General features: G+C 41.6%; 2 protein-coding genes across 6 annotated transcripts; one reads left to right on the top strand and one right to left on the bottom strand.

The window, feature by feature from the left end:
- Nucleotides 1-54,139: 54,139 nt before the first annotated feature.
- Nucleotides 54,140-78,294, bottom strand: zbtb49 (zinc finger and BTB domain containing 49). 3 transcript variants are annotated; one of them, XM_060826759.1, is made up of 8 exons: nt 77,739-78,294; nt 72,231-72,400; nt 69,674-70,857; nt 64,591-64,637; nt 59,553-59,626; nt 58,310-58,392; nt 55,956-56,117; nt 54,140-54,925 (listed from the first exon to the last, which is right to left on the bottom strand). In XM_060826759.1, the coding sequence occupies exons 2-8, from the start codon at nt 72,386-72,388 to the stop codon at nt 54,234-54,236; spliced, it is 2,400 nt and encodes a 799-aa protein (XP_060682742.1). In that variant the 5' UTR covers nt 72,389-72,400; nt 77,739-78,294; the 3' UTR covers nt 54,140-54,233. The 3 variants fall into 3 exon arrangements, with proteins under 3 accessions (XP_060682742.1, XP_060682752.1, XP_060682760.1); XM_060826769.1 differs by having other exon boundaries at nt 78,182-78,294; XM_060826777.1 differs by lacking the exon at nt 55,956-56,117.
- An 80-nt stretch (nt 78,295-78,374) lies between these two features.
- Nucleotides 78,375-112,786, top strand: lyar (Ly1 antibody reactive homolog (mouse)). Of its 3 annotated transcripts, XM_060826795.1 has the most exons (11): nt 78,375-78,482; nt 80,177-80,285; nt 82,198-82,282; nt 83,400-83,569; nt 83,929-84,043; nt 85,606-85,713; nt 87,118-87,201; nt 95,563-95,965; nt 99,558-99,635; nt 110,870-110,955; nt 111,492-112,786. In XM_060826795.1, the coding sequence occupies exons 4-11, from the start codon at nt 83,448-83,450 to the stop codon at nt 111,627-111,629; spliced, it is 1,134 nt and encodes a 377-aa protein (XP_060682778.1). In that variant the 5' UTR covers nt 78,375-78,482; nt 80,177-80,285; nt 82,198-82,282; nt 83,400-83,447; the 3' UTR covers nt 111,630-112,786. The 3 variants fall into 3 exon arrangements, with proteins under 3 accessions (XP_060682778.1, XP_060682786.1, XP_060682770.1); XM_060826803.1 differs by lacking the exon at nt 80,177-80,285 and having other exon boundaries at nt 82,248-82,282; XM_060826787.1 differs by lacking the exon at nt 80,177-80,285.
- Nucleotides 112,787-122,773: the final 9,987 nt, after the last annotated feature.

Below are 122,773 nucleotides of genomic sequence, written 5' to 3'. Positions count from 1 at the left end.
TTCAGGGTTGATGATCTAAGAGTATAAACCAGTTATCATTGCCCTTTACAATCAGAACTGCTCAAATTTCAGTTTTGCAACCAAGCTAATCCAGAGCTAAACATCCCACAAAATCATACAATAGATAAGTGATTCCTTCTAGACCACAGTCAATTTAACAGGTGACATAGGTTACAATATGACTGGTGATTAAAATGAATCATTTTACTGCTTCAGATGGCAACAGGGATTATCCTCAAAGTGAATGGATGCACCTTATTATAAAGAACAACTTACATATACAATTAGCCATCTGAATTTGACTTGTTGAGAAATGCAGTTCACTTGGACCCTGGCTGGTGTGTTTGAAATTGAAATCGGAGATGGGGAACAAGGGACTGAAATGATCAGTGAACCCAACGAGATCAGTGTCTGGTTGAGTGATTAGCGTTTTCCCCCAAAGGCACATTCTCCATGATTTGCTAAAAGGAGAACCGTGCAACCTGAAGTTCTGACAAAAGGAACATCTTTCAGACGGAAATCCTGAGAACAGTCATTACAGCAGGGCAAAAAAATCAAAACATTTCTAGATGTGTGAGAACGACAACACTTTGTTATTGGAATCTGATGATTGTTTCTAGCCGTAACCTTCGGCTGAAAACTTTGACATAATTTACAAAGCAATGCTTGCAGACTGACTGGATATAAAAATAAACTTGCAGACTTCAGAGCTAACATTTCAGTATAATGCAGGCGACCCTTTGGTCTCCAATTTTATTCTGAACTGGAGCAAGTTGGAACACGTAGCTGTCAAAGTGACATCTTCTTTGATGTGCGCGTAAAGAATGTCAGACTTTAGAGAAAGGTACAGGGTTCAAATATTAAACATGTGGGCTCAACAATCAATGGAGAGCAAATCGCTTCTTAAATTGTGCAGCCTAGATGTGACATTAAATTGACTGTATAGTGCACACTCTCAGTGAGCGATGCACTTTGCTCCCTCTAATAATTCAATAACTGTTTCTGAAAGACTTACCTCCCCAGTTGAGAAGGCAGGATGACTTTGCTGTTCTGATACTCGGGAGATGCTGCCACACTGAAATTCCTCTTGCACTTGGTGATTGTGAACAAGTGCAACTACGTCAAAACAAAAGAGGGATCAGCCTCGGGTCTAGGCAGTCAGATATTCAGCTTTCTGTTCAGATTCCTGCTGTCACACGTCTGCTTTTAAAGCATCTTCCCTCACACACCTGCATAAACTATAAACGCCGACCACGCCCACAGATCTCACACATTGGGAAAAGCATCCAGTAGAAACTCAGCGAGATTGGAAAACAAAATCCATGTCAAGACCGACCGAAAAATTAAACAATAGATAGTAGTTAAGGCGATACATCATGTATAGTTTGTAAAGTGGAGGAGGTGCGCTTTCACATTTTGTGTAACACTTAGCAGTAAGAGAATTTGAACATAACTCATTGCAGGAGATTCTCTGACTACAACTGAAGCCAGGTCAAGGTGGTGCCATTCAGCTGGACAACAGAGAAGAGCTCCTCCAGGCGGGTTACATATGAATGCTGAGATGTCAGAAAGGACATGGAGGGATAATTAACCTCACTGTCACTTATAGTGAAAAGAGAAAATGTTGGAAAAACTCAGCCAAAGTTTGGTACTGAGGAAATGAAGCTTTCAAGTCCAATGAGCTTATCAGTTGTGACATTGATTAAGGTTGTTTCAATCTTGTGGAGAAGCTGAAAAAAACGTTAGAGGAAATTGAATGTGAAGGTATGGGAAAGACAGGCAAGGCAAGGTGAAGAGACTTTGAAGATGAAAAAAAAATTGAAAACGCATACCAACAAATTGAAGAAAAACTTCTTCCCTGTGGTTATAAACACACCTCTCATATATTAGAGTTGATATTTCTCTGCACTTTCTCTGTAGCTTTAACACTATATTCTATGTTCTGCTTTATTACCCTGATGTACTTATGTAAGGGGTGACTTGTCAGGATAACACACATAACAATACTTTCCATTGTATCGCAGTAAACGTGACAATAATAAAACAAATCAAATCAAATCAAATTGAGTTTGATGGTGAAGTAGAGCTTTGGAAGAGGGCAAACGTGCCTGAGAAGGGGAAACAGTTTATAATATCAACCTATGTGGGATGAGGATGGGAAACATGGCTGTCGGCTCTTATTGGCAATGAGGTAATAAAGGCAAGAGGTACATCTCATGCAATCTGGAATATTAGTGAGGGTGAGGTGAGGTGAGTTGACATAAATAAGAATCAAGTGCAAGATAAAGATTCAGGCACAGGTTTGATAACAGGGAAGATTAGTTTCAAAATATAACTGAAGTGAGTGTAGATCTGTGAATTGGGAGAGGGGTTGGGATGGGATTAGAAGAATGGGACTTGTGATTAAGAACAGGTAATGCAGAGTTTTTGATAACCTCAAGTTTAGGGGAGGAAGCAGGTCAGAAGCATACTGGAATAGTTGAGGCAACAAAGGTGCAAAGTGAGGGTTTCAGCAACAGACAAGCTGAGACAAAAGTGAAGTTCGGTGATATTACAAGAGTGGAAATATATAGACTCCATGGTGGCATAGAGAGGTAATCAGAGGCTCATCTCAAATTCAAAAATGACACTAAGTTTATGAGAAATTTGATAGAGCCAAGCTAAGGAGATGGCATCAGTAACAATGTGTACTTGAGAATGAGTACCACGAGTTTGGATTCTCCACTTTTCTGTTGGCTTTAACATCTGTTCCTCCAGTGACAGATGTCAGACAAAGAGTTAGCTACTGTAAAAGTCACGCAACCTATCCTCATCATTTAACTCACTAAGCCTCAAAATCATTTTGCTGAATAGACACCACACACCTCCTTCAAAGGCAATAGTGTATATCTTGCCTGAGGTGCACTTCTTCAGCTTGAATACAGTAGGCCAGATGGCACCTGATCAATGCTCAGCTGAAACATAACTTTCTTCCTTTTATATTGCACCTACTTTAAGTTAACGGCCAATTTTCCATCAGCTTTTTTTTGCTAGATTTTAAATAAGCTTTTGACTAATTTTTTAGCTTAAGACTCCCAATACTCTTTGCTCTTTTGAAGTCATTCATTTTCCCTATTTAGACAATATTCCAATTTATCTGTTTTGCATCCAAACTAATGGAACATATTTTCTCACAATGAACTGCACTTGCTCTAGTTTTGTTTAAGCCATATAATCTATCTTTGTCCATTTTCAACTCCTTATTCGAATTTACACAACTTATTGATCTGCATAACATAATGTCATCTGAAAACCTGGATTTTTAAAAATTCACTTTCTCTGCCACATGGGCATCACTGACTGGCCACCATTTGTTGCCTGTCCCTATTTGCACTAGTGAAAATGATGGTGAACTGCTTTCTTGAACAGCTACACTCCAAATATTGTAGATAAACCTTAGTAAGGGAGTTCCAGGATTTTGTCCCAACATCATTGTAGGAACGGTGATGTATTTCCAAGTCACGATGGCAAGGGGCTTGGAGGGAACTTGCAGGTAGTAGTGTTCCCATGTATCTGCTGCCTTTGTCCTTCTAGGTGGTAGTGGTTGTCAGGTTAAAAGGTGCTGTCTAAGGATCTTTGGTGAATTTCCAAAGTGCGTCTTATAATTAGTAGACACTATTTTTACTGAGCATCAGTGGGGAGGCAGCAGATGTTTGTGGATGAGCTGCCAATTAAGCGGGCTGCTTTGTCCTGGGTGGTGTCAAGCTTCTTGAGTGTTGTTGCATTCATTTAGGCAAGTGGGGAGCATTCCATCACATTCCTGACCTGTGCCTGACTAAAATCTGTATTCCACTAAGGTATAGATGGATAGCACTAGGTAAAACATGCATGACATAATGAGAACGGTATCCTTGATAATGAAATCTGTGTGAGCAAATTAATGGATGGATAAATGAGTGGATGAATTGAATTTTCTGAGCTTTACCAGAGCTTTTAGCAGAAACAGGCGGGGGAGGAGGCGAAAATGTAGTTTCCCAATGGATGATTATTGACCATAAGATATAAGAACAGAATTAGGCCATTTGGCCCATTGAGTCTATTCCACTATTTGATCATGGCTGACACAGTTGTCAACCAAATTCTCATGCCTCGCCCCATAAACCTGTATTGTTTTACTATTAAGTTTTCAAAACTTTCCAATTGGTTGATTTGTTCCTTTGCATTCATTTGTATGTCAGGAATACTTACTAACTCCTCAGCTTGCTGAAATTTCATTCATAGGCACCATTTCATTAGCCAAGAACATATTTTCAAAAACAACATTTTGAGGTGTGGAGCTGGTAGGATAGATCTCTTCCCCCAAGCTCCAGTGAATACAATTATTTAACTCCATCATAACCAAGCTCCTTCTTTCAGAGCAAGATGTGAAACTTCTCTCCATCAATCAACTCATGGGAATCTCAGCCATATACAGTCTGGCTTGTAAATTATAGCTACTTACGTTGTAAGGTGTGAAACCCCACTAGGTCGACCTGCTGAAGAGAAGTCTCAGTCCTATGCAATCGCTTTGCTGAAGATACCCACTTGCAGGCAGTGGAGGCTCATTGGTCTCACTAGCTGACACCAGCAAACCTGACTAGGGAAGGCAAGCAAGGCTGAACTGAACAAGGGTCTACATTGAGTAGGTGGAAAAGCAGGAATATTGAGGAAATAACGAAAGGGTCAATTGTCATGGTGAATTTTGAAGAAGGTAAGAGGGAATACCATCTACAGTTATTGGGGAGAAGGTGTATTCCAGATGGGGAAGGTAAGGTGTAAATGACTCAAAGGAAACATTCACTACCATTATCTTTGTCTGAATTAATTGTGAAAACAAGGCTTCTCAGAGAATGTGCACAGCAAGTGTGAGGACCTCAGATTTCAATGCATGCTTTCCTGCACAACGCAAACATTTCAAAAGAGAGAATCAAAGCAGGAACTGAAAAATACTATTCTGGAAAAATTCAGTTAAGGGTTTTTCAATGAAGGAAGGCACTCAGTGCAGAACAAAGGCAATTAAGCTCTAACTACCAACATTCCAATCATCTCCCTCCATTTGTTAACCTTTGACAAGAGGGCAGCTGGAAATCGCCCACAATGCAGTTGGTGACTTTGATGCTGCATGGGTATATCAGTGCTCAAGGTTTGTGTAAAGATTTGGAGTTTGGGTGCATCTAGAAAAATGGCACTCAGCCACGGACTCCATCAACAAGCACGTAGACCTGGACCAGCCACTACAACGAACAACCGGAACCAGCAAGCGGAAGCAGCAGAAATAGAATCAAATAAACTCCCAAGAGACACAGTACAGCAGTGCTTCACAGGAGGCTCCAAAGTACAGAAGATGTCACCAGACAGGGGACAAAATGATTGCAAATCAACTTCCCGGCTCAGTGAACATACGCATAACCACAATATATCAGTGCTCCATTTTCCAGAATATTGGTCTGAATCTACTCTACACAAGGTTAAAAATCAAACAATACTCACAGTTACACAGACCCTTTTCCACACACAAACACTCACACATGTACACTCCCATCCATATATACATACATGCGTGCACATGCTCACATTCTCAAACACACACGCACACACACGCTCTCAAACTCTCTCAAATACACACAGACACTCACGCTCTCTCAAATGCACACACACCCTCTCTCTCAAATGCACACACACACACTCACAGATACAGAGACACGCATCCCTAAAGTACAGTGTCTAACCTGATGTCAATTCTTACACATTGATAAAACCTTTAATTATCTAGGGACAAAGACTTGAAAGGAATCCAGATTTTGCATTTTAATCAGCAGTCTACCTCCTAACTGATTAAAGGATTCAACAAGGGCAGCTGATTTTAAAGTTGTTAACTTTTTGCTTATATGTACTGTGCCCTATACCTCTCTATCATACCTTGCTTGAGAAGGAGCTGAGTTCCAAAAGCTTGCAATTCCAACTAAACTTGTTGGACTATAATCTGGTGTTGTTTGATTTTTGACCTTGACCACCGCAGCCCAACTCCAGTATCTCCACATCATATCTACTCTAGACAGATTAACCACTGAGAGGTGACTGTCACAGTGTTTGTGGACACTGGGCAGAAAGGCATTGACAGTGCATCCTCTGAGGTTTGTAGCTGCTCCTTCTTCTCTGGGGTTTGCTGTAAAGTGCTGCTTGCTGGGCCTATTGGATGGAGATCTTCTTCTTTTGGTCGTGACTTGGGAGTGGATTCAGAGGCTGCATAGGCAAACCATTGAGAGTTGTCATTGCCAGGAGACACCAGCTTTACCCAGGGTTTTATGAAGATATTGCACATTACCCTTGTTTTCCTGGCTGCTCTGCTGCATGTTCCTCAAAGTGGATGGAGAGCCTTGGTCAGTTATCTTTCAGTTTCCACATGTATCCATGTGTCAGGGCTTCTGCGGGGTCCTATTGTTCATCTCCCAGCATAAGTCCAATCTGGAGCAATGAAGACCATAAGACCATAAGACATAGGAGTGGAAGTAAGGCCATTCGGCCCATCGAGTCTACTCTGCCATTCAATCATTAAATAAAAAAGGGGATAAAGCAGTTTAGAAAGCTTAATAAGATTTTAGATTAGATTACTTAGAGTGTGGAAACAGGCCCTTCGGCCCAACAAGTCCACACCGACCTGCCGAAGTGCAACCCCCCCATACCCCTACATTTACCTAACACTACGGGCAATTTAGCATGGCCAATTCACCTGACCCGCACATCTTTGGACTGTGGGAGGACACCGGAGCACCCGGAGGAAACCCACGCAGACACGGGGAGAACGTGCAAACTCCACACAGTCAGTCACCTGAGTCAAGAATTGAACCCGGGTCTCAGGCGCTGTGAGGCAGCAGTGCTAACCACTGTGCCACCGTACCACCGTGCCGCCCACTAAGACAAATTCTTCCCCTCCCCCAACTTCCAAAGAACACTTTTAACAAGAAATCAGATTTCTCATGCTCTCAGCTTTGGTGGATTGATATTAATGTAGATTTTGCAACATGTAAAACCAAACCTTTTTCATGTAAGTACACATTCCATCTGTTATAAATAGACTTCCTGACCTGTAATTGAGGGATGTCATTTGAAAGTGTCAGGTACACAACAGAAATCAAACTCAATGACAGACTATCAGTTTATCACAAACTGAATCTCTCCCAGATATAAAATATTTGGTCAAGACACAACACTCCTTACAAAGCAAGCAAGTATTTTGTTAATGTTAATTCCATAGATTGACAGGACAAGGTTCTTGTCAAAACATACAACAGAAGTGTCTTTTGAAAGCTATGAGAAGATACATATTGTGAATATGAAATTACTTCCGGGTGCAAAGTCCCTTCTTCTGCTTCCAGTGGAATTTTAACAGCAGTGGGAGACACCCATGCCCAGTCACTGGACTGCTGGGTAAATGCTGGTGAGACCTGCAGCTGGTTCAGGGTGTGGGAGGGAGCAGTGTCTCTTGGGTTGACAGCTTGTGTTCATCGGATGCCACATCTCATGGTTCAATTATTCTCCCTGCCCATCCCCCCCTCCTCCTCCCCCCCCCCCAACAACCATCCCTCTGTCTCTCCCATGGGAAAAGGAGGCCATTAAGAACGTGATAGAAAATTAAAGGGATGAAGGAAAAACTATCCCTTAAAGAAAGGGAATAACGTGTGCAATGGTACCAGACTATATAAGTGATGAAGGTGTATATATCTAGGGAAGATTGGAAACCCAAACACAAGTCACAAAGAAAGGGTGAGGCAAAATGTGCTCCTTCTGTATAACTAACTATACACTTGGATTAAGTGTGGACAACCTAGTGGAAGAATAACAATACCACTGAGAATATATATTGACAGATTTTTAAAAAGATATGAGATACTAGACAGAAGAGGAGAAATGGAAAAATATCTGATGATAGTGGAGCAATGCTCTATGTGGAATAGCATAAAAGCTTTAATTATTTATATTGAACAATAACATTTTAAGGGATCATCCTAAAAACATAGGAATTGCAACATGGGCCTGAACTTTAATTGAGATAGAAAGAGTTTAGACAAAATGGTGCTGGAGCACTAATTCTGGAAGTACCATTCCCATGCTCCACCACTCCCTTCTCCCTCCCCCCATACTACAGATTATCATCTGTGTTGTGGGGTTGTGATGAGATGAGTTGCAGTTTGTACATTTGTGGTTCACATTGGCAGCTGTACATGCAAAAGTGCAACTGCCCTAAAACAAGATCCTATTTTCCAGAACAGGATTTAAAAACATGATTTGTAGATTACAGATCTTTGAAGAAACAGCTACCAGAGCTATTTGGAGAGGTCAGGTACCTTTTTGGATGGGTTCAACATTCCTTCAGAAGATATAATTCACACCTTGAGATTGAGAAGCAGACATTAACAGGAATAAAATGTGGATAAGGTGTGCGGAGATATCAAGCTTTCAAAATATTTAAATCTCCTGCCCTTTACTTTTGACATAAATCTGAGAACTGTCATTGTGGGATTAATATCTGTGCTTAGGAAAGACCGGTGAGTTATATAACTTAAATTGTCACACCTTCCTAGGGCAATGCACTGGAAGTTAAACCCCATTATTCCTGCAGTCATCATATTAGATAATGATTTTTAAAAAGATGCAAAATTTCCCAGTTTACTTGTCTTTTAGATGCAGATTGACTGAAAGCAGAGTCTAGGTTTCTGTAGTAACAAGAATTACTATTTAATCTAAGTATTTATTACCGAGCTACAGGTATCAATTATCCACTGTTGGCATGTAATTTTACTAGTTAAAATTTTAATTCCTCATAAACTTCCCATTACATGCACACAAATGGTGGCTAATCCTCTCTCTCAATGCCATATTCCTACTATCTCCTGATACCCCTTGATGCCTTTAATTTCTAAAAATTTATCTCTTTCTTGAATTCAGTGACTTTGCCTCTACCACCTTTTGTGGTAGAAAGTTCCACAGATTCACTGGCATTTGAGTGAACGAACCTTTCCTCATCTTAGTCTTAAGTAGTCTAACCCATATCCTGGATAGTGCCTTGTTGTTGTGCATCTGCCATGTGATTGACCACCCATTCTAACTTGTCTAAACCACCTGGGAGCCTCCTTGCATCACCCTTACAACACAGTTCCAGCCAGTTTTGTGTCATCTGCAAATGTGGAAATGTTGCATTTGGTTCTCTTACCCAGGTTATTAATATGTATCATGAATAACTGGAACCCAAACATTGATCCTAGACATACACCACAAATCACTGCCTGCCACATGTAAAAAGACCCACTTTATTCCCACTTTCCATTTATTTCCTGTCAACCAATCTTTGATCCATGCTAATATAATTTACCCATCCCTTGTGCTTTAGTTATACCCACGAACATCTTATGCTGGACCTTATCAAAGGCTTTTGAAAATCCAAAAACACCAGATCCATCAGTTCTCCTTCATCTATTCTACTATGTACATCCTCAAAAAGCTCCAAAAAATCAGTTAAGCATGATTTTTTTTTCATGGCCCCATGCTGACTTCATCGAATCCTATTAATGCTTTCCAAATGCTCTGTTATCATGTTTGTTCTCACAGATTGTAGCATTCCCCCCACTACTGGTATTAAGCTAACTGGTCTGCAATTCTCTTTCTTTCCCCTCCCTCACTTTCTAAATATATGGGCTACATTTGTTGCTCTCCAATCTGTAGGAACTGCCCCAGAGTTTATACAATTTTTTGAAGATGACGAACAATGAATCCTGTATTTCCAGGGACACTGCCTTTAGTACTATAGCATATAGATTCTCAGGCTCTGGGAATTTATTACCTTTTAACTCCGTTAACTTCCCAGAACCGTTGCTGATTTCCTTCTATTCTACCTTTCATTTGACCTTTGGTTTGCTTAACATTTCTGGGAGGTTATTTGTTCCCTCCTTTATGAAGGTAGAATCAAAGTATGTGTTCAATTCTTTTGCCATTTCTTTGTTGCCCAGTGTAAATGCCTCGGCTTCTGACTGAGGGACATTATTTATCTCATCCAATTAAGGTTCATTTGCATTAAATAGATTAAGAGAAGACATTGCTTGATTTTTAATCATTGCACCCTCCCAATCTTCTACATCAAAGAAATTACTATTAAGCTTGCATTAAACCCCAGAATATGACAGAAGACAAAGTCTTGTTGACTTTAATGTTCACCAACAGGCTTATGTCATTGAACATAAGAACAAGGAGAAAGGATAGGCTTGGATTGAAAATTGGCTGGCTGACAGGAATGGCAGGCGGTGACCAGTGGAATACCACAAGGTTCGGTGCTGGGACCACAGCTGTTTACAATATACACCAGTGATATAGATGAAGGTATTTAAAGTAATATTAGCAAATTTGCTGATGACACAAAGCTGGGTGGCAGGGTGAAATGTGAGGAGGATGTTATGAGAGTACAGGGTGACTTGGACAGGCTAGGTGAGTGGATGGATGCATGGGCAGACGCAGTTTAATGTGGACAAATGTGTGGTTACTCACTTTGGTGGCAAGAACGGGAAGGCAGATTACTATCTAAATGGAGTCAAGTTAGGTAAAGGGGAAATATAACGAGATCTAGGTGTTCTTGTACATTAGTCAATGAAAGCAAGCATGCAGGTATAGCAGGCAGTGAAGAGAGCTAATGGAATGCTGGCCCTCATAACAAGGGGAATTGAGTATAGGAGCAAAGAGATCCTTTTGCAGCTCTACAGGGCTCTCGTGAGACCGTACCTGGAGTACTGTGTGCAGTTTTGGTCTCCAAATTTGAGGAAGGATATTCTGGCTGTTGAGGAGTGCAGCATAGGTTCATGAGGCCAATTTCTGGAATGGTGGGACTATCAAATGCTGAAAGATTGGAGCGACTGGGCTTGTATACACTTGGGTTTAGAAGGATGAGAGGGGCTCTGATTGAGACATGTAAAATTATTAATGGATTGGACACTCTGGAGGCAGGAAGCATGTTTCAGCTGATGGGGAATCCAGAACTAGACAACACAGTTTAAAAATAAGGGGTACACCATTTAGAACAGAGTTGAGGAGAAACTTCTTCACCCGGTGAGTGGTGGATATATAGAATGCTCTGCTCCAGAAGGCAGTGGAGCCCAAGTTTCCGGATACTTTCAAGAAAGAGGTGGATAGAGCTCTTAAATATAGTGGAATCAAGCATTATGGGGATAAGGCAGCAACAGGATACTGATTGTGGATGACCAGCCATCATCATAATGAATGGTGGTGCTGGCTCGAAGGGCTGAATGGCCTACTCCTGCATCTATTGTCCATGCCTATTGTTTATTGTCAGCCTCCTTCAAGCCTGCTCTGCCCTTAAATAAAATCATGTGGGCTGGACAGAGTAGATTAGATTAGATTCCGTACAGTATGGAAACAGGCCCTTCAGTTCAACTAGCCCACACTCTCCCTCCGAAGAGTAACCCACGTATACCCATTTCCCTCTGACTAATGCACCTAACACTACGGACAATTTACCATGGCCAAGTCACCTAGATAGGGAGAAAGTTTTTCCACTCCCAAAAGATAGAATAATGAGAGGGCATAGATTAAAGGGATGTGCAAATGAAACAAGGATGATGTGAGGAAAACCTTTTTCACACAATGAGTTGTTGGGGTCTGGAACGACAGCCTGGAAGTGTGGTGGAGGCAGGTTCAATTAACATATTCCAGAAGGCATTGAATGATTATTTAGAAAGATATAGTATCTAGGGATACGGGGTAAAGGCTGAAGATTGACGCGAGATACTACAGCTAGCGCAGGCACAATGGGCTGAATGGTCTCTGTCTGTGCCATAACAATTGCATGATTATAGAATTGATGGCTAGACATAGGAAGTTTTCATCACATTTTAGCAGGTGTAGCCAGATATCCATTATGAACAAAATATGCAATTGTGACCCATCATGTGACATTCAATAGCATTCCAAACTCGCTATGGCCTCGAGCTGCAGTTTAGCCAGACATTAAGTCATGTCACTACTTGTCAAGAATGTTATGTTGTAATAGAAAGCAGTACAGGTGCTTTCTTCTAATTGGGATTTTAAGTCTAAACATTAAAGAACTTCTTCAACAAAGCACATAATTATAATTCTTTGCAATTTTAACTTTTAATTAAATTGTCATTCCAATAAATGTAATGAATTTTGGTAAGAGTTTATTGTTGCCGATTTCAATTACGTGCATCAATTGCACACAGAGTTACAACCTTGTATGCTAATATAAACCAAGTGAAATCAGTAGCCTGTCTTATGTCGCTGCCAACTTTTACTTCCTTTGACCTCGATGGAATTCTAAATAGGACAAGATGTAGAAAAGGCTACTGAATTACTATTGCTAAATTCCTCACTATCAATATCCTGGCATCTACCATTGCCTGAACTAGAATAACCACATAAATGTTGTAGCTACAAGAGCAGGTTAGAGGCTAGGAATCTTACAGCAGGTAACTCAGCCACCTGACTCCCCAAAGCCTGTCCACAATCTAGAAAGCACAGGCCAAGAGTGTGATGGAATACTCCCCACTTGCTTGGAAGAATGCAGCTCCAACAACACTGAAGAAGCTCAACATCATCCAAGATAAAGCAGCCCACGTGATTGGTACCAACTTCAATGTTCACTCTCTACACCACCAATGCTCAGCGGCAGAAAAGTGTGCCATCTACAAGATACACTGCAGCAACTCATTAAAGCTCTTTCAACAATTCCCCCCCCCCCCCCCCTCCCCAAACCTTAACCACCAATGGCAGCATTTATTGATATTTTATTGAAATGTTTGTTCAGGGCATGTGGATGGTGCTGGCTAGACAGCAGATATGTGAGAACACCACAATCTGCTATTGCCTCCAAGCCATAGGGCATCCTAACTTGGAAATATATCACTGTTCCTTCAGTGGTGCTGGGTCAAAATCCTTGATTTCCCTTCTGAACAGCACTATGTATTTCCTTATACACCATAGACTACAGCAGTTCAGGAAGGCTGGAAACTACCTGCATTTCAAGGGAAATTAGTGAAGGGCAATAAATGCTGGCCCTGCTAGCAATGTGCATGTCCTGAGAGTGATTAAACTCAAATGAATATTGCTGGCCATTCAATGACACATATCCCAAAAATATTAGGAATCTATTAAAAAGTCTATTTCATGGCAACATTATTTCCTAAACTTTGCAAATTATCAATCATAATCCCAAAATTGTGATTCGTGTTCAGTGACTGCAAATAAATTCATGTGTGTTTCATGCCATGAAATGCAACTAATTTAGAATTCATTAAACTGTTTATATCTCAACAGTTAATTAGTTTAATATTGAAACCATAACAGATTTAAAACATATATTTGGCAGGTATCACAGCCCCAACCCATAAACAACTGATATAGCAAAAACTCAACTGGATAAACATTTGATTTAAAGAAAACTATGGAGGGGGATGGGGAATTAAAAGCATTGGCATCTAGTTTGTCTGGATAATGATCACCAGACACTAAAGATGGAGGGCTATCGGCTGCCGTAGGGACCAACAAGACATGACAGGTGCAAGCAAATCTATAAATTGGTGAGCAACCTATTCCCTAAATCAGGCTTAAGGTGTATGCTTCCTATACATCCATGATGCAGAATTGAATTACAGTTGGGCAGAATTTACAATGTGCAAGATGAAGGACAATTCCAGTGTCTTTAACCAATATTTTCCTAGCTCCATAAGAGATATCAGTTTTGTAACTTTGTTACTATACTTATATAATTATCATGATTATTTAGTTGGATTTCTGGTACTGTCTGGTTCCTGCCCTAACTCCTGCTCACTGATCATGACATCGTTCCTGACCACTTCCGTATGGAAGGAAGGGTGGAAGAGACATTTTAACACATTTAAATGAGGATCTTGAGTTGAAATTGGCCTGGCATTTCCCTTGTGGTTGGTATGTACTGCTCACTTAGAGTCCCGTAAGCACTAATCCCTGCTCCCAGTTAAAACAACACCTATTACAACAACTTCAATATGGCAATTAAGTTACATAAATCTGTGAGATATTTCAAATAGCATTGGTTTATAGACTTAATCATCATTTGTAAATAAATTGTGCGCTGTGTGGAGTTTACTGCATGTCAGCTGACTTTAACCAACAGCAACATCACAATATAAATCAACATTAAAATCTTGGAGGCTTGAATAGGCAAAAAATTGATAAGGACACAAGGTTAAATTTTGCAGCAATGCACCTTGTCATTTTCTTGCAATGTTGAAAATACCTTCAGTGAAACTTCTACTAGGATCTTTATAAGATATTTCTTTAATGATTTAATATTTGTCTATTTAAGTAGGACATATTGTTTAGAACTGACAGCTATCTTGACTTGAGAGACCTCCAAGCAACCTACCAAACTGACTTTCTAGTCATCAATAACTAGGATCTGAATTTTACCAAACATTCGCTCAGGTAGCTTTGGTGAGTTTCGTGGATGGTTTCTCTCCATGAGTCCTATCAGAATTTCTCACACTATTTTGCAAAACTCAGCTCATTATCCATGCATCACACCTCTATGGTGGCCTGCTTGTGCTAACTTCCAGAGGTGAAAGTATTCACTACTGACAGGACCTCCCAGGATTCCTAGTACCTGCGTCATTTGTAAAGCCCAGCTATGCACCTGGTCGAGTGTTGCCAACCAGGGGTTACCCTTCACCACACACAAAGTGAGGGAGGAACCTAAAAGAAACACTTCTCAGGGCAGGTAGGTGGCACGTTGATAGGTTACTGAAAATAGAAGTGAACATTTGTAAATCTCTATTGCTATTTTAAGGACCAAGCAACACGGGCTACCCATCCTTTACATTGTCCGACCTTTAAACTCGATCAAACTCCTCTCTCCCAAATGCCCAAGGTAGCATAACATTCTCTCATTGTTCAATGTGAGAACATTGCACACTGGAAAGTCTGAGAATAGTTGAAAAGTGTCATCTTCATTTGGCAACAGAAAAATCACAAAAAAACACTGAAAAACCTCCATTTGCTTCTGGGAGCAGACAGGAATAGCTTGCTTTCAAGCAGTGACATATCTATAGTCAACAAGTGATCACTGCACGCAGCTCACATTGATTGGAATTGGGATTCTTTGACAACCTGTCTGGCTTGTAGTGCCTGATGCCTCAACTTTCCATCACATTCAAGATGCTATTCCACCTGCTTAATGTCTTCGTCATCCTCCTTAGAAAACTTCAGCCATTAACCCAACTATTCAGTGACCCTCGGACTGCCCTCTGCCCACTCCAGTTGTTCAGAACACAGAATGTAAGGATTACACAACACATTCTGTCTGGGCTGCATGGCAAGCCCCTTCCCTGTGGGTGAATAGAACAAAAAGAATCCAAACATCAGCACCTCATCTTCAGGGGTTGATTTTCTGCTCCACATTGGTCCTGCTGGAAGAACGGGCAGCTTTGTATCTCTCCCTGCTCGGGGTTGCATAATAAAGTCATCAGCCATGGTTGCCCTTGAACCCCAGTAACCATCCCTGGTAAGGCATGTAACCCTTGAAATGAAGCAGGAATATAAGAGTTCCCAGGGACACGGGCACCATGACAGCTCTCAGAGTACATGGCACAGACATCCAAGATGTGATTACCAGTGACCCAGATGACTTGTACATCGATGGAATGGAATTTTTTTCTGGTGTTGAAGTCTGCTGCGTTATAAGATAGTCTCCATGCGATGTGTGCACTCTAAGATGCCCTGCCCCTGGGAGAGCCCAGTGAAGTTGAACAGGCCTGCTGCCCAGGCTGAGCTTGACACAGGGAACCAAGATGAAGGGGTGTGTTCTGGCACATGTTGCATTGGTAACAGTGTTGATATGTTTGTGGGTTGAGAGGTGTGAGATCCCACCCTAGTGGATCCTCGTGGTATGAATGTTTAGCACAGAACTGAAAGGGCACCTGTGTAAACATTGGCAGCAAAATCATGCAGGGCAATGCCCAGGATGCTGGCAACAAATATCTTCATTCTTCATTATATGTTATACTACATATTTTATATATGTGCAATAGATTATCAATATATCTACATTCTGGGCCGTCTGCTTCTGCTTTGGTTGTATTGGTATCACGTACTAATATTTGTGTTCTGTCAACATTGTTTATCAATGTGGTTAACAGGGTGATAATTACCAGATCATTTTTAATTATGTTGATTGAGGGAAAAATATTCTCCAGGTGATAACTTCTCTACTCTTCCTCAAAGTAATGCATTCAAAATAACTAAAGGAATCTGGGAAAGATGGAAAGATTTGGAAGATTTCTTTGTAGGTTTCTTGGAACTGAGAAATCAAAAGTTGAAGTGTATTGAGGTTTGCCTACTGGTCACAAGAAACAAGTCAGCTTTGTGGGAGAAATGAGAGATAAAAGATGGTTTTATTTTGCTTGAATTGCTTGCCAACCTTGGTTTGGAAGAGTCAGGGCCTTGTATTGAAGGTTGTCTAGCAACAGCTCCTGGATGATATTTGTTGTTTCAATAAACACCTCAGGGGGTCAGCTGAGGCAAAAAGCTTCCAAGAAGTTGCCAGCAACAAAGAAACATCTCTTTCTCTCTTCCTTCTGCTCTCCTGAAAAAGTGGAAATCTTCCAGCAGGAAAAGCTGCAAAGATCTCTCAGTAAAGAATCCTCTTGATAGACAATTGTGATGAATCCACCTTGATACCCTGAATTTAGTTAGAAGATGCAGCAAGTTGCTCCAAATGCTGAGGTAGGTCTCACTGGATCTCACACCTGGTTCTGCCCTTTTCTCACCATAGCTTCTATCATTCAGTCTCTAAAATTCCAATAAAACTTGCTTATAGTTATTAAGTTATTGAGCTTATTGAGTTTATTGAACTTGTTGATAGTCAGTAATAAAGAGAAACAAATTGGGTGAGAGGGGTAGGTGGTTAATGAGGTGAATCTGGTAAAATACAGAGTGAGATCCCTCACTGGGAGTTGGAAACCCTCCAAAATAAACTCAACAAAATTGACATTTAACAAATGCAAAATTCAGCCTTGTCTTATAATAAATGGTAAAATCGGTTATAATTCAGCTACTATGTGAAATTAAACTATGTCCCTCTAAACTATAACACAATCACGTGACAGCCAAAATGATACTGCTCTGGAGAGATGGATTTTTTTTGGAAGAAGGCAAATGAGATAACACCCTGATGGGGCCAAGAGTCTAAACTCAAAGGTACAAAAGGAAAGATTTCTCAGTCCATTTGAATCCCAGTCATTGAATTTGTAATGCTCACAATTATAGGATCTTTAAATGTTAGCCTTCAGTTTTGATGAGAGCCATCTTAGCTTTCAGACTTTAAGAGGTAGTTAAACATTGGATTCTGGAACACTTGACTCTCAGAAGAAGATTCTTTACTCAGAGATCTTTGCAGCTTTTTCTGCTGGAAGATTTCCACGTTTTCAGGAGAGTGGAAGGAAGAGAGAAAGAGATGTTTCTTTGTTGCTGGCAACTTCTTGGAGGGTCAGTGTGGACTGATTGGGTCAAAGGGCCTGTTTCCACACTGTAGGGAATCTAATCTAATCCAAATTTACCTTGTTGGTACAGCTTGTGGAGTGGGGCTTTATTAGCAGTGCATTCTCGTAACAAGTACCATGGAATCTTAACTTTGTTTATTCAGATGAAGTTGGCTCCATTTAACATCTGAGCCAAAATACAGCAGCACCAACAGTGCAGACCCCCTCTTTAATGCACTAGTGGTAGTCCTTTACATACTCAAGTTCTATAGTGGGACTTGAACTCATTATTCTGTGGCTCAGGAGCAGGAGTGCTACCAATTTTGCCAGCTGTTCTTGAACAATTACAGCAAAGCCAAGCCTGGCTAAGTCTGGTGCACGATTCATGCAGACCTACAAAGCCTACATGGACGGCAGCATTGTGGCACTGCTACCTCACAGTACCAGAGACACAGATTCGATTCTACCCTTGGGCAACTGTCTGTGTGGAGTTTGCACATTCTCCCGTGTCTGCATGGGTTTGTTCTGGGTTCTCTAGTTCCTCCCACAGTCCAGAGATATGCAGGTTAAGTAGATTGGCTAAATTGCTCAGGGATGTGCAGGCTGGGTGGTTTAGCCATGAGAAATGCAGGGTTTCAGGGATAGGGTAGAGGGGGGCAGTGTATTGGTGTGATTTTCATCAGTGGGTTAGTGTGGACTCAATGGGCCAAAAGGCCTGCTTCCACACTGTAGGGTTTCTATGATTTCCATGACACGTGTTAAGACAGAACGTTACTATGTTGAAACAATGGTTCCACTACCTGGAGCTCTCAAAAGAGATTTTTATAGTCATCACCAGAAGATACATCAAGGTTTGTGATTGTCTGGTGAGTGATGCCATGACTCCTTGTGAGGACATCCCTTACTGTAATCTGAGGGGCCAGATAATAATAACAGCAAGGAGGGGCGGGAGGCATTCAAACTTGACTCCTTGGTCAAATTACCTGTGAAAGACTCAGGCAAGTATGCCACCAGGAAATGGAATTTCTCTTCAACAACAACTCCACAACTAGCTTTCTTTGATCATGGACCCTCACTGCACCTTCTTGGCCACAATGCAAAAATGAAAGCTGCAAAAACAAACATTTAGGCATAGACCTGCAAAAGAAATAAGGAAAAACTTTTTTATTTCATACAGGGAGGTAGCTAGGTCATAGTTAAGGCATTTCTACTGCCTAGAAATATGATGCAGGCAAGTCAAATTGAAACTTTCAGTGGGGTATTGGATTATTATTTGAATAAAAATAATGTGCAAGGTATGGGGAAGATGGAAATTGGCTCTCGGTAATGATGCTCATTTATTGAGCCAATACAGGTATGTTGGGTGGAATGGAATGGTCTCCTTTTGCACTGAAACACATGTGATTCTGTAAACAAACATGCCAAATCAATTTTTTCATAAATTAAACCCAATCAAAAATATTCTGTTTAACTTTTCCTGGGCAATTTTCCAAGTAAGTATGTTGGAACTGACTGGAGTTTCTGCTTCTAACTCAGAGCTGAGCGCTTTCTTGAAGAGTCACATGGAGTGGGGAAATTGTCCTTTGGAATTATAAGCTTCCCAAGCAATTCCTATAGGATTAGTGTGTCCGGTCCTAATAAACATCTCTTGGCCTCTGCCTGGTCTCTGAGTGTGCGGAGACTGGAAGATCTGGGCCATTAGAGGATAGAATCTTCCAGTTCTGAGGTGGGAAATGGACTCAGGCGACTGACTGTGTGGAGTTTGCACGTTCTCCCCGTGTCAGCGTGGGTTTCCTCCGGGTTCTCCGGTTTCCTCCCACAGTCCAAAGATGTGCGGGTCAGGTGAATTGGCCATGCTAAATTGCCCGTAGTGTTAGGTAAGGGGTAAATGTAGGGGTATGGGTGGGTTGCGCTTCGGCGGGTCGGTGTGGACTTGTTGGGCCGAAGGGCCTGTTTCCACACTGTAAGTCTAATCTAATCTAAAATCTGGAGGCAGGAAGAAAATGTAATGAGGATATGGAGGAATGATGATGTACCAGAGCCCCACCATATTTCCACCTCAGCTGGAATGAGGTTCTGGGCAGGACCTCCCAGGTTCTTACCCCATTGCCTGCTGGGAGTGCAAGAGAGAGTCAGGCCACCTGACAGGTGAACCAGTGTAGGCAGAGTGGCAGCTAGTTCCTCTGATCCACACTAATCTGTGTTCAATTGAGAGACTGGATATAGGTCAACGGGGTGGCTGCTGACATCCCCCCCCTTAGTTCAGACCACTTCATCTGTCAAAACCCACCCTGCAAGATACTCCCGCCACCCAAGAACACTCATCTGTTCCAGGTTATCTGCGTCATCCTGGGAATCTGGTGAGGGCTGTAATGACAGCAGCCATGACCCTTGCTGGGCACTGCCTTATGCTACAGCTACCAGCTTCTGTTGACAGTCTTTTTTCTTCTCAATCTGAGTACTAATGCCAGTAGAAAATCTGCCAACCACCAATAAAGTGTCTGATTACCAGAAGATGTGGCAGGTTTTCCGTTCCTAACGATGGAGAACCTTTATTTGTTAATGTCTTCGGCTTTCAGGCATAGTTCTGGGTGCTGCCCAGAATTCCAAAATTCCATTAATGTGAATTCCCAGATTGACCACCCCTCCGACATGATGAATGTCACAAGAAAGTGGGGGGATTATTATCAATGTCAAAAAGCGTGGTGCTGGAAAAGCGCAGCAGGTCAGGCAGCATCCGAAGAGCAGGAGAGTTGGGCATAAGCCCCTCATCAGGAATGTGGAGGGGGAAGAATGCTGAGAGATAAATTGGGGGGTGGGGTTTGGGACTGAGGTGAAGGTAGCTGGGCAAGTGATGGGTGGATGCAGATGGAGAGGTAATTGTGAGATGTCAGTGAGGAGAGTGGAGTGCCTAGTGGGTGAAGAATCTAAATGAGGAGAGTAGCAGGTAGAGAGTGTGCCAATAAAAGTAATAAGAACAGAAAGTGGGACAGTGCACGACAGTGATTGTAGGACAGCGCTCGGAAGCAGAAATGGAAAAGTTTGGGTGGATGGGAGCATGTTGGTTGGAACTTAGCTAGTGCAATGTAAATAATGGGCAATTCAAGCCCCACACTTAGTTGGGATTCTTACCTAGCAATCATTGTCAAGACATCAAACACCTTTATTGTACCTCTCTGTGATGTGATCCTTCTTGTTGTTAACCCTGCCTAGTATCTCATCTGGACATCTTCCCTTCTACTGTTGACACCCTCCACCAATTTCCCTAAAACCATGGCACGAAAAACAGAGATCCCCTTTCAGCATAATCTTTCTCTGTGAGATCTTCTGCCAGGATTACCTGCAGGTTAAGTGCAGCTCTCTTTTTTGAGATTTCAACAGCCTTTAGATAACCTCAAAGAGGCTTCACATTAGCAGAAAGTAACCCTGGTCCAATTTTTGTGTTTTGGGGCTCTCTACATTAGAAATAAAGGGTGTCATGTGATCTGTTTGGAGTTCTGTCCATCAGTGAACCTGGCTCATTTGATTTATTAGTTAAAGTAGAAAGTGAGGGAGGCATTGGGGCTCCTATGCTGTCTTACTGGGAAGGAAGGGTGAGATAGTTACACTGGTTATAAGTAATGACCATGGCAGCTGTGTTGATAGTGGATAGATCGCTGGTCTCCAAATCCCAGAAAGATACTAGGAATTTCAGATTTTTTATGCCATGATGCCTTAAACTGGCTATTAAATTCTATAATCAAATTAAGTTGAGTGTCCAGAGGCTAGTTAATGAACATTTTAAGTTAATGTGCATATGATTCACATTGCCATGGGGATGGACTGTCAGACACCCCCACTCTAGACCTGACCACTCATCTGTCTGTAGTTATCCAACCCCATCCCCTCCATTTCCGGCTGAGCTCTTCCTGTCTATGAGACCCATCTACTACTCTCTCAATCCTATTTCCACCTTCCCCTCCTCCCCACCCCACCCTGCCATCCATAAAGCTAATTCTCCTACTTCAGGTGTAGTACCTTTCTTCTGAAAATCTGCTGTCATCACCCCACTCCCATCAAAACACCCCTTTAACCAGAGCACCCCAGCAAGCCACTGTCCCCTCTCCTACACAGTGCTTCCTCTCCATGCGTGTATGGCTGCCTCCGAAAACTGTCCCCTATCACTTCAAAGATTCCATATTTGAATCCACCCGATCCAGCTTTTGTAAGTAAGTTGTCAATGACTATTTTGTGCACTTTTTTATGAATAGAAACTCTTAGAAGTTGTGTTAGCTATTGAAAATAGTCCCTCAGTAATTTTTAGTCAAACTTAATTTTTCGCTTAAATTAGTGACACGTAAAAAAAAGAGACCTATTCCTTTTGTAAATATTTTGGAAGGCAATGAATGTAGATACAATTTTGCTTCAGTCCAAAGCTCTGAAAAACCACCTTCCATATTTCTTTGCAGGGCATCTCATTCAACTACCAACTGCAATAGGGACTCTGACTTCAGATTCCACACTATTTCTAACAGTATCATTCTAATTCCACCTATCTATTAATGATTGTTCTTTTCTAAGTGCCTGTCTAAAATTTCAGAATAATTGAAGATTCAGTACTCTAATGGCTTAAAAGACTTCACTCAGGTCTATAATTAAAAACAAAATGTAACCAAAGATCATTGAATTATTTCCAATTTGAAAACTACAAAGGACTACTAACATCTTTCAACGGTGAGGGTATTCTAATTACCTCAATCTTGCAAACTAGAATAAATACATTTTAACATTAAATAGCTCAAATCCTTTAAGTTTTCATCTCATCATTCCAGCTGTTTGTATATCTTTTGTTATCTATATAATGTCTCCCAAAATCACACTGATCGTACAGAATTGTACAAAATCATTAATGCAGACCACAAACAGCAAGAGCCCCAGCATCCAGCCATACAGGACCCTGAAGAAACCAGACATGCACTCACAGAAACATCCCTCCATCATTGCTCTCTGCCTTCTGCCTCTTGGCAAAGATTGGGTCCAACAGGCCACTTTGCCTTGGATCCCTCTGGCTTCTGTTTTCTTGGAGCAGTTTGCCATGAGGGACCTTATCAAAAGCCTGGCTAAATTCTGTGTGGACCAAGTTAAATGTATTAGCCACATCAATATGCCTGGTTACCTCCTCAAAAAAATTCAATCAAATTTGTCAGTTCCTTCAACAAATCCCTGGTGAAAATTCCTGATTAATCCATACCTTACAAAGTGCAAATATGTTTCGTCTCTCAGAATTCATTCTAACAACCTGCCCACAACCAAGGTTAAATTGGCCTGTCATTTTCTGGTCTATTCTTTCTTCCCTTTTAAATAATGGGACAATGTTAGTCATCCTTGACTCCTTTGGAACAGCAAATTATTACCAGGGTCTCTGATATTTCCATCCTTTCCATTCAACACCTCGGGATGCATCTCAACCAGGTCTGTGGATTTATCCACTTGTAAGGCACTAAACCTATTTTTAACTTCTGTCTCATATATGTTAATTTCTTCCAATATTTCACAGTCTCCCACTTTGATGTCTGCACTGGTGCTGTCCTTTTGCATTGTGAAAACTGTGCAAAGTATTCATTGAGGACTGTGTTCATGTCTTCAGGGTCCACACACAGATTACCTCTATAGTTTTAATTTGCCTATCCCATTCCCTCCTTATTCTTTTGCTATTTTTAAAATTTTTGGAGTCTAAAATACTCCCTCTAAAATGTAAGTTGTTGTGTACAATTGACTGTTGAAGAGAAAGGAAAATTTAGCTTATTACTCTTCACTTGTCCAGAGCACCCCAAAATAAAAACCAGATTTAAAGACATTTGTAAAAAAAAATAGCTTATGGTCAAGCTAAAACCCAGACTGTCTTGTATAAACTTGAACAAATGACAATTACTAAACACAACTAAAGATAGATTACACACCCAGAGGAAAAGGGTGAGCAACATTGCAACAGAGGGAGAGAGTAAAGTTTTTTAGAAGTTAATAAAATTATATTGTTTTCGTTTGAGCCTAGTTGGGCAGGCTCCACTCAATACGTTTGTGGCTCATGTTTTCATTTTCCTACTTATGCACATTACACAAGAACTATAGCCAAACCTGTTCTTTCAGATCTATGTTAAAGTGTGCAAGCAGTCTGGATTTGGTTGTTCTCAGTTTGCTAATTAGGTGCTCTACATTCTGAGGAGCTGTTGAACTCTATTAATTGTGCCTGAAGCGCACTCTCTCAGAAACCTGATGACTGGATAAGGAAGCCAACAGGTAAATTCCATCTGCTCACAGAAAGGCACAGGCAAGGAATTGAAACCTATACACACACCTTCAAATCTTGCCCTACTTTCCCAGTTCTCGTGTCTGCATCCCATAGAGGGGTTCTCAAACAGGACAGGTCCAGGATGAAAAGAAATAGGAACAGTTTTCAGAGACAAATAGAGACAATTGTTCCCTGAGACCTTTTGCCGAACTATTCCTAAGCGCAAACAAATTTTGAGGTGCCAGGAAGTCACCTGACGAAGAAACAGCTCACCGAAAGCTTGTGATTTCAAATAAGCTCATTGGACTATAATCTGGTGTTGTATGCCTCCTGACTTTGTCCAAACAAATGTATCATCAAACACTCATTTATACTGTAGATTTAATACATACATGCGAACAAGGAGCCTCTGGGAAATCTAAGTACATCCATCAGTTTCTTTATCAACAATATTATACTTCCTCCAAGTATGCCGATAGATTGGTTAAATATGATTTCCCTTTCACAAAACTATTTTGACTCTGCCTGATTACCTTAAACTTATTTATGCATCCTGCTTTAACAATAATATCTAATATTTTCCCTATGACAGATATTAAGCTAACTGGTTTGTAGATTCCTGCTTTCCATCTCCCTCTCTTTTTGAATAAACTTACGTTGGCTATCTTCCAATCGAAAGGAACTTTACCCAAATCAAGGGAGTTTTGGAAAAGTATAACCCATGCACAAACTGTCTCATGAGCCACTTCTCTTAAGGCCCTGGGATGATGTCCATCAGAACCCAAGCACTTCCTAGCCTGCAAGTCTGACAATTTACTCAGCACCACTTCTCTTATGAGATCTAATTTTCCTGAGTTTCTCCCTTCCTTTACCTCATGTTTAACTGATTTGGTGATGGTTCCTTTATCCTTTTTAGTGAAGGCTGATACAAAATACATATTTATTTCTGCCATCTTATTTTCTATTATTCTCTAATTCATTTCTTTGTAAAATAATTTGTACAAGCTTTTACCAGTTGCTTTTATATTTCTGAGTAAAAAGTGTGCTCTGCAGATGCTAGAGATCAGAGCTGAAAATGTGTTGCTGGTTAAAGCACAGCAGCTTAGGCAGCATCCGGGAACAGGAGAATCGACGTTTCGGGCCAGAGCCCTTCATCAGGAATGAGGAGAGTGTGCCAGGCAGGCTAAGATAAAAGGTAGGGAGGAGGGACTTGGGGGAGGGGCGATGGAGATGTGATAGGTGGAAGGAGGTCAAGGTGAGGGTGACAGGCCGGAGCGGGGTGGGGGCGGAGAGGTCAGGAAGAAGATTGCAGGTTAGGAGGGTGGTGCTGAGTTGAGGGAACCGACTGAGACAAGGTGGGGGGAGGAGAAATGAGGAAACTGGAGAAATCTGAGTTCATTCCTTGTGGTTGGAGGGTTCCCAGGCGGAAGATGAGGCGCTCTTCCTCCAACCGTCGTGTTGTTATGTTCTGCCGATAGAGGAGTCCGAGGACCTGCATGTCCTCGGTGGAGTGGGAGGGATAGTTAAAGTGTTGAGCCACGGGGTGGTTGAGTTGGTTGGTCCGGGCGTCCCAGAGGCGTTCCCTGAAGCGCTCCGCAAGTAGGCGGCCCGTCTCCCCAATATAGAGGAGGCCACATCGGGTGCAGCGGATGCAATAGATGATGTGTGTGGAGGTGCAGGTGAATTTGGATATGGAAGGATCCCTTGGGGCCTTGGAGAGAAGTAAGGGAGGAGGTGTGGGCGCAAGTTTTACATTTCCTGCGGTTGCAGGGGAAGGTGCCGGGAGTGGAGGTTGGGTTGGTGGGGGGTGTGGACCTGACGAGGGAGTCACGGAGGGAGTGGTCTTTGCGGAACGCTGATAGGGGAGGGGAGGGAAATATATCCCTGGTGGTGGGGTCCGTTTGGAGGTGGCGGAAATGATGGCGGATCTTACGCTGTATACGGAGGTTGGTGGGGTGGTAGGTGAGAACCAGTGGGGTTCTGTCTTGGTGGCGGTTGGAGGAGCGGGGCTCAAGGGCGGAGGAGCGGGAAGTGGAGGAGATGCGGTGGAGGGCATCGTCGATCACGTCTGGGGGGAATCTGCGGTCCTTGAAGAAGGAGGCCATCTGGGCTGTACGGTATTGGAACTGGTCCTCCTGGGAACAGATGCGGCGGAGATGAAGGAATTGGGAATATGGGATGGCGTTTTTACAGGGGGCAGGGTGGGAGGAGGTGTAGAGCAAGTAGCTGTGGGAGTCAGTCGGTTTATAGTAGATGTCTGTGTTGAGTCGGTCGCCCGAAATAGAAATGGAAAGGTCTAGGAAGGGGAGGGAGGAGTCTGAGACAGTCCAGGTGAATTTGAGGTCGGGATGGAAGGTGTTGGTAAAGTTGATGAACTGTTCAACCTCCTCGTGGGAGCACGAGGCAGCGCCAATACAGTCATCGATGTAGCGGAGGAAAAGGTGGGGGGTGGTGCCAGTGTAGCTGCGGAAGATGGACTGTTCCACATATCCTACGAAGAGACAGGCATAGCTGGGGCCCATGTGGGTGCCCATGGCAACTCCTTTAGTTTGGAGGAAGTGGGAGGATTGAAAAGAGAAGTTATTCAGGGTGAGGACCAGTTCAGTCAGTTGAAGGAGGGTGTCAGTGGAAGGGTACTGGTTGGTGCGGCGGGAAAGGAAGAAGCAGAGGGTTTTGAGTCCTTTGTGATGGGGGATGGAGGTGTATAGGGACTGGATGTCCATCGTGAAGATAAGGCATTGGGGACCGGGGAAGCGAAAATCATGGAGGAGGTGGAGGGCGTGGGTGGTGTCCCGAACGTAGGTGGGGAGTTCTTGGACTAAAGGGGACAGAACCGTGTCGAGGTACGCGGAGATGAGTTCGGTGGGGCAGGAGCAGGCTGAGACAATGGGTCGGCCGGGGCAGGCAGGTTTGTGGATTTTGGGCAGGAGGTAGAAACGGGCGGTGCGGGGTTGTGGGACTATGAGGTTGGAGGCGGTGGATGGGAGATCCCCTGAAGTGATGAGGTTATGGATGGTCTGGGAGATGATGGTTTGGTGGTGGGAGGTGGGGTCATGGTCAAGGGGGCGATAAGAGGAGGCGTCCGCGAGCTGGTGTTTGGCCTCAGCGGTATAAAGGTCGGTGCGCCAAACTACTACCGCGCCTCCCTTGTCTGCCGGTTTGATGGTGAGGTTGGGGTTGGAGCGGAGGGCTGCACGTTCTGAGGGTGAAAGGTTGGAGTGGGGGAGAGGGGTGGACAGGTTGAGTCGGTTAATGTCGCGGCGGCAGTTGGCTATAAATAGATCGAGGGCAGGTAAGAGGCCAGCACGGGGTGGCCAGGTGGATGGGGTGTGTTGGAGGCGGGAGAAGGGGTCGTCAGGGGGTGGGCGGGAGTCTTGGTTGTAAAAGTAGGCACTGAGGCGAAGGCGGCGGAAGAATTGTTCAATATCTCGCCGCGTGTTGAACTCATTAATCCGAGGGCGTAGGGGAATGAAGGTGAGGCCTCTGCTGAGGACTGATCTTTCATCCTCAGAGAGGGGGAGGTCTGGAGGGATGGTGAAGATCCGGCAAGGTTGGGAGCTAGGACCTGGTGTGGGACTGCAGCTGGGGGTGGGGGCGGGGTTAGGGGCGGGGACAGAGATCGACGTAGGGGCGGGGTTAGACGTGGTGACGAAGCTCGGTGTGGGAGCGGGGAAAAGCACATTTTCAGCTTTTATATTTCTGGCCAGCTTTCTCAGACGCCCTATTTTTAACTCATTTTTGTTTAGTCGCTGCTTGCTGTTTCTTACACTGTCCTCCATATTTGCCACCACAACTCTATTGAGTGATTCTTCAACCTAAGTTGTCAATTCACTTCAGACAGTTTTGCTTTCATGCCGTCATAATTGCCTTTATTTAAATTTAAAAGAAATGTTTTTTTCACTCTCATTCTGATTGTAAAATTCAATTCCATTATGGTTGCTGCTACTGATGCATGCCTTCACTATGAGATAATTCTACTTCACTGCACAATGCCAATTCTAATTGGTTCTAGTACTGGAGAGGATTCAAAATGAATTTACTAGGATATTACCAGGACTGAAGGGTTTGAGTTCTACAGATAGGTTATGACTTTTTTCTCTGGAGCATAGGAGGTTGAGGGATGAACTTATAGAGGTTTATAAATTCATGAGTGACATAGAGTCATAGAGATGTACAGCACAGAAACAGACCCTTCAGTCCAACCTGTCCATACCGACCAGATATCCCAACCCAATCTAGTCCCACCTGCCAGCACCCAGCCCATATCCTTCCAAACCCTTCCTATTCATATACCCATCCAAATGCCTCTAAAATGTTGCAATTGTACCAGCCTCCACCACTTCTTCTGGCAGCTCATTCCATACACGTACCACCCTTTGTGTGAAAAAGTTGTCCCTTAGGTCTCTTTTATACCTTTTTACTCTCACCCTAAATCTATGCCCTCTAGTTCTGGACTCCCCGACCCCAGGGAAGAGACTTTGTCTATTTATCCTATCCATGCCCCTCATGATTTTAAAAACGTCTATAAGGTCATCCCCCAGCGTCCGATGTTCCAGGGAAAACAGCCACAGTCTATTCAACCTCTTCCTCTAGCTCAAATCCTGCAACTCTGGCAACATCCTTGTAAATCTTTTCTGAACCCTTTCAAGTTTCACAATATCTTTCCAATAGGAAGGAGACCAGAATTGCATGCAATATTCCAATAGTGGCCTAACCAATGTCCTGTACAGCTGCAACATGACCGCCCAACTCCTGTACTCAATACTCTGACAAACACAGAAAAGTATATCAAACGCCTTCTTCACTATCCTATCTACCTGTGACTCCACTTTCAAGGAGCTATGAACCTGCACTCCAAATTCAGCGACACTTCCTAGGACCTTACCATGAAGTGTATAAGTCCTGCTAAGATTTGCTTTCCCAAAATGCAGCACCCTGCATTTATCTAAATTAAGCTCCATCTGCCACTTCTCAGTCCACTGGCCCATCTGATCAAGATCCCACTGTAATCTGAGGTAACCCTCTTTGCTGTCCACTACACCTCCAATTTTGATGTTATCTGCAAACTTACTAACTGTACCTCTTATGCTCGCATCCAAATCATTTATATAAATGCCGAAAAATAGTGGACCTAGCACTGATCCTTGTGGCACTCCACTAGTCACAGGCCTCCAGTCTGAAAAACAACCCTCCACCACCACTCTCTGTCTTCTATCTTTGAGCCAGTTCTGTATCCAAATGGCTAGTTCTCCCTGTATTCTAACCTTGCTAACCAGTTTCCCATGGGGAACCTTGTCAAATGCCTTAGTGAAGTCCATATAGATCACGCCTACCACTCTGCCCTCATCGATTCACTTTGTTACTTCTTCAAAAAAAACTTTATCAAGTTTGTGAGACATGATTTCCCATGCACAAAGCCATGATGACTATCCCTAAACAGTCCTTGCCTTTCCAAATACATGTTCATCCTGTCCCTCCAGATTCCCGCCAACAACTTGCCCACCACTGACGTCAGGCTTACTGGTCTCTTGTTCCCTGGCTTGTCCTTACCATACTTCTTAAACAGTGGTACCACGTTAGCCAACCTCCAGTCTTCCTATACCTCATCTGTGACTATTGGATGATACAAGTATCTCAGCAAGAGGCCCAGCAATCACTTTCCTAGCTTCCCACAGAGATCTAGGGTACGCCTGATCAGATCCTGGGGATTCATCCACTTTTATGTATTTCAAGACATTGAGCACTTCCTTCTCTGTCATATGGACATTTTTCAAGATGTCACCAGCTATTACCCTACATTCTATATCTTCCATGTCCTTTTCCACAGTAAACACTGCTGCAAGATACTCGTTTAGTTTCTCCCCCATCTCCTGCGGCTCCACACAAAGCCGCCTTGCTGATTTTTGAGGGCCCTATTCTCTCCCTAATTACCCTTTTGTCCTTAATGCATTTATAAAACCCTTTGGAGTCTCCTTAACGCTATTTGCCAAAGCTATCTCATGTCCCTTTTTTGCTCGCCTGATTTCCCTCTAAGTGTACTCCTACAACCTTTATACTCTTCTAAGGATTCACACAACTTCTACTGTCTATACCTGACATATGCTTCCTTCTTTTGCTTAATTAAACCCTCATCCAGCATTCCCTACACCTATCAGTTTTTCCTTTCACCCTGACAGGACTCTCGTTATCTCATTTTTGAAGGCTTCCCATTTTCCAGCCATCCCTTTATCTGTGAACATCTGCCCCCAATCAGCTTTTGAAAGTTCTTGCCTAATACCATCAAAATTGGCCTTTCTCCAATTTAGAACTTCAACTTTTAGATCTGGTCCATCCTTTTCCATCACTATTTTAAATGTAATAGAATTATGGTCGCTGGCCCCAAAGTGCTCCACCACTGACACCTCAGTCACCTGCCCTGCCTTATTTCCCAAGAGTAGGTCAAGTTTTGCACCTTCTGTAGTAGGTGCATCCACATACTGAATCATAAAATTTTCTTGTACACACTTAATAAATTCCTCTCCATCTAAACCCTTAACAGTGTGCAAGTCCCAGTCTATGTTTGGAAAGTTAATATCCCCTACCATAGTCAACCTATTATTCTTATAGATAACTGAGATCTCCTTTCAAATTATTTTCTCAATTTCCCTCTGACTATTAGGGGTCTATAATACAATCCCAATAAGGTGATCATCCCTTTCTTCTTTCTCAGTTCCACCCAAATAACTTCCCTGGATGTATTTCCAGGAATATCCTCACTCAGCACAGCTGCATTGCTATCCCTTATCAAAAATGCCACTCCCCCTCCTCTCTTGCCTCCCTTTCTATTCTTCTTGTAGCATTTGTATCCTGGAACATTAAGCTGCCAGTCCTGCCCATCCTTGAGCCATGTTTCTGTAATTGCTAAGATATCCCAGTCCCATGTTCCTAACCATGCCCTGAGTTCATCTGCCTTCCCTGTTAGGCCCCTTACATTGAAATAAATACAGTTTAATTTATCAGTGCTATCTTGTTCTCTGCTTTGTCCCTGCCTGCCCTGACTGTTTGACTTACTTCTATACTTAACTGTACTAGTCTTAGCTAGATCTCTTTCCTCACTATCTCCCTGGCTCCCACCCGCACCTCCACCCCCCACCCCCACCACCCCGACCTTACTAGTTTGAATCCTCCCAAGCAGTTCTAGCAAATTTCCCTGCCAGTATATTAGTCCCCTTCCAATTTAGGTGCAATCCGTCCTTCTTGTACAGGTCATTTCTATTCCAAAAGAGATTCCAATGATCCAAAAATGTGAATCCTTCTCCCATACACCAGCTCCTTATCCATGCATTCATCTGCTCTATCCTCCTTTTCCTGCCTTCACTGGCTCACATCATCGGGAGTAATCCAGATTTAACTACTCTTGAGGACATCCCTTTTAAATTCCTGCATAACTCTCTGTAATATCCCTTCTCTCCCTGTCTTGCCAACCGATCCATTCGATCTGATAGGATTCACAACCAATGGCATTTATTGCAGATATAATCCTCATTAACAGGTAAACACTCCTTAAACTCCCACATCTGACAAGAAGACCATGTCACTCTACTTTTGCTTCTTTCAATCTACAGACCAAGTAAATAGCATTGTCTTATTGCTCTACAAAACACTGCTCCAGGTTAAATTAATACTTATAGCTTCTATTTTTAAATATAATCAAGAGACATATCTCAATATAACATATAATCAAGAAAGAACCCACTCTACTCACTACTACAGACTACTGTAAGGCTATGATTAAAATATTCCCTTACATTTTTGTGCTGTGACCTCTCCCAAACAGGTTCCTCAAGATCATTTGGGAATTTCACTGTTCGTTAATTTTCCCAGATGTACTCCAATGTCCAGCAATGTATCAGTTCAAACAGCAAAGGCAGTAATGGTGCAGGTTCACTGCTGTATCAGTTAACAATGTGGGTTTCTTTCTTTCTTTGTCTCTTTGCCTCTGTGTCTGTGTCTCTGTCTCTTTCTCTCTCTCTCTCTCTCTCTCTCTCCTACGCTGACCTCACCATGTGCTGCTTTGTTTGTTCCTCTCCCTTCTAAAAATGCTGTTGTTTTGACTTTTTGTCTCCGAAGTTCCAAAACTATCCAACAGCATATAAAACAGTAATTGCTGCTCCTGTAATTCAAGGAGATCAACTCCAACTCCGAAAATACCTCAAAAAAGGAGAAGCCTGTTACAGCCAGAAATTTTCCCATCCTCCATCTTGGATTACCCAGAATCCATAGATAAAGTGAATAGCAAAGATGTTTTTCTCTAGGGTGTGGGAGTTCAAAACTAGGGGACATTTTATAAAGTGAGAGGCGAAAGATTTAAAAGTGACCCTAGGGAAAACTTTTTCACACAGATAATAGTTTACATGTAGGAGGAACAGCCACAGAACGTTGTAGATGTAGGTACAGTTACAACATTAAAAAAAAAATTGGATGGAAAGGTTTAAAGGGATATGGACCAAGCGCAAACAAGTGGGGCTAGTTTAGTTTTGGAAATTTGGCCAATGCAGGTGAGTTGGATTGAAGGGTCTGTCTTTATGCAATATTTCTCTATGACTCTAAAATAATTTGCATCTGGCTTCTCAAAGGAGGAGGATGCTGCCTCAGTCATAGAGTGGTTCAGTGATAGAGGAAGAAACTCTGCCACCAGAAGTGACCAGAATTAAATGATGAAGAAGTCTTGAATAGACTGATGGATCTTAAAGTTGACAAAGCACTGGGTTCTGATGAGATACGTCTAAGGACTTTCAGTGATTTTAAGGAATCGAGGATAGAAATTATAGAGACACTGGTTGTCTTCCCTGGACTCCAGAGAGATGTCAGAAGGCTGGAGAATTTCCAGCATTATGGTCTTTTTCAGAAAGGGTTGTAAGAATAATCTGGCATTTGGGGATTTCCGGAAGGCATTTGCCTCACAGCAGACTTGTGAGGAAAGTTGAAGATAATGATATAAGAGAGACAGAGGCAACATGGTTACAAAATTGGCTGTGTTAGGAAACAGGCAGTAATGACCAATGGATAGTTTTCAGGCTGCAGGAATGTTCATAGTAGTGTTGCCCAGAGGTCAGTATCAGGACCCTTGCTTTTCCAGGCAGATATTGATCTAGGTCTTGGTGCGTATGGGACAGTTTCAAAGTTTGCAGATGGCACTAAATTCAGAAGAATTGTAAACTGAGGACGACAGTGTAAAAATCCAAAAAGACATTGAAAGTTGGTGGAGTGAGTGGATAAATGGTAGATGAGGGTGAGCAAATGTGATGTGATGCACTTTCGTCTGAAGAATTTTGAAAGATGATCGAAAACATTGAGTACAGTTGTAAAGGGGGCTCAGGAGCAGTAGTGTTGGTAGTGTTTAGAATGTACTACCTGGAAATGAGGTATTCAAGAGGGCAGTGGATCATTTTTTGGATAGTAATGGAGTAATGGTGTGCAGGGAAATGGGGAAAAGGTAGAAGATGGCATTAGATAATACAGTCAGTGCAGGCATGATGGACCAAATGGCCTCATTCTTCACCATAATAATTCCGAACTTCTGTGATTCTGAGTGCTAGACATCAGCCAACCAGCAAGCCAGAGATAAAATAACACAGGATAACAAAAGGACTCTCTCTCACCCTGAATGCTGGAACTCAATCACAATTAAAATGAATCAGAACAACAGAATTTCAACCATTCAGAAAAACAAAGAATCTTGAAACAAGTATCGTTCACTGCAATGGCTATAATGTTCAACAATTCGCTCTTCGCAAACAATTCAGAGACTATCCTGTGCCTCTGTTTCTTTTGAACTTCTATTTTATTACTAACGTATGTGTATTTGTGTTTTCTTTTATTCTTCTGTGGGATTGAACCAGCTTTTATTGCCTTTTCCTAAGTTGCCCTTGAGAAGGTGGTGCTGAGCTGACTTCTTGAAATGCTGTAGTCCATGTGCTGTGAGTTGACCCACAATGTCATTAGGGTGGGAATGCCAGGATTTTGTGTGCCACTAAATATTTTCATGTTCAGTAATTCATGAACTCACTCCTTGTAAACTAAAGAAAGCCTGGTTAAATTGGCTTCTTTTAAAATGTAAGTTATAGGACAAAGATATTACACAAGGCAAAGGGCTAGTCTTTAAGTTAATCTTGCAACCAACTGAGAGAGTGGGTGAATAAAAAAAAGGGGGCTGATTTATCCCTCTTCATCAAGGGGCTTACATTTTGGGGTTCCAGCCTAGAGCCATAGCAAATAGGGGAACCTTACCTGCTGTCTGGACGTGGCAACTGCAAGAAATTCCATAATCTCCCAAGGACTGTGAATTCATCTGCAAATGCATGGCTCATTCCACAGAGACCATTTTGAGGCAAACTATCAAATGCAGCAACAATGACATTGGCACAATGGAGCCAAATGCTCCAGCACTTATGTTTTTTTCAAAAAGATGTTTGTAGTCCAAACTTTGTGACCAAAGTAACACCCAATGTGCCTTCATAAATTGAGCTTTCTACTCTGGCAAGAAAATAATCGGCACGGTGGCGCTGTTGTCTCACAGCGCCAGAGACCCGGGTTCAATTCCCGCCTCAGGCGACTGACTGTGTGGAGTTTGCACGTTCTCCCCGTGTCTGCGTGGGTTTCCTCCGGGTGCTCCGGTTTCCTCCCATAGTCCAAAGATGTGCGGGTCAGGTGAATTGGCCATGCTAAATTGCCCGTAGTGTTAGGCAAGGGGTAAATGTAGGGGTATGGGTGGGTTGCGCTTTGGCATGTCAGTGTGGACTTGTTGGGCCGAAGGGCCTGTTTCCACACTGTAAGTAATCTAATCTATGTTTTCTTGGGATGGTTCAAACGACTTCACAGGATGATTACCAAAGTATGGGTTAAGATGATTGTTTGAGAGAACAGTACACTGATCTTGGAACTAGGGAAAAACACATTGTAGATCTTGTTTTTCATGCAAAAACCTTAGTGCAGTATCCAAACTCAATGTTGCAAGGCATCTGGCATGCTCCGATTACAATACAGGGTGACCGCCATATCTGCGGAATCGTTTTCCACAGTTTCAGTTATCTGCAGTTCACTGTGGCTCGGACATATTACAAGGAAGATTCCTGAACCAAGGAGCACTGGCTGCCGGGAGGGTGCGCTTCCCATTTAAATGAGATTGTGTAAGGGAGTCATCAGCCGAGGTTATAGAGGGCCCCTGTTTTCTAGTAACCATCTCTTGGAAGGCAACCAACCCTTGAAATGGAGCAGGAACATGAGAGTTCTCAGGGACTCTCAAGGCATGGGTATCATGACAGCTCTTAAGATACTTGACACAGATGTGATACTGATGATTGCAGATGACCTCTACATTGTCGGAATGGAATCTTTTTCTGTTGATGAAGTCAGCTGCATTATGATATAATACTCCCCGTGCAATGTGTGTGCAGAATGCCCAGTCCCTGCGGGAGCCCAGTGACGCGGTTTCAGAATTCCGCAGTACATCCTGGAATGTATCCCCCGTGGGTACAGGGTACATATTGCTCAATAGGCAAGGCTGTAACCAACTTAATGCTGATCTCAGATTTGAAGAGGGCTATTTACTTCAAAGACTGAAGACCTGGCAAAGGACTGTGCAATTCCACTGGAAAGATATTCATGTCCTGAGGTCAAATTGGGTCTTTTTCAAACTTATTGTCAAATGGAACGAGGCTATACACAATCCAGTGGTTAAAAGACTAAAACCATTATGATTGAGTGATGTACAGAGGCAAACCCAATTTACTTGGGGACAAGGGAAAATATTGCAAACAATTTAGGAAGAGGAAACAGTTATAAGCTAGCCAAACCACTTCTGGAGAAGAAGATATGTGAGTAATAACAAAAACCTGTTTGCAAGCCGCAAAGTTCTCCTTGTCAAAAATGGGACTAACAAAGCCAGACATTGACAGGGCCATTGGCCTAAATCCATTACTGGGAAGGTGCTAGAGGGAATTATATGAACTGTCTTTTGCGGTCACTAGGAAAGCAAAGAGCCAATGAGAAATTCACAAAATAAGCTGACTACATGTGTTCGCCAGTGATTTAAAAACTCCACTGAGGTAGTCAAAACATCCAGTAGACATGCCCAGCTGGATTTCAGGGGGCTTTGGTAAATTAATACATACTAAGTTTCCTCACAAGGTAACTACAGCAATATAAAATGCTGGCTTAGAAATTGACTCCAATCTCACAACCAACAAAATGCAGGGGGATGGGATCCGGACTTGTAGTCCAGCAAGTAAGCTAGTTGTTTGTCAGGATGTCCAAGAATGTAGGGAGGCTGTGGAAAAGGTAGCACTGACAGGGAATACTTGCGTACACAGAGATGGGCTCAAGTGCGTATACTTCAACGCAAGGAGTATCAGAAATAAGGTGGGTGAACTTAAGGCGTGGATCGGTACCTGGGACTACGATGTTGTGGCCATCACGGAAACGTGGATAGATGAGGGACAGGAATGGTTGTTGGAGGTTCCTGGTTACAGATGTTTCAGTAAGATTAGGGAGGGTGGTAAAAAAGGAGGGGGGTGGCATTGCTAATTAGAAATGGTATAACAGCTGCAGAAAGGAAGTTTGAGGGGGATCTGCCTTTGGAGGTAGTATGGGCTGAAGTCAGAAATAGGAAAGGTGCAGTCACCTTGTTGGGTGTTTACTATAGGCCTCCCAATAGCAGCAGAGATGTGGAGAAACAGATTGGGAAACAGATTTTGGAAAGGTGCAGAAGTCACAGGGTCGTAGTCATGGGCGACTTCAACTTCCCAAATATTGATTGGAAGCTCTTTAGATCAAGTAGATTGGATGGGGCGGTGTTTGTGCGGTGTGTCCAGGAAGCTTTTCTAACTCAGTATGTAGATTGTCCAACCAGAGGGGAGGCCATATTGGATTTGGTACTCGGTAATGAACCGGGACAAGTGATGGGCTTGTTAGTGGGTGAACATTTTGGTGATGGTGACCACAATTCTGTGACTTTCACCTTGGTTATGGAGAGAGATAGGTGCGCACAACAGGGTAGATTTTACAATTGGGGGAAGGGAAATTACGATGCTGTAAAACAGCATAAGTTGGGAGCATAGGCTGTCGGGGAAGGATGTGGTAGAAATGTGGAACTTTTTCAAGGAGCAGATACAACGTGTCCTTGATATGTATGTACCTATCAGGCAGGAAAGAAATGGTCGTGTGAGGGAGCCTTGGTTGACGAGGGAGGTTAAATGTCTAGTAAAGAGGAAGAAAGAGGCTTACATAAGGTTGAGGAAACAGGGTTCGGACAGGGCAGTGGAGGGATACAGGATAGCCAGAAGGGACCTGAAGAAAGGGATTAGGAGAGCTAAGAGAGGGCATGAAAAATCCTTGGCGGATAGGATCAAGGATAACCCCAAGGCATTTTATGCGTATGTGAGAAACATGAGAATGACGAGAACGAGGGTAGGTCCGATCAAGGACAGTAGTGGGAGATTGTGTATTGAGTCGGAAGAGATAGGAGAGATCTTGAATGAGTACTTTTCTTCAGTATTTACGAACGAGAGGGACCGTATTGTTGAAGAGGAGAGTGTGAAACGGACTGGTAAGCTAGAAGAGATACTTGTTAGGAAGGAAGATGTGTTGGACATTTTGAGCAACTTGAGGATAGACAAGTCCCCCGGGCCTGACGGGATATATCCTAGGATTATGTGGGAAGCAAGAAAGGAAATTGCAGTACCGTTGGCAATGATCTTTTCGTCTTCACTGTCAACGGGGGTGGTACCAGGGGACTGGAGAGTAGCGAATGTTGTGCCCCTGTTCAAAAAAGGGAATAGGGATAACCCCGGGAATTACAGGCCAGTTAGTCTTACTTCTGTGGTAGGCAAAGTAATGGAAAGGGTACTGAGGGATAGGATTTATGAGTATCTGGAAAGACACTGCTTGATTAGGGACAGCCAGCATGGATTTGTGAGGGGTAGGTCTTGCATTACAAGTCTTACTGAATTCTTTGAGGAGGTGACCAAGCATGTGGATGAGGGTAGAGCAGTGGATGTAGTGTACATGGATTTTAGTAAGGCATTTGATAAGGTTCCCCATGGTAGGCTTATGCGGAAAGTCAGGGGGCATGGGATAGAGGGAAATTTGGCCAATTGGATAGAAAACTGGCTAACCGGTCGAAGTCAGAGAGTGGTGGTAGATGGTAAATATTCAGCCTGGAGCCCAGCTACAAGTGGAGTTCCGCAGGGATCAGTTCTGGGTCCTCTGCTGTTTGTAATTTGTATTAATGACTTGGATGAGGGAGTCGAAGAGTGGGTCAGTAAATTTGCAGATGATACGAAGATTGGTGGAGTTGTGGACAGTGAGGAGGGTTGTTGTCGGCTGCAAAGGGACTTAGATATGATGCAGAGCTGGGCTGAGGAGTGGCAGATGGAGTTCAACCCTGCCAAGTGTGAGGTTGTCCATTTTGGAAGAACAAATAAGAATGTGGAATACAGGGTTAACGGTAGGGGTTCTTAGTCAGGTGGAGGAACAAAGGGATCTTGGGTTCTGTGTACATAGATCTTTGAAAGTTGCCACTCAGGTGGATAGAGCTTGTAAGAAGGCCTATGGCGTATTAGCGTTCATTAGCAGAGGGATTGAATTCAAGAGTCGTGAAGTGATGTTGCAGCTGTACAGGACTTTGGTTAGGCCACATTTGGAGTACTGTGTGCAGTTCTGGTCGCCTCACTTTAGGAAAGATGTGGAAGCTTTGGAGAGGGTGCAGAGAAGATTTACCAGGATGTTGCCTGGAATGGAGAATAGGTCGTACGAGGATAGGTTGAGAGTTCTTGGCCTTTTCTTGTTGGAATGGCGAAGAATGAGGGGTGACTTGATAGAGGTTTATAAGATGATCAGAGGAATAGATAGAGTAGACAGTCAGAAACTTTTTCCCCGGGTACAACAGAGTGTTACAAGGGGACATAAATTTAAGGTGAAGGGTGGAAGGTATAGGGGAGATGTCAGGGGTGGGTTCTTTACCCAGAGAGTGGTGGGGGCATGGAATGTGCTGCCCGTGGGAGTGGTAGAGTCAGAATCATTGGCGACCTTTAAGCGGCAATTGGATAGGTACATGGATGGGTGCTTAATCTAGGATAGATGTTCGGCACAACATCGTGGGCTGAAGGGCCTGTTCTGTGCTGTATTGTTCTATGTTCTATGTTCTATTAACAGACATGCATCATCTTGGAAACAGTCATCATTGTGTGCCCAGGTTTTGGACATAAGCCCACTATGTTTCAGGGTCAAGAAGAATATCCTGTTCATTGGTTTTAGGAGTAAGGTAAGCAAGTTGGCAAATTATTTGTGCAAGGGTTAAGACGACAAATAAGTACAATCAAACTCAAAGGACATAGATGTGGTCCAGGGAATGGACTAAATATTGTCACTGATGCAATATGTGTCAGACCACACCATTTCATCTTGTTTCCTTGTGGCAAGCTCAGTGCTGCAGCCTGGGCAGCAGGCTTTGCCAACGTCACTGGGTTCCAGCAGGGACTGGGCATTCTGCACACACATTGCACGGGGAGTATTATATCATAATGTAGCTGACTTCATTAACAGAAAAAGATTCCATTCCGTCAATGTAGAGGTCATCTGCAATCATCAGTATCACATCTTGAAAGTCTGTGTCAAGTATCTTAAGAGCTGTCATGATGCCCATGCCTTGAGAGTCCCTGAGAACTCTCATGTTCCTGCTCCATTTCAAGGGTTGGTTGCCTTCCAAGAGATGGTTACTGGAAAACAGGGGCCCTCTATAACCTTGGGTGATGATTCCCTTACACAATCTCATCACTGAGGCCAAGACTAAATGCAATGCTGCCCATCCTTTCAGCAGAACCATAGACAATAGATGAGATGCTGTGCTTAGATCTATCTGGGAGAAACTGGGGATGGCAGATGCTGGGGCTCAGAGTTGAAGAATGTGGTGCTGAAAAAGCACAGCAGGTCAGGCAGCATCCAAGGAGCAGGAGGATCGCCGTTTGAGCATCAGCTCTTCATCAGGAGCTATCCAGACTACGTGGGGATCTTCAGTACAATCCAGAAAGAACATGCTGCATTATCCTAGCATGCTGTACCCTGCACAACTGAAGCAGGCAATGAGTGGATGTGGGAGACACTGGCAGAGCAACAGCAGTGTTCCAAGGAAGGATATGAGGCCAATGAGCAGGAAGAACATCACCTTCAGCAGGATAGAGCACTGCACCAATAGGCACAACAATCCAGACAGGACGTAACAGCTGCTTTTTCATAAATGGGAGTTAGATAAAGTGATTACTCATTGAATGTAATTTTTTGTTGTTTGAAATGCGAGCAGCCCCTGTTTTTCCCAGAAACAAATGCAGCTCTTTTTGTTTGTTTCTTTCTTCACTTTGCCTGTTGTTCAAGAAAAGCTAATGGTAACAACTGTTTGAAGGCTTTCCAACATGCAATGATTCCACATTGAAAAATTTGATTGCAGATCGTCAACATGGTTTCATCAAGTGCAGATAATGTTCCACAAACCTCACTGAGTTTTTTGAGAAGGTGACCAAGCATGTGGATGAGGGTAGAAATCAACTAGGTAAAAACAAGGACTGCAGATGCTGGAAACCAGAGTCTAGGTTAGAGTGGTGCTGGAAAAGCACAGCAGTTCAGGCAGCATCCGAGGAGCAGGAAAATCGACATCTGGATAGGAATAACGTGATCAAGGATAGTCAGCATGGTTTTGTGAAGGGCAGATTGTGCCTCACAAACCTTATTGAGTTCTTTGAGCAGGTGACTAAGGAGGTGGACGAGGGTAAAGCAGTAGATGTTGTGTATATGGATTTTAGTAAGGCGTTCGATAAGGTACCCCATGGTAGGCTAATGCAAAAACTACGGAGGTATGGCATTGAGGGTGCATTAGAGGTTTGGATTAGAAATTGGCTGGCTGGAAGGAGACAGAGGGTAGTAGTTGATGGTATAGGTTCATCTTGGAGTGCAGTTACTAGCGGTGTACCTCAAGGATCTGTTTTGGGACCATTGCTTTTTGTTATCTTTATAAATGATCTAGAGGAGGGGCTTGAAAGCTGGGTGAGTAAGTTTGCGGATGACACAAAAGTCAGTGGAGTTGTGGATAGTGAGGAAGGATGTGGCAGGTTACAGCGGGATATAGACAAGTTGCAAAGCTGGGCAGAAAGGTGGCAAATGGAATTCAATGTAGCTAAGTGTGAAGTCATTCGCTTTGGTAGGAGTAACAAGAAGATGGACTACTGGGCTAATGGTAGGCTACTTGGTAGTGTGGATGAGCAGAGGGATCTTGGTGTCCATGTACACAGATCTCTGAAAGTTGCCACCCATTAAATAGTGCTGTGAGGAAGGCATATGGTGTACTGGGCATTATTGGCAGAGGAATTGAGTTCCGGAGTCCTGAGGTCATGTTGCAGTTGTATAAGACTCTGGTGCGGCCTCATCTGGAGTATTGTGTGCAGTTTTGGTTGCCATACTATAGGAAGGATGTGGAGGCATTGGAACGAGTGCAGAGGAGGTTTACCAGGATGTTGCCTGGTATGGTAGGAAAATCGTATGAGGAAAGACTGAGGCACTTGGGGCTGTTCTCATTGGAGAAAAGAAGGTTTAGGGGAGATTTGATAGAGGTGTACAAGATGATTAGGGGTTTAGACAGGGTAGACACTGAGAACCTTTTACCGCTAATGGAGTCAGCTGTTACAAGGGGACACAGCTTTAAATTAAGGGGTGGAAGGTATAGGACAGATGTTAGGGGTAGATTCTTTACTCAGCGGGTTGTGAGTTCATGGAATGCCCTGCCAGTAGCAGTGGTGAACTCTCCCTCTTTATGGTCATTTAAGCGGGCATTGGATAGGCATTTGGAAGTTATTGGGCTAGTGTAGGTTAGGTAGGATTCGTTCGGCGCAACATTGAGGGCCGAAGGGCCTGTACTGCGCTGTATTTTTCTATGTTCTATGTTCTATTTCGGGCAAAAGCCCTTCATCAGGAATAGAGGCAGGGTGCCTGCAGAGTGGGGAGATAAATGAGAAGGGAGTGGGGGTGGGGAGAAAGTAGCATAAAGTATAATGGGTGAATGGGGGTGGGGATGAAAGTGATAGGTCAGAGAGGAGGGTGGGAGAAGGTAGTAAAGAGTTCAATGGGTGAATAGCGGTGGGGATGAAGGTGATAGGTCAGAGAGGAGGGTGGAATGGATAGGTGGAAAGGAAGATAGACAGATAGGCCAGGTCATGGGGACGGTGTTGAGCTGGAAGTTTGGAACTTGGGTGAGGTGGCGGAAGGGGAAATGAGGATACTGATGAAGTCCATATTGATGCCCTGGGGTTGAAGTGTTCTGAGATGGAAGATGACGCGTTCTTCCTCCAGGCGTCAAGTGGTGAGGGAGCAGTGGTGGAGAAGGCCCAGCACCTGCATGCCCTCAGCAGAGTGGGAGGGGGAGTTGAAATGTTGGGCCATAGGGGCTTGGGGTTGATTGGTGCAGGTGTCCTGGAGATGATCCCTAAAGCACTCTGCTAGGAGGTGTCCAGTCTTCCCAATGTAGAGGAGACCGCATTGGGAGCAACGGATACAATAAATGATATTGGTGGATGCGCAGGTAAAACTTTAATGGATGTGGAAGGCTCCTTTGGGGCCTTGGGTGGAGGTGAGGGAGGAGGTGTGGGCGCAGGTTTTGCAATTCCTGCGGTGGCAGAGGAGGGTGCCAGGAAGGGAGGGTGGGTTGTAGGGGGGCATGGACCTGACCAGGTAGTCATGGAGGGAACGGTCTTTGCTGAAAGCAGAAAGGGGTGGGGAGAGAAATATATCCCTGTTGGTGGGGTCCGTTTGGTGGTGGCGGAAATGTCATCAGATGATGTGGTTTATGCAAAGGTTGGGAGGGTGGAAGGTGAGCACCAGGGGGGTTCTGTCCTTGTTACGGTTGGAGGGGTGGGTTTTGAGGGCGGAGGGGTGGGATGTGGACGAGATGTGTTGGAGGGCATCTTCAACCACATGGGAAGGGAAATTGTGATCTCTAAAGAAGGAGGCCATCTGTTGTGTTCTGTGGTGGAACTGGTTCTCATGGGAGCAGATACGGCGGAGGCGGAGGAATTGGGAATACAAATACTGCAGCCACTCCGGTGGGCAGTTGACATGATGTACATAGACTTCAGTAAAACCTTTGGTAAGGTTTCACATGGTAGGCCGTTTGAGAAAATGAAGAGGCATGGGATTGAGGATGATGTAGCAGTTTGGATTAGAAACTGGCTTTCTGTAAGAAGACAGCGAGTGGTGGTTGATGGAAAATATTCAGCCTGGAGTCCCATTACTAGTGATGTGCCACAAGGATCTGTTTTGGGACCACAGCTGTTTGTTATTTTTATAAATGACTCGGACGCAGGCATTGGTGGATGGTTAAGTAAGTTTGCAGATGACACTAAAGTCACTGGATTAGTGGACAGTGTGGAAGAATGTTGCAGGAGGACTTGGATAAACTGCAGAATTGGACTGAGAAATGGCAAATGGAGTTCAATGCAGATAAATGTGAGGTGATTCACTTTGGGAAGAGTAACAGAAAGGCAGAATACTGGGTCAATGGAAAGATTCTTGGTAGTGTGGATGTACAGAGGGATCATGAAGTCAATGTACATAAATCCTTGAAAGTTGCCACCCAGGTTGATAGTGCTATTAAGAAAGCATACAGTGTGATAGGTTTTATTGGTAGAGGGATTGAATTCCGGAGCCGTAATGTCATGCTGCAATTACACAAAACGCTAGTGTTGCCGCACTTGGAATATTGTCTGCAGTTCTGGTCGCCCTATTACAGGAAAGATGTGGAAGCATTGGAAAAGGTGCAGAGGAGATTCACTAGGATATTGCCTGGTCTGGAGGGAAGGTCTTATGAGGAAAGGCTGAGTGACTTGAGTCTTTTCTCATTGGAGAGAAGAAGGCTAAGAGGGGATTTGATAGAGACATACAAGATGATCAGAGGATTAGATAGGATAGACAGTGAAAGTATTTTTCCTAGGATGATGACATCAGCTTGTATGAGGGGGCATAAAGACAAATTGAGGGATGATAGATGTCAGAGGCAGGTTCTTTACTCAGAGAGTGGTAAGGACATGGAATGCCCTGCCTGACAATGTAGTTAACTCAGCCACATTAGGTTGATTTAAACAATCCTTGGATAAGCACATGGATGATGATGAGATAGTGTAGGGGATGGGCTTAGATTAGTTCATAGGTTGGCGCAACATTGGGGGCTGAAGGACCTGTTCTGCACTGTATTGTTCTATGTTCTAATAACAAGATGTTATACTACACTCCCAATAGAGAAAGTGTAGCACTCCCTTAGGCAGGTTTCTAACATGTATGGCACTAAGAACAGGTAATCTGTGCAGCTTGATTCTTATAGCTACAGTATCAGTTGATCTGATAGGCATAGATGTAAAATAGCAATGTGAAATTCTATTTGCAATGAAGTGGTTGCAACCATCTCCAACTACAAGTACAGAGCAGACAATCTATCACCTATACTCCTAAGGTTTCCAGCCTCGCAATTTGATCCTGATTCATCTGAAATTTTGAAACAGTTGAGCACACGGGATACAGCAAAGGAAATGGCCCAAACAACATCAAAGCTGAAGTGTTTGAATACTGATGCTCCAGAAAAAGCCAAACTCAAGATGTCAACTTGGCAACATGGAAGACAGCCCAGACTTGCTCTGCAAACAGAAAGAAGAATCAATCCACCAGAGCCAGTTACCGTCCGATCAGTTGATTCTTAATCATTGACAAAGTGATGTTATCACATGGGACTTACTCACTAATAGTCAGTTTGCTAATTCTCAGTTTAGATTCTGCTAGCATAACTTGGCTCCAAATGTCATTAAAACCTTTGTCCTAATATAATCAAAACAGTTGAATTCCATAGGTGAGGTGGCAATGATTATCCTTGATATCAAGGCTGCCCTTGATCAAGTGTGACATCAAGGAACCCCAGTAAAAGAGAAGTTGACTGAAATCAGGGAGAAAACTCTCCCCTACTTGGAGCCACATCTGGCCCAGAGGATGACATAGTAGCTGTTAGAGGTCAATGATCTCAATTTCAGGACATCGTGGCAAATGTTCCTCAGGATAGTGGTCCGAGCTCATTGATGATTGCACAATCATCAGCGCTATTCGTAACTCTTCAGATACTGAAGCAATCTGTGTACATGTGTACAAAAACCTGTACAATATTCAGACTTGAGCTGATAAGTGGAAAGTAATATGACCTCTATCACCTCAGGACAAGATCAGCAGGTACATAGGAATACTATTATCTGCAAATGTCTTTCAAGACATACACAACCTTGACCTAGATCACCTTTCCTTTGGCATCACTAAATCAAGATCGTGGATCTCCCCAGTATTCCCCCAGCCCAACACCCACCTTCCTCACCCAAGAGCTCTGTGGGTGCTCCCACACCAAATGTGGGAGTTCAAGAAGGCAGCTCACCACTGCCTCCTCATGGCCAATAAAGGATAGGTACTAAATAGAGGCCTAACCAGAAGCATCAACATTTGATGAATGAAATAGGAAGTTTGATGAATTGAAAGAGATTAGTGCATTGTACCAGCTGACAGAAATGGCTGATTTTATGGTGGTAAATGAGTGCGGGGTGTTGAGAAATTTGAATTGGTGAATTACTTAAAATGACAGGTTACAGGAAAATATTAAAGTTTACGGTGGTGAATGAATCTGACATTATAGGTGAGTTTTGGGCTCAGCAGTGAATCTGAGAGTGGGAAAATTTTGAATGCTGTTTTAGTTTGAGAAACAGTTGGTTTCAGTGAAAGAATGAGAATTGGGATCTGTGGTATTCTTGGAGGATTCTTGGTTAGTTTGTGATGCAGGATTTATTTGAATTATTGGAATACTGTATTAGTTTGTGATGCTTGAATGGTTTGGGATGCTGGGATCATTTTACATGCTTCATTCATTCTGCTTTTTAAGACAGAGTTTCAACAAAAGATGACTATTACTAGGAAGGCCTTTTGAGCAAAGGCTGAGGGACTTGAGGCTGTTTTCATTAGAGGGAAGATTAGAGAAAAGAAAGTTGAAAGGAGACTTAATTGAGATATATAAGAGGGTTAGATACGGTGGATAGTAAGAGCCTTTTTTTCTCGGATGGTGACAGCTGGTACGAGGGGACATAGCTTTAAATTGAGGGGTGATGGATATAGGTCAGAGGTAGTTTCTTTACCCAGACAGTAGTAGGAACATGGAATGCCCTGACTGCAACTGTAGTAGACTTGCCAACTTTTAGGGCATTTAAATGATCATTGGATAAACGAAAATCCAGAAAAAGTATATTCCTGTCAGGGTGAAAGGAAAGGCTGGTAGGTAGAGGGAATGCTGGATGACTAAAAAAATTGAGGGTTTAGTTAAGAAAAAGAAGGAAGCATATGTAAGGTATAGACAGGATAGATCGGGTAAATCCTGAGAAGAATATAAAGGCAATAGGAGTACACTGAGAGGGAAATCAGGAGGGCAAAACGGGGACATAAGATAGCTTTGGCAAATAGAGTTAAGGAGAATGCAAAAGGTTTTTACAAATACATTAAGGACAAAAGGGTAACGAGGGGGAGAATAGGGCCCCTCAAAGATCAGCAAGGCGGCCTTTGTGTGGGGCCGCAGAAAAAGGGGAAGATACTAAATGAGTATTTTGCATTAGTTTTTACTGTGGAAAAGGATATGGAAGATATAGACTGTAAGGAAATAGATGGTGACATCTTGCAAAATGTTCAGACTACAGAGGAGGAAGTGCTGGATGTCTTGAATCGGGCAAAGGAGGAAGAAATCCCCAGGACCTGATCAGGTGTACCCGAGAACTCTGTGGGAAGCTAGAGAAGTGATTGCTGGGCCTCTTGCTGAGATATTTGTGGCATCAATAATCACAGGTGTGGTGTCAGAAGACTGGAAATTGGTAAATGTGATGCCCTGTTTAAGAAGGGCGATAAAGACAATCCAGGGAACTATAGACCAGTGAGCCCGACCTCAGTGATGGGCAAGTTGTTGGAGGGAATCCTGAGGGACAGGATGTACATGTATTTGGAAAGGCAAGTACTGATTCGGGATGCTGCCTGACCTGCTGTGCTTTAACCAGCAACACATTTTCAACAATACTGACTCAGGATAGTCAACATGGCTTTGTGAGTGGGAAATCATGTCTCACAAATTTGATTGAGTTTTTTGAGGAAGTAACAAAGTGGATTGATGAGCACAGAGCGGTAGATGTGATCTATATGTACTTCAGTAAGGCATTCGACAAGGTTCCCCATGGGAGACTGATTAGCAAGGTTAGATCTCATGGAATACAGGGAGAACTAGCCATTTGGATACAGAACTGGCTCAAAGGTAGAAGTGGTGGTGGAGGGTTATTTTTCAGACTGGAGGCTGGTGACCAGTGAAGTGCCATAAGGATTGGTGCTGGTTCCTCTACGTTTTGTCATTTACATAAGTGATTTGGATGCGAGCGTAAGAGGTACAGTTAGTAAGTTTGCAGATGACACCAAAATTGGAGGTGTAGTGGACAGCGAAGAGGGTTACCTCAGATTACAACAGGATCTGGACCAGATGGGCCAATGGGCTGAGAAGTGGCAGATGGAGTTTAATTCAGATAATTGCGAGGTGCTGCATTTTGGGAAAGCAAATCTTATCAGGACTTATACACTTAATGGTAAGGTCCTAGGGAGTGTTGCTGAACAAAGAGACCTTGGAGTGCAGGTTCATAGCTCCTTGAAAGTGGAGTTGCAGGTAGATAGGATAGTGAAGAAGGCTTTTGGTATGCTTTCCTTTATTGATCAGAGTATTGAGTACAGGAGTTAGGAGGTCATGTTGTGGCTGTACAGGACATTGGTTAGGCCACTGTTGGAATATTGCTTGCAATTCTGGTCTCCTTCCTATTTGGAAAGATGTTGTGAAATTTGAAAGGTTTCAGAAAAGATTTATAGCGATGTTGCCAGGGTTGGAGGATTTGAACTATAGGGAAAGGCTGAACAGGCTGAGGCTGCTTTCCCTGGAGCGTCGGAGGTTGAGGGGTGATCTTATGGAGGTTTATAAAATCGTAAAGGGCATGGATAGGGTAAATAGGCAAAGTCTTTTCCCTGGGGTCGGGGAGGCCAGAACTAGAGGGCATAGGTTTAGGGTGAGAGGGGAAAGATATAAAAGAGACCTAAGGGGCAACATTTTCACACAGAGGGTGGTACAGTATAGAATGAGCCGCCAGAGGAAGTTGTGGAGGCTGGTACAATTGCAACATTTTAGAGGCATTTAGAGGTATATGAATAGGTTGGGTTTGGAGGGATATAGGCTGGGTGCTGGCAGGTGGAACTAGATTGTGTTGGGATATCTGGTCAGTATGGACGGTTTGGACCGAAGGGTCTGTTTCTATGCTGTACATTTGTATGACTCTATGACTCCATATGGATGAAAATGAATAGTATAGGATAGATGGGCTTCAGATTGTTTCCACAGGTCAGCGCAGCACCAAGAGCCGAAGGGCCTGTACTGCGCTGTTATGTTCTATGTTCTTTTTCCTCTAGCTGTCTTTCTTCCAGTTTGTATTCTTATCGGATTAATTTCAAGTTGACTGGCAATACCCCGAGTGAGAAAATCCTTCTTTTGTCCTATTTTTGTTTGACTAATGTGCTGGCTAGTGAGAGAGTCCTTTACCTCAGGTAAAGGGGTGACTATTTGATTATTCACCACACATGTGCACTCGAATCTGAGCCAGTACACATGAGCAGGTCAGCTCACCTTCTTCCACAAACACACACAAGGTTGACCTGGTTTTTAATCTCTACCTTGTGTTTTCTTGAACACAAAACATATCCCTTGCCCAGATTGCTGTCTTTCCTCCCATCATGTTAGAGTGTGAAATATCTCCCAGGAGGCTACCAGGTGGTTAGTTATGTATTTCTGCATTTAATGTCCATCATTCGATGAAGTCACAGAAAGGCTAGATGAAGTGAAGCAGCCAAAGCACAATTTTAGACACTTTAACTGATTATCTCCAATATGAAAGTGCAAGAAAATGTACGTGTAAAGGCAGGCAAGAGGACTTAAATCAACGTTTAAAATGAATGTAATGGGGTAAACAATAATTTTAGGTGGGCTCCTCAAGTAATAACATCGAGCTTCATATTTTAAATCATGGTAATAGACATCTCGTGTTGAAAATCTGTCTTAAAACGGTTCCTCTGTGATATTTGTTTTCATAGCCATTGCCACCCTACATTCTGTTCACATAGTTAAAAACAGTTAAAGTAGTCTTGCCTTTGATCATTGAAAGTATTTAAAGTATTTTAATCAATACCTTTTTTACTCTTTTAAGTTTGTTATTGTTGCCTCTTTGTATGCAGAAATGAACATTATTTTTGAATCATGTCTTTTGATTTAAACTGAATATTTCAGTTTATTCAACTCTAGACTGAACTCACCTATTCTGCTGGCTGAAACATTGAGGTCTACCAGTTTGTCTAAGGAACTCTTAATAGTGCATTATATCACTGTCAAATGCCATTTTACTCAATGTTACTGCTCCCACCATGAAAACCTTGAAACCATGTTTAAGGTACTAAGTGCAGTAATTGAAACCAAGTTAAATATGTTGCACAACTGTGCATGTCCCTAAGGAACGAGACCTCCACAAAATGGTGATTAAATATTAAGGTGAAAAAACAAAAATACCAAGATAATGCAAAACAAGAATCTTATAGACCCTGGCAAATCGGAAAAATGGAAGGAACAGCAAAAGTGTGGCAAAATAAATAACATGAACAACATTAAGACAATATGGAAAGAAGCATCCAAGTGTTTTCAAAATAAAAGAAAGAAAGAGGATAATCTGGAGGCACTTGCTGATTCAAAAATTGCCAATTGCTATTGTCATTATAAAAACTGTATACTTAATCTGTCCACAAAATTCAAACCATGTTAATGTTTCCCCCTCAAATATTTATCTAATTCTCTTTGAAAGTTACTTTTGAATCTACTGCCATCACCTTTTCAATGTACTGCAGATCACAACTTGCTGCAAAAAACATTTTCTCATGTCATCTGTTTTGCAAATTATCTTAAATCTGTGCTTTCTGTTTACCAACCCTTCTGTAACTGAAACGTTTCCCCTCGTTTATTCACCAAATCCTTCATGACTTCAGCATGTTTAATAAAGCTCCTCTCAACTTTCCCTACTTTAAAGAGAACAATTTCAGCTTCTTCATTAAATTGAAGCTCCTCATCCCTGGTACAATTCTAATGTCTGTTTTGCACCTTCTCTAAAGTCTGAACAACCTTTCTCAAGTGTGGAATGAACAGAAACCTCCAAGTGAAGCTTAATTAGCATTTTGCAAAGATTAAGCACAATTTCCTTGATTTGTACTCTCTCTCTCTCTGACTTGAACACATTTTGTAACAGACTTCTCACTTTATCATATCACCTTCAAAGATGTGTTCATATATATCTCCAATTTTCTCAATTCCTGCACCTCTTTCAAAACTCATTCATTTAGTTTACACTGACTTTCTTCTTTTTGACTTTTGTCAGCATTAAATTTAATGCACATCTCACACATCTGTCAATGTACTCCTGAAGTCTGCTGTAAGCCTCCTCATTGGTTACCACATTTCTGAGTTCACTTTTACCTGCAAATTGGTTAATTAGTAACATGTCTTAGCTAGTGTGGCTGGTGGCCAACAGATAATTTTCACTAATTTTCACTAGGGACCCTGAAGATGGCCTTGGATGGTGATCCAGAACAGCTTTGGATTTAAAAACTCCCGCTCTGCACAGTACCATCACAGCAAGGGTGCAGCAGTCTGGGCTGGCTAGGAACAGAGTGTCAGTGGTGGGAGGCACAAATGCTGTCACCCTGACAGAAGACAACTGGTTCATGTTCCACACAGCCACTGTCATTTTGCTGGAGTGATGGGTCAACTTTCCTCCTAACGTATTGGAGGAAACATTACTGGAACGCTGGGAGACTCCGGGGTTTCCTTTGAACACTGTTAACCAGACATACAACAAGCTAACTTGAACAAACATTAAGTCTCCGCTGCACCACCCAGCCATTGTGTGGCTTCAGCTTGTACCACAATGAAAGCTGAGATATTGCCTACTCAACACTGCACCATGTTCAACCCAGTGCTGATGGACTTAGCCACAAAGCCCTGTGCAAAGTTGGTGCAGGACTCATTCACACTCATTGATATGTCAGGGTATCTTGCAATCTCCCACTGTACTGAGCATTGAACTGTACATTGTTCAAGAAGACTGCTTCATTGCACCATTTTCTCAATGAAAACCTAGGGTTGGCAATAATGCTGGCCCAGCCAGTGATGCCTCATCCTATAAATTTTATTGGATACTCTGCCTCATTGAGGTGCTCCATCTGCAACAGAAATTATGCCTATCTCACTCAACCTTTGCTCCGGCTGTAGACTTATCCCAATGTCTACTCACATGTTTGTCTTGCCTTTAAGATATCCTTTAAAGCATGGCACTGTTAATATCTGAGGTCTCCAATAGGACAGCTGTTTTAAAAATGAGTGTTTGACAGGGAGGTTGGAGATTTGAAAGCAAATAACTGGACACCTACATCAGGCACCATGCAAACAACTGTCTGAATAAGTAGTAATTGAAAGATGAATTACAAATGATTTGGAGTTGAGTGGATGTACTGACATAGCTTTTGCTGATAGCAAGACGTTGATTGGTCTATGGACTAGTGACCAGTTATCAATGACAGAGGCTATTTGCCTACTAACAACTGTACTGTTGGTTGTCAGGTAACTGAACAGCTTGGAACTGAGAACAAGTACAGAGAGAGAATTGTTTATTCTTCTTTAGTTGAGGAGTGGTCTGATATGAAAAAACTACAGATGCTGGATATCTGAAATAAAAACCTTTTTCCCACTGATGCTGCCAGGTGCTTTGACTTTTAATTGGTAAGCTAAACTTTTAAAATGAGCATATCAGTCATCACGTCTCTCAACAAACATTGGAACTTCTAGAGAAAGACAATTGAAGTAACGTGCTGGCCCACAGAAGAGTCATAAAGATCATCTCAACAACAGAAGCTAGGAACAAAGACTACTAAACTGTCTTTCCAGTTTTCTCCTGTCCATAACCTATTTCACTCGATTTTGACCACTGAGGGTCATTCAACCAAAACCATTAACTTTGATTTCTCTCCACAGATGCTGCCAGACCTGCTATGCTTTTCCAGCAATTTCTGTTTTTGTTTCTGATTTACAGCATCCACAGTTCTTTCATTTTTTAAAAACCTATTTTTGCTTTGATTGTCCATCTGTGTGGGTGTGTGGGTAAGGATGAGTTGATAAAGGTCACTAGAGTTTTAATTTGCATATAAAATTTACCTATAGCTAGAATGAAATTACTTGCAATAAGTTGTAATTCTTGCGCCATACAGAAACCTGATCTGTGTTTTCTATTAAACTGTATCTGAAAGTCAGATAAATTGGGGGAAAATGCACATTTAAAAAAAACTTTATATTTTGGAATGATTCCCGGAATAGTGATTTCTCACACACAACTGCCAACTTACATCTTCAGATCCAACTCAGCACTAGCATTGTCCTTACATTGTATTGCTGCATCTTAAACCAGATCCAAAGACACACATGCATGTGCACACACAAGCACTCCCTGAAATTTATATTGTCATTTTCGGTAAATTTTTAAAAGGAAATATACACAAAATGAATATAAGACAAGAAAATAAGTAGTGGAAGAAGGTAAATGGCAAAAATAGGCTTTCAGAAAGAATTGAGAATCCAGAGACAGTACAATTGCAATAAATGTACATAGACAAAAAGAATGAGAGTGTGCCAGATGTGCAGATACAGGAAGAGAAACAAACCACAATGAAGCAAGAAACAATTAATATCAGACAAATCTCAAGTTTCTTTTGAAGAAAAGCTTTCTCCTGGACAGTAATACTTAAGCTTCGCTGCAACTCTGATTTTCAGTCCCACTGTTTCTTTGCAATTCTTCAATCAGAAGCCAATATTTTTGCTCTATGATTGACAAATTGTTACATTGCTTGTTAATGGTGGTCTGACCAGTTTGCTAGGAATCATTTGTATAATTTCCTTATTTTTATTTGGTGCAGGAAAGGTGGATGTTGCTGGCTGGGCCGGCATTTATTTCCCATCTCTATTTGCCTGTGATAAGATGGTGGTGAGCTGTCTTCTTGAACCATTGCAGAACTTATGGCTTAGGGGCATCCACAATGCTATTAGGAAGGGAGTTCTAGAATTCTGACCCAGTGAAAATGAAGGAAGAACAATAATCATTCTAAGTCAGGGAGTGTGGCTTGGAGGGCAATTTGCAAGTAGTAGTGCTCCCATATATCTGCATCTTTGTTTTTCTAAGTGATTGAGGTCAAAAGTTTGGGAGGTGCTGTCAAAGGGGCCTTGTTGAATTTCTGCTGAATTATAAGCTACCAGTCAGGTTGGACAATCTATACCTCTGGAGGCATACAAGGTCTCGTGCTTCAAGTATTTATCCTTCTTGTTCAGCACTGTCTTAAGGACAGTTTTTTTCTCATAAGGTACCAATTTCAGATGATTAAAGAAACTACGTTTGGAGTTTGCTATCCATAAATTGAGGAGGTCTAAGGTGGGACAAATGTTTGCAAAATATGCACAAATATTAATGGACTTGTAGTTGCAATTGGAATTTTTTTTTAACTCTGTATACCATCAAAAACAAAAGTGTGCAACATTAATAAAGTAGCTCTTAAAAGCCTTTATAAATACTGTATCGTAAAAGGCTAGATTTTGTGTCATAGTTACATATTTCAGCTGATCCCAATAACAAATAATATTGATCCAAAGAGATCTGGTGTAATGGGTGTAGCAAAGGAAAATGACTCTATTAAATGTCTGTTAGGATTCTGATTTTACATCTCAAAACGAGAACTGTAAATGTAGGGGTATGGGTGGGTTGCGCTTCGGCGGGTCGGTGTGGACTTGTTGGGCCGAAGGGCCTGTTTCCACACTGTAAGTCTAATCTAAAACTAAAAGGAATCAAAGAAAAAGCAATGCCACAAAGTATGTGATTGATAAAGTTCAATGATCATTGCAATTAACTGAAAACAATTATTGCAATTAACTTGTTTTTTTACATTAAAACAAGCTGCTATAGCATTATATTTCAAGATAGTTAATTAAAAAGATGCACGACCATGTATTTTATGGATCCCACTGACCATATTCTATTAAATATCTAAGTGTATTTATTAAAACTTACAAAAATACATTTCACAAGACTTCTTTCTCCCTCTCAGCAATTATGCCAAAAATAAAATTCAAGTGCAATCTATCGGTTGCTTATATTAGCTGAATTAAGGTAATAAGTCTGTCATTGATCTAATTCATTATCATTTTGTAAGGTTTTCATTGCCAGACCCCACAGTGTTAGGCTGGAGAGGAATGGTCCTTCATTTGTTCGATATGAAACACTAGGTGTGTGGTTTCCAAAGGGAACATTAATATGAATGTCCAGACTTGTCACTGATGATCGCACAGTTGAGGGGTTCTGAGATGGCAGGGACTCTTCAGACCTTGGGCTGCTGTCAACCACGTGACTGTGAGGATGATGGGAAGCTTGAGGCTTGTGAGTTTTAGCAGGACTCAATACCATTTTGTTTTGATGATCATCCACTTGTTGTTGAACCAAAGAATTATATTCAGAATGAGAATCTTCATGCATGGTTGCTGATGCCTCAGTCACCCCAACTGAAGGTTGTTCTGGGTCACCACGGAGCTTGTCTAATGGAGAGACTGGCAACAGTGCAACTTGCATAGCCTGGCTGAGCGGCTCAGAGTCTGGTGACCTTTGCTCTGCAGGCTGTCGATAATTTTCCTCAGAGCTGTCAATCTCTTCATTTCTTATGTCATGGTCTCCATTGTACTTGCAGTGCATTCGCTTGTGTCTGTGCAGCACAGCAGAACGGGTGAAGCACTTGCCACATGTCTCACAATTATACGGCCGTTCACCAGTGTGTGTTCGGACATGGCGACGCAAGTCACCAGAACCTGCAAACCGTTTTCCTGCAAGTTAAAAGAAAGGACATAGGAGTAGTTGCTAAGTATACTGTGTTTCTGAAACAACACCAAGGAAAAAGTCTTCTTAAAATGCCAATGCTTGTTCTATAGTATTCAATGAATTAATATTAAATACATTACGGTTGTCCATCGACTGTGTCTGAAAGTATATTTATCTATGAGTTGGATCATAAAACACATTATCCAATCATCTAAGAATCTGCTGATACAGACTGCTGTGGATCATGAAAGAAAGAATGGACATTTGATTGAGAGGTGTTTATCACCCACAGAAGTACATGTCAAGTTTAACGGAAATGGATTAGAAAGAAAAATGCTTTCTAATAGAATTCCCTTAATGAATTAACCTTGAATTATTCTCTTCTCCTTTGTTTTGTTGCAGGATCAGACATATACATATCCTCCTATACATTATGAAATATTGACCTAACAGTCTTAGATTCAACCAATTATACATAGCATAGGATTTCAGACAAATATGTTTCTATAAGTATTCCAGCACAAATGATCCTGAGGATAATATTAAAGATGTTGCAATAAGATCACTTTGCAGAAAAATGAAGTAGACTGAAGTATCTGAATAATAAAGATAATTTTTTTTTCAATCACATTCATAATATGGACACAGCCTATATTGCTATAAACAATAAACACATGCCATAAACTAAACATTCCTTACTTGTTGTAAAAAAAAAGTACTCTCCAAAACACAAATTCATTGTTTTACATTTTGGAGATACCTGTGTGTGCGCCATCAGAATTTAAAATGCAGTATGTTAAGACAAGCCCCTTCTTTATCCAGTCAAATCAAACCCTCAATCTCATAATTTATATTGCCCAATACTTTACTATGGCAATAAGTAAAATATTCAGCACCACCAGAATCCACATAATTTGTGTGCTTCGGTTAATGACTAATAAAGCTTGCTGAGCTATCAGCAAACCAATGACATTTTACTTGGTTGAAAATATTTCAGAGCGCAAACATTTCTAGATGCTTTAACAATAAACCTACCGCATGTTAAACAATTATATGGCCGCTCTCCTGTATGACGGATTCGGTGTTTAACAAGTTTCCTCTGCATGTTAAAAGACTTTCCGCACTGGTCACAAGTAAACAGTTTATCTGCACTGTGTGTCTTTTTGTGTTCCTTTAAATTACTGAAGTTACTGAAACCTAAAATTTTAACAAGTTAGATTTAAAAGATTCATTGCTACATACTGCAACACAAGTATTCAAAGACTTTGATTAGTTTATTAGTATCAAGCAGTGTTGCAAAAAGTATGTCAGTACAGAATCAATACGTAACAGGAAAAGTTGTATGTAAGCTCTTATACTGCTTGTGGGCTAATCTTATTTGATTACCTCAACTAAACCTATCAACCCTTGTATTTTTCTGACATAAGGTGAGATATAAAATCAGAATCCATATTGTTACAAGATTTATTTCTTCCATAGTTCAACTAACTGTGCCTTTCTAAATTCCTCTTGAACCTACTCCCAAATGTGAAGCCACTCCTCCCAAAGAAAGGGTATGAAGAGGTTTGCATGGTCCATCATTTTCTGCACTGAGGAAACGTATAAATGAGAAACAGATGTAGGCCACTTAGCCCCTCGCAATATCCCACCATTCAGTAGAATCATGGCTACACTGTTTGAGGTTTGAATTGCACATTTTGGTTTGCCCCTTTGATCCCCTTACCAAACAGGAATCTATGTACACCACTTTATAAATAGTAAAGAGTGGTAATTGATTGTTACATGTATTTGTGAAAATACAGGAGAAAGTGAGGACTGCAGATGCTGCAAAGTCAGTCGAAAACTGTTGTTCTGGAAAAGCACAGCAGGTCAGGCAGCATCTGAGAAACATGAGAGTCGATGTTTCTGGCATTAGCCCTTCATCAGGAATGTGAAAGTACAGTAAAATGTGTATAAGCCGCTGTCGTCCGGCACCATTTTAAATACATAAATTATAAAACAAATTTAATGCATACAAAGTTAAGGCAACTTTTATTTTTGGTTCCAAACACAGCTTCTTGATTTCATAAGTGGCTACGGGTCACTGCTTTACTCCACAGCCGCTAAATATTCAGTGGCCCCACCTCCACCTCTTTCTGAGGCCCGGAGTTCCAAAGTCGTCCATTCCTCAGAAAAACATTCTCTTCATATCTGTCCTAAAAAGGACAACCCTTAAATTTAAAACAGTGTCTCAATGATCTGGACTCATCCACAAAAAGGAGCATCCTTTCTATTTCCACCTGGTCAAGACAATTCAGGGTCTTATATACTTGAATCAAATCACATCTCACTCTTCTGAATTCCAGTGAAAACAAACAACAGTCTGCCTTTAGATTTACAACTCTGATCTTCCACAAAGCTAGTTACTGTTTGCCGGAGTCATGATGGCAGGAAGAGGAGAGGTCAGGCACGTGTCCAGTGGCAAGGTCAAAAATAAAATCAAGAAAGCCATACAGGTGAGTTAGTGCTTTTCTCAGAGACAGAGAGAGAGAGACAGAGACAGAGACAGAGACAGAGACAGAGAGAGAGAGAGAGAGAGAGAGATTGGATGACAAGGAGAAGCTCCTCTGTTTATACTGCTGAGCTGTAGAATGATTTATTGATAGGTATGGAAGCACAAGGAATAAGAACAGGAAGGTCATGACACACAAAGTGACTAATATTGTCAGTCTGATTGCAGTAATTGGCCAACTGAATAACATGTTTGGTAGTTTGTTCAAAACAAATGCCACCTAAAGTCTAAGTGAAATGTGAACAGCCTTGACTTTTCACTTGCGACTTGAGTCGTAACTCAGCCCAAAATATTAATTGAAATAGCCTCATACAGTTGAAGGATACAAGGTATAAGGGTAGTGTCCAGGGATATGTGTCTGAGCACAAAGGCTTACATGGGATATGGGTTACAACCACAAAAGTTGGCCTTTTGAAGTTGATCCATGCTGAACACCTGACTTTAAAATACGGTGCCTGAATGTTGGAACCCAACTGGTTCCTGAGAAGGACAGAACTTCTTGCCCCAAAATGTGGTGTTTTACCCACTGGCGAATACGTAATAAGCTGAGAAGATGTAATTGTGTGGGAAAACCAGACCTGTGCACCAATGTCCCTCCTGCTTTTACACCTACCTCAATACATAGTCTCAAATAAGAGAACTCTGTCCAGCATGACTAAAAGCAGGCACAGCAGTACCAATTTCCTTTTGACTTAATAATTACAGAGGTTTTGAAGCCAGAATAATGAACCGAGATTGAACCCCATCTCTGCTTCTACAATGGATTTTGGTATAAAGGTCAGAATTTATACATTAACTGCTTACATAGGAACAGAAATGAAATACTTCAAACACAAACCTCGACCACAAATGTCACAGAGATGAGGTTTTTGACCTGTGTGAATAACAATATGGCGTTGCACATCACCAGATGCAGCAAACCTGAAATAAAGAAGAAGATCTTAGAAAAATAACAAATTTAGCATTTCTTTGTAAAACAAAGGACCAGTTCAACTTTCAAATACTATTCACTCTCCTGAAGCTAGTGATTCTTTCTCCTTCTAAAAACATTCATGTAAACCAAAACACCAGGGTAAAATTACAAGCTACTCATCACAGCTGAGCGTACCATTCAATTTGATCATCTCATTCTGCCTGTAGGTCAGAAATATTACACCATTAAATCACATTCATAGATTTAAAAATGTTTTCACTCTTTTCTTCTTCACTTACGCTCTACATGATATGACAATCATTTTCTAAGATACTCCACACTCTGAATAAATCATGGCCTGATTGCCTGGAGAGCTTTGAAAAAATATCTATCCTTATATTCGGGATTTACCAAACTCAAGACTCTCGGCATCTCCATTTATTGTCAACCCAACTTAGCAACCTGCCTACCTACCACAGCCTGATCCAACCAGACACAATCAGCTGAACATATGGCAGCAGCAGGTACTCAATTAAATGCTTAATGGGTAATTAGCCCCTTTATTGGACACACAAATACGTGTAAGTAATGTATGGGCCTTCCCACCGTGTCTGATGGTGGCTCCACAATGGGAGCTGGTAACCTTGATCCTTTTGAGACTGTTGAAGAGCCCACTGATGCAAATGGCAAGGTTGCTGTCTGCCCATACATTGGACTTGCATTGCAAATTGAAATGATAGGAATGGATTACTCTAACAGCGAGAGGGCATTAGATTTTTCATTTGCTCCACTGACGCTGATAGTGGCTACACAGACTCCCTACTGATCCAACATTACAGCTCTCAACAGTGATCCATCTCAACACTATCAATGCTTCAGAACTTTTTTTAAAAAAATTCAGTCACTGGATGTGGGCACTATTGGCTGGGCCAACATTTATTCTCCATCCCTTATTGCCCTTGAACTACACTGAAGTGGGCCATTATGTCCTGCAGTTGCACTTCCAGAGCTCACTTGCTATAAGCGTGGAATAGCGAATGATTCCCATAAAATGAAACACACATCCGACATCTTGGGGTCAGGACACAGAAATGATCCTGTCATAGGTTCCCAATGGTATAGGAAAATTTAACACAACTGAAGTTTAAAAAAAGATTGCCACAATCACCTTTTGCCACAGATCTCACAAATGTATGGCTTTTCACCAGAGTGTCGTCGTAAATGAGTTTGCAGATTTCCTGCCTGGTAGAAATTAAAGTAGAAATTCAAGTTAATATACTGACATCAACAACTCAAAGGTTTGCAAACCCAAATAGGCAATTTCCCATTGTATAAAAATATACATATGTAATTGTCCACATCATTTTTTGATTAAAGCATACTTTATACATGGTCAAGTATGAGGTCAGTCATTGATAGAACTGCCAATCACTTTTAAGATGCAAAAACAGAAATTGCTGGAAAAAATTCAACAGGCCTGGCAGAAGCTGTGCAGAGAAATCAGAGTTAACATTTCAGGTTGTGCGACCCTTCTTCAGAATTTTTAAGATGCTCCTGAGATGCCAGGTCAAATTTGGAAAAGCTGCCTGCAGGCAAGTAGTATGTAATCCACATGAGAGTAGTTTGGGTCAATTATAGAGTTTCTTTAAAACCCTGTTCCCACACTGACACTGGGATTTTCCAGTGAGTAATATGAGAAAAAGATACTAGCCCCTTGGACCATGGCCAGGCAACAAGGCAAGTTCATGTAGGGAATGGGTATTCGGGATTAACCCTTCAACAGACTGCCCTGCAACTGCTTTGGGTCGAGTCAGTGGCTTGTTGGGCTAAGGAGATCTCAAGATCAAGATGGTCAAATTGTAGCGGTTTGGATACGGGGCATAGTGCAATGATGTTGGTTCAGTAGCATTGAGGTAGAGGGTGTTGGGGATTAAGGGGAAACATTGTCGGGAGTGGGGCATCTGTGGTGAGTCAGGGGTTCAGTTTAGTAGCTACTCAGGAGTTAGAGTAGGTTTTTAATCCTCAAACATCTCCTGTATACTATTAAGCTTAACGAAAGCAGTTCTTCCACATTGACAATATGGGATATTTATGGATGGTTGCAGATACAGAGGAATTGACTATCAAAGTTTTCAATTTCTTGGAAAATTTCCTCAGTCAGCTCTGTCAGGAAATTCGCATAGTCTGGCGCACAACTCCAGTGTATGCTGCAAAAAAGACAACCTGGCCATTGGAATTTCTGCATCATAATTATCAAATCCCATCAATATTTTTAAGAAGATTCAAATGGCTGTAATTAGCCAGGCAACTTCTCTACCGTGACAGTGAGGTCAGAAGTTGAAAGTTTGAATGCTTTTCTTCTAAATGTTGAGAATAATCTTGATGTAATCCATCATTTTTGAACACCATAAGAACAGAAGTAAGCCATTCATTCCATCAAGTTTGTTCCTCAATTCCACTTTACTGCCTTTTCCCCTTAATCACTGATTCACTGCCCAATTAACATCTGAATTCTGAATGAGAGGATAAGACAAAAGGAGCAGAAATAGACCATTCAGCCCATGGAGTCTGTCTTGAGCTTTCAGCATGACCGTAAACAACAGAAATACAAATATACATAATGCTCAAAGAAATGGTTAGATTGGATTCAATTGTTTCTCTAGCTGACAAAAAAAATTAGATATCTTCGATTGGAGTGCATCAAGAATTAGCTCATGACTGGAAAATAAAGAAGTTTAGCTATTACTGATAGTTGGGGAAGGTGTCCAGAAATATTGAGCAGAACTATGAAGATATTATTTGAGAGATGTCAAGTATGGGAAGATGAATTCACAATTATCAGATGCCCAACATTCTGGGCTGTCATGGTACCAGCAAACTAGAAGTTAAATTAGCTTTCCACTGACCATGAAAGTGGATGCAGGTGTAAGGCAAGAATCTTTCTTAGATGATGGAATAATAGAATGTGTAAAATTCACTCATCCGTGTTGTTATGGCTTGAAATCTGTTAATTTGGTGTATTTATAGTAATAAAATGATGGGAAGCACCGCTAAGGATAATATAATTGTGGTGCTGAAGAGCCAATATAACCATGGCAACAGAATGGTTAGAATAAATTGAGGAGAGTTAAATGTATTTTGTGAGCTCCATGGTGTTATTCTGCTGCAAACTATTGACAGGATTTATGGAATGTATGTAGAGATCAAAGATAGAATTAATGTAAATGGCTGATTGAGACTTTATGTGCTTTATCTTCCTGGAATGGGGAAATGTGGTGTAATTGAGCATATGTACTCAGTTGTGAGGTATGATGTCTCAATAAAGACATGACCTTGTAATGCCTCAGCATTGAATTACCAATATGAACCACTTTCCTTTATCAATCTGAATTTAGGAGCCAACCAGTACCTCACTTCTAGTGAGGATCTTTCCTTTATGCCCAAAGACTTGAGCAAAGTGACTGTTACCTGTACTGGCCAGTATTCTGATGATAATAAAAGCATTTGGCCAACTTCCAGTTTTCATAAGCTGATTGTAGTGACTGGGACAATTTCCACATTCAGTTCTTTGTAGTTTAGCCTGAAATATCAGCAACGGCTAGCTTTGTTGTGAACTGTATCAGGCTAGTTTCTCCTGTAACAGCTACTTGATCAGACTGAAACTGAGTACCCACGGGGTGCCATGAACATCTTTCAACAGGCTTGGAGTGGTAACGTCTCCCTGTTTACAATAAAATCCTAAGCGAACCACCTTTTCCAAACATGCACCAAATGGTGATGTAGGTTCCTGGGTTAACTTTGACAAACATTTCTGGAGGGATCCTGGCCATAAAGAACAGTATTCATGTTGGAACCATTATCTTGTTATTTCAAAGTAATGTTAACTGTGGCACATTTCTTTCACAATCTGAAGTTAGTCGCAATGAGGAGCCAATTCTGCATTAAGGCAAATCCTTGATATAGTTCAGAACCTCGAGGCAACTTTCCACAGACTTTATTCAAAGGGAAAAAAGCCACTTAAACGGTAATGCATTAATGCTCACTGTGATAATGTTTCCTTTTAGACTCCAAATCATAAGAAATTTAGTGGCTTTAATTAATAATAAATCTTGCATATCTGAAGCATTGGATGCTTTTTGAAATTTGTTTCTTACTGTGAACAACAGAAAATAAAGCATAAATAAAGAGACTAAAATACATTCTAGTTTCTGCAACAGAGAAGCTGCTGAGGTGAAAAATCCAAGCAAAGGATTAGATTAGATTAGATACCCTACAGCGTGGAAACAAGCCCTTCGGCCCAACAACTCCACACCGACCCTCCGAAGAGCAACCCACCCAGACCCATTCCCCTATCCTATATTTACTCCTGACTAATGCACCTAACACCATGGGCAATTTAGCATGGCCAATTCACCTGGCCTGTACATCTTTGGATTGTGGGGGGAAACTGAAACACTTGGGAGGAAACGGACGCAGACACGGGGAGAATGTGCAAACTCCACACAGACAGTCGCCCAAGGCAGGAATTGAACCCGGGTCCCTGGCACTGTGAGGCAGCAGTGCTAACCACTGAGCCACCATGCCGCCCACTAAGGCTCATAAACATAAGTTTAAAACTTGTTATGAAGTGAGATGCTGATTTTATGTCAGGACATAAAGGCAAAGTGCATTAATTGAACTGGGAATACCAGTCATAACTATGACTCTAACTATTCATCGTACTATGTAAGAAAGAGCTTGCATCAAGCTTTGTCTCATCTCATATTTAGTTGGTCTATCTGCGGAAATTGAAGGGGTAGAAGCAAAAGATATAGGGTTGAACTTTCCCAGTTTTGTTGGCAAATGGTCATTTGTGGGGAGATTCATGGCGAGTGGTCCAGCATGGTCCATGTTGACTTTTATCAAACAATATAGTTTGCTCTTCAGCTCCTTAGTCATGCAACTGACCTCTCTGGTGTCTGGCTTCTGCGATTGTACAACAGGACGGGCAAAACTCTCATAGCATCACAGTCTATAACAGACCACGTTCTGACATACGTACAGGTCAGTGTGCAAGGATAGTAGCGCTGTGCAGCAATGAAACCTCTGGCATCTGTTTGTGAACAGGCAAACACAGGTGGTTGACCTGTGGTCACATCAGTTTCTCAGAGATGACAGGGATTTAATTGTTATAAGCAATGGAATGGTTACGATAGTTTGAGGCCAAGCTTTGTAGGGTGTATTGTCAGTCAATGTTTAGGCTGCACGTGTAGTGCAGAGGCAGATGCATGATATCACTGCACCTATGGATGCCTGACAGCCACCAAGCAGAGCATCACATCATGAACAATATCCTTGCAGACAAATAAATAAACCTACTCCATCCACTGTGAATGCTTTAGCATCCATTTTGCTTGCTTATTGAGCAGTTGGAAGTTTGGTCAAAGGTGGCATGCTTGTGCGTTTGTGAGGGTCTGCCCAATAGTCAGGGTTAGCCCAAAGCTTCACATTTCGTTTCGCATTGCTACCTCTGTCAAGCCCATCAGCTTTCTGGCTGTTGTTCCGAAAGCAGGAATGGTTGTGTGGTGAGGCTGGTGGTCCGACAATGCCTGGTTGTGTGAATGATTTGGTTGTGTGAAGGATGGGTGGAGGAGAATGGGTAGAGGAGAATGGAGAATGTGTGGGGAAATGGTGGGGGAATGGCACGGCTGAGTGTGGGCACAGAGATGCAAGCTGTAAGCTGTGGCACTAGGTAACCACTTTAACATACCGGTCAGGAATCTGTGCTGTCGGGTTTCTGAGGGAAGGAAAGCAAGGATAGAGAGCTGCACAGAAATGAAGTGACATTAGCTATTAATGAGACGCAAACACAAGGTAGCCATTGCTCATTAGAAAGGTTCAGAACTTCCTGCCTAAACAGCAAAGGGGGAAATAAAAATCAGCAAATCATTTCTCAACATTGAGAATCTGTTTCTTATTATTGCCAGTTTTTTCCCCAACTCTCTCACTATTGCTCACATTGTTCAGGGCCTGGGGAAATCCTACCCTTGGAGACCACCATTGTTAAGTCACTGGGTTAAATTATTGAAATCCAAGAAGATATCAATGCAACAAATCCAGCACCACTGACAAGGTGCTAATATGTGGACACTTCAATTCTATATTTTTTAAAACAGCAAACAAAATGTTTAGAATATCTCTGAATGTACTTCAGAAATAACTTTTACCTGTGAAAAGTGTTTCCCACAGATGTTGCATTCAAATGGTTTTTCTCCTGTTGAAATACAATGAAATTAAGTAATGAAATACAATTAAGTAGACAAAATTATTCCTAGTGAACATCAACCTTCTTTGTACATGTGTACTGATTATCTACAATATTAAGCAAATACAGAATTCACAAGCAGTTCTGTACACTACCACAATGTCTGTAGTTTAGTTAATCATTACAAAGGCTACTATCTAGCTTTCCTACAAATGAAACCGTGACGTTAGAGTACGTTCTACTCATTTTTACCTGTTTGAACACAATGAAGTTACTGACCACATAATTAATAGTGGTCTTGGGATTCTACCAAATCAGAACATAGGTGTTCTTCCGTAGCTTTACTTAAAAAAATCTTTACAACATTGAGCAGATTAAAATAATCTATCTTCATATAGTTTGTACTCATTATATTTCCATATAATCTTTTTACATATGTAAGTGTGAAAGATTTACATGGGGTAAACGGACTTATCTAAAGTAGGTGAAACAATCCTCTTGAAACAATTTCTCTGTCAGCTAAATGGGCTGAAAATTGGTTCAGGTTGTGGAGTTTCAGAACTCTGCTGCACAAACCACATGAAATCCTCAGGACAGCCAGCGCTGTCAGGCACTACCTGCTGAACCAGTGTTTGCAGATGATAGCATTGAAGCAACCCAAGACGTTAGCAGCCTGTGGTGGTTTTGCTGCTGAGGAAAAAATCAATGTGATTGTGCTACGTAAGTGAATTTTTTTTAAGCCCTAAGGAGTACATTTTCTAAGGAGTTGCATTTGTGTTTGACCACTTTGCAAATAGAGTTATAGAGATGTACAGCACAGAAACAGACCCTTCAGTCCAACTCGTCCATGCTGAGCAGATATTCTAACCTAATCTAATCCCATTTGCCAGCACTTGGCCCATATCCCTCTAAACCACTTCCATTCATATACCCATCTAGATGCCTTTTAAATGTTCTAATTGTACGAGCCTCCACCACTTTCTCTGGCAGCCCATTCCAAACACACACCATCCACTGTGTAAACATTATGTCCCTTTGGTCCCTTTTAAATCTTTCTCCTCTCACCTTAAACCTATGCCCACTAGTTCTGAACTACCCCACCACAGTGAAAAGATCTTGTCTATTTATCCTATCCATGCCCCTCACAATTTTATATACTTTGATAAGGTCACCCCTCGGCCTCCGATGCTCCAGGGAAAACAGCCCCAGCTTATTCAGCCTCTCCCTATAGCTCAAATCCTCCAACCCTGGCAACATCCTTGTAAATCTTTTCTGAACCCTTTCAAGTTTACGAGGGAGACCAGAATTGCACATCATATTTCAAAAGTAGCCTAACCATGACTCTACTTCAAAATTAACTTATGAATATTACATACATTTATTATATACAGTCCCTGGTCACCCCATTCCGGGAAGGATGTGGAAATACTGGAAAAGGTGCAGAGGAGATTTATCAGGATGTTGCCTGGTCTGGAGGGAAGGTCTTATGAGGAAAGGCTGAGGGACTTGGTTCTGTTCTCATTGGAGAGAAGGCTAAGAGGGGATTTAATAGAAACATACAAGATCAGAAGAATAGATAGATAGAGACATACAATATGATCAGAGGAATAGATAGATAGATAGATATCGGGGCCTGTTCTGCGCTGTATTGTTCTTTGTTCTATGTGAAGGACTGGGACATCTGAACTTGTGGAAGCCACTCTCTGAATGCAACTTCTTTCATATATGCAGCATTTAAGGTCACAGAAAAACTGTCTTATCAGAACTCTTTGCTGAACTGTGACGAGGGGGGACGGGTTGGAATTTAGATATTTTGGGATAGATGATAAATGCTGGCTTAATCAGCAATGCCCAAATTCCATGATCAAACAAGAAAAAAAAATTCAAGAAATAAATATGGGAAAAAGAGACAAACACTGTTCCACTAATGAAGAAAATTCGCCAATACTGATTCAGGGCATGAAAAAAACATCAGAAATATAATAAACAGACATAGCTTAGAAGCTAATGTTGATCATCTGTATTAATCCTTCTTAACCTTTAGTCATAATTGATAAGCCTTCAACGCAAGATGGCATTTGATGCCAGTGAATCATAAAAACATAGTACCAAAAGGTACTGCCACCATAAAAGGTCCTAAAATGAAAAATAACTCACATTTTATGTTTATTTAAACACGATAATTTGAAGTAATTTCATGGCTTCTATTTTTGTGAGCAGCTTGGAGAGTCTATAAAATCCCAATGAGGAAGGGAGAATATCCTTCTAATACAATTACATTTTGCGGTGACTTCTAGTCATACTGTTGATAAAACAACCATGATTAAATTAACCTTCACATCTGGAGTTGGTCACTTCCGTGAACAGGAAATGAAGATTGGATCGCCATCAACACAAAATAGTGCCTATGGAATATCCTACAATAATTTTAATCAAGCACAACTCTTAGGCTCCAGCAGTTTACTGTGGAGAAGGATATGGAAGATAGAGAACATGGGGAAATAATTAGTGACATCAGAGGTCACAGAGCTGGTGGTAGTGGATGCCTTAAAACACATAAAGGTGGATAAATCCCCTGTACTTGATCAGGTGTACCCTCGAACTCTGTGGGAAGCTAGAGAAGTGATTGCTGGGCCCCTTGCTAAGATATTTGGATCATCAATAGCCACAGGTGAGGTGCTGGAAGACTGGAGTATGGCTAATATGGTGTCACTATTTAGGAAGGGTGATAAAGAAAAGACAGGGAAGTATTGACTGGTGAGTCTGACATCGGTGGTGGGCAAAACTGTTGGAGGGAATCCTGACGGCCAGATTTACGTGTATTTGGAAAGGCAAGGACTGATCAGGGACAGTCAATACGGCTTTGTGCGTGGGAAATCATGTCTCACAAATTTGACTGAGTTTTTGAAACTGATGAGGGCAGAGTGGTGGACATGATCTATATAGACTTTAGTAAAGCATTCGGCAAGGTTCCTCATGGTAGACTGGTTAGCAAGGTTAGGTCACGTGGAGTACAGGAATAACTAACCATTTGGATACAGAACTGGCTCAAATGAAGAAGAGTGGTGGAGGGTTGCTTTTCAGGCTGGAGTCCTGTGACTAGTAGAGTGCCACAAGAATCGGTGCGGAGTCATTTATATAAACGACTTGGACGTGAACATAGATGGTTAGTAAGTTTGAGACCTTGGAGTGCACGTTCATAGTTCGTTGAAAGTGGAGTTGCAGGTAGCTAGGATAGCGAAGGAGGTGTTTAGTATGCTTTCCTTTAGTGGTCCATGCATGAGCATAGGAGTTGAGAGATCATGTTGCGGCTGTACAGGACTATTGATTAGTCGACTTTGGAATACTGCATCGAATTCTGATCTCCCTCCTATCAGAAGGATGTCGTGAAATGTGAACGGGTTCAGAAAAGATTTACAAAGATGTTGCCAAGGCTGGTGGATTTGAACCATAGGTAGAGGCTGAATAGGCTGGGGCTGTTTTCCCTGGAGTGTTGGAGGCTGAGGGGTGACCTTATAGAGGTTTATAAAATCATGAAGGACATGGATAGGATAAATAGACAAAGTCATTTCCCTGGGGTGGGGGAGTCCAGAACTAGAGGGTATAGGTTTAGGGTGAGAGGGAAAAGATTTAAAAGGGACCTAAGGGGCAACTGTTTCACGCAGAGGGTAGTGCTTGTATGAAATGAGCTTCCAGAGGAAGTGGTGGAAGCTGGTACAATTATAACATTTCAAAGGCATCTGGATGAGTAAATGAATAGGAAGGGTTTAGAAGGATATGGGCCAAGTGCTGGCAAATGGAACTAGATTAATTTAGGATATCTGGTCAGCATGGATGAATTGGATCGAAGAGTTTGTTTCCTTGCTGTACATCTCTATGACTCTACAACTGTAATATTTTCCTTTATAACAATGCAGTTGCCAATTCCATGATACCATAAGACATAGGAGCAAAATTAGGCCATTCAACCCATAGATGATATGTTTCTCAACTCCATTCTCCTGGCTCCTCCCAGCTTCTCCTAGTAACCATGATCCTCTTATTAATCAAGAACCTATCTATCGGTGTTAAATACACTATATAACTTGCCCTCTGCAGCAACAAATTCCCCAGATTATCTACCCTCTGTCTGAAGAAATTCCCCCTCATCTCAGTTCTAAAGGATCATTCCTTGACTCTGAGGCTGTATCCTTAGATCCTACTGGAAAAGTCTTCTCTGCATCCACTCTTCCCAGGTTTCTCAGTATTCTCTAAGTTTCAATCAGATCCCCCTTCATCCTTCTAGACTCCAGAATACAGAACAGAGTCCTCAACCGTTCTTCATATGACAAGCCCTTCATCAACAGATCATCACCTTCTCTGGATTCCCTCCAAAGCCAGCACATCCTTCCTTAGACACAGGGTCAAAAACTGCTCACAAAATTCCAAATGCGGTCCAACCAGAGCCTTATACAGTTTCAGCTGTACATCTCTGTTCTGGTATTCTGTTGAAATGATTGCTAACATTGCATTTGCCTTTCTAACTGCCAAGTGAACCTGCATGTTAACCTTAAGACATTCGTGAACTAGGAATTCCAAGTCCCGTTGTGCTTCAGATTTCCAAAGCCTTTCCCCATTTAGAAAATAGTCTACATTTGTATTCTTTCTAACCAAATGCATAACATCACTTTTCCACATTGCATTTCTTCATTGCCCACTAGCCTGTCCAAGTCCTTCTGCAGCCTCCTTGCTTCCTCAACACTTCCTGCCCACCACCTATCTTTGTGTCATCTGCATGTAAGTGTTTCATGTCCTTAAAGTACACCTTTTTCCTTCTGTATTCAAGCTCCCAGTAAAGCAGTATTTACCACTTCATTATCTGAACTGGTCCTGGTATCACATATCCATGTCTTGGAAAAGCAGTGGCAGAAAGTGGGAAGACAGTGTCCACTAAGGAAGATTGCATAGGAAATGGCACGATATGTTGGGGAGAATTAGCCTTTAGCAAATAAACTAGTAAGTCAAGCATAAAGACCAAAATTGAGTATTCCCAACACTTACTATACCTGTATGGGAACGTCTGTGTAGTTCCAGATTGCTTGGGTGTTTAAAAGTTTTCCCACATAGTTCACAACAATATTGCTTCTGTGACTGACAAACCTGGGGCTGAACATTTGAGTTATTTAAAGACTGATCAAGAACTTCCTCAGAATCTCCAGTAGCTCCATGGTCAACCGGTCCTAGATCACTTTCTCTCAAAGGTGAGTCAGTCAGTTTTACTTGTTCCTGATCCTTCTCCCCAGCACAACTGCCTTGTCCTAAATTCTCTTTGGGGAGCTCCCTTGAACTGTGTCCATTTACTTTCTCAGCTTCGGATATTTCATTCACTTTAGGGAGCACAGAAGGTGCCTCGAGCAGTTTCTTGGGCCACAAATAATCATACTTCTTCAGTGGGACTTTCTTTTTCACGTGAGGCAATTGTCTCATTGGTTGAGGTTCAATGTCCCCCACACTCTGACTAAAGGACCATCTTTCTTCTGTGTGCATTGTCATGCCTGATGAGGACTGCTCCTGAGGAGCACTGTTGCATTCAGTCGGCTCAAGGGAAGATACATCCTTCGTGGTTACTGCTGTACTTATACCATTGTCGAGATCCATTCTTCTTTGCTCCCCTTGATTACTATCGAAAAAAGGTGACAGATTTTGTTTGAACATTTCTTTACCGTAACAGTTGTACAATTTAGAAGGCTGTTGAGCATTTTGCCTCATTGGATAATCTGAGGAAGTCCTGTCTGGGAGTCCAGGATTTTGATTCTGCAAAGTTGCTGATATTTCAGCTTGAGAAATCTCTGGCAGTGGTCTAAATAAAAGCCCCAGCTCCTGAGGTTTATGGATATGAGTCTGCATCCCAAATGAGCAGTCATGGTTTATCTCAGTACCATCCGTATTCTCCAGCATATCCTCTGCGTTAGTTGTCAGGGCTCCATGCAGCGAAATACTGCCAACAGTTGACAAGTTGCTGCTATCACCAATGAGATTTGCTGAAGCCTTTAGGAAAGTATAGCATAGACTGAGTACATTCGGTACTTGCAAACACTGAGCAATGTCCAATACTGCCTGGACATTTTCATGGCTTAGATCAAGGTGCGAAGTATACATAAAATCCAGAATCTGGCCAATACCACCAATATTTTTAATATCCAAATGGAAGACGTCACGACTCTGGCCTGAAGAATTTTGAAATAAGGTCCTGAAAGATTAGGGACAGAACACAAAATTACTTCAAGTTGAAAAGACAAACTTGCAACTCGGTGTTACACACCATAGATCATACAGTCATAGAATCCCTACAGTGTTGAAACAGACCCTTTGGCCCAACAAGGTCACACCAAACCTCCAAAGAGTAACCCACCCAGATCCATTCCCCTACCCCATTATCCTATATTTACTCCTTACTAATGCACCTAACCTACACATCCCTGAACACTATGGATAATTTAGCATGGCCAACTTGCACATCTTTGGATTGTGGGAGGAAACTGGAGCAGCCAGAGGAAACCCATGTGCTGGAATTGAACCCGGGTCCCTGACACTGTGAGTCAGCAGTGCTAACCACTGAGCCATCGTGCCGCCCCTCAAATAGTTTTACTAAAAACGAGCCAAAGTATTAGACCCTAAACAGCCACAGCATTTTTTGCAGTAGTGAAAATGTGAAACTTGACACTTTCAGTTCACTCAGTAAATGTAGTTACTATAAAGCAATTTAAGAATACATTAAAGGCATTCAAGGTAGTTCTCAGCAAGAATATTTTTGTCAACTAATAATTATAACTGGATGATAAAACTCTACTCCCTAGATGTCTTTGGAGATGATTTACCACCAGTGTTAGCTAAGTTCTTGGCTGGGGAAACGGTTATAGTTTGATGTTGAGATTGACAATCCAATGGCTTCATCTGATAACTGAATGGATTTCTCAGGACAGGAGTGAAAGAGGGTGGTGGACTGACAGAGATAATTACCATCAAAGGTCCACAATTTATTTTGAATTTAAAACACTTGAAAATGTACATGTAAAATTTAATTAACAATTTCTAGATTATTTAAACAACAATAGCCTTCCCAACAGCTTCTAAACTAAAAATTGTGTAGTGCGCTAAATATAATTTGGAACTAAAATGCAAACAGATAGACTTCAAATGTCTGCAGTAATTACAAATAGCTGAGGGTCCAAGCAATATTAGGTGGGTTCTGGCACATTGTAATGTGAATTATAGTGTTAAAGTGAATTGTAGTGTTATAGAACAAAGTTAAATAAGAAAACTTTGAAACATGCACAATAAAATAAACGTTTCTCTTTCAACAATCTAATCAAAGCTCATGGGTATTTCAAACAGTGCAATTAGGTGTTGTGAGGTCGGGAAAATTTTGTAAGGAGTACCTGTGGTACTTAGAGGAAGTTGTTGCTATATGTAAGATTAATAATGTATTATATGCACATAAACAATGCTATGGGTGGACATGACCATTAGCAAAGACTGGTTGAGATGAAAATATAGACTTTCAACCCTAGTCTAATTCCAGCACAGAATTCAAATTACACGTCATACATAGTTCATACCTACCTAAAGTACTGGCTGAATGCAGCCAGCACGTTCTTATGAGCCTTAAAGCAGACACCCTTCACCACTAACATGCAGTCACACAGGAAGCCTTGGATACGCTGCTCATGAAGCTGCTGTAAGAGATGGCAGCTGTGGTTTCCCAGTACTTCAGCTGCCATACTTTAGCTGACCTAGAACAGGAAAGAAACTCTGACTTAACAGTTTTATAAAATGGTACAGAATCAATCAGTTGGAAGGAACTTGGTTTTATTCATACAACAGGATGGCTCAAACTCAATTTAGACAGAAAGTCACTCATCATGGCTTACAATTCACACAAAAGATTTTGCAAATTTAGACCATAAGACGTAGGAGCAGAAATTAGTCATCCAGCCCAACGAGTCTGCTCTCTCATTCAATTATGACTGGCACTAAAGCAAAATGATCAACAGATATAGTTTTGCTTTAGTTAAAATGTGCAAGGTTCAAAAATACTTCAGATGTGCTATTAGTGGGTTATGGTATGCTTTCATCAAAGCACTGGGTAGGAATCACTGGTCAGGACTTCTTGTTGCATTAAATGGACTACACAAATACAAGTTGTTGGAGTAAAGATTGGAAGTTCAAAGATATTACTTCCTCCCTGGTTACAGAATGGTTTTATCGTAAAAAAGGTAATTGAGATTTTCACCCAGCACTGTTTTCTAAAACTGGATGAAGATGAAGAAAATGGGGAGGAATTAGGTGAACATAAAAAGAATTTGATATTTCTGTAAGAAAATTCCAGCTTAGAATACAGGTTGTTCTGCTAGAACACATAGAACATAGAACAATACAGCGCAGAAGAGGCCCTTTGGCCCTCAATGTTGCGCTGACATGTGAACTATTCTCAGCTCATCCTCCTACATTATCCCATCATCATCCAGGTGCTTACAGTCATAGAGATGTACAGCATGGAAACAGACTCCCCCCTAAGACATTACAAAGGACCAATGCATCCTTTCGACGCCATGGTGTCTAGATCTGCTCAGGGGCTCCAGAGGGAGGCAAGCCAGGATTTTGTTTAACTGCAACATAATTTCTGCTCTCTTGTACTCCAGTTCTCTAGATATAAGGACAGCATTCCACTGGCTTTCTTGTGGCATACAAATGAGAAACAAGAGACAATCGGAGTTGAATGATTGAGGTATATGTGGAAAGAAATATCATAGCAAAGAGTGAAATAGTGATGAGCAGAGTTTTTGAAGAGTTCAGAGGAGTGAAATAAGCTGTATAGAGGTCACATTTAGGGATGTGAAAACACAATTAATTAAGTGAAGTCGTCAATGTGATTATTTTGAAAGAGATTGGGCATACATTTGACTTGATACTGTAAAAGAGTAATCGTGAATAGGCAAACTATTTTACATTGGTTGTAATTTTTACGTCCATTTCTTTTCAATTAAAAAAAGGGAAAATAAATGTCAGGAGAAACATAAAACAGCAGCAAGATTCACTTTCACACAAGGAATTTCCTCCCTAAGAGTATCATGAGTCTACCTCCAGCATGAGACTGTAGTGTTTCAAGAAGGCAGCTCAGCACCACCTTCACAAGGGCAACTAAGGATGGGCAATAAATGCCAGCCAGCCAACAAAGCCCACATTTCATAAGTCAATTAAACATGAAGTTGCTCAAGTACAAGACCATTCAGCAGTTTCAAATAGCTGAGAAAGGAAAACCCAACTTATATATAACTTCCCAGCTTGCACTCCTGAATTACAATTTTGTACATCTTAACTTTCCAAATGATCAATTCCTAATCTTTACAGTTCCTTTACACTCTTGTGATATTGCTGATAAAAATAGAGGCCCATGGTCAATCAACAGGAAAGCAGATAGCAGACATCAAATACAGTGGCACTTGGAATAACAAAGATGCTTATTGTTTTTGGTCTCTCAGGGAATTAAGGCATTGGAGGAAGTGGGAAAAAGGAATTTATGTCAAACATGAGCCATAATCATACTGAATGTTAGAAGAGACTCAAAAATGTATATGGTTTACTCCTACTCCTTAGATTGAAGCTGTAATTAGTCCATACATTTGACACAACATTGAAAAGTTGAGACTAACACCCCTGTAATTTGTTCTATAGTTTATTCTTCAAGCTAGGCAAAAGTGAGGACTGCAGATGCTGGAAACCAGAGTTTAGATCAGAGTGGTGCTGGAAAAGCACAGCAGATCAGACAGCATTTGAGGAGCAAGAAAATCGATGTTTCGGGCAAAAGCCTTTCATTAGGAATAGAGGCAGGAAGCCTCCAGGGTGGAGAGATAAATGGGGGGGTGGGGCTGGGGTGAAGGTCGCAAAGAATACAATAGGTGAATGGGATGGGAATGGAGGTGAAATTAAACAACTAAGCAATGTTCCCCATTTTAACACTTCAAATAGCAAACATTGTGTAAGCTTTTCCTGCAGTTTTGGAGGGGAACTAAACTTTTAGGTGTCAGCTGTCTCAAACATAAGATGATTCAAGTGTGATAGCTCTGGGTGGGAAAAGTGCAGAATGCAGCACCAAAAGATTTAAAATTGGATAGGATGAGGAGTTACTGGAGGTCTTTCAAGAATAAATAAAGATGCTGGATCTAAACAGACTTTGAAAAGTGTGAAGAAAAGTCGCAAAGCAGGTTGCTTTAGGTAAGGTAAATTCCAATGTGTTGGGTATATTGAGTGACTACCATCAATGACAGAACAGGGGAAATGAAATACACAGCAAACCTGAGTTGGCATTACAGAAGGAACAAAGATTTTATAGACAAGAATTTTGAAGTTATCTTTCCAGAGCAACAGGGTGGTAATAAAGGTTGACAAGAACCAGTGTAGTAGATGTATGGGGCTTTAAGAAGGATGGTGGATATGCTGCAATTTTAAGCATGTGTTGAAGTTTATGGTGGATTCAAGGAAACGATGAACGAAGTGTTGAAAAAGTAAAGACGTGAATGATGATTTTCAGTTGCAGTGGGTAAACAGTAGAGATGACAAAAATATTTGAAGCGAAGGTTGGTGGTTATGCAGCTGCGTCTGATATGAAGTTTTGTGTCTCAGCTCAGGAAGATATGGAACATTAAGAGTTCTGGGAAAATTGGGGCAAGCTATGAAAATGCATTCCATTCTTACTTATACACTGCTTAATTTCTGTTGAACAATAGAATGTTAAGCTTTGACAATTATTGACATTATTTTATACTCCTCATTATTAAGAAAGTATTTTCCATGTTATTCATAATTTAGATAGCTGTTTAGTAACACTGGTTCAATATAATACTTAATTGGAAAAATTTAGAAGTGAGAATTATTTGTTATACATTATAAGGAAGTACTGAAATTAAACTAAATCCAATAATATCAGCATTTCTTTTTAATTTGCAGCTAATAGTTCACTTAACTCAAATTGCTAATTGTCAGAGGAAAAGCCGCAATGTTGTTGACTACATTAGTGAGAGGAATGCCACATTTCTAAAGATACTAGAATCAAAATCTACATTAAAAATTGGCATTTTTAAATAATATTAAGCATGAAGAGATCAGACCTTGAAATCCATCACAGATAAGTAAGGATAAAACTTTTTGTATACTATTATGGTGCAAAGTAAATGAAAATCGTACAATTTTTCCACAGAGTTTGACAAGGAATGGGGGTGACAAATGTAAATGTCTCCTAAGATCAGGTGCCAACCTGCCTCTATTTCACAGCTTTGACTGCGGACTGTGGCTCAAAAGAAGCATTGTCTCCCAGATATTTTGAAGCCTTTCACACCCTGTAAGAAGTTTGTCATTTAGATGTCCTTTTGACATCTTTCCTTCTTTCACTTGTTCCATGAACACTTCCTTCAGCCTCACGACCCTTTTGATACATAATCTGTCTTGCTTTCCACCCAACACAGATCTGCCCTTCTGTTCTTTAACGTATTCTTTCATTTGTTTAAAAACCTTAAACATCTCTAACTTTTGCTTATTCCAATGAATAGTCATCAACCTGAAACATTAACTCTGTTTCTCTCTCTATAGATGCTTGCTGACCTGTTCAGTAATTTCCAGCATTTTCTGCTTTAAAACATTCATGAAGAATAACAAAACACAAAAAAATCTGGAGGATTAAAATGTTGTTTAATTGCAATTATTGTTAGTGGTGACAGATGGACTAGATCTAGGTTTGTTAGTGCGAAATGACATGTAAAATAGCGAGAAGAACTAGCCATTTGGATACAGAACTGGCTCAAAGGTAGAAGACAGAGGGTGGTGGTGGAGGGTTGTTTCTCAGACTGGAGGTCTGTGACCAGTGGAGTGCTACAAGGGTCAGTGCTGGGTCCACTACTTTTCGTCATTTATATAAATGATGTAGATGTGAACTTACTGGTTTAGTTAGGAAGTTTTCAGGTTACACCAAAATTGGAGGTGTAGTGGATAGTGAAGAAGGTTACCTTGAATTACAGTGGGATCTTGATCAGATGAGCCAATGAGTGGCAGATGGAGTTTAATTTAGATAAATGTGAGGTGTTGTATTTTTGGAAAGCAAACCTGAGTTGGACTTATACACTAAATGGTAAGATCCTAGGGAGTGTTGCTGAACAAAGAGACCTTGGAGTGCAGGTTCATAGTTCCTTGAAAGTAGAGTCACAAGTAGATAGGATAGTAAAGAAGGCATTTGGTATGCTTTCCTTTATTGATCAGAGTATTGAGTACAGGAGTTGGGAGGTCATGATGTGGCTGCACAGGACATTGGTTAGGTCACTTTTGGAAAACTGCATGCAATTCTGGTCTCATTCCTATCGGAAGGATGTTGTGAATCTTGAAAGGATTCAGAGAAAATTTACAAGGATGTTGCCAGGGTTGGAGGATTTGAGCTATTGGGAGAGGTTGAATAGGCTGGGGCTGTTTTCCCTGGAGCGTTGGAGGCTGAGGGGTGACCTGACAAGGGTTTGTAAAATCATGAGGGGCATGGATAGGGTGAATAGACAAGGTCTTTTCCCTACAGTAGGGGAGTGCAGAACTAGAGGGCATAGGTTTAGGGTGAGAGGGAAAAGATATATGGGACCTAAAAGGTAATGTTTTCACACAGAGGGTGATGCGTGTATGGAATGAGCTGCCAGAGGAAGTGGTGGAGGCTGGGACAATTGCAACATTTAAAAGGCATATGAATAGGAAGGATTTGGAGGGAAATGGGCTGGGTGCTAGCAGGTGAGACTAGATTGAGTTGGGATATCTGGTCAGCATGGACGAGTTGGACCGAAAGTCTGATTCCCTGCTGTACATCTCTATGACTCTGAGAAGGGCTACTGTACATAGCTCTGCAATTATCTTGTCTTCTTTAGAATCCCTGTATTACATTCCCCATCAAAGTTAAATGCTTTAAGTCATAACACCCTTAATCACATCTAGTTTAAAAATTAACAAATTCTGATTGAATACGCGAAACACTTAAAGATTAGAATAAATTCCATAAAGTGAATGAAGATTTTTTTTAGAAAAAGCAACAAGATACTATCATTGTACCTTCAAAATTAAAATGAAAAGTTAAGGGTTTTCCATCCTGCTTTCCTCCTGAATAGATTTTCATCCTGCAGTACAGATTATGATCCTCAATCACAGTCCATCCTTTCTCGCTATAAGCACTGTCAAGCCCAAGGAGAGGGGTTTCCAGGACAACAATTAGTAAAAGGGCCCCGGGGCCTAGAATGTACGAGCATGGGAGAGGCACAAAGCAACCAGATGGCGGAACGTGCAAACAGGAGGAAGAGGGGAGGCTGTTAGAGGAGAACGGCAACCGAACCAGTTGATGCTGTGGCTCCTCTGAACCCCTTTCCCAGTCGTTTAGGTCACAGTTAAAAGGAGCCATCCTCCTCCGCTGTTTAGGACTGGGCGATACCCATTTGCAACAAACGATTGGAACCTTCCCCGGACCGGGCTGCGTTCCATTCCTGGGCAAGGTTCTTTACCTGATTGTTTACAGATTCCGCTCCCTCGTGCTGCCCTGGCTCCCAGTTTCTGGCATCTCTATTCCCCTTCTCCCTTTGGCAGTGAGCCCTATAGGAACGCTGCACCCGGAACCTCAGTGATGGAGGGGGTAGTGAGGACACAGGGGAAGAGTCGGAGTGTTGCACCTTGTTCCGGTACCACACGTGTGAGTTCGGGTGCGTTGTGAGGGGTGGGGGGGCTGCTTGAGGAGGGCAAAGAGCAGACGGTGCATCGTCGCTGTAGAAGTTTTACGTCCTGTACCGCAGCGAGAGGAATTGAAGGGTAACTCTTTCCATTTCAGATTGTTCCTGGTTTTTTTTTGGTAATGTTGATTCTAGAACTTGTCTGGTTTCCTGCTCTAAGTTGAACAAAATTTTTAAGTCGTTTGTAAATGTACTTTAATTGAAACAGGGCCTTCGGGTTTAACAAACCCACCTTCAACAGTGTTGCATTCCTTCAGTAAAGACCCACTGAGGTGTAAGCTGCATTGCTCCCCTCTCCCCACTTGAGTTGTCAACTTTTATTTTGTACTTTGCATTACACTCCACCCCACGTGCTAGGTACATGTATTAACATACCTAAAGATGATTTGAGAGTTTCAGTCTCTCTAATGTAATATTTTTTTCTTAACATTTGCATTAAATAAATGTTTACAATGTTATAGCATCTTTCACAACCTTAAGACAATCCAAAGTACTTTTGGGTCAGTGAAATCTTGTTGAGCTCTAGTCATTGTTGTAATGTAGCAGTCAATAAGATCAAAATATAAGTGTTAACTGCATGACAACTTTCCTCTTCAAAGTAATCTTTTAGGCTCCATGGAGAGCAAATGCAACTTTAGTTCAATGTTTAAATTGAAAAATGGCACTGCCAACAGTTTTGGTGAAACTACTAAAAAAGCATGTTCAAGTCTGTAAATTGTCAGAGTAGCCTTGGAGAGTTACTGCAGAGCATTTTATAACTAGTACAGACTGCTGCTTCTGTATGTTAGTGGTGAAAGGAGTGAGTGTTAAAAGTGGTGGAAGTGGTGCAACTCTAGTATTCTACTTGTGCTGGATGAGCTCACAATCCCTACCTGAGGCTGCAGTATTTTGCATATTGGTTTTAGTCTGTCAGCATCGTGATGGGAAATTGGGTTACATGTTCCTGAATTTGCAATTTCTAATTGCTGTAAATATCCACTCAATCTCTCTCAAAGATGAAAGTGAGGACTACAGATGTTGGAGATCAGAGTCAAGGTTAGAGTGGTGTTGGAAAAGGTCAGGCAGCCTCTAAGGAGCAGGAAAATCGACATTTCGGGCAAAAGCCCTTCATCAGGAATCTCAATCTCTCTCCAAGTCAGCTCCAAACAATTCTACTCTCATCTGCCCATCAACATAAACCTTCAGCTTCATTATGAGGAATGTCTTAACTTTCACACTTGTCATCAGTCAATTGTCTGATGCTATTGACTGTCAAGTGCTTAACTATTGAATATTGGAAAGAACAAAGCTATCATCTTTGGCTCTTTTGGTCCAACCAGTCTACGCCTAACATTACCTCAAACTAAACTAGTCCTACTTGCCTTCTACTGGCCCATGTCCCTCCAAACCTTTCTTATTCATGCACTTATACAAATGTCTTGTAAACGTTCTAATAATACCCACATCCAGCACTTCTTCAGGAAGTCAATGCCACATACGAATACCCTCTCTGTAAAAAAATGTACCCCTTGTGTCTTGTTAACCTGGGAGAAAGTGAGGCCTACAGATCTTGAAGAGTTTATGCTCGAAACGTTGATTCTCCAGCTCCTCTGAAGCTGCCTGACGAGCTGTGCTTTTCTAGCACCGCACTCTCGATTTGTTATCCCAGGTCAGGATGTTGTCCAGACTTTGCTGCAAAGGGACATGGATTATATCAGTATTTGAGTTGTCATCAATTTTGCTTCACATTCTACAATCATCAGTAAGCAGTCCTAACTCAATTTTACAATCCAGGGAAAGTCATCATTAAATCAGCTGACGCTGTTTGGGCCCTGGGCACTACCCTGAGGAGCTTCTGTCGAGATGAATAACCCTCAAATATAACCATTTTCCTTTTTGTCAGGTATGAGGAAGAATCCTTATCTATCTGTGTGTTTCGTGCTCTCGCATTTCTCTCTTGCATGTACTCTCCCTCTGTCTCTGTCTCTTTGCTCCCACTGCCCTCTTTCCCAATGTTTCCAGCTTTGCTAGGAATTCTTGCTGCCATTCTTGCTCAACTGCTGCCCTGAGGTCAAGGTCAGTTATTCTCATCTCATCAATTCTGTTCTTATTTATGTGTTGAGTGGTTTTGACAGAACCCAAGCTGAACATCAGCAAGTGCTAAGATGATCATGACCAGATGAAGAGGCCAATAAATGTCTCAGCTGGATTTGTCCTTTTTTTTTGTGCACAGGACTTCATTGGGCAATTTTGCACATTATCAGTAGATGCCAGTGTTGTACAGTGGTACAGGAACAGCTTGCCTAATGGCACAATCTGTTCTGGACCACAAGTCTTCAGTACTATTACTGAAATATTGTCAGTGCTCAAAGGCCTTGCAGCACTCAGTGACTTCAGCAACTTCTTGATATCCCATTGGAGTGAATTGAATTGGCTGAAACTGGGCACCCTTGATGCTGGGCACCTCTGAAGTCGGTTGAGGTGGATTATCTACTCAGCACTTTGGCTTGGCGTGAATGCAATTCTTCAGCATTGTCTTTAGAAAAGATACAATGGCACCCCTTATTGTTGAGGATAAGGCTGTTAGTATTGTTTCCACCTCTTGTTTGGTTAATTATTGTCACCATTCGTGTGCCAGCACTGGGAAGCTTAAATGTAGTTCTTTGGTTGTAGTGTCACTTAGACCTGTCTATTTCATGCCTTTTCTGTTGGGTATGCAATTAATTGTGTTGTGGCTTCACTTTTAGGTGTGCCTGGTTCTTCTCTTGACATAACCTCCTGGACCCTTCACTGATAATAGAGTGGGGACATGCTGGATCACGAGGTTACAGGTTGTGGTTGGGTACAGTTCTGCTGCTGCTGATGGCCTGTAATGCTTCATTAAATCTATACCATAGCACAGGCTTAGTGCTTTGGGTGAGAGGTAGGGGAAGGAAGGGCAGAGAGATAGATGCTAATCAGCAGCATAAATCTTTGCCTATGTTTGACTTGACACCTATGAAATTTCATAGGATCTTCAGTCAATATTCAGGACTTCCTCAACAATTCCCTCCTGACTATATAGTACTGTGTTGCCACCTCTGCTGCCTGTGTCCTGCTGGTGGGACAGGACATACTCAGATATGGTGATGGTAGTGGCTGGGATATTGTCTGTGAGATATCATTCTGTAATATGATTATGGTTGACTAATCTGTGGAGTATGTCTCAATTTTGGGAGCAAGGTCCAGATGTTGATCAGGAGGACTTTGCAAGGTTGACAAGGCACGGTGGCACAGTGGTTAGCACTGCTGCCTCACAGCGCCTGTAGACCCGGGTTCAATTCCCGACTCAGGCGACTGACTGTGTGGAGTTTGCACGTTCTCCCCGTGTCTGCGTGGGTTTCCACCGGGTGCTCCGGTTTCCTCCCACAATCCAAAGATGTGCGGGTCAGGTGAATTGGCCAAGCTAAATTGCCCGTAGTGTTAGGTAAGGGGTAAATGTAGGGGTATGGGTGGGTTGCGCTTCGGCGGGTCGGTGTGGACTTGTTGGGCCGAAGGGCCTGTTTCCACACTGTAAGTCTAATCTAATCTAAAGGCTATGTTTTCTGTTGTCATTTCGAGATTAATTCCAGCCGTCTGTCTTGTTTCATTTTGTTCCTTTAGACTTTGCATTGGTTTGATACAACTAAATGATTTGTTAGGCCATGTAAGAGGGCATTTAGCCTACCACATTGTTGTGGGGCTGGAGACTAATTAGGCCAGACAGGTGAGAATGACAGAGAAACAGTTCAAAAGAAGGGTTGTGACTCAATGCTGATTCTGCTTTCTCTCCACAGATACTGCCAGATGTGTGGAGTTTCTCCAACGACCTCTGTTTTTATTTCAGATTTCCAGCATCTGCAATTCTTTGGTTTATTTAAGGTAAGAATGGCAGATTTCCTTCCCTAAAGGACTTAGTAGAACAGCTTTTTTTAAAATGACAATTGACAATGCTTCCGTGGTTGCCTTTAAGCCATCTTTTTGTTTTATATTTTATTGAATTTTACAAGAAGTTAACATGAGTTTATAGTCTGGATAACTAGTCCATTGACATTATAATAATGTCATTGCCTCCCATGGTTTCAGAGCTATCTTTTTCCATCACTGGTACCATTTTCTTTCACCTGTGTAACTTTGTTTACATCTGCTCTTGGCAGAAATACTTATTTCTGAAATCCTCATCTATTCCTACACATACCTATTTCATTGCACTCTTGAATGGCCTTCCAATTTCTATCCATTGGAATGTGCCCATAACTCAGCTACCGAGATCCTAACTGGCACTAAGTCCTGTCCATCCATCGTTCCTGTCCTCGAATCTACATTGCGTCTTGGCGCAACAAGGCCGTGATTTTTAAAATCTCGAAGTAATTTTGCCTCTTCCTATTTCTCTTCCCTGATTCAGCCATACAGCCCTTCTGTGCTTGACTAATTCTTGCCTTTTCTCTATTCATGATTTTCTTCTTCTCTCTGTTGGCACTTGAACCTTCTAATGCCTTGGACCTAAACTCTGAAATTCCCTCTTTCCTTGCTCCTTAACATTTTTGCTAACTGCTGAAAGTAAGCTTTAGTACTGTGCTTAATATCTTTTGCACCTTTCTCGTGACTTGCTCACTCTTAGTGACTGTTATAATAGATTTGACTGAGTTTCTTCGTTACATCCCCTGACCTATTTGAATAGGTCCAATTTTCTATCACTTGGTAAAGCAAAATACTGCAGATACTGGAAATCTGAAGTGTAACTGGAAATGCTAGAAATACTCAGCAAGTTAAGCAGCATGAATGGAAAGCTTAAAACAGTGTTAATCTTTTAAATCAATGGCTTTTCATCAGAACTGACCCTGGACAGAAGTGTGAATAACAGGATATTATTTGATGTTTACTATTTCATCCATTATTCTAAAGCCAACTGCAATAATAAGAGAACATCAGCATTAGTAAAGCCTATATTTGGACTGATTATTTTTCCATTTCTGAGATATATTTTTTGGTGTTACAGGTATTGCTTTGTGGTGAGTGAGGAGAAGGGACCCTAGAATAAAACAAAATGGTGGTCTTCATCTGTAATGGATGTGGAGCATCAGTTAAGAAAGCTCAAGTGGAAAAGCATTTTAATAGTTGTCGGAATTGTCCATGTTTGTCATGTATTGACTGTGGGAAGGACTTTTGGTAAGTGTCATGGGTACGTAAAAGGTTTTAGCTTGTTAATGGATGTCATATTCTATCTAAATTGCTTGTAAGGCTGTACTTTGGTTACGTCTGCTGCTGCTGACATAATGCTTGTATATTGTGCCGGCTGTGATCCCCCCCACCATCCTCCTGCTGCTGTATATAGTTCAACATGCTGTGGATATGTGGAGCTAAACTAGTTAATCTTTGCAGCTGTGGTTTTGAAGATTACTCTTTAAATTTGCGCTGTACATTGTTAGCTATGATCAATGAAATTGTAAATAAAAGCTCACTCCTACATAATCGTAATAAAATAATAGTTGACAATCCTCTGAAAAGAAGTCTGCAACTGTTTATAGGGGAGAGGATTACAAGACACATATTAAATGCATCAGTGAAGATGAAAAGTATGGTGGTAAAGGATTTGAAGCCAAGGCCAAAAAAGGTGATTTGAAACAACAGCAGTGGATAGAGGTAAATAAATCTTTCTTTGCATCTCACACTTAGTGTGCTTCTAGGAACTCAAAAGGCTGCAATAGTTCATACATGTTTTAAAATGTTTGTCAGTTGTAGCGGGCTGCTCAACTCTGATCAAATCTTACCCACCTTTTATGTTGTTGATGGTAGTCGTGTAAAAGTTTCTACATAACATTGCTAAATACATTTTTATTACTTCAAATAAGACCACATATGACCAGCAAGCCTTAAGTGAGATTTTTGGGGATTTAATAGAAGCACTAAATGTGTATTCAGGAATTTCTTGAACCATTCTGATCGCTTGACTTCAGGAGATTTTGAAAGGCTACATTTGCTGCATTGTGCACATTTGCCCACAGTTCCAGTGTAAGCAAATGCTGTCATTTCAAAAATCAAAATGGAAAATTTTGGAAAGTGCAGTGAAGTTTAAAATGATTTGAGTGTATACAGTGTATGTAGTTTTGTTGAATGTAGACTCCAGTTCAAGAGCAGTTGGATTCTGGTACTTTAATGTTTAAACATATGAGCAGGAAGAGGTAATTCAGTTCCTTGAGGGGGACCCTCTTGTGGCACTGTGATTCTGTCCCTACCCCTGCTCCAGAAATGTGTAACCCATGAAAGAATTTCCCTTTTTTTAAAAAAAAGCCTGCTGCTTATTTATACTGCTTTTAAGTGCAGTAATCAAGCAAAAGGAAATTAAGTTACATTTTCTTATCATTGTTTACTGCAGTTTTTGTTTGTAGCATTTGTGATCGATTGTAATAGTGGGTATGACATGGAAACAACGTGTTGGAGAAACCCAGCAGGTCTTTGAGCATCTCTGGACAGAGAAGCAGTTAATATTTAAAGTCAAATATGACTTTTTTTTTCAGGAACTGAACTGTGTTTGATATATTGTGTGTATTATTTAATAAAGGTTGTATGCATTTTAGATTTGTGATGAAACTTTGAGGTATATTTTGTCCTTTTTTTAATGAACAAAGGTTGCCAAGTGGTCTCTTCCAAGCCAAAAAAATAAACAGCTTGTGAGAACTTGGGTTTTATTTTGAAAATTGTGGAGTTTGCAATTCTATCTTTGTCTGCATATGATTCCTCTGATGCTCCAGTTTCCTCCCACAAAGATGTGCAGGTTGTATGGAATGACCGTGTTAAATTGCCCACCTTATCGAGGGGTGTGCAGGCTAGGTGGATTAGTGATGGGAATACAGGGTTAGGGTAGAGGCTTGGGTCCTGATGGGATGGTCTTTGGAGGGTCAGTGTGAACTCAATTGGCTAAATGGCCTGCTTCCACATGTTGGGATTCTATTCGAGAAGCTGCATAAATGGATGGAGTCAGGCTGCCACAGAACTATGGTTTTAGTTTATCTTTCATTGGGGTTTTGAACCTTGTTGTCTCTGTCTCGCTCTTGCTCTCCCTCTCCCTCTCTGTCTTGCATTCTCTTCTCCCTCTCCTCTATGTCTCGCTGCTTTTCGCTCCATCTCTCTTGAAGGGGGTTAGGTCTGGTCCATAAGTGGGTTCAGCTGCAGATGTTAACTTTAGTCTGTTTTCCCATATATAGACAGTCCATCAAATCATGAATGAATCAAATGTTAACCCCAAGGTGCGTGAAATTCTGGAACAAATCAATACTTATGATAACATACCTCGAAAAAAAACAAAATTTCAGGTTTGTGTGTTTTGACTTCTTTCTGTTTAATGATAACCTGATTTTTATATTGTGGCATATTTGCCACAATGTATTTTCATCAAATTCTGCACTTATGTAAATTTTAGCAGTTTATAAGATGGAAAAAGCTCCTATGGGATGTTTCAAAACATTAGATAAAACAATAATTTAATTGAGCATATAATTTAAACAGACTCCCCAGGGTTCACCATCATTTACTGTATAAAATTACTGATCTATATTCACAATTTGTTACTTGCTGAATATCAGCAAGTGGAAAACATTATGAATTTTGATGGCTTGTTTAGGTAACCGTCCTTCATTATAATAGGTAATGTGAAATAAGGTTAAATTGGGAGTTGTTAATGCAACTGTGTGTGAGGAGTGGAAGTCACTTTCTCAAGCTTTTAAAATTGTAGCCATTACTTGGGAGTCTCCTTTGCATTTACTCTATTAACACACTATATTAGTGGCATTGAGAGTAATATAATGTGCTTCAGAATTATTAGTGTTGGGTAGTTCAGTTGGCTGGATGCAGTTTATGATGCAGACTGTTGCCAACATCATTGATTAAATTCTTGCAACTGCTGACATTATCATGAAGGACTCTCCTTCTCAACTTCTCCCCTCATCTGAGGTGTGGTGACCCTCAGATTAAATTACCACCAATCGTCCATCTTTCTAATGAGACAGCAGCTCTATAATCTGATAGGACCGAGGCAACTTTGCCAGCTCTTACTTTCATTAGTAGCCTATCTTTGATCAGTGATCTTTGCAGCTTGAATTATTTACGCTTTTTCAGATGAGATTTTACAGCAGCTCAGCATTTTAAGACAGCTGTGCAGCTGTAACGAAGTGATACCTAGGTTGGTTTCCGTGCATATGTGTTCAAATACAGGCAATTTATAAATGTTTATGTGAATACCAAATTCTGAAAGTATACATTTTGAGGCATCTGTGACTTAATGAACAGTTTTATATACTGACGTACAAACAACCTATCAATACATGAAAAGAAAAATCCAGTGCTGAAAATCTGCAATAAAAACAAAATTAATAAATATACCCACAAAGTCAGTCAGCATCTGTAAAGATACATTCTAATGTTCCAAATCCATAATCTTTGAGACTCAAAGATGCATTCTGAAACATAATATTCTCTTTACAGATGTTGTTATGTGTGTGTGTGTGTGTTACCAGCATTTTCATCTTGTTTTGAACAGCTTGAAGAATTTTCAAAGGTTCAAAGTTGAATTTGAGTTATGCTAAGAAAACTTGTTTCTGATAGTCTTAAAAATAAAAATTTGAAAGATCAACTTAATAGCAATAGTCAATTTCAGAAACAGCGTAAATTATATGCAAAGAAAATGCATAGGTATTTATATATTTTCCATTATGTTGCAGAACTGGATGCAAAACAGTTTGCAGATCTACAGTGAGGAACTGCAGGGGCAGGTTTGGGAGATCTTTGCTGCTGCTCTCTCCAAAGTAAGTCAATGTTGCACAACTGCAATTCCAACTCCAATAGATCACCTGCAATTGACCTTAGGTCAAAATAGACTGTGTTACGTGCTTTGGTTTTGCCAAAGTTATTATAAAGTTCCAGGATTGTCAGTGAATTAATCATAGCTAATGAATCACGATTATCACTTTGAATAAATCAAAAAAGAGATTCTACAAGTACATTAAAGACAAAAGAGCAACTAAGGGGAGAATAGGGCCCCTTAAAGATCAACAAGGCTGTCATTATGTGGACCCACTGGAAATGGGTGGGATACTAAATGAATATTTTGCCTCGGTATCTACTGTGAAAAAAGACGTACAAGCTGGGAATTTGGACAAATAAATAGTAATGTCTTAAACAGTCCATATTATGGAAGAGGAGCTGCTGGAGGTCTTAAATGCATAAAGGTATGTAAGTCAATAGACAATAGGTGCAGGAGTAGGCCCTTCTGCCCTTCAAGCCTGCACCACCATTCAATATGGCTGATCATCCTTAATCAGTATCCTGTTCCTGCCTTATCTCCATAACCCTTGATCCCACTATCCTTGAGAGCTCGATCCAACTCATTCTTAAATGAATCCAGAGACTGAGCCTTCACTGCCCTCTGGGGCAGAGCATTCCACACAGCCACCACTCTCTGGGTGAAGAAGTTTCTCCTCAACTCTGTCCTAAATGGTCTACCCAGTATTTTTAAGCTGTGTCCTCTGGTTTGGCACTCATCCATCAGCGGAAACATGTTTCCTGCCTCCAGAGTGTCCAATCCTTTAATAATCTTATGTCTCAATCAGATCCCCTCTCAGTCTTCTAAACTCAAGGATATACAAGCCCAGTCGCTCCAGTTTTTTAGCGTAAGGTAGTCCCGCCATTCCAGTCTCGTGAACCTACGCTGCACTCCCTCATTAGCCAGAATGTCTTTCTTCAAATTTGGAGACCAGAACTGCACACAGTACTCCAGGTGTGGTCTCACCAGGGCCCTGTACAGCTGCAGAAGAACCTCTTTGCTTCTATACTCAATCCCTCTTGTTATGAAGGCCAGCATGCTATTAGCCTTCTTCACTACATGCTGTACCTTCATTGACTGGTGTACAAGAACACCCAGATCTCTTTGTACTGCCCCTTTATCTTTATCATTTAGGTAGTAATCTGCCTTCCTGTTCTTGCCACCAAAGTGGATAACCATACATTTATCCACATTAAACTGCATCTGCCATGCATCTGATGACTCATCTAACCTGTCCAGTTCACCCTGTAATCTCCTAACATCCTCCTCACGTTTCACCCTGCCACCCAGCTTAGTATCATCAGCAAATTTGCTAATGTTATTACAAATACCATCTTCTATATCAATATATAATGTAAAAAGCTGCAGTCCCAGCACTGATCCTTGTGGTACCCCACTGGTCACTGCCTGCCATTCCGAAATGGAGCCGTTTATCACTACTCTTTGTGAAAAGCTTTCTGTAAGTCCAGGTACGCTACATCTACTGGATCTCCCTCGTCCATCTTCAGAGTTACATCCTCAAAAAATTCCAGATTAGTCAAGCATGATTTCTCCTTCATAAATCCATGCTGACTCTGACCTATCCTGTTACTACTGTCCAGATGTGTCATAATTTCATCCTTTATAATAGACTCCATCATCTTTCCCACCACTGGAGTTAGACTAACTGGTCTATAATTTCTTGCTTTCTCTCTCCCACCTTTCTTAAAAAGTGGTACAACATTAGCCACCCTCCAATCTGCAGGAACTGATCCCGAATATATCGAACTCTGGAAAATAATCACTAATGCATCCACGATTTCTCGAGCCACCTCCTTCAGTACCATCAGGCCCCGGGATGTAGACCATCAGGCCGTGGGGACTTATCAACCTTCAGACCTAACAGTCTCTCCAACACCAATTCTTGGCAAATATAAATTCCCTTAAGTCCAGGTCCTTCAACCACTGTTACTCAGGGAGATTGCTTGTGTCTTCCCCAGAGAACACAGATCAGAAGTACCAATTCAATTCTTCTGCCATTTCTTTGTTCCCTGTAATATATTCCCCTGTTTCTGTCTTCAAGGGCCCAATTTTAGTCTTAACCATTTTTTTGCCTTTCACAAACCTAAAAAAGCTTTTACTATCCTCCTTTATATTTTTGGCCAGTTTACCTTCGTACCTCATTTTTTCTCTGCATATTTTCTTCTTAGTAATCCTCTGTTGTTCTTTAAAAGCTTCCCAGTCCTCCGTTTTCCCACTTATCTTTGCTATATTATACTTTTTCTCTTTTAACTTTATATGTTTCTTAACTTCTCTTGTCAGCCACAGCCGCCCATGCCTCCTCCTAGGATCTTTCTTCCTTTTTGGAATGAACTGATCCTGCATCTTCTGCATTATACACAGAAGTATCTGCCATTGTTCCTCCACTGTCATCCCTGCTAAAGTATTGTACCATTGTACTTTGGCCAGCTCCTCCCTCCTAGCTCCATTGTTCCCTTTATTCAACAGAAATATTGTCACTTCCGATTGTACCCTTTCCCTCTCAAATTGCAGATTGAAGCTTATTGCTACTTCCCAATGGCTCCTTCACTTTGAGGTCTCTGATCAATTCTGGTTCGTTGCACAATACCAGATCCAGAATTGCCTTCTCCTTGGTAGGCTCCAGCACCAGCTGTTCTAAGAATCCATCTCTGAGGCACTCCACAAAGTCTCTTTCTTGAGATCCAATACCATCCTGATTCTCCCAGTCTACCTGCATGTTGAAATCCCCCATAACAACTGTAGTAACATCTTTGTGACAGGCCAATTTCAGCTCCTGATTCAACTTGCATTCGACATCCAGACTACTGTTTGGGGGCCTGTAGATAATTCCCAAGAGGGTCTTTTTTACCCTTAGAATTTCTCAGCTCTATCCATACTGACTCTATATCCCCTGATTCTAGGTCCCCCCACACAAGGGACTGAATATCATCCCTTACCAACATGGCCACCACAACCCCTTTGCCCGTCCCTGGACCTGATCAAGTGTAACCCAGGACATTGTGGGAAGCTAAGGAAGAAATTTCAGGGTTCTTAATAGAGAGATTTTTATCACCCACAGCCACCGTCCAGTCTTCCAGCACTTCAATTGTGGCAAATGTTGTGTTTTTATTTAGGAACGGCTATAAGGAAAAGCCTGACAACTATAGACTGGTGAGTCTGACATCACTGTTGGGGACGTTGTTGGAGCAGTTTCTGAAAGACTGACTTTACATGCATTTGGAGAAGTATGGACTGATTAGGATGGTCAGCATGGCTTTGTGCATTGGATATCGTCTCTCAAACTTGATTGAGTTTTTTGTAGACCTGACCAAGAACATAGCTGATGGCAGAGTGGTAGGCGCTGTCTACATAGACTTAAGTAAGGGTCTGCTTGATAGACTGGTTAGTAATGTTAGATCCCTTGGGATTCAGGGAGCGCTAGTCAACTGGATACAAAACTGGCTTGTCATTAGGAGAGAGGGTGATGGTAAAGGGTTACTTGTTGGACAGGAGGTCTGTGACCAGTGGTGTGCCACAATGATCAGTGCTGGGTCCAATGTTTGACATTTCTATAAACAATTTAGATGAGAATATAAGAAGTGTGGTTAGTAAGTTTGTGAATGACACCAGAATTAGTGGTTCAGTGCACAGTGATGAAGATTATCCAAGAGTACGAAGGGATTTTGATTAGCTGGGCCAAGGAGTGGCAGATGGAATTTAATTTAATTTAGATAATTGCAAAGTGATGCATTTTAGTAAGACAAACCAGGGCAAGATTACACGGTTAGTGTTGGGTAGTGTTGCTAAAAAAACCTAGTGGTTCAGGTACATAGTTCCTTGAAAGTTGCATCACAGATAGACAGGGTGGTGAAGAAGGCATTTGGTGCACTCGTCTTCATTGGTCAGAGCATCGACTGTAGGAGTTAGGACGTCGTGTTGCTGCTGTACCATTTGTGAGGTCTCTTTTGGAGTACTGTGTACAGTTCTGGTTGCCCTGCTATAGGAGGGATATTATTAAATTGGAGAGGGTGCAGAAAAGATGTACAAGGATGTTACCAGAACTGAGTTATCATGGCTGTGGGTGTGTTCACCGAGCTGGGAAGTTTATTTGCAGACGTTTCATTCCCTGTCTAGGTGACATCTTCAGAGCTTTGGAGCCTCCTCTGAAGTGTTGCTGTAATGTGCCTTCTGGAATTTATTTGGTTCCGTTTCTGCTGTTGCCGGTTGCAGGTTCCGGTTGTTCGTTGCAGTGGCCAGTATATAGGTGTATGTGCTTGTTGATGGAGACCGTGGACTGGTACCATGCTTCTAGGAATTCCCTGGCTGTCCTCTGTTTGGTTTGTCCTATGATCATTGTTTTGTCCCAGTCAACTTTGTGGTCCCTGTCATCTGTGTGTATGGCTACTAGGGACAGTTGGTCGTGGCATTTCGTGGCTAGTTGGTGTTTGTGAATGCACATTTTTAGTTGTCTGTCTGTCTGTTTGCTTTGTATAGTGTTTCGTGCAGTCTTTGCATGGAATCTTGTAAATTACGTTAGTCTTGCACGTGATTGGCATAGGGTCTTGTGTTCTGGTGAGTTGTCTGAGCGTGCCTGTCGGTTTACGGGTTGTCATGAATCCCAGTGGGCAGAGAAGTCTGGCTGTGAGTTCGAGACACTTTTTAATATAAGGTAGCATGGCTAGTGAGTTAGGTCATGGCATGTCTCGTCATGTTTGTCTGGTAGGCATCTGCAGATGAAATTGCGGGGATATCTGTTCTTGGTTAATACTCAGTAGAGGTGTTCTTCTTCCCTTCCTAGGTCTGGAGTGCTGCACTATGTTGTAGACCTTTTGAATAGGGTCCTAATTGTGTTTTGGGTGGCTGCTGTCATAATTCAGGACTTGGTTGGTGTGTATTGCTTTCCTGTACACTGTTGTGGGGCATACACCATTCTGTGTTCATTGTGATAGTACAAAGAGGGTTGATTGTTGGTCTCCTTCTCTCTCTTAAGTATGATCCCTGTGGGTATGGTGTTGATGATTTGATGGTTTGAGTTATAAGGATAGACTGGGACTATTTTCCCTGAACTGTATGAGGTTGAGGGGTGACCTTGTAGAGAGTTATAAAATCATGAGGGGCATTTATTCAGGTGAATTACAAAGGTCTTTTTTTTTAGGGTAGGGGAATTCAAAATAGAGGACATAATTTTAAAATTAGAGGGGAAAGTTTTTAAAAAGGACCTGAGGGAAAACCTTTTCACACAGAGGGTGGTTCGTATATGGATTGAATTGCCAGAGGACATGATAGGTGTAGGTAACAGTTACAATGTTTAAAAGACAATTGGGCAGGTACATGAATAGGAAAGGTTTAGAGGGATATGAGTAAAAAGTGAGGTCTGCAGATGCTGGAGATCAGAACTGAAAATGTGTTGCTGGTTAAAGCACATCATGTCAGGCAGCATCCAAGGAACAGGAAATTCGACGTTTGGGGCTAAAGCCCTTCATCATCCTGATGAAGGGCTTTAGCCCGAAACGTCGAATTTCCTGTTCCTTGGATGCTGCCTGACCTGCTGTGCTTTAACCAGCAACACATTTTCAGTTTAGAGGGATATGAGCCAAAAGCAGGCAAATAGGACTAGTTTAGTTCGGGAAACCTGGTCAGCGTGAATGAGTTGGACCAATGGGTCCATTTCCATGCTGTAAGACTCTGCCTCTATGGTCATTTGACCCATGTGCATGGTGACTCTAGAGCAATCCAGTCGATCGCATTCCTCAGTCTATCTCCATAGCTCTGAAAATTTATTTCAGTTCCTTCTTTTTGAAATCATTGCTTTTCACAGGAATAGAGACATTTTCTCTCCAAACATTCTCTTTCCTAAAACCTTAAATCAGTATCACTTACTGCTTTTACCATCAGCACATGATAACAGCTTTGCTTTCTCTACCTTAGCTAAACATGTCATAATCACATCAAATCTCCTCTAAATATCTTGGGGACTCTTGCATCCTTGCCACAGTGAGTACAGTAATTGTATGCTAACCAGAACGTTTTAAAGGTTCAGCATTACTTCTTGTTTATGTACTTTAATACTTCCATTCGACAAAGCCCAGGATCCAATATGCCTTGCTAACTTATCCCTCACTGTGTCCTGATGCATGGATGTGCAGCCACTAATCATTCGATTCCTGAGCCCTGTATTGAAGCATTGCCATTTATTCTATATTAGAAGGGATAGAGAGAAGAATTAGAAGAAATCTGACATTTCTCGGTGCTCAATCCCATCTGCTACTTGTTGCCCATTCTGTCATCGTCACTATGTTCTGGTGTAATCCATTAGCATTATCCTCTCTCTCTCTCTCTCTCTCTCTCTCTCAGCCACAGCTCATAAATTTTGTACAGTCGACAAACTTTAAAATGTTGTTCTGTTTTAAATTATCCAAATTATTTTAATATATTAAAAAACATATTTGGCCCGAGGACTGAATTTGGGGAACTCTGCTTCATCCATTCTCTTCTTTCTATAAAAGAACCATTTACCACAACCTACTGTCTTCTGTACTTGAGCCAATTTTCTATCAAAGCTGACATTGATCTTCCTATTCAATGAACTGGAGTTCATTGGTAACCAGCATACTTTGTTACTTATCAAATGCTTCCTCAAAATCAATATGTACAGTATCATCAACATTCTCTGTTACTTCATCAAAATGTTTAATTTAATTAGTGGAGCACAATCTGCTTTGTGCTGGCTCTCCGTTATTAATGCAAAGCGCTCTAAATTTGATTTTATTTTCCCAATTTTTCTTTCTTTTACTTGATGTTAAACTGACCATGTGCTGTAGTTTCTGGGACTTTCCTTACACCCTTCTTGGATACTCTCAAATCCTCTAACACGTCCCTCTAGGGAAGATTGTAACACTGTTAGCAAACTTTCAACCCAGGAAATTCACTGTTCGATCTTTGGTCACCTCAACTGAGTTTGTCTCAGCACCTGGGAATTGGTTAAATTCAACCTGGTTAAATTAACTATTCAACTATTGATGAATGGCTATGACAAAGGAGGCAAAGAATATGGAGAAGTCCGACTGATGGGTTGTACAGAACATCTCGGAGTCTACTGACCTGGTCTAAGAATTAATCTTAACAGTTAATTGTCCTTCTTGTTGCCTTTTAGCAGTGTTAAAATCTGGTAGTGAAGGAGCATAGGGTAAATATGGGATATAAGGTGGGAAGAAATCCCATGGTAGGGTGGGGGTGATACCATGAAGAGGTATCCGAGCAAGGACAAAAATTTTCAAATCGATATGTTTGGAGATGTAGAGAACCAGTCGAAGTTGGAGAGTGTTAGACTGAGTTATGGGTTTTAATGCAAAAAAGAGCAGCAGAGAAGCCAATGGAGACATAAGCCTTAAGATAATTTAAAGCATTGGATAGATCTTTGCAGTAGGATGGATGAGACGGTGGCCAGAACAACCAATATAATTACATTGGTACGGATAGTTTGGGGGCAGCGTAGTTGTGGGTAAGGAAGTCGAAATTGTGCACGTGATTAGATCTACAGCTGCCAGATGAAAAGATAAGACTACATCCTCAAGGAAATAATTTGGGAACACAGTACAGAGGAATCCCAATTAATTGAATGCCGGATGACATAGTTAGCCAAGTATCGGGACCTTGCAATCCTGTTCGGATAATCCAAAATTTGGTTAATTGGATGCTGGATGATCGAGGTTCCTCTGTACTCTAAAACATTAAAGGTGGCCAAATGAAAGTCGGACTTAAATGCTTGAATAGACAAAACAAAAAGCACTTGACCAAATAACTTTCAAATGCATTTAGAATCTTAGGTTTTATGAATCAGACAAGGAATATGAAAGCAAGGGGTAATGCTTAACTTTGCCAAAGCATTGTTTAAATTTTGGTTAGAATGAAAAACAAAAGAAAAGTTTGAACACCTTGTGTAGGTTTATCAACGTCATTGAAAGGTGGCTGAGGATTCATTACCTGGTGTCAAAGATCAAAGGCTTTACTTGCAAGAGACACTAATGAAGTTGGCGTTTTTAACACTAGAACAACAGAGTAGAAGTTTAATGTTCGAGCTGTGTTGAGTGAAATCAGGAAACAAAGGATAGTGGAAATTTTGAACTGGCTCCCCAAAGAACTGGATACTGGATTATTTGAAGTATTTTCTGAAACAAGATTGACAAAACAGCAGTCCACTCCTGCTGTACCCCAGAGCAGGTTAAGAGCACAACGTTGTTTTGTAGTAGAAATATTCATGTAATACAGAGCATGCTATACTTTGAAATTTTGATACTGTAATTAATGATTCATGCCATACAATACCTAAATTTGATTTGCGTAGGATAAAGCTAAACAGCAAGTAAACGACACTCCAAATGGTGTCACCCCATCAAAATCAGTGGAAGCAGACCAGAACCAGGCACCTGCAGTCAAAAGAGAAGAGAAGGGAAGAAACAAACAGGAGGCAAAAGTGAAAGGGCAGAAAAAATCCAAAAAGGAAAAGAAGCTGTTAAACTCAGAGGAATGCAAAAGTCCTTTAAAGCATGAACCAGATTCTAAAACAAAGGAACAAAACAAAACCCTGAAGGGAAAAAAGAAAAAGCTGAAAAAACTACACAAGAAAGATGGAGCCCATACCATGCGGGAAAATGGCAATCAAGTAGAGGGCTGTGAGCAACAGAACAGTGAGAATGTACTTGGCAGGAAGAAGGGCAAGAAACGGAAACAGAAAACATCCAATGAAGGTACGTAATCAGTGTTTTGGATCTTCAGTGAAATACAGAGGAACCTCGATTATCAAGGACACCAGCAGGCAGTATTTTTGTTTGGTTAATCGAATTCCGGATAATCGAATGCTGGATAACATAGTTTACCCAAGTATCAGGACCTTGCGGTCTTGCCGGATAATCAAGGTTCCTCTGTACTTGGAGTAATCCAGTGATTTGCTATTAGCTGCTTAGTAGTTGCAGCAAAAATTCTTGCATTTCCATCAGCAGTCAACCTGACCTTCAAAAAGTTCTGCAGTTTCAGGAGAAGTTCCAGAGCGATATCTTTGAAAACTGTCATTTTATGCATCTTTCTAACTGTTTCCTTATGGTTGAGGCAAGATATTGGGAAAAGCCCATGAAAACTCAGAGCCAAAGGTTGCAGTTTTTCTGCGCCTCTGGAGGCGGAGGGAACATGGAAATGGAGAAAGCACTGTGTTTGGTCAGCTTTTCCAATGTGTTCTCGCTTGCATGTGATGCCAGATCCACAGCGATGTGGTTGACTCTTAACTGCTCTCTGGGCAATTAGGGATGGGCAATAAATGCTGCCGAGCCAGCAATGCCCTCATCCCATGAATGAATTATCAAAAAAGACAAAAAAATGTTTTTCCAGTAGAGATGAGTAGCCATTTAAGCTTTTTAAGCCCCACTTTTTCACTTAAGTGAGACTTGACAAATGGCACACAGGATCCCGCTCTGTGTCAGCATTGCAACAACTCGCTTGAGACTGTTGCAAATTGGAAATCAGTTGCCTATTAAAATTAACATTTAGGTACTGTCACTAGCACTAAGGTAGAAGACAGTAGGCATAGTCTCTTGCATAGTTGGAGAGCTGGTATTGTGAAATTGTTGTTTTGAGGTGGGTAATAAACCAGATGTTAGTGTTCCTTTTTTTTGGGTGACATTTTTGGTGTCACTGATTACATTGATTTCTGTAACCCTCTGTATTGACACCGTGATATGGGATCCACCTATGCAGCAGTTGGTTGGATCTTGGTGGAGCTGCAGTACTGTGAGTAACATATCCAGCTGCGATGACTGAAGGGCACGAGTATGAATCGGGTAATTTGGCCAAAGGCCAGTATTCTTGTTCTTTTGGAGCAACAGGGCACCGAAGGCTACGCATTTTGCAGCAGGTCATCCTAGAAGTATGGCCAATGATAGTCTTGCTGAGTGATTATGCATTGGCTCCTTTCAGGGTTCTTATGTAGAAATTTTCCTGTGCCTGGAGGATTTTGCAATCAGCCATCCATCACAGTTACAATTGTTCATAAAGTTTGTTAATTGAATGTCACTCACCAGGTCAGCATTTTTTTTTGTCATTTCTTATTATCAACTTGGTAATTGAGGGCTGTTGAGAGTCAGCCACATTGTTGTGAATCTGGAGTCAATTTTATGCCAAAGCGGATAACGATAGCAGATACCCCAAGGGTATTAGTGAACTTGACGGTGTTCAACAATTAACTGTTGTACTAGTTTTCATTTCAGAGTTTTATTGAATTCCAATTTTATCATCTGCCGTAGTGAGATTCAAATTGATGTCCCTAGCCTGGGGTTCAGATTATTAATCTGGTGACATTAGCACATTAGCTCTCCTATTACCCGATGTGATGATGTCTTGACTCCACAGCATTTGTCACAAAGAATCCAAAGAGCTGTAAGCCTTATCTCCGTGTACGGGTTCGGTCTTGTGCAGTGGATGGTAGACTACACGTGAGGTCATTAAATCACCATCACGGGAGCTAGGGGTGTTTGTCAATAGGCAGGGCTTCAGTTCTTTCAAGTATGAAACAAATGTGCAATCACCAAAAGTGATTCACCCCGATGCTATCAGATGGCTGCTATGATGGGCATGTGCCGAGGCAGAGTCAAAAAGTGTGGCGCTGGAAAAGCACAGCAGGTCAGGCAGTGTCTGAGGAGCAGATGTTCCTGATGAAGGGCTTATGCCCAAAATGTGTACCTTCCTGCTCCTCTGATGCTGCCTGACCTGCTGTGCTTTTCCGTTGTCACACTTTTCATCTCCATCACTTGCAGTCCTCACTTTCTCTGATGTGTTGTGGCAGAGTTCCAAATGCTTTACCTATTTTTATCAGCAGGTAGGCCTGGGTTTTCCTGTATTGCAGGATACTCCCAGGTATCAGTGTGGCCCGTGTGAGATCAAAAGCAGGTGCTTTCATTCATTTCTTCAGAGTGTGCATTACTCCTGTAGAAATGTTTCCCATTCCTGCTTCCCATCCCACATCAGGATTTTGACCCTCAACATGTCATGCCATTCAAGCTGCTGTGTGCGCTGTGGGCTACCACAAAGCCTGTGACCTACACTAGATTGTTTGTTTGTATGTTGCCTTTGTTCAATTTAAGATTGTGAATTTGACAGAGCCATGAAGAAATTTGTCCAACTGCGTCCCACAGTGCAGGTGTGAGAGCAGTTTTACAAGGGGTGCTTTGGGAATGTCCCCTCATTAACAGCAGGCTTTCCTTTTCCCTCCTGGCTACCCTTGTATGTAGCTTAGCTGCTAACCAAGAATGGGAGAGCACCTGGCTGTGCTTCCATGTGTATTCCTGTCACCACAAGATGGAACACTCAGTGCTGCTGAATATTGTAGATGCTCCTCTTCTGTTCCTGCACCTATTGAATTGGATGGCATGCATAAGCCTTCATGAGGTTGGCCACTGTCAGTGGCAATACCCATGCATTCATTCAGTCAAAAGATGATATGCATAGACTCTGTCTTCTGCCCAAGGTCTTAAACAGCCTTGTGCACCTCAACAAGGCATCCATACATCCTCTTTTGCTGTTCTGTAACCATGGATTTGCATCTCCAGCAAGCCAACTGTGACTGGTGTTCTCCTTCACCTCTTGATAGGGACTGTGCACAGCTTCTATTGTCACGTGCTCCTGCTCATACATGACCTACTGCTCACCTTGGGCAAACTATCCAACACGTGTCCGAACTGCCAATGCATAGAGAGAGTATGCCTAATTCCCATGATGGGTCTGGGCTCTGAGGCTACCACTAACTCATCTGACACCTCCTTACACTTTCTCTGGTATTGACTCTGCCATTTAGATGTCAATTCATGAAGCTCACATCTTGTGCACTACACACTATTAGCTAGTTCTCAAATGAGAGAATTAAAAATGGATAAAAACGAGCTAGCTGTCTCCTCCAAACTGTGGCATGTTTCAACTATTGCATTTCACCCTTTTTCCATTGCACATCCATGCTGTGTTGACACATTGCCAATGTCCAAGACTACATCTTCCATCTGTGTTAAGACTGAGTAGGGCACACACCCTGTTATACATCCTTTCCTGGATAGAGTATGCTCTGGTGAATAAGTAAGCCTATCTGCCCCTACTATCTTCTTTGTGATTTCCGCAGCAGTCATTAAACCCTGGAGCTATCATCCAGACAAACCCTCCATCCTCTCTGTCTTTTTTGCACTCTACTGTCAAATGCATTCTGCATGCAGTCGCAGCTTTGACAGTGGGCACTGTTCAAACGTTTTTATCCCAGGGTAGAAACTAATGATTGACTCACTGATACTCTTCTTGCATACCAAACAGGTGAACCTAACTCGAAACGGGAAAAAGTTCAAGTTCCAGAAACCAAAGAAGTGGAAGAAGCTAATGAAGGAAAGCAAGGTATTTCCACCCACATTAGAAATCTTACAACTTTCTGAGCGCACCGCATGACCTGGTCTTTAGGTATTTTATTCCATGAACGTATAATCCTGCCATTTCAGATAACAACACTTCTGAATATTTTCTGTGTCATGTTACACAGTTGGGGTCTGAGAGCATTTTCATGTAAATGATTGGAAAAGGTTCTAACACAGTCAGATTTCTGCTTAATCTGCACACAAGCAGATTATTTAATTCAGTTAAGTTGATGATTTGTTATTCATTTTATTTAAACATTGTTAATTTCTTTGTGCAGTGTAATTTAAAAGCTCTCAGCTTGAAATCTGTCTGTTGTATAAAAGGTTGTTCATCTTCTCTGTACCATCCACACCCAGCTTAACCCTAGCACTGGTGCTATCCTTTTGATTCATCGGAATAAATTCAAATGTGCAGTTATTGCTGCAAAAGAAACATAATTAATATGACTTACATTACACCTCTAGCTTGGGTTATGGCATCTTATAATACTGTGTTACTGTTTGTCTACAGTCCATTATTGTGCCTCCATTAGAATGGCAATAAAACAGAACAAAAAAAACCCTTTCCTGCTGAAACCCACACTTGCTAATGCCATGTGACTAATTATATATAAACAAGAAGTGTTCAAAATGCAATGGTTCTGATCTCAAGAACATAGACTTTTACGGTGGCTCAGTGGTTAGCACTGCTGCCTCACAGCACCAGGGTCCCAGGTTCGACTCCAGCCTCTGGCAACTGTCTACGTGGAGTTTGCACATTCTCCCTGTGTCTGCGTGGGTTTCCTCGCACAGTCCAAAGATGTACAGATCAGGTGAATTGGCTACGCTAAATTGCCCATAGCATTAGGTACATCAGTCAGAGGGAAATGGGTCTGGGTGGGTTACTCTTCAGAGGGTTGGTGTGGACTTTTTGGGCCGAAGGGCCTGTTTCCACACTGTAGGGAATCTAATCTAATCTAATCTAATCTAAAATAGATTTGGAGGCTTTCTATGTCTGTTTGTTATTGTCTCTATTTCCAGAGCATGTTTTTCCTTGAGTTGGTCCCTAATCTTTTGCCAGAGGATGTAGCTTAAGAGGCACAAGTCTGCATTAAATATGGCTGACCATGAGACTCTGCTGCTCTTTCTGCCCGCCTTAAACATATTGGAAGAATTTATAAATTGATTCTCAACTAACTTGACCATGGCATCGACACCACTTCCGTGGTCATGTAGTCCTAAAGTGAGAATTGAACTGATGTTGCTGGTCAAAGGCCGTGAAACAATCCACTGCCCCATAAGACCTTCCTGTCTTGCTGTCTCTCTCGCATATCCCTCTGAAATCAACTTTTGTTTCCCATGTTTAAACCAAGACTGTAACGACGTTAGGAGCTGAGTGGCCCTGGTGGAACCCCAACTAGGCGTCACTGAACAGGTGATGTTTTACTGATGATTGAGAGTAGACTCATGGGCCGATAATTGGCGGGGCTGGACTTAGCCTGCTTTTTATGCAGAGGGTGAACTTGAGCAATTTTCCACATTGTCAGGTAGATGGCAGTGTTGTAACTGTTGGAATAGAGTGGCTGGAGCACAAGTCTTAAGTATTGGTGCTGGAATGCAGTCAGGGCCCATAGCCTTTGCAGGATTCAGTGCCTTCAGCTCGCTCTTGATATCACGTGGAGTGGAATCAAATTGGCTGATTACTGGTATTGCTGAAAATGTGTTGCTGGAAAAGCGCAGCAGGTCAGGCAGCATCCAAGGAGCAGGAGAATCGACGTTTCGGGCATGAGCCCTTCTTCAGGAATGAGGAGAGTGGACCAAGCAGCCTAAGATAAAAGGTAGGGAGGAGGGACTTGGGGGAGTGGCGTTGGAAATGCGATAGGTGGAAGGAGGTTAAGGTGAGCATGATAGGCCGGAGTGTGGGTGGGGGCAGAGAGGTCAGGAAGAAGATTGCAGGTTAGGAAGCTGAGTTCGAGGGTTGGGACTGAGACAAGGTGGGGGGAGGGGAAGTGAGGAAACTGGAGAAATCTGAGTTGATCCCTTGTGGTTGGAGGGTTCCTAGGCGGAAGATGAGGTACTCTTCCTCTAGCCGTCGTGTTGCTATGGTCTGGCGATGGAGGAGTCCAAGGACCTGCATGTCCTTGGTGGAGTGAGACGGGGAGTTGAAGTGTTGATCCACGGGGTGGTTGAGTTGGTTGGTCCGGGTGTCTCAAAGGTGCTGTCTGAAACGTTCTGCAAGTTGTCGGCCTGTCTCCCCAATATAGAGGAGGCCACATCGGGTGCAGCGGATGCAGTAAATGATGTGTGTGGAGGTGCAGGTGAATTTGTGGCTGATATGGAAGGATCCTTTGGAGCCTTGGAGGGAAGTAAGGGGGGGAGGTGTGAGCGCAAGTTTTGCATTTCTTGCGGTTGCAGGGGAAGGTGCCGGGAGTGGAGGTTGGGTTGGTGGGGGGTGTGGACCTGACGAGGGAGTCACGGAGGGAGTGGTCTTTTCAGAACGCTGATAGGGGAGGGGAGGGAAGTATATCACTGGTGGTGGGGTCCGTTTGGAGGTGGTGGAAATGATGACGGATGATGTGATGTATACGGAGGTTGGTGGGGTGGTAGGTGAGGACCTGTGGGGTTCTGTCCTGGTGGCGATTGAAGGGGCGGGGCTCAAGGGCAGAGGAGCACGAAGTGGAGGAGATGTGGTGGAGAGCATTGTCAATCACATCTGTGGGGAAATTGCGGTCTTTGAAGAAGTGAACGTAGTCCGGAGTCCGTGCAGGATTAGTCTGTTCCGTAGACAGGTGCTGAGGAAGGAGATGTGGCTGTGGTAGCGAGTCTGTTTGAGAACGTGGCTGAAGAGCTTCTGGGCAGAGGAGATGACCTGAGGTGTGCAGTGAGAGAGGGACTCACTGAAATCCTTGTAGAGGGAGGAAGAGAGCTTATTCAAGGAAGGCATCCTTGCAAGAGGATTCGCAGTAGGTTAAAATCTTCTAGGAGTAAGTGAGGACTGCAGATTCTGGAGATCAGACCTGAAAACCTGGAAAGGCGCAGTAGGTCAGGCAGCATCCAAGGAGCAGGAGAATCGACGTTTCGGGCATGAGCCCTTCTTCAGGAATGAGGAGAGTGGGCCCACGCAGGCTAAGATAAAAGGTAGAGGGGGAGGAGGGACTTGGGGGAGGGGCGCTGGAAATGCGATAGGTGGAAGAAGTTTAAGGTGAGGGTGATAGGCCGGAGTGGGAATGGGGCGGAGATTACTGGTATTGGTCATGCTGGGGACTGCTGGAGGAGGCTGAGATGGATCATCCATTCGGCATTTCTAGCTGAAGATTTTTGTAAATGCTTTCAGCCTAATCTTTTACACTGATATGCTGGGCTCTTCCATCATTGACGATGAGGATATTTGTGGACCCTCAGCATCCAGCAAGTTGTTTAGTTGTCTTTCACCATTCACGACTGGATGTTGAAGGACTGCAGAGCTTAGATCTGATTCATTGGTTGTGGGATCGCTTACTTCTGTCTATCATTTGTTGCTTACGCTGTTAGGCATGCAAATAGTCCTGTTTGATAGCATCATCAGATTGACACCTCATTTTTTTAATGGATGTCTGGTTCTTTTCCTGGCATACCCCTCTGCATTCTTCATTGAACCAGTTTTGATCCCCTGCCTTGCTGGTGATGGCAGGGTGGGGGATATGCCAGGCCATGAGGCTGCAGATTGCGCTGGAGTACAATTCTGCTGTTGTTGATGGCCCATATCGCTTCTTGAGTTGCTGGATCTGTTCATTTCTCCCATTTGGCATGGTAATAGAACCACACAACAATATAGAAGGTGTTCTCTGTGACGGTGGGACTTTGTCTCCACAAGGACTGTGCGGTGATCACTCTTTCCGATGCTGTCAAATTCATTGATGAGGATGACTTCAAATATGTTGTTCCCTTATCACCTGCAGCAAGCACAGCCTAGAAGCTATGTCCATTTAGGACCTGACCAGCACTAATCAGTAGTACTGCTTCCCAGCAATGTTTGGTTGTGGGCAGTGAAATATCCCAGAGTGTTTTGTGCCCTTGCATACTGCAGATGCTGGAGCTCAGAGTCAAAATTAGACTGGTACTGGAAAAGCACAGCAGGTCAGGCAGCATCCGATGAGCAGGAAAATCAATGTTTTGGGCTAAAGCCCTACTTCAGGAATGAGGCTGGGAGCCTCTGGGATGGAGAGATAATTGGGAGGGGTGTGGGGCTGGGGAGAAGGTAGCTAAGTGCAATAGGTGGATGAGTTGGGGATGAAGGTGATAGGTCAGAGAGGAGGGTGGAGTGGATAGATCGAAAGGAAGATTGGCAGGTATGACAGGTTATGAGGATGGTGCTGAGCTGGCAGGTTGCAACTGGGCTAAGGTAGGGGGCGGGGAAATGAGGAAACTGGTGAAGCCCACATTGATGCCCTGGGGTTGAAGTGTTCCAAAGTGGAAGATGAGTTGCTCTTCCTCCAGGCATCATGCGATGAGAGAGTGGCGATGGAGGAGGCCCAGGACCTGCATGTCCTCAGCAGAGTGGGAGGGGGAGTTGAAATGTTTGGCCACGGGGTGATGGGGTTGATTGGTGCGGGTGTCCCAGAGATGTTCCCTAAAGCACTCTGTAAATAGGTGTCCGGTCTCCCCAGTGTAAAGGAGGCCGTGTCGACAGCAATGGATACAATAAATGACATTGGTGGATGTGCTGGTGAAACTTTGATGGATGTAGAAGGCTCCTTTGGGGCCTTGGATGGAGGTGAGAGAGGAAATGTGAACGTAGGTTTTGCAATTCCTGCGGTGGCAGGGAAAGGTGCCAGGAGGGGAGGTGGGTTGTTGAGGGGGCGTAGACCTGACCAGGTAGTCACGGAGGGAACGGTCTTTGCGGAAAGCAGATAGAGGTGGAAGGGAAATATATCCCTGGTGGTGAGGTCCGTTTATAGGTGTTGGATGATGCGGTTAATGCGAAGGTTGGTAGGGTGGAAAGTGAGGACCTGGGGGTTCTGTCCTTGTTACGGTTTGAGGGTAGAGGTGCGGGACGTGGATGAGATGCATTGGAGGGCATCTTTAACCACGTGGGAGGGGAAATTAAAGAAGGAGGCCATCTGATGTGTTCTGTGGTGGAACTGGTCCTCCTGGGAGCAGACACGGTGAAGGCGGAGGAATTGGGAATACTGGATAGCATTTTTGTAGGAGGAAGTGTAATCCAGGTAGCTGTGGGAGTCGGTGGGTTTGTGAAAAACGTCAGTGTTGAGTCGGTCGTCATTGATGGAGAGGTCCAGGAAGGGGAGGGAGGTGTCAGAGATGGTCCAGGTGAATTTAAGGTCAGGGTGAAATGTGTTGGTGAAGTTGATGAACTGCTCACCCTCCTCATGGGAACATGAGGTGACGCCAATGCAGTCGTCAGTGCAGTGGAGGAAGAGGTGGGGAGTGGTGCCGGTGTAACTATGGAAGATAGACTGATCCATGTTGGCAACAAAGAGACAGGCATGTCTGGGGCCCATGTGTGTGCCAATGCTACCCGCCCCCCCCCGCCATTAGCTGAGGGAGAGCAGTATGTGGTAATCAGGAGGTTTCCTTGATGTTGATGACTTTGAGAGAAACGCCCTCCTGACTATATCGCCACTTCTGCCGGGCCTTTCTTGCTGGTCAATCAGTACATATCGACGATGATGACAGAGACATTGTCCATGAGGTACGTTCCGTGAGTATGACCATGTCAGGCTGTTGCTTCACTAGTCTGTGATACAGCTTCCCGATTTTGGCACTAGCCCCCAAGTGTTGGTCAGGAGGACTTTGCAGGGTCGATAGGGCTGTTTCTGCCATTGTCTTTTCTGGTGCCTAGTTCAATGCTAGGTGAGCCGTGTGATTTCATTTCTTTTTTGAGACTTTGTAGCAATTGATACAGCTGAGTGGGTTACTGGGCCATTTCGCAGTGTAGTTAAGAGTCAGCCACATTGCAGTGGCTCTGAAGTCACATGTAGGCCAGGCCTGGCCAGACCAGGTGAGGGTGGCAGATTTCCTTTTCTGAAGGTCATGAGTGAACCAGTTAAGTTTTTCCAACAATGATTTCATGGTCTTCAGTAGATTATTTTATAAATTGAATTCAAATTTGGCTATCTGCTGTGGTGTGATTCAAACCTGGGGCCCCAGCATGAGTTGAGTTTCTGGATTAATAGTCTAGCAATAGTGTGATGAGGCCATCACCTGTCCTTCTCTCCAAGGTAGCATTTGTACAGCAACAGGAAAAGGCTCATCGGTACTCGACACCATTCCTGTATTCCATTAGATTACGCTTCCTGCGTCTTGTTTTATGCTTTTGTTTTGATACTTTTAATACCTCAGCAGCCCTTTAAATTAAAAAGATTACTGGCCCTGTTCTGAATTTGCCCGCTGACTGAGAGAATTTCTCTTTCTGGCTTTGTCTTAATCACCTCAGTGATATCACCATTTAATCACTGAAGCACAAAGGCCTGGTGGGAAATATTTGTTGATCGTCCCATTATTTAGAAAAATGGGTGACTTGGTGGAGGCCTAGACCACGGGATCTTGTGGTCCAGTGGTAGTGTCCCTCCTTCTGGGCCAGAAGACCATAACAAGCCCCTAAGATGTAGGAGTGGAAGTAAGGCCATTCGGCCCATCAAGTCCACTCCACCATTCAATCATGGCTGATGGGCATTTCAACTCCACTTACCCTCATTCTCCCCGTAGCCCTTAGGTTCTTGATGTCACAAGGAATTATCAATCTCTGCCTTGAAGACATTTAGCATCTCGGCCTCCACTGCACTCTGCGGCAATGAATTCCACAGTCCCACCACTCTGGCTGAAGAAATGTCTCCGCATCTGTGTTCTGAATTGACCCCCTCTAATTCTAAGGTTATGTCCACGGGTCCTAGTCTCCTCGCCTAACGGAAACAATTTCCTAGCGTCCACCCTTTCTCAAGCCATGTATTATCTTGAAAGTTTCTTTTAGATCTCCCCTTAATCTTCTAAACTCCAATGAATACAATCCCAGGATCCTCAGCTGTTCCTCGTATGTTAGACCTACCATTCCAGGGATCATCCGTGTGAATCTCCGCTGGACACGCTCCAGTGCCAGTATGTCCTTTCTGAGGTGTGTGGACCAAAACTGGACACAATATTCCAAATGGGGCCTAACCAGAGCTTTATAAAGTCTCAGTAGCACAACGGTGCTTTTATATTCCAACCCTCGAGATAAATGACACATCGCTTTCTTAATCACGGACTCAACCTGCATGTCTACCTTCAGAGAATTCTTGACTAGCACTCCCAGATCCCTTTGTACTTTGGCTTTATGAATTTTCTCACCGTTTAGAAAGTAGTCCATGCTTGTATTCTTTTTTCCAAAGTGCAAGACCTTGCATTTGCTCACATTGCATTCCATCAGCCATTTCCTGGACCACTCTCCCAAACTCTTCTGCAGCCTCCCCAATTCCACAGTACTACCTGCCTGTCCACCTAACTTCGTATCATCAGCAAACTTCGCTAGAATGCCCCCGGTCCCTTCATCCAGATCATTAATATATAACCTGAACAGCTGCGGCCCCAACACTGAACCCTGCAGGACACCGTTTGTTACTGGCTGCAATTCCGAAAAAGAACCTTTTATCCCAACTCTCTGCCTTCTGTCAGACAGCCAACCCTCAATCCATACTAGTAGCTCACCTCGAACATCATGGGCCCTCACCTTGCTCAGCAGCCTCCCGTGTGGCACCTTATCAAAAGGCCTTGTGGAAGTCTAGATAGACCACATCCACTGGGTTTCCCTGGTCTAACTGACTTGTCACCTCTTCAAAGAATTCCAAAAGGTTTGTCAGGCACGACCTCCCCTTACTAAATCCATATTGACTTGTTCTAATCCAATCCTGCTCTTCCTAGAATTTAGAAACCTCATCCTTAATGATGGATTCTAGAATTTTACCAACAACCAAGGTTAGGCTAATTGGCCTATAATTTTCCATGTTTTGTCTTGATCCTTTCTTGAACAAGGGGGTTACAACAGCCATCTTCCAATCATCTGGAACTTTCCCTGACTCCGGTGACTTTTGAAAGATCTCAACCAACGCCTCCGCTATTTCCTCAGCCACCTCCCTCAGAACTCTAGGATGTAACCCATCGGGGCCAGAAGATTTATAAATTTTAAGACCTTTTAGCTTTTCTAACACTTTCTCTTTTGTAATGGCTACCATACTCAACTCAGCCCCCTGACTCCCTTTAATTATTGAGATATTACTCATGTCTTCCACTGTGAAGACTGACGCAAAGTACTTGTTAAGTTCTCCTGCTATTTCCTTATCTCCCATCACTAGGCTTCCAGCTTCGGTTTGAAGTGGCCCAATGTCTACTTTTGCCTGTTGTTTGTTTCTTATGTATTGAAAGAAACTTTTTACTATCATTTCTAATATTACTGGCTAGCCTACATTCATAATTGATCCTCTCTTTTCTTATTTCTCTCTTTGTTATCCTCTGTTTGTTTTTGTAGCCTTCCCAATCTTCTGATTTCCTAGTGCTCTTTCCACTTTATAGGATCTCTCTTTTTCTTTAATACATTTCCTGACTTCCTTTGTCAGCCATGGCTGTCTAATCCCTCCCCGGATAATCTTTCTTTTCATGGGGATGAACCTCTGTACAGTGTCCTCAATTATACCCACAAACTCCTACCATTTTTGCTCTATTGTCTTCCCCCGCTAGGCTCTGCTTCCAGTCTATTTTCGTCAGTTCCCCTCTCATGTCCTCATAATTACCTTTATTTAACTGTAACACCATTACATCCGCTTTTGCCTTCTTCCTTTCAAACTGCAGACTGAACTCTACCATATTATGATCGCTGCTTCCTAAGTGTTCCCTTACTTTAATATCTTGTATAAAGTCTGGCTCATTGCAAAGCACTAGGTCCAGAATAGCGTGCTCCCTTGTGGGCTCCATGACAAGTTGTTCCAAAAAGGCATCCTGTAAGCATTCCATGAATTCCCTTTCTTTGGATCCACTGGCTGCATTATTTACCCAGTCCACCTGCATATTGAAGTTTCCCATGATCATCGTGACCTTGCCTTTCTGACATGCCTTCTCTATTTCCCAGTACATGTTGCGCCCCTGGTCCTGACCACTGTTAGGAGGTCTGTACATAACTCCCATTATGGTTTTTTTGCCTTTGTGGTTCCTCAATTCCACCCACACAGACTTCCACATCATCCGACACTATGTCATTCAGTGCCATAGATTTAATTTTGTTCTTAACTAACAAGGGAACCCCGCCTCCCTCTCTTTTCGATAAGTTGAAAATCCTTGGATGTTTAACTGCCAGTCCTGACCCCCCCGCAACCACATCTGTGATGTCTACACATCATAATCATTAATGATGACCTGTGCCATTAGTTCATCTGCTTTGTTACGAATGCTATGAGCATTCAGGTAAATTGCCTTAATGCTAACTTTCTTATCATTAGAGATATTGAAAGTCATAAGTTGTCCTAAGTTATCCTTCCTTTTTGCTGCATTCCCAGTCTGCCTCAAGTTTAAATCCGCTTGCACACATGCTATCCTGCTGCCTATCTTTCCATTTAACTCCATACTCCCTGTCGCTTTCACTTTCCCTCCCTCCCCCCACCCCCCCCAAAACTCAGAAGTTTAAAGTCCTACTGACCACCCTATTTATCCTCTTTACTAGAACATTGGTACCCGATCGGTTCAGGTGGCGACCGTCCCAACGGTACAGATCCCCCCGGTTCCAAAACTGATGCCAATGCCCCATGAAGTGGAATCCCTCTTTCCCACACCAATCCCTTAGCCACGTGTTTACTTCCCTAATTTTCTTATCCCTATGCCAATTGGCACGTGGCTCGGGCAGCAATCCGGAGATTATGACCCTTGAGGACCTGTACTTCAATTTCCTTCCTAGTGTTTGATAATCCCCAAACAGGTCCTCCACTCTAGCTTTGCCTATGTTGTTAGTCCCAACGTGGACCACAACAACTGGATCCTCCCCCTCCCGCTACAATATCCTTTCAAGCCAGTCAGAGATGTCCCGCATCCTGGCACCGGGCAGGCAACACACCATGCGAGACTCCTGATCCGGCTTGTAAAGGATACCAACTGTCCCCCTAATTATAGATTCCCCTATAACAACTACTTGTCTTTTTGCTTTCCCCCCTCCCCCGAAAGGCCTTCTGCACCATGGTGCTGTGGTCAGCTGGCTCATCCTGTCCAGAACCCTTTCTGTCATGTCTGAACAGGTTGATTAAATAAACACAGGTCAAGTCCATGCAACCTGTCTAACCTCTTCCCAACACTCAGCCCATTCCTAAAATGTAATCCTTTTAGGGCCAGTATCTTTCTGGTGAATCTGTGTTGTACCTTTCGAAGGCCAGTATTCTTTTTCCTGAGTCCCCAGCATTAAATACACTACCCCTAGATAGGATCTAACCAGGACATTGTGTTTTAGTCACCTTAAGATAAAAGCCAACATTCCATCCTCATTTGCCTGTCTTTGTGCATTTCTTTGTAGTATATGTTTTACTAATTTGTATAATTAGACCTCAAAATCTCTGCTTATCTACTGTTCTTAGTTGCCCAACACCTAGAAAGTTGCTTTTGAGATCGTATTCATATGTCACCCTCCCTCCAATTTGGGGTATCCCCAAGTATTGTACAATCAATGACATGCATGTAAAGTTAGTTAACTGGTCTACATGCAAGCCCAGGAGCCAACCTGCACAGAGCAAGTGAAATAACTGACCAGATAATTTCAGGACAACAGGGAGAACTTCTCTGCTCTTCATTGAATAGTACGCATTAGACAGAGCAAGATGCGGGACCTCGATTTGTGTGGTTCAAAAGATGTGGTTCAGCTGTTTAAGTACTGTGTTGAAATTTGTGTTTATTACTCGTGTTTCTGTTGACTCAATGCACTTACTCACTCATGTTGCTGGCATTGACAAGAGGTATACCTTTTTCTTTATGGGCTCAGCACGACCACAAATGCTCAGCTTTCTTAAAAATATGTTGGCTTTATTTTTGCATATGTACATGGGGTTCTTTCTAGTTGCTTATAAATTAGAGAGTGCATATCCAAATGACTAATGTGTGTGGAATTTTATTATGGATTTGGATCCAAACAAATTGTAAAACTGGAAGATAATACATTGCACATTTTGTTTAGATCATTTGTCTTTAGCTTGTAATTCTGAATTTTATATCTTATACATTATCATCTGTTTGCTTAAGGAAAATTCAACTGGAAAAGAACAATCAAAATTGTTCTCAAACAGTCTCCTGAGCAGGAAATTTCTGTTAAAAAATTACGGAAAAAGGTATGTGTGTATATGATAGCTGTAAGATTAACTTATGGATACTAAATTAGAAAAAACAGAAACAAAATATGAAATTATTAGTAACAGAAATAATCCTGCATAATAAATTTATCATCTTTTTCCATGTTGAATATCGAAAAAAGTTGTTAGATTTTTTTAATGACATAGTAAAATTTCTCATTTTTTTGGTCGTACAGAAAAATTGGGTATTGCTGAGAAAAGTTTTGTTAAAACTTTTCATCTTGCACTCGTCAGGACGATTTGCACGAATGCTAATGTTAAAATTTAAACAAAGCCCAGCAGTTAACTGCCTATCAGTGTTAAAAAGTGCATTCTCCATGGCAACGCCTCTACCAGTCCACTTGACAACTAATCAGCATTCTCCTCTCATGGAGTATAAATGTTGGTTTTCCGCTTGACAGTTGCAAGAATTTCAATTCTTGATGAATGAAAAATATGTCAAATGTGTCTCTTTTTTCCCAGAAAAAGAATTAATTACTCTTTGTCTCAGTTGACATGTTTCCAAACTCTTGCAGGTTCTATCCCAGTACTACGCTGAGTGTGGTGATAGTAACTACAAATCTGAAGTGGAACTCCTGGCAATTTTTTACAAGAAGATAAGTTCTAACCCCAAATTTAAAGTGCTGAAAGACAAAGTAAAACTTGTGAAATAAATGAAAATGTACTTTGGATAGCAAAAGACTGGACCATAGACAAAAAATGAATTTATTTTGTCTCTTTCTGTAGTTGGCATTCAGAATATTTTGCTTTTATGTACAATGCTGAAATTTCAGCATTGATTTGGGGACAACTTGTGCTTCATGATGGCTTAGAGATGTTCTGCTATTTAATAAATGAACTATTTTTACATATGTCAGAAGAAGTTGACTCCCTCTCAATCTTGCATTTAAAGTGAAATGGTTACACTTAACTTATATTTAGAAGCTGTGATATGATCACAAGACAGATTCAACATCAAGAGAACTGTGGAACCCAGAGGAACCTCGATTACTCGAAGGACACGGAGGAGGTGTTTTTGTTCAGTTTATTGAATTCCGGATAATCAAATGTCATGTAACAAGGTTTAGCCAAGCACGGGACCTTGCAATCTTGCCGGATAATCTGATATTCGGATAATTGAGGTTCCTCTGTATAATAAATTTTTCAGGACATTCACTGATTTCATTCATTCTCCTATCATGGAATCCATACGTTACATCAACTGTTTTAATTGTTTGTGTTTTGTTTCAACTGATCTATGTGAAAGTCCGTTTTAATGCACGTTTCTTTCCATGGACGACATTGACTCTTGTCTCACGTGCATTGAAAAGATCAAGAGCATACTTTAGTACATTAGGGTGTTAGATTTTGCAACCTACTGAAATAATTTAACTTTCGTATCAACACAACATGGATTGAATTAATGTTATTGTCATGAACTATCTAATCATGGAGAGAATTGAACTCTTCTATATTCTTTTGGTGGTCATGTCGCCAGTCATTACAGTAGTACAAACTCAACTGCACTTTCTACCAAAAATATTAACCGTAGAACAATCATGTTGCACAAGCTAACTCAGATATGAACATGGATTTTTTGAATTAGAAACTACCAGCAGTCAATTTGTCATTTCAGGCTAAGGGTGTGAGCTGTAATATATTGTCATCCCTATATTTGTTTTCCCATTGTACACAGATATACAACTGTATACAGATCCAGCATCTCAGTTTTGGTTTCAACAAAGTTTTCCCCACTGACCTTTTATGTTTGTGGGAAAGGAAAATCGTGGCTAAAACTGGTTTTGTTCAGTCTCTATCTTTTGATGTAACTATTGGATTTTTCTGTCTGGATTCTGATATGTAACAGCCAAAAAAAGACTTTAAAAATTTTTGAGCTTTCTGATAGTTTTTTTTTGTTTCATGATTATTTGAGTATTTATAGAGATCTGATTTGTTGCAGGTTTTGGAATATTAAATTTGAGTGAATTATTGACAAATGGTTTTGTTTTAAGGTATAATGTTATGAACAGCCATCTTGCCTTGAAGTAAAATACTGTGTATTGCCAATCTTAAAAATGGGTATGGTCAAAAATTAACAACATAGGCAAAGAAATTACATGTAAAGGTCCTTCCGTTACAGTTTTTATTGAGTAACAGACTCAACCTTCAAATCACAACAAATAGCTATAGAACGCTATTTAATAATAATTGACTTTGGCTTATTTGAGTCAATGTGAATTAATGTCGTGCTTAATATCATAAGCATCCTGATTACTATAAGACAGTGAATTGTCTGACTAATCCTGAGCAAAACCTGAAATCTGATCATAGTTATTAAAAACTAAGATAAATTACAGTTTCATGATTACAGGTGGAGGTTTACTAGTTCGAAACTTCAAAACTAATCCTGCTTTCAATACTTATCTCATAATCCTAATCAGCAATACCTGTGTCTATAAATGCTAAGTGAAGACAGGACTAACCTTTGGATACTGCTCTATATTGTTGAAGAGGCTATATTTTTGTTTAGGCTTACACATAAAGAATGACCAAGTGCAAGAACCAGCATGAACCTTCAGAGTATGAAGGGAACAAAATGAAATTGAAAGGGAGAAGCTATTTTCTGCAATTTCTCAATGTGAACATGCTTGCAAAACAGAGGAATCCATTGTATTATGCTGAATCTTTCAACCAAAGTAATGAAAGTCGAGAAGAAAGGAAAGGTAAAAGGGGGAATGGTGTTCCAGAAATGTTGCACAACCTGTAAGTATGGTAACTGGAGGCATCTAAACATTTCTGTTAACTTCTAAGTTTGAAATCTTTCATTAGGAACGTTGTTTGGACTCCAAGAACCTGAGATTGAGCTAAACTAATAAATATTTTGATGTTTTATGAGAATAAATCATTTAAGTAGTAGGACCATTATTGTCATCACTACACTTTGTTTTAAATTTGCCCAAAACTACATACAGTAATGCAATATTTCAATGGCATTCCATTTTTATCTAGTTTGTAAGAAAGTATGTTGATATAGTTAATTAAATAGAATTACAGAGCTTCCTGACAATTTTGCACCATTGGAATGATGGATCCACTGTCAGAGAAAGGTTACAAGAGATTTTGGCATGAGTGGACTATGATTTTAGGCGATGCCAATATCAGTCCATCAATACATTTGCTGAAGCCATTGAAAATTTCTACCTTTGCTCCACCCAACAACTCCCATTTAGGTCAATGGCAATAGAAAATGTATTGGATTTTTGCATGTTTTCTCATTTATTCACTAACACTGAGAAATAGTGTAGGTGAAATTACAATTTAAATCAAAATATATATCTGCGAGTTGAAAGTAATGAAGAAATGTCAAATAAAATCCACCTTGGCTAATCTTTTGGTGAAAATGTATTTGCATGCTTTTTATCACTATGTGATAAATTTATTGTATACAGTGTATGTGATATAGTGTCCCTACATGTGCCGTTGATCAAAGTGAGAATATGAAGCAATTTCATTTAAGCTCGTTTTGGGGCCAGATGAAATTGACCAGAAATGTGATGACTAAAATTTGAAGTTAAGGTTAAAATCAGATCAGCCATGATCTTATTGTATTGAGAAGCAGGCTCGAAGGGCCAAGTGGCCTACTCTTGTTTTTTGTTCATTTGTAACCAGAGTCCTATAACATGGATTATTGTGGAGTAGTGTGCTGAGGAAAATACCCTGTAAACCAGTTGATGATGCCCATAACTCATAAAGAGCATCTGTTGAGCAAAGTGCAGGAAAGGGAAAACTGAATACAGGCCATTGGGCAGAATCTTCCACCTTAGTTTTTAGTTTTAGAGAAGTTTGTTTTAGCTTTTTAAAAGATTGATAATGACACCTGCAGGTTTGAATTATTTGGCTGTTGAAAGCAGCTAATTTATCAGCTGTATAAGAATTACTTTTAAAGTAATCTCATTTATTTTAATGTCAGACTTTCATCAGCACTATAGTTAATAATGCTTGTTAGCACTGGAATATATAATAATATACTAAATTACTTGTATAATGTTTGTTGCTTGCTTTATTAAATATCTGTCCATTAATGATTTTCTATCAAGTGGCTGGATAACTCTGATTAAATGTGTATATGGTTATTGAACTGTAATTAGATTTATATTTTAGTTTGCTGAAGCTTTCATTCATCTGGACAATTTGCAAGAATAAAGAATGTATACCACCTGATGGGAGAGTCCTAAATGGTTGGAAATACTCATATTCTGTATTAACAAATTAATAAGACCATAAGACATAGGAGGGGGAGTAAGGCCATTTGGCCCATCAAGTCCACTCTGCCATTCAGTCATGGCATTTCAACACCACTTACCCCCACTCTCCCGTAGCCTTTAATTCCTTGCGAGATTAAGAATTTCTCAACCTCTGCCTTGAAGACATTTAATGTCCCGACCTCCACTGCACTCCATGGCAATGAATTCCACAGGCCCACCACACTCTGACTGAAGAAATGTCTCCTCACTTCTGTGTTAAATTGACCCCCTCTAATTCTAAGGCTGTGTTTGTACTTGTTATTGCATGACTTCGTCTTGGCTTTATCATAGATGATTTGGAAAGAAAGAGGTCATTCACTTGGCATCTTGAAGGTTTGCAAATTAAATGAATTTTGATTTGAACTGTTAAGGCTGGAAAGTAAAACTTGAGATCATTTCTAAATAGCAAGTTAAAAGAAGGAGCAAATCATCTAGCTCCTTAACATCTATTAGTCTGGAGACTTTGTTACGCTATCCACTAGGAAATTTACGCTGAGTACAATACCTTCTGATTATGGTCACCTATCAGGCCCTTATTTGCTGATTTCTTAAACACAAGGGTTGAATTTTATGCTTATTTGACCAAGTATTAGTTGCACTGAATTTTTTAATGGTTTTGCTTGCTGCCTGGCTTAGCATGTCCTTTCATCCTGTCTGACCAAACTCACCTCTTTAATGACTTACCACATCCCTACAGTGCTTCTCACATCCAAATTCTGCACTCCCTTACCATGTGTCCTCCCAGAACACTGTCACTCAGTGGAAATCCCAGAATTCACTGGCATTTCTTGTACCGGTACCATCTTTAAAAGCCAGCTGGACAAGAACTGTCAGTCCACAGTTGCCCAACATGGCTCCTGATGTTCCCTGCAGACGTGACAGACTGCTGCTACCCAGCTTAAATGTTACAATTGCACCAGCCTCCAACACATCCTTGTAGCAGTTCACTCCATACACACACCACCCTCTGTGTGAAAACGTTGCCCCTTTTAAATCTTTCCCCTCTCACCTTAAACTTATGTTCGTTAGTTCTTTTCTTTTCCCAAATACATAGAATATTGTCAAAAATCATCTCAAAAATCTGGAATTTTGAATGTAGTCAATGATAGCCAGGACAATTACCTATGGAATGATAAACTCATGTCAATGGTACTACTATTTGAAGATGACAGAGACCAAAGTTGTGTTTTGCATCCAGCAAACAGAGAGAAACTGTTAGGTGGTTCTGATAATGATCAGACTGATTTCAAAGGATTTTACTGAATTATCTTTAATTCATAATAGTCTATTGCGTTGGATGAAATGTGTATAATTTATAATGTTGCAAAATAAATTTTAGAGAATTGTTATGGATCAATGTTTGTTTTTGCTTTTGCTTTATTTTTATTTTATTCAATTGCAGCAGTCTTTTTTGGCTTAAATCAAGTATATTTGTCAATCCCTCAAACTCATGATGCATGTAGAGATGTCAAGACCCCAGACCGTTGGTCTAAAATGTGACCTCAAGCATTTGCCTTTCACTCGAGTATATGCAGTAGATTTGATTTAAATCTAATGTGATAGGCTGATTTCCTTGTGACCAAAACTGTGAGCAATGTTCATGCTGCATTCGAATGATTATTTTATTGAGTTCTAGCATGATTTCCCTGCTAAAAGACAGAAATACCCACACCGCCTTTACCTTTGTATGACTTTGGCTCCAAATGTTCCTGTTCCTTTCCCCACAACTCCACACAATCTTTTTATCAAAAAGACTTTGTTTAAATAGGATGTTGCTGAGGATAGGTAAACTGTGTGGTATTGTTGGTTAGACAGCAATTGGATGAGAGAATGACGTATGTGCAAGCGTGTGCAAGCCAAGCTGGCTATATGCTGTGAGCAGACCTAGCTTTCTGGCTGCTGTGTCATTATGTTGCCACTGGGGGTCAACTCCAGATTGCCAATGCTTGTCCAGGCACACAGTGACCTTTTACAGATGGCATGGCAGCAAGGGATGCTGGTCTTTGATGGATATCTGCTGAATGGCGAGTTGGTCTGGGAATGGGGTCTGATAAGATGGGGAAGGAATCAGACATGAGAAACAACAAACTTAGTTAGTTACTGAAGTGCGGTAAGATACAGCTCAGCCTCATGGCAAAAAAAACCCTCCAAAAGATTTGCAACTTGCACTCAGTCAAAAAATAATACAAGCCTCAGCCCCAAAACATTATTAGCTCTGTTGGAGGAATCAAGAACAAGAGGGCACCATTTTAAAATTAGAATGATGCCTCCCATTGTTTTTATATTCCTAGAATTTGAATGAGATTATTTTTAAACTATTTTGAAGATCCAGTAAGTCTTGTAATGATAGTAAGATAGATTCAGCCAGAATTGTTTTTACAAACAATATTGAAAGCGTAATTAATTTTGTTGGACTATACTATGGATGTAACATTATTAGAGTTCAGATTCTATATTTTCTTTTTCAATCAAGCATTGTATAATTACTGTTTTCCCAATTTGCAGGTGACTTATCACATCAAGAATATATAGTACCACAGGAAAAGCAACCCTTTAAAATGCAAGAACAATTTAAAATATCTGTCCATAAAGTAAGAATTTGATTATAATATGGAATTAAATGCCTTTTCAAATGGATAGCTATATAAACTTAATGAATATGGGATAGTTATTTGTCCAGATATAGATCTTTATGATGAAATATTGATATGTATGTAAATAAAGTGGTTAGTATTCTCATCACTATATGTTAAAAACTGTTAGGAAGTTGTTGCCCTCAACAATTTTTAGTTTTCATTCCATTCCCTATCAATTTTGTTGTCTTACACCTTTGCTTCAATTATTGTCCTTACTGTTCACCGTTCGATTAGCTATACCTCCTTCTACCATCCCTGATCAGTCTGCACAGAACATCACAGCTCTGGGAAAAGTATGCATGCTGTAGAATCCTGAACTACATTTGAGAATAAGGCTTCTGTCTGATGAAGCAGGTGCTTGGACCATCTCTTTAAGGACCTTCAGCAACGTGGTGCTATCGTCTGTATCCCAATCACTCTTGAAGAATTACCACATCATTCTTGTTGGATGGCCAAACTTAAAATGTTCTTGTTATCTCATTTATGAAAAATATACATATGAATTCCTGAAAAGAGGTTTTCACCGTAAAGAGCTAGAAACTGAAGAAAGATCTTCCTCAAATAAACATGACAAGTTATGGAAAAGCTCAATTGTTCTGGCAGCATGTGTGGAGAGGGAAATTGAGTTAACTTGAAATCGATTTCAAGTCCAAAATTACTACTACTTTGAAACTGAAGAGATGCAGAAATGTACTGAGTTTTATGCTGTTTGGTGAGGTACAGGTTCAAGTTGGAAGAAGGACATGGATAGGCTAGAATATAGGGGTTTCAATAGCAAAGATATCGCAATGAAAAGCAAAACGAGTGATAATTATAGTAATAAATAAAGCTATTTCTTGATCTAGATAATTTAATACTGAAAATTAAAAACAGTACATGTGATAAAGCTGCACAATCCACATACAGCTCACAGTGGTACTGATTTCAACAAAACTGAAAGAATTGAAAGGAATAAGAACTTGGTGACGAACTGTAATCATGGTGAATTAGGTTTTTATTTTTAGCAAAACGTCCATTTTAGGCAAGAAAAATTTCAGTTCCTGAGTATAAATGGCTGAAGGAAATAATTGTTTAGAAAACCTTTGTTGAATCCAGAACCAGATTATGCACAGCAACAAAATACTTTTGTACTATATATGTGAACATTATTTATAACAAAAAGTGATGTAAAATGTGGCAACATTTTTGAACAAGAAATCTATCATACTAACAAGAAGAGTGGGTTAAGTATAAGACTTTTGAAATATTTTAGGTATTGGTAACCAAAAATAAGAAGTAGATATCTGTATAGCGCTCTGATTAATTTGAGTGATTTTTATGTTTGCTGTTTACATTTGTTTCAAAAGTGAGTGCTGATAATATTATCAGTCGATTGGGTTTGGACAAGCCTCTGGAACCAAAAGAACTGCACTATTGATGTAAGCTCACACATGGATTTAATTAACCTGCAGTGTTTTGATGATTTTAGAATTTCAATGTTTTAAATTAGTTTAAGCCACTAAAATTTTTGTGCTTGTGATTCTCTTTCCCCCCCCCCCCACCAAAACCATGCATGTAACAAAGACACATTTAGCATTTATTATTGTGACATTTTATTTTAATTAGAACGACTGTACACCAGTGAGCCTGACGTCAGTGGTAGGCAAGTTGTTGGAGGGAATCCTGAGGGACAGGATGTACATATATTTGGAAAGGCAAGGACTGATTAGGGACAGTCAGCATGGCTTTGTGCATGGAAAATCATGTTTCACAAACTTGATTGAGTTTTTTGAGGAAGTAATAAAGAGGATTGATGAGGGCAGAGCCGTAGATGTGATCAATATGGACTTCACTAAGGCGTTCGACAAGGATCCCCATGGGAGACTGATTAGCAAGGTTAGATCTCATGGAATACAGGAAGAACTAGCCATTTGGATCCAGAAACTGGCTCAAAGGTAGAAGTCAGGGTGGTGGTGGAGGGTTGTTTTTCACACTGGAGGCCTGTGACCAGTGGAATGCCACAAGGATAGGTGCTGGGTCCTCTACTTTTTGTCATTTACATAAATGATTTGGATGTGAGCATAAGAGGTACAGTTAGTAAATTTGCAGATGACACCAAAATTGGAGGTGTAGTGGACAGCGAAGAGGTTTACCTCTGATTACAACAGGATCTGGACCAGATGGGCCAATGGGCTGAGAAGTGGCAGATGGAGTTTAATTCAGATAAATGCGAGGTGCTGCATTTTGGGAAAGCAAATCTTAACAAGACTTATACACTTCATGGTAAGGTCCTAGGGAGTGTTGCTGAACAAAGAGACATTGGAGTGCAGGTTCATAGCTCTTTGAAAGTGGAGTCGCAGGTAGATAGGATAGTGAAGAAGGCATTTGGCATGCTTTCCTTTATTGATCAAGAGTATTGAGTACAGGAGTTGGGAGGTCATGTTGCAGATGTACAGGACATTGGTTAGGCCTCTGTTGGAATATTGTGTGCAATGCTAGTCTCCTTCCTATCAGAAAGATGTTGTGAAACTTGAAAGAATTCAGAAAAGACTTACAAGGATTTTGCCAGGTTTGGAGGATATGAGCTATTGGGAGAGGCTGAACAGGCTGGGGCCGTTTTTCCTGGAGGTTGAGGGATGACCTTATAGAGGTTTACAAAATTATGGGAGGCATGGATAGGGCAAATAGACAAAGTTTTTCCCTGGGGTGGGGGGAGTCCAGAACTAGAGGGCATAGGTTTAGGGTGAGAGGGCAACTTTTTCACACAGTGAGTGGTACGTGTAAGGAATGAGCTGCCAGAGGAAGTGGTGGAGGCTGGTACAATTGCAACATTTAAAAGGCATTTGAATGGATATGGGCCGGGTGCTGGCAAATGGGACTAGATTGGGTTGGGTTATCTGGTCGGCATGGACAGTTGGACTGAAGGATCTGTACGTCTCTATGATTCCATGACTTACATTTACATAGTCTCATTTAATAGATCTATGAAACATATCACAAAGCAGCTTACAGGGATGTAGAAAACAATGGATGCAAAGCAGGAGTGAAAACATGAAGATGGTAAAGGAAAACGTGGTTGAAGAGATAAAGTAAATAAATAAAATATTGTTAAAAGGCCAATTCAAATTATATGTAATTTGAAATGGGAATTCTTGGAGTTGCTGCTAATTTTATATTGTGTTTTCTTCTATAATTACTTTTCAGACCTCTATTACGTTTGGTTTGTCGAAAGTACTGATTTCACATTTGTTTACTCGTGATGTCTCCATCTAAGTTCCATAATTTTTGCTCCACATATCTTCATTTCAGCTGCTCAGTCACATAATTGAAGTTTTCATTTGGGCTTTGGTATTAGTCATGGTTAATGATTTCTCACAAAGGGTTGATGTGAACTGACAATATCAAGTGCACAGCTTTGGAAATTAGTAAAGACAATAATCCAGGTTCACATTGCAGTAATATCAATTTTGGTGTGGATTATCCATCTCACATTTCACTGAAAATGGCTCATCAGAAAACAAATCTAGGCACAAGAAGAAAAGAAATTGCACACACTGATGAGATGTGCAGTTTCATGGGCAGGAAATAGGATATTATTTTCTAAACAGTGGCTCTTTGAGTTTGTCACATTGCTTAACTGAGCCCATGATGAAAGATTGCTGAAAAAATAAAGATCATGTTAATTAGCAAATCAGGCAATGATCTTATAGAAACACACTAATAGAACAATTTTGTAATTGTTGTTTGACAATTCAAAGTGAATATAATGTTACATGAAGTATAACCATTTAATTTAATGACATTACCAAAAAAAGAGTAATTTCAGTATTTCCTTTTTCGCTAATTTCATCAAAATGTTTTTTTTTAAAATCCTCCTGATTCCCACACTGTTGATCATTTGTTACCCAAGTTCTGAATTGCAGTAGTGGTCTGGGACGTAAAGGAGCATTGAAGAGGATGCAGGTAGGCAGAGAGAGGCATAAAATCACGTGATGTCAATAATGGTCATACCTGTTGCCAACCTGCCATTATTGGCAACTTTTTATCAGCAGTGGGGAAAATTGAGAATGGCCCTTTTAACCTTGGCCAACTGAGACCCTTACATGACCAGTTAAAAGCCTCTTCCCACCACTGCTGGTGTTCATGCAGTAGTAGGTGAGCAATTTGCCACACTGGGAGCCTGCCATTGTTGGCAATTTCTGGTGGCTTCTCTGCTGGCTTAGGGAGTGACATTTTAATCAAATTTCATGTGGCCCACACTCACCAGGGAATCCTTCTGTACTGGAGGCTTGACCACGTGCTTGGTTGTTGCCAGTTGTAGGACCAGCAATGGCCATTGGTGCGATGAGTGCACTGGAAACAAAGAGCTAATGACTTTCGAATTGGCTAGCAAATGATCTTACAGAAGTGGTTTCATCTCGCAAAGGGACAGAAACCCCTGCAAAGAAGCTTGACTTTAGTTTTATTGGCAGAGCAAGGGATGTTGAACTCAAACTGAGTTGCTCAATCACTCCTGCTCCCACCATGGTGAATCAAACACTAAATAACCACTTCATGGCTCCCAGTGACATAGTAGCTAACTAATGGTGTGAGAGGAGGCTTGCCATGAACAGAGGTTCAGTCATAGCTGTAAACTTGAAGGCCCCTGTGTCCTCAACCATTCCTTATTTGTTACATCTGACTTAAAACATGCAACAAATAAAATCTAAAAGCATTGAAGCAGTGTCGGTTTCACCAAAAGATGGTTATTATGTGCTGCCATGATCCCTTGGGCAGTGTTTTCCTTCCCCTCTTCTGCAACATCCTCCCCCCTCCCCAACTTTATCCTGCGCAGTGCCCCAAAAAATGGAGTGAACAACTAGATTGCATGAATTTGGCTTTCAAGTAAGCTTGATAGCT

This window comes from Hemiscyllium ocellatum, chromosome 1 (assembly GCF_020745735.1).
Source record: "Hemiscyllium ocellatum isolate sHemOce1 chromosome 1, sHemOce1.pat.X.cur, whole genome shotgun sequence".
Classification (NCBI taxonomy): Eukaryota; Metazoa; Chordata; class Chondrichthyes; order Orectolobiformes; family Hemiscylliidae; genus Hemiscyllium; species Hemiscyllium ocellatum.
This window is presented reverse-complemented; position numbering and strand designations above follow the sequence as displayed.

What these genes read in the sequence shown, in the direction of transcription:
- zbtb49 (XM_060826759.1), bottom strand. Translation starts at nt 72,388, where the DNA reads ATGGCAGCTGAAGTACTGGGAAACCACAGCTGCCATCTCTTACAGCAG. An exon ending in GCATTCAGCCAGTACTTTAG is followed by an intron (nt 70,858 to 72,230) that starts GTAGGTATGAAC and finishes CTAATCTTTCAG; the next exon opens with GACCTTATTTCAAAATTCTT. An exon ending in CTGTGACATTTGTGGTCGAG is followed by an intron (nt 56,118 to 58,309) that starts GTTTGTGTTTGA and finishes TTAAAATTTTAG; the next exon opens with GTTTCAGTAACTTCAGTAAT.
- lyar (XM_060826803.1), top strand. Translation starts at nt 83,448, where the DNA reads ATGGTGGTCTTCATCTGTAATGGATGTGGAGCATCAGTTAAGAAAGCT. An exon ending in GAAAAAAAACAAAATTTCAG is followed by an intron (nt 85,714 to 87,117) that starts GTTTGTGTGTTT and finishes ATTATGTTGCAG; the next exon opens with AACTGGATGCAAAACAGTTT. An exon ending in ACAGAAAACATCCAATGAAG is followed by an intron (nt 95,966 to 99,557) that starts GTACGTAATCAG and finishes CATACCAAACAG; the next exon opens with GTGAACCTAACTCGAAACGG.